The sequence below is a fragment of the Pithys albifrons genome, chromosome 9, assembly GCF_047495875.1.
Source record: "Pithys albifrons albifrons isolate INPA30051 chromosome 9, PitAlb_v1, whole genome shotgun sequence".
NCBI lineage: Eukaryota > Metazoa > Chordata > Aves > Passeriformes > Thamnophilidae > Pithys > Pithys albifrons.
This window is the reverse complement of record NC_092466.1, coordinates 7570916-7712295: the sequence shown is the minus strand read 5'-3', so window position 1 is coordinate 7712295 and position 141380 is coordinate 7570916. Positions and strand designations below refer to the sequence as shown.

Genomic DNA, 141380 nt, shown 5'->3' with positions numbered 1-141380 from the left:
TTTGTCTTGCTAGAGATTACCATTTAGAAAAAGACACAGATTATTTTTTTTGGTATTCAGTGTATCCATGTGTGTCTTATGAAACCACAAAAATACTCCATGCCTTTTTGTACTTAAGATAGGGATGGCAAACCCTGGTTGCAGCTCCTTTCAGCTGGATCCAAAGTCTCTTCAAATCACTGGAAAATCTCCCATTGCTTTTAATAATTTTAGACCAGGTGCCAAAGCTCTGAGGTGAGGTGGTGGCTGCCTTGGTGCCTGGGAAGTGGATCACAGAGCATGTAACATATGCTGGTGCTTCTAACAGAAATGTTCTTTAGGCAGCACTTCATTCACCTGCGCTGTTCCACACAAACTGTGGGTGTCCACATCACCACGATGACTGTCACAGAATTTGGATTCAGATGTTTTAAGAAGGCTGCTCCACAATAGGAGTTTGGATTAAAAAAAAAAATTAAATGAAGGACAGAACATGCTGAAAAGGAGACCAGAATGCTTTCAGAATCTTGCAACACCAGCAGATCTCAGTAAAGACATCTGAAAACCCAAACAGAGCAAATGCACTGACATTAATGTGTTCACATCTCAGATGATCTTTGTCCATCCAAGATCTCCTGGCTTTGAAACACAGGGCAATGAAAGTAAATTCAGGGGCTTCTTTACATCAGTTTTGCAGAAAATGTGTGTGATATGGGCAGGGTGCAAGCACAGTAAAGAAATCATCACCACAGGAAACTGCATTTGGCTTGTTTAGAATGGCAGCATAACATTTCTTATGGAAAGAAATGCTTGACATGTTTATAAATAGTGAAATATGTGTGAAAATACTCTTCAAATCTATTTGACATCTGTCTTCAAAAGGACTGTATTTTTGGCTGAGCTTTTATTTTCAATCCTTTGCCTTAAGCTTCAATATGACTGTTCTGCTATTTAGAAAGTAGTGACCTTCTTTTACTATAACAAAGAATAGGCAATTTTAAATTTAAATGTACAAAACTACCACCATTATATTATAATTTAATGCAGTGCTCAATGCAAGAGAAGTCATCCTGCTGCAACAGCCTTCTTCCAAAGAAATGGAAAACAAGCAGAGACGACAAGTCTGTATCAAATCAAAGGGTTCACTAACATAATTCTGGTACTAGCATAAAGTAGGTCTTCAGATGGCATGACTTAAACAAAAATGGGGAGTAAACAGAAAAAATAAATAGGAAGGTACTGCTCAAGAAACAGGAACACATGGTAAGGAATTTATAGCAACGAGCAATGTCTGAGAGAAGAGTAAGCATGAGGAGATAAGAATAGTATTTGTGAAAACAAGGTCATTGCAGAAAAGGTTTCAGATTCCAGACTATGTTTATAGACCTTGGTGTCAAGCTGCCCAGGAACAGATTCAGAAGGACTGACTTTGGAAAAGTAAATTTTCTCTGTCATCCTTTTTCTCACCCTGAGGAGCTATCTGTCAAGGCCTATAAACTTCACTGTAGATAGATTATGTTAATAAGACATGAAATAATGTGTATAGCTATGGGGAAAATAGGGTGCTTGTATCAAATATATTTTCCTGTTCACCCATGCAAGATCAGAGGGGCACTTTCTGCAGATAAATGGGTTTGGTATGACAATAATTTAAAACTGTATTCCTGGTTATAAATAGATATTGCAGACAATGGACATGTAAGCAATCCCAACATTGCCATGAATAACTATTTATAGACACCCTTCCTTCTCCAAACTCTTCAGTGCTCAGTATCCAATCCATACAAAAGCAAAACACTTAATTCTCATCATCTCAATTTTGCACTTGAAGTAATTTAAACGAGGGATTATGAAGTCAGCTTTTCACAGGAATCCGTAACTCATTTTCTGTAGCACTGCATGGCAACTGTGAGGATTCCATAACCCTCAAGACTTAAGGTGGGGACAGCAACAGTTCAGATGCACTCACTAATTCTGAATGGTTAATTTTAGATTTTCAAAGAGCCCAATTTACTGCTGCTGTCTCTGAGATGCAGCTTCTGAACATCAGGAAGAGCATTTAGAATGCTCAGATATAGCTGGATGCCTGTCTCGATTTTCAGATTCACAGAGGCACCTAATCCTTAGTGAAAATCACAGGGGAGAATTTGCAAAATTGCTTTTCAAAGCTAGCTATAAAGTGATCTCCATTTCTAAGTCCTTTGACAACTTTACTGGCACAAGTGTATTCCCCTGTAATGGGTTTCTGTGTGCCCATGTGTTTGCAAGAGTTTATAGTCTCTTAGCAATTACAAGGATTTTTGCTGGAAAGAAAATTAAGTTTGTCTTGAGGTTGTTCTCTTAAAACTGTGTCTTCCTACAGGCATTTGAAATTTCAAGGACTTTGAGTGACTGAATACGTGCAGTTACCACAGACAAAGAAGTGAAGCAGTTGTACTTAACACTTGAAATCTTGTGTGTTGTGTATGAACAAGTTTTACATGGACACATAACAAAATTTTCTACCAATGGTAACATTTATAGACAGAAATACAATTTTAGATGAGTCATTACAATCATTATTCCTTTCAATCCACAGCTAAACCTTGTCATTACAGGTGCTTTTGTTTGTAATGTTTCTTTGTATGTGGCTGGCCCTTCTCAGCTGGTAGATGCATTAGATAAGGGTGAGGGACTGGTCCCTTTTCAGGTTCCCTTGCTCAGTCAGGGTCCACTGCTATCCCAAATCCTATTGTAACATATTTCTAAGTCTGTAGGTACCTGAGCTCCTGCCAACTGGCAGATGCTCAGACTTTCACAGCTAATAAATTCTCTGGAGTTTCAGCTCCAACTGATGCCTCAGGAACTGAAGCAGGATTTTGTAAGTATAACTTGCTGTGTTTCCACTGCCAGTGCTTTCTGATCCTTTCAGATGCTCTGAGTGCACTGAAGCCAGAAGGTGATGAGCTGTGCAGATATATAGAGTGTAGGAGGGAGGTGCCTGTCTTTCCCTCCTTTCAAACTGGTGATCTGGTGTTCTAATAAGGAGACTCAAATTTTCTCTTGCAATCAAATTATGGGAGTTCAGGACCTTTCCAAATCATACTGAGGACACACCAGCATTCTGCAGGCATATCTACCACTTCCTTCACGTCTTTTGTTGATACACTCATGGTGATGATTTAGACATATCCCTAATTCTAGGAAAATACCAAACATATTTGGGAATCCCAGTGGAATCATCTGCTTGCTCAAAGACCATCTTAGTCTCATCACAGCTCTTGATGTTTCTGTCTTGGCTAATAAGATTTTCTCTTCACACAGCTGACATATGTGGGGTGCTCTGGGTTACCCAGCTCTTCCCTATAAATTGCTTGAGGGAATCCTGGAACTGAGGACTTGATTCAGCTACAAAGTGCATTGGAGACAGGCAATGCCAGCAACTGAAGTGTTAAAATCCCTTTAAAGGTCTAGGCCTGAGCCAGCTGAGTTTCTTTTTATCACAATAAGAGGTACTTTAAATATCTTCATGTGAGTAATTTCACTTGTCACAAAAGAAACCCCAAACCAAAATGAATCAATTAAATTTAAACAAAGAACAAAATAATAAAAAAAAACAAAGACCACAAGAAACCAAACAAAACAGTCTGAAAAGCATTAAAAATATTAAATCTTTAAGGGAAAGATCTAAACTCTCTCTAAAATACAGAATTTATTGAGAATTCAGAAGAGTTCATTAATGTCACCCCCTTTGAGTATGAAAAGGGTTGTAATAGTATGAATCCATTGAGGGATGCATTTCTGCTCAGCATCTTTGTTTGCAGGTAAGTGCCACCCCCACAAACCTACAAAACTCTGATAAAAAGGCCCACATTAAATTCTTTGCAGAATTTCCCCCATAGAGGTTCCTTCCTACTGATGAAATCAATCATTTCTGCAGGAAAAGTCTATGAGAACAGAAAAATATTATGCTCTAATCAAAAGCTCCAAAGGGGCAAAACGTGCAAGTTAAACACATGCCCATCAGCTCCAAGTTCTCTGACTCCTTGTATCCATCTCCCTCCTCAAGGTTTAAAGTAGGGAAAGGAGGGCCATGAGGCCCTGAGCCTGTACTCTTGTTGTTACATCTGCTGCTGCAGTTAGAAGCCATCCAGACAGATGACTTCAGAATCATCCTGGATCCAAATTCTTCAGAACTTTGAACACTTGAATCATTCTCTTTAAATAAGGCAGCAACCACTTTCCAGAGCAGCCAAAGCTTCCAGTGATTGTAGTGTGTTACTCAAGATACCATGTACAACAGTTATCTACTCAGGAGGTGACAGAGGCAGAGAAAACTGTCTAAGGCCAACCTCTGAAAGGAAAGGGTGCAGATTCTTGGGCAAATTCAGATAATAAAAGCATTCCTGGCAGCTGTTGCTATCTAGGCTTTCTGGAACTGCCAAGGACGTCTTCAGAAGGGCACAATATTGTCTTCAGAAATCCGCTCCCATTATCTATTTTGTTTGTGCAGTGCTTGTTTTGTCCCTCAACAACCTTGCCTGACCCTCCTTAAAGCCAATGGATGTTAAACATATGCAGGCAAGAACAAAATGGAAATCAGCTCATTACAAAACAGCCATACATAGTCTTTGAGTTGAAAAGCAAACCTGAATTAGCAGCATTTTTGGATAAACATCACTTTGATTTGCCGCTTGGGATCCAAACACATAACATAGAACCAAAACCACAACTGCCAACACACTGGCTGTGAACTGAATACACCTTAAAAACAGAAACAAAACCCAACTGCAAGAACAATTAACAAAAATCAGAATGAAAAGCTAAACCAGTCTGAGAGAACATGTCTGAGATTGTGCCCCTGCATTTCACAAAAATAACAAAAAATGCCACACTGCTCACACCAACCTCTCTGTCCTAAGGCCTAAATTTTACAATAAATTTGTATCCTTAGCTTACCTTTTCTTCTCAGGCATAGATGAAGTAGCCTGGATTTCCTTTCAGTGCTCCCTACAAAACTTATAAGTGCTCAATCACTGACAAAAATATTCACACCTTTTCAGTGATATCCTCACTGTATCTGCTTCTGGGCATCTCCATGCACAGCATTCAACATACCAAAAAAAGTGTTACGACTGGAGCTACAGGAACACACAGCCAGTTCTTTCTGCATAGCTAATGACACTGTTCCAGGTGATTAATTTGTGCCCTTTGATGTGCCTTTTTTCCTTCAGCCAAGCTGATATGCAAGCTTAACTTCATGGAGGAAATCAACCAAGTTCTCCTTACAATTTGAACAGTGTAAATCTGAAACCAGCTCGTTTTTCTATTCCCAATGTTACAGAAACACAAAGTATTTTAGACCAACAGCCCTGTGAAAGGTGATGTATATCTAAAATCAGACAGATTACACTTTAGATTAGCAACAATGTCCCAACAGTGCACAAGGAAAACAAATTCAAGGCAGCGTCAGGAAGAATAATTTGAATATCCTGTACATACCGCTAAATTCCAAATGAATCCCACAAAAAAGCTTGCTGTCATTGGCAAATACACCATTCAGCAGCTATCAAGAAATGAGAAAAAGTGAAGAAGTACAGAGAACAGAGTAAAAAATTTGTGTCTCTGATACTATGTTCAACATGATGCTCTCAACCTGGAATACTGTGTTTGGTTCATACTGTTATGTAAAGTGTAGAGAAACCAAACAGGGTTCAAAGTGCTTTGTAAGAGGGATTTAAAGATATTTTCCATATAACAAGAAATTTTTAAGACTGGGATTGGACACAGATGACACCCAACTGTTGACAGACAGCTCTGCCTGCTTAGACTCACCAGACAGTGTTCAAAGGCAGAAGAGAGAACCTTAATTCCAACATCCACCAAATGTCTTTAATCAGAGGGAATCCCAAATAGTTATGAACATCCTATGTAATCCAAGAAAAGCCATGCTGCAAAAATACCAAAGGATGAAACAGAACGTTCTCAAAGAGAAGATGGCTGGTAAAGTGCTGACACATCATCTGCCCTGTAGAGCATGCACACCACAGTCACACTTTGCATCCACTACTTAGCACAAGAAGACACTCAGGTGTGTAAACAAAATCAAGGACAATACTAGAAATACTCTTGTTTCTTGAGGAAGTCCTAGATATTTCTGTAAGTACTTTTGTGCAGGCAGGGGTCACTTTTACTTAGGCCCAAGCAAATAAAGTGAGTTCCCACTCTTCACCTAACAGGTCCATTGTAGCTGTTGAACAATGTTCCATGTGAAGCAAAGATGTCTGGGATTCAGGGGCAGCAATCTCACAGATGGGCAGCTGCCCTGACATCTTCATTTCTGGATTTTACTGACTAGCTTAAATTTTTCTTTTCAATTTATATAGCGTTTACTATAATTTTTCATCTTTTTTTTTCTAAATATTGTACAACAGCCCTGTTACAACTGTGTCAACTGTGTCAGGAGACTGGAAACATGTTAAAGATGTCAGGCATGTCCTAGAAGGCAAATAGGGTAGAAATTTAGGTTGAAGTGCTACCACAAAATATAGAATTGTTACCTTGGGACATACAGTTTTCATTTAATCATGTATGTTTTTTCTTATGCTAAATCTTGATTGTTTCCTTTGCTCCTGATGATAATTCAAATCTGGTGTCCTAATTACACATTTCGGTAATTTCTAGGACCGAAAAAAAAAAGGACACAGCTACATCAAGTCACTGAAACTGTTCACCTTGATGGTTAGAACATTAGTGTCAGCTCAGAAATGTACCAGAAAGGTGCTCACCTGCATATTTGAACCATTCAGAATCAATGAGCAAAGAGTTCTCAAATAATTGTAGTGAATGAATAGTCTCCAGATGCACATCAGTGGGAAAAATCTGACCTTTCCTAAACTGACCCAAAAGATCTCTATAAATACATAGATATTTGCATAGACAAACATTATTTAAGACCTGCATCAACAGTCCTCCGTTTTCTTTTCATACAGAAAAGATTTTCAAAAGCATGGGGACAGATGAGCCCCAACTTCTCACCTTCTTTAGGAAAATCTCTGCTGAAATATCATTGCTGGACTCATCAGTTAATGCACCTTGTCCTCAGCTTTATCACATATCTTACTAGCTATCCCATATGTTATTTAACTATCCCATAGATTTAGCTTGTTGAAAACTCTTAATGTCATTTTGATGCTATGAAACACATTAGCACTAGTGTTTTCTCCAGGTGGCTCCTTTAATTGTTTCTTAGCAGCTCTTCTGTTGTTTGGTGGTTTTTTTGTTTTTTGGTTTGCTTTTATTTTAAGTTTACAGCTTATTCATAATCATGCTGCTCTTTTAATCTCTTGCTGGACCTGCTGTTCCCTTCATGATAACTATGTTTTGTCTTGAGCTACATTAAGATGACTTGGAAACTGAAAAACAGGATTAAATCTTTGTTATTAATCTCTATGACTGTAGCAAAGCCTAATGGCAAATTGGAGGCGGTTCAGAGAACAGTGAAAATCATTAAGGTGCTTGGGTAGTATATACTTAATTACCTACAGAAGGCAGCAGCTAACTAACATGGGTGTAACCAGTGTTACCCAGCCTGTGACATGAATCTGAGGAATATGGGATCAGACTCAACAGCAGTGGGAGACAATTGTTTACTGTTAAAAAACTGTAACAGGACGAAAGCATGAAAAGCAACGTTTACACCAAATACCAGAAAGTGTTTCAAAATTGTAAATCTGATATTATAAACAGGTGATGTCACTCAGGAAATAATTTGGAGATAGAAGTGGGTGGCTGCTGTCCACTGCCCACCCAGGCTGCAGCCTGTCCCTAAGGCACTCTCAGGAAAAGGCATGGCCCAAGCAGCTCATGGGCTTTCTGACCTGCTCTGCTGCACAGCTGATCTCCCACTGGCTGGAAATCAGCACTCAGTGTTCACTGCAGGACACAGCACATGGAGATTACACTGACTGCACCTGTGCGAGTTCTTCAGCTAATATCTCTGGCTGTATGATTGTCTGTAAAGCCACAAAGCTGGGATTTTTCTACAGCTTCTAAAGAAATCTGGGCTACAAAACCCAACAGAGGCTCAAACATTTTACCCACCTAAAAAATTTCAGCCAAAAGGATCAGTTTAGTTTCCTCAGAAACAGCCCCTCTCACCAATCTGTGCAATAGCCAAGACTGAGCAGGTCTTAAGCTACAACAGTTCCCCATTCAGAACTGTTCAGGGGAAGGGAAGGAGTCCTAATTCTGGAGTTTGTTTTGCCTCTAATCCAGCAGAACTCAACTATCAAACCACACCGTGACACTCCTTCATTACACATTGGAAGAAAGTTAAATTTCGACAAATGTGAGAGGAAGGAAGGATGGGCTGTCTCCCACTGAAAATCCTGTCACACTTTCTGCTTAATTTGTTTTGCAATTGTTTTAAAACTATGCTGTGGATTATGCATAAGAATATTTTAGAACAAATAAATAAATTGGGCAGAGCAATTTTGCAATATCATTCTCCCCCAGTCTTTTCTTTTGCTTTATAGGAACAGCCAAGACCAGTGCAGAGGGTGTTTGACTTGGCAGTTAATGACCAAGGCAAAAGGTCATGTACAAAATCGTAGCTTCCAAGAAACACTCAGTTTAGTAGTTACCACTAATTGACACGGAGGAAAGATCAGACTCCAAGCACTCAGACACTCCATTTCTCCTTATCTGTCAGTGAGTTAATTGCTGCCTTTCTCCACCTCAAGATGAAACCGGAGTGCCCGACTTTTAAGGGGAGACACAACATTGACCCAGACTTTTGCAAGTGACCCTTCAAAGGCTGTTCTGTGGTGCTTCTTACAATAGGCATTAGAACTGTGATCTTTCTTTGCTGTCCACAATTATAAGACTAATCCAATTCTCACTAAATACTACAACAGTTTTAATATTAGCTTCAGCAGGAGTGGAGACATGGAGTTATATTTAGCATCCAAGGACGATCTGCTGTTCACAAGGTCATGGAGTCTGGAACTGAGAAGGAGCTGCTACTTCTTCAAGTAACTCTCATGCTCTAGGATTTATTGGAAAGAAGCTTCTGCCGATTTTCAAAGAGCTTCTTTATGGATATATTTAACCAGGTCCTTGGGAAAATCCTCCTTGTGCTAACATTGGGATTCGATGAGCCTAAAAGACAAAAGTTTCTGTAACCTTAGGTAAAAGCATAATCTATGAAGTTGCGTTTCAGACCAGTTTAGGAGACTCCTTGCTTTATCTGACAACACACTGCCATCGTGTGGTTCAGCGTATCAATGGCACCTGATGGACCATCCTGGGATGTTCTCACAGACCTTTCATAGTTTTAATTTCTATATACTATATTAATTTCTATATTATTATACTAATAAAGTGTTAGGTATTAACTGAAAGTTGGGGATTTTTTAAAAAAGGAAACAATTTGATTCCTTCTTCAGATTAGAAGAATTAAAAATGTTCACTAACATTATTCAAAATAAACTGTATTTCATTTGCTTTACTTTAATAGTGGACTGTTCTAGTGCAGAGCACTGCCCTTCTTCCATTTCTTTCAATTAATACAAAATGTGTGGGTTCTTTGAATTAATATATTCTATTATTTTTAATATATGTGTGTTTATGCAAATATCATCTCCTCTTCAGTTGCTTTTCTGCATTGGGAAAGAACAAATGACTTTCTAGTCATTCCCTCAATCCTTTCTCTTCTAATAAGAACTTGCTGTCTTAATCCCACGTCTTCAGCTCTGGATCCTGATGGACCAGCCTGAAGGTAAGCCCTTCAGAATCTGAAATTTAAAGGGAAGTAGTGCAAAAGAAACACTGCTTAGTGCATCTACTGATTGATCTTCCAAGATACAGAACAGTGAGACTATACCTCATCTCCTCTAGTCTACCACAGAAGAAGACAGTATTATGATTGCCGTAAGTGTAACATTCACATGGGGCTACTCCTTTCCTCTCTTTGAAACCTTCATGCCAGGTCCTGGCTAACCCAGTGATATGCAGTTGGCAGAAGAAAATCACTATTTCTTTTGCTTTCCTGCAATCTTGTTTTTAATAGCTAATCCTGCTTTTAAAAAAATCCATCTGCTTTCACAGGTGGTGGGAAGTCAATGCTGTCCAGAAAAGTCAAGAGTTGTAGACAGCACTTTATCCAGGATAATAGACTAGGCTAGACTAGAACTAGTTTACTTGGAAGGGATGTACAACAATCATCTAGTATGACTGCCTGACCACTTCAGGGCTGACCAAAAGTTCAAGTATGTGATTCAGGACATTGTCCAAATGCCTCTAACTGGCAGGCCTGGACCATCAACCACCTGTTTAGAAAGCTTGTTCCAGTGTTTGAGCACTCTTTCCATAAGGAAAGGCTTCCAAATGTCCAGTATAAACCTTCCCTGGCACAGCTTTCAAACACTACCACACATCCTATCCCGGGATCCCAAGGAGAAAAGCTCAGCTCCTCCATCTCCCTGTCCCCTCCTCAGGAAGCCACAGAACAATGAGGCTGTCCCTCAGATTCCCTTTCTCCAAACTAGACAAGCTCAGAGTCCTTACCCACTTTTCACAGGACATACTTTCCAGTTCATTCACCAGTTTTCTTTCCCTCCTCTGGACAAATTCAGGGATCTTCACATAACTCTTACATTGTGGGGCCCAGAGCCACATACAGTAATCACAGTGAGGTCCCACCACATTGAACATAGCAGGATAATCACCTCTTCTGACCAGCTGGTTGTGCTGTTTGATGTACCCCAGGGTGGTGTTTGCACTCTGGGCTGCCAGGGCACACTGCTGACTCATACTGAGCTTTCTGCAGCTCACATTGAACCAGCACTCCCAGATCACTTTCTGCAGGGCTGTTCTCCAGCCACTCCTCTCCCAGTGTGTACTTGTGCAGGGCATTACTCCATCCTAGGTGCAGAATCCAGCATTTTGATTTGTTAAATTTCAGCCCATTAATCACTACCCAGTGCTCCAATCTATCAAGACTCCTCTTCAAAGCATCTTGTCCCTCAGGAGAGTCAACAGCACTTCCAAGTTTGGTATCATCAGCAAACTTGCTCATGGTGCGTTCCAGATCGTTGATGGATATATTTACAGAATTGGCAATAGAATTGAGCCCTGAGGACCACTGTTGGTGTTCTGTATCACACTGGTGTGGTACTTTTAAAGAATTTGAGAGGGTAGGCTGTCACAGGTTGTGACACTCGTGGCTGTTACTGCACAGTGAACAAGCACCAGCTTGCTTTAAAAGGCTGTCTGCATTTTTATTCACAAGGGTTGCAGTAGCACCTCTAAGGGACACCCAGTTGTTACTATCAAAGAAACAACTTGCTTGCAGAAGATAGCATTCAGAGCTCATACCAGTTATTCAGCATTCAGAGCTCACACCAGGTATTTGTTATTGCATGTCCATAGAAAAAGGTCTTCCTTGACTAATGCAATTACATTATATCCTGGAATGTATTAACAAATATTTTTCTGATCTAAAGTTAATAAAAAGTCAAATTTGCTTTGCTTCTGGCACTTTTATATACGGACTTGTAAAATTTATCCATATGCATAAATTTGTGTATATAAAATATATACACTTTCGCTACTTTATATATTCAATTTCTTTTTCTTATAGAGTAGCCCTCAGCTGTCATACTGGGAGGACAGATACACTGGAATATCCCACAGGTTGTTCAATATGTTATGCCGTATACTGTATTACATCATTTTCCATTATGTTCCAGAAAATACAGTTTATAAAGAAGTTTTTCACAGACCCTCATCCTTCCCACCTCCCTTACTTTGGCATCTATGTTCCGTGTGGAGTGGGAGGGCCGTGCCGCTGGACACAGCAGTCCAGAGGAGGGCGTCCTGCTGCTTTGTACAGCGAGCGGGTCCAGGAGCCGAGCCCCGACAGCCCTGGGGAGGGATGGCAAAGATGCAGGGCGCTAAAAACAGCCTAAAATCAGCAGTGCGCGCATCACAGCCGTGTAACAGGAGACAGGGGAGCGCAGTGAGCTCAGACAACCCATTCTCCGTCTCCTGGGTAAATCTGAGTGTTCTCTACACGCCTTAGCTCTGGGGGATGGTGCCCATCTGGGAGCTCTCTGACCGCCTGCTCCTAATCCCGGTCTCCCAGCACACCACACACTGCGTTCCTCCAAGAAAATCATCCCACACCTCTGTTAAGATTTTGAGAATTTTTTTGCAGCATGGAAGGTCTACAGTGAAAAGTGAAGATTCTGACCCTAGTCAATTGTGTGAGCTGCTAAATGCCAGTTGCTTCTGACAATTTTAGGCTGAACTTGCTGCAAACCCCTATTTAATATTGAACCTGAGCCAGTTCCTACCAGAAAAGAGCTCCCAAATCCTTTTATGCAAAAGATTGTTCAAAATTGGACACCCAGCAGGTCATGCAATCATTAAGAATAGCTCTTTTGTAAACAGATACCAGAATGAGCAAGAAGAGGCATCCTAAAATATTGTGAAACTTTTGGGACAGGAACCAACGTAAAAAGATTATCAGAAAACTTAGATCTCTGATTTCTAAAGGAAACACCTGCAAACTCTGCCCTTCTCAATAATTTACCAATTTACCAGACTTACATTACCAATCCTGTGCTTGAGAAACCCTTACAAATAATGAAAAACAATCCTACCTCTGAATAAAAATTCTCTTTTAACATCTATTCTAAAGAAGATTTTTAAATGGGAGAAGCTAGCCTTGAAAAAAAAGATTCACTCACTGCTGAGAGAAGCAATTTTTGCCTAAAACACAGCAAATACATTTAAAATAACTTAGTAACTAAAATTTGAAAAATACTACAGGAATGTTATATTTAAAGAAAATTATAATGTATATAAATGTTGCACTGTTGAAGGTATAAACTATTCATAATATTATCAACCTCCATATAACTATATTGTGCAGAAATCATTATTATAGGTATTTTTCACTTTAAAATTCTGTTACTTTTCAATGACTTTATTTGGTAAGGACTTTTATTGAGTGAAAGCTGGGAAAGCTGGGGCGCATTTTGTTTCTGTATTATGGAAGTCAATTGGATCTTTTTCATTGACTTGAGTAAGAATTGAACTTTACAGTTCCAGTCAAAGGGAGGAATCTTAGTTCATCTTGATGAAAGGCAAGCACTTTGAATTGCTGAACACAATGTTTGATAACTTCTGATCAAATTAATATCTTGAGGCATTTATCCAAAAAGTAGAAAATATCACATCCAGTGCCCTGGAAATATAAACTTCTACCTTTTCAAGGTTTTTTAAACCTGAATTTCCTGTCTTGATCTGTGAACAGTTACTATACATAGTTAAACAGTTATGACCTTTTATTCCTGTGATGTTTCATTCCAGAGGACCTGCATTTCAACACCAGACATGCTGGTGCTGTATCTGCAACACAGCTTCCAAAATCCTTTGAGTTCCTTTCAAATGAAATATAGCACAGATTTAAGATGATCACGTTGGCTGCTGTAACACACAAGAGCTGCCATAGCCAGTTACATTTAACCAATGAAAAATCCTCATTCCTTCCACAATATTCAGCAGGTTCTGCAATTTTTCTCTCGACAGGAGACAAAATGTTAGGTTACAGAACCCTTAAAATTCCCTGCTGGATCTCACAGAATCTGCAAGTCCCACCCCGCAGGGAATGCCACTTTGTGGCAGTCTCTACACATTCCCTGAAAGAGTTCAAATTCTTTACACCAATTGAACGCATTTCTGTCTCGTTTGAATGGCAGAGTGAATGGAGACACTTGAGAGTTCTTGGTTGCAGACATTCTAATTGATCTCTTGGCTGCAGTATACTGTAATTTGTATGGAAATATGCATTTCTCTGTGTAGGCTGTCCTGCAGTGGACTAAGCATAGTCATGCCACCTAACAAGAGCACTTTATGAACCATAATTTTCTCTGTTCAAATTATATCTCTCAACTTAGGACGTACATGAAGAACCTTTCCATATGCACACACACAGGAGAGAACCTGTCAAAACATGTACCTTTGATAACATTGACTCAAAACCTGAATGCTTAAAAAGAGCTCTCTATGAAATAAATGGGAAAGAGGCTAAAAATCATGTTTTCATAGGCTAAAGTGCTTTCCACACTATCTGTAAGACAAACCTAGCTGTGGTGTTCCTGGCGCAAATCTCATTAGGTAGGCTGGTAAGTTATGCAGGCAGAAACAGACTTCTAAGGATTGTTCTGCAAAGAGGAGGAATTGGCAGCACACAGAGCACTTCCCTTCCCACTCCCTCTGCTGTGGGATCTGGTGAATCCCCAGCTGTGCTATAAAGCAGACCTGTCAAGTCTCATGCACTGACTCATTCTTTTGTATCACACTCTGTCACTGCCAGCATTGCACATTTTTACGTGGCAGTGCCATGGCTCCTCTCTCACTTTGGGATCCCACACATCCGATGCAGGTGGTCAGTCTGCTCTGTGATTATCTGACCAGCTGCATGTGATGTGTGGGTCAAGGAGCAAAAGAAAGGTCACGGTCCTGGCACTGCAGCTGGGGAATGTGCTCCTTAGCAGGGTCCAGTGCTGACAGCAGCCCTGCGAGAGGGAGTGTTCCCTCTCAGGGCTGTGTGCTGCACGATTCAGCTCTTTAATGGCCGGACATGTGCTTATCACAGAAATCTGTGCTCCAACACATGGAATGTCATGTCTGAAGACCAGAGACTTAAGAGGTCTGTATTCATAGGCTTTGCTTTGTCATGAAATTTCTGCAGGAGAAAGAGGTATGATGAGAACTCAGAGATCTGGCTGTTATTTCCACAAGAAACATTTTGTTGACCCTTATGCTATTATTGGTCAGCCATTGGAGACCCAGAGACACAACATGAAGTCTGATTTTTTTGACTTCTTGATTTACAGAATATAAAGGCAATAAACAAGCACTTAGTGTGAAGGTAACACTTGTGAACTGATTTATGCCTACTTATGAGTCTCCTTTGTGACAATCAAAAATTACATTTCTTAAATACATGTTTGTATGCAGTTACTTAGAATGAAAAAGGCAAGTATTTCATTGCTGAGGGTTTAAGTGTCATCCACCCAAAAAAGCACTGTAAACATTTTAGCTGCTCTCAGCAGAGAAGGCCAGTGACTGACATATTAAAAGCCTCAGGGCTGCAGTTATTTACAAATTTTTATTTTCTAGACTCTTTTGCATGTTTATTCTCCTCTGCATTTTTAACCTTCCCACGGTATTTCATTGACAGGCATGTTAACAAAAATTCGGTTTATTCCTGACATTTCTCTGGCCTGATTTTTCATCACCTTTAGTAGTGAGCCAAGGAAGACCAAGAACTGAGAAATACCTTTATGCAGGAAACTCCCATACGGTCTTGTGTACCTTTTATTCCATACTGATGGATGCAGAAGGCTTCCACTGATGCACATGAGCATCTGTGAGATTTCCATAAAACCAGGAATAGCACTGCATAAACAGAGGCAGAATTTAACAATTTTCCTGAACAATACAGCCCAAACCCAGCAAAATAAGCCCACACAAAAAATTAGATAGGCTGTGTCTTTATAAGAATTAGGATCTTAGGGTTTATTTGACAGAAGAACTCCCTTTGGCAGAATCTGCATTGGCAACCACAATTTGTTTGGAGAATCATATTTGTTGAAACACAAACATCTGTCCATGAAGGCATTAAATCTTGACCATACTTGAAAACCACAATCCTCACATGTAAGGAAGACTTCTGACCTTAAAGACTGGTCATTCCTATAACATTTTCTGACTTTCAGTAATGTGTAATTGCATTTACTCTTTATGTAATGAACCCTAAACATCTGCTAAGCTGGAAAATCTTTTTTGTGCATTTTTAAATTTCATTTCTTCTAGAGGTGTGAATACACAAAAAACCCATATGAAAAAATATGCAGGCCACCCTATCCCAAGTAATCAAATGCAATTAAAATAATAATTTTATTTTGTGTGTATGTGACAGGGAATGAATCCCAAGCAGACATCCTGTTTAAAACTTAAAAATACTAATTCATGGTAAAAAGCCTTCTAAATGGAATGTGTAAGTTTACTTTCCATCATATAAAGTAGCAAGCAGTGGCAATGTAACATAGAAAAGATATAAAAATGAGGAGTCAAATACTTCCAGAATACAGAGTGTTTCAAAGACAGGTAGGTGTATCAATAACCCCCTCAGTGGGTGAGAAAACTGTATGAGTACTCAGAGGAATCATTAGTTAGCACCAGGCTTAACCTTCTACAGCAGTCTATCGACAACATTGTTCTGCAGAACATAATGTGTATCTACTTTCTCTAAGCAGTTTCCTCTCTAGTTGTACCATTTTCAGCTACTGCTGTTGACTGCTGTTTCTGATCAAAGTGAAATAAAAATTATCCCTTGCAGATATTGTTCACCCTTTCATTTTTCTCCTATGGTCAAATGAATCCAGCCATTCAGGAGTGAAAACAGCTGTCAGAATTCCACACAAGGTCTGAATTCCCAGTTATCAGTTTCCACTCAAGAACTCCAGCTCTCCGGTTCTCATAATTTCTTGACTTTATTTGCCACATTTCACCCATAATATTCCACTCACTGCCTTTGGAACAACACAAATGCTCTTACATGTGCTACCACCAGCTACAAATGACTTTTGCTATAGCTCTTTCACTAACCCAAGAAACTGAACTCTGTCTTCAAAGGGATTTTACTTGTGGAGTCTTAGGCACCTCCCACAATGTCGCTCCACTCAAATAAAGCAAAAACAGGTGGGAACTTGCTTAGCATTTTGGCTGCATGTAAAGTTGTAATGTGCACACAAGAAGAGCTTAGGAAACCTTAAATTCTCCAGAACAAAGGACCTTGTCCTTTCTTAAGTTTTGCTCACAGCTCTACCAATAGCTGAAATTACACCTCTACTTTAACATCAGTAGAAGAAGGAACAGAATCTACATTTTTCATGCATTACTCAGCTTTAAGCATTGTATCCCAATGTTTTTACTTAGAAAGGGAAGGAAAATGTTATTGGAAATGTTTGGCAGATAAACCACTTTGTGCAAAAGTCAATGTTTTAAATATCAGGTTGCCTTTTTGTTCCCTGCTCTGCACACATTGGAAGTAAAAACAAAGGAACAGCCTCACTTCCCATCCTCAATAATCTTCTCCCCCCTTTCTCCCCTCTCCACCCAGTAGGTTAAGCAGTTCTCCCACACCTGCTCAAAGAGCAGCCAAAAGAAAATCTCATTATTACAATGAGTGATGTTACAATAGTGATAAAAAGGGCAACTGTTTAGCCTTACCTGGCTCCTAGATTTACAGTCAAAAAACAGCTTAATTTTGAGGATTAGATTCTGATTCTTAATACCTTCTCATCATGACAAAGGATTCATTACAGTTCTGTCTTTATTGACTGATAATCCACATTATTTTTTATGTCCAGTACTTTATTTAATTTCTTCAAGAGAGAAGAAACAATTTAATTTTTGAAAGCTTATGGGTTTCCCCTCCCCAAATTTTTTTTTCATTCTGCTATTGAACATTAAACAGATGGGCGCGAAAATAAAAAGGAGGAAAAGGCTGTTCTAATGGCCAGGATTAATCAAAGAAAGAGGAGATGAATGTCTCCTACTGGCAGGTTTGCAACTCTGCATTTTGCTTCAGTGGATCCTTAGGAATATCTACAAACAAACATGGGACAGGGAAATGAAGGAATGCAGAGGCTGCTCTTTGTTTGGGATTGAGTCTAGCTTCCTTTTATTCATTCCCTCCACTCTTCCAAAATAAGGAAAGAAAATATACACACCACATGACTTTATTTCCATTTTAAAAACAGATTGGCGCCTTCTTTTTTTTTTTAAGTCCTGTAAAGGCTGAACACTCAACTAACCCACTGTGTCTATGTTTCCCTGAGTGCTTCAGAGATTCATTACAGATATAAAATAGCATACCAAACAATGAAAGAGCTTCTTTCCCCAGCCATTTTTGTTGAAAGCTACTTTGTATATGTTCCTGTGCAACAAAAATTAAGTTTATGTGTAGGTGTTTCATGTTTTTACAAACTCTACACTCCTTAGTTGTTATAAGATTAAAACAATTTTCTCCCTCAGTAAACGCTTCCCTTGAAAACCACTGGAAGCACATAATTCATCTACCCATTTATAGCTTCTATTTTCTTCTAGGCACTGAGAAACCACTGATTGTGATTGTTGTTTTCCCTTTTAAGAAGCCGATGTTGAACAAGTGACAGATAAGACAATTTAATGTTTCAGTGACCATACAGATCAATTTTTCATTTATTCTTAAGTTTAAAAGATAAAAAAGATAAGCAACTAAGGTATGATTGCAGAGATTTTGTTTAGCAAATTACTCTTCCATGCCCAGAAAATTTAACAGGCACTCTCATTAAACCTGCAGGGAGTTTTAAGGTAGCTTTAGTCCTAATATTTTTCAAAAAATGCATTCAAAGGTTTTTCCCCTGAGCCATTTTCTTCTCTTTGGAATCTATCAGAAAGGTTTGGAGATACAGTACAAGTCTCTAAGTGTGAATAATAGAAAAAGAAGAAAAAAAAGACATTTATTACTGCAAGATGCAGGTCTCAATAAAAAGATAGGTAAGTGAAAAGGGAACATTGTGCAATTTCTGTATTGGACATAGAAATGGAAAAAACTCACATATCTGGGGAAGTGTTTGTATGGAAAAGGTACAGGGTTGGTACCACCTATTAGCACTTACTCATTCCACACAAGTCATTGTAGAATGAAGGACACTTGATTTGCTCTTTCCACCCACCTCATCCTATTTTTTCTCCCTGTTGATCTCTAACTTCTGTCCCTGCAGGACCCAAGTGTGGATGTGCAACCCAATTAAACACTCTAACATTGCAGCATCATGTCTGGGCTGTGTGTCCTGGCAACACTTCATGGGTTCAAACATGAAGGCACGAAACAGAGCTGCAGTCTATCCTTCTGCACGTGAGTGATCCTTCCAGAGAGAGCAGGGGCCTTGTGTATCTCACCTGGCTGTCCTCAAGAAGTTCAAGGATGAAGAATACCTAAGTCAGAATGTGCTTCTGTTCATGTATTCATCACAAAACTGAATTAGATGCCAGAACTGTTCATCTGGACACAGTCCTGATATTAAGGCAGCACTTAGAATCATAGAATCAATTGGGTTGGAAAAGACCTCTGAGATCAAGTCCAACCCTTGGTCCAACTCCAGTCGCTTTACCAGATCATGGCACTCAGTGCCATGGCCAATCTGTTTAAAAACCTCCAGGGATGGGGAATCCACCCCCTCTCTGGGCAGTAGGTTATGTAGTGTTCATGCTACCATTACACAGAAACAAGAACTGAGGGGCGGCCAGTCAACAGGGAATAGTCAACAGAGGCATCTCAATTATTATCAGTAATATTCAGTGTTTTCAGGTTACTGGATATATGCAAGAAATCTAAAACTTATCTCAAGGATTTGACAGTGATATGCCAAGCAACCTTACAAAAGTCCTGGAGATACTATGTTGTTTTATATTCACAAGTCTTATTGCCTTCGCAATGTTAAACACCAGGGAATCACTAAAAAAATCTGGAGTTTTAGAGTCAAAAATCACAGAAACAATCCTAAAGATAAACCTGGTTCCTAGATAGATAGAATAATATAAAAAACATGAAGGTACTAAAATTAACAGAAAATTCCCATCCTTGTTCTTAAGAAGCATTTTTTTATTCTGCCTGCCCATTTTACTGATGGGAAGTAGATTTTTAAATCCTAGGGATGAATATCTGAGAATAAGTTAGTACATGGGTTTATAGACAGTAATTTTGCCCAAGTATTCACTACAAGATTTTTCAATGTGCTTAAGTGTTTTCTCATGATTAAAAACATTACAAATCTTAAAACATATTATTGAACATGTTTGCATTCAAGTACATTAGAATTACATCACTATTAGATCCTACAAACAATCTTTGGCCCTGCTAAATGCTAGAAGCAGACTTTATTGACTCATATACTACTCTTGACCACTTAATTAACTACCACAAAAGCTAATTAATTAGACATCACGGTCTCTAATCATTCTGGAATTTGTTCTATTATGTTCAGCTGGAATATCCTCTTTCCTCAACAGACCCCCTAAAGTTTAGATGAACACAATAAAGCACTCTGTGTTTTTCATTCTCATTTTTCCAGATACTCAAGATCACAGTAGGAATATTTAGACTGATTTTATTACAGATTTTCCCTGTTTAACTCTGCCTTTACTACAGTGGATGCTTTTGTGAGCATGGAAGGCTTGGAAGGCCTGTGTTGGTGTTAGTGTTCTAACATCTTAACCCAACATTGCCAAAAATCATTCTTAAGAAGTCAAGAATTCCAGCAGCTTAACTCAATGACTGCCTACTGCTGATATATCACAACATGCATGTCACAGGCATAGGCATTTTATGAAGTGACTTATCAATTAAACTCAAAAGCTGTACCTTCAAAATTTTAAACTGTTTTGTCAACAAGATGCAGCCAGTCAGTGAAGTCAGCCAGTGTATCGTGGTGGAATGAAAGTACCAATGAGAAACAAGCTGATAAATTGGTTTGACTAATCATTAAAACCCATCCAGTGTAATCGTTTTAGCTGATCTTGTTTAAGTCATTCCGTGAAGCTGCCAAGAGAGTTCAGGGACAGGTCGATCTTCTATTCGCATCATGCACGGATCAGGCAGATAAAATCCGATCAGTTACCTGACCACTCTTGCATTTATATGTAATTATTCCCTGTTGTTTTAAAGCTTCCATCTGGAGGAAAGAAATCTGTTCTGCTCCTGACCTTTTCAGACCTCATGTCACTGTATTTAGCTTTAACAGATGGATTCTACTTATCTGATATGAAAATAGAAATAAAAGATCGAAAACATGAAAAGAGTGGAAAAATATAGAATCATTAAAGGCTTGAATCACTGCTAACTGCAGGTCACTGGGTGAATCTTCACTGGATTCATGGGTCAGTGGTCAGGCCTCACAGTTTGGTCCTGCCCTAAACTGCAAAAGAATTAAAAAGACTCTATTAAGAAGGTGACTGGCACTACCTTCCTCTAAGTCAGTGAGATCAGGAAGGACTGCTAACACACACTGTATCTCCAAGGTCATGGCTACTCCTCACAGACAGCTGTAGTCTAAAGTAAGTGCCAGTTCTGAATGCTCAGATCTACCTTGTGGCAGCAAAAGCAATTGTTCAAAGCAGTGCAGATTTCTGCACAGGAGCAGAACTCTTCCGATCTGTGCACATATTTTCTTCCTGCTGTTGATCAGACTGAGGAATTCAACTATAATTTGCTTGTAGATTCATACACAAAACATTTCAAGAAAGGACCTTATTATTCCTCCGTTAAAAAAATATGGAAAAATTACACCAATCAATAAGAATAATGAAGGAACGTCTCAGAACAATACACACATGAACTAGCTAGTCACAAAGAAAGGAAGTACCTAAACTTCTGTAGCAGAAATATTCAGCTTGAGCATGCATTTTATGCTTGAGGAGTTAACAGGTGTAGAAACATTCCTGAACTGTAGAAATCAAGAGGAAATTCAGAGAAAAATCAGCAAAACGTAATTCTCTGTCCATGGTTCAATTCACTTTCTCTACTTTATGAAGATAAAAGGCAGGATGTTTGGATTGGTGGATGCTGCATCTTAATACAACCGTATATAGTTTGGAGTAAGCTACAGCATCAAGAGCTCCTAAGCATGTTCCCAAGACAGTACAGAGCAGAGGAAATTTGTTTACAGGGCAGCCTTGTCTTTCCCACACGCATCTCAAGATTAATGATTATATATTTTAGTTTACTTGATAAAATAAGGAGACAAAGAGAAATTTCCAAAACTTTCTTAAAATAAAAACCAAACACCACTATGTTCATGGTTTTCCTCATTTTATAACTATTCTCATAATTTGAAAAACTTCTCATTGCAGCTTCACCTTTCCAGGAACTGCACTTTCAGATGTTAAAAGTGCATGACATGTACATTCTTTCAATAAGTGATTTGTATGTTATAACATGGAGAGCAAATAAATTCTTTCAGGATGTAACTGAAACCAATTACCTACTTGTCCAGACATACACGCATTTCTGAAACCTGCTCAGATCTGAATATTTTGTGACAGTAGGCAACAAGTCAAACTACATGTGAAAACAGAGGACAGAATGCAGAAAGTTATGATTTGGTATTATCAGATTGGTAATTGGTGTTTTGGTGTTACCACTGCATATTTGCATCATCATAATCCTCCCGCTGGACCTACCTGACAAAATGTCTGTGCACTGTACACATGACCAACTTCCCAAAACCAGTTAACTTTACTAAAAGACAGCTAAAATTCTTTTAGATTGCAGGAAATTAGTAACACAGAAGCAGCAAGCATTCTGCTTCCTGCTCTTTTACTCTGAGTGTCGATGAAGCGCCTCTACATTCATTATATAGGGAAAATTACCTTTCAAAAAAGAACTCTCAAAAGGAAACAAACATCCCTTATGGAAATTACCCTGTGGTTTGTCACCTAACCAGAAACTGCCCTGCATTTGAAATGTCTTGCTGTTATAACAGTTGCCCTCACTGAAAATTGATTTTTATTAAAATATTGGAATGGGATTACACTTCAGTTGATCTTGATCTCATAACATATATCTGCCTCTCAGCTGTCAGTTCGTATCTTCTACTGTTTCATAGCTACAATTTTGCTGAATACAACAGAAGAGTATTTGTTTTTCTCCAGATAGAATCACTTTTGAGTTCTCTTTTGGATCAGAGATAAGGGGAAATAAAATAAATTTAAAGAAAAAATAAAAAGGAAGTGTTTAATATCATTAATAAGAAGGGATGCAACTGTTTCCTATTATAGTCTTCCTGTTTAAAAAAACCCTACACACCCTATCATTACATTATGGCTACAGCTATTAAGTGATATAATTTCCTTTATTGTTTCCTTTATTATCCTGCCATTAATATTATTGAGTATTATTAACCAGTTGTCTGTTATTATCTAACTGCTGCCTTTTACTGCAGCGTAGTTTCATTCCATAGAGGCCAAGGCAGTTCCTGACATTTATGTAAATAGGGAATGGTTAAACCCACCAGCTTAAAGTGAGAAGTTGTAAGACCTATAAACCAGACAACTTTTGGAAATTATATTCACCTTATATTAAACAAATGTAGTAAATTACTTCCCCCCTAGTCAGTGTAATACTTTGTGCCATTTCTGGATAAAGCAGTTTGAAATCTTGAGTTATTTACCCAATAGTCAGCAATGTGTTTGTTTTAAGGGCTCTTTTATCAGTTAACATAAAGTAGCACAACTCAGCTGAAGTAAAGGTGCTATTGATTAATCAAGTGAAGATTTACATTTTTAAAGCCAATTCTCCAATATGTTCACAATCCAATTTCACAGCTGTCAGCTGTCAAGATGCCTAAAACTGGACAGCTGTTCAAAAGCATGTGGCCACTATTAAGATGATCAGTGTGCTACTCTGAAACAGGTGAAGCCAAAGGGAAATTTTATTTGTTCTATTTTTCTTGCTATTTTTGGAAAAATACATTTTCTACAGTAGTGATGAAATAGAATTTTATAGTTGTTCAAGGCTTTTAATTGTGAATGTGGAAGCATTTTATGATTTAAACTCTGGGAGTTTAATATACCTGAATAATAAGGAACACGTTTGCAACAAAGAAGTAGAAAAATATTATTTAATGAAGGATCTGTGTTCATTCCTTTTACTTTCCATATCTGGACTGTCCAGTGCCTGGTTTCTGGAACCTGTGCTGTTTCTGCACCAGTGCCTCAGGTTTATTTGGGCAGGGGAGGGAGAAGGACTGCTAATGATCTCCCAGAGATAAGTGAAATTGCTGATTTAGTCAAGCTCATTCTTGACCTTGACACAAGATGGGACAGGCAAAGGGAAGAGCTCAAAATAGAGCAAGTGAAATAAAGGAAGATCAAACGAATGCTCAGGTCTGGCCAAGACCCCCCCTACATTCAGCTAACACCTGGCTGAGTTAGAAAACATGACCAGCCCAACCTTCCTGTTGGAGCCGATTGAAGCTGTCAGCTCCTGGCTTGTCACCCACTGCATCAGGAGGCCCCTGGGCTGCCACAAGAGCCCTAATTAGGCAGAAATGGCACTTCGGCAACTGACCCGCCAGGACCTTTGGCAAAGCATTTAACATCATTAGTTAACATTTTTATTAAAAAAAGTGTGAATGTAAATGAACAGCCAATGCATTTCAATAGGGTTTGTCGGTGGCATTGCACGCCCCCCCACTCTCCCAACCACACACACACTTTTTTGCATGAATAGTTCACTTGTTTTCTCTAAAGGGGGATGGGGAGGTAGAGACTGTTTTTCCAAGGGAACTAGACATGTTCAAAGCAGAAGCAAGGTCTTAAACAATCAGACACAAACTCTTGCCTTTTGGGAAGCGTGTTGGTGAGTGAACAAACAACTAAATGCAATCTTACCTGCAACATGCCTAAGGGGACATCTGAAAGGGAAAGCATGCATAACCCACACTGGAACAGAGACAAACACAATCCCACATTCATCTGATTGTTCTAAGGGTATTAATTGTATTTTTTTTCTTTTCTGTTACATCCAAGAATAGGTACCTAACCCAGTAAGCCTGCAAATGTTTGCCACAGCTGTCAAATGCTACAGCAATGTAAAAGGATGAACATCTAAGAATATACTGTCCTCCTCTTTCTTTGTAATTTCTTGAACTGTTGCACATTACCTTGGACAGAAGATTACCAAAAAATACCACTCAAGCATATTAGCAACCTACCTTAATTAAGTCTCCACTAGCAGCAATTTATCTGTGAGAAATTATTTATTCATACAGAAGACTAATGCAGCCTTGAGACAGTTTATTATCACTCAGGTTTTTCTGCAGGATTCTTAACTGAGGAGTTTCTATAACTTATCAATACTTGACCAAAATCCTGTCTCAGATTTTGGAGATAAGAGAAACAAGAAAGTTAAATTATTATAAACATACTTTCTAATAAAGAACTGGACAGGATGTGGAAAGGTGTCCAGTCTTCCAATATTTTATGTCTACTCCCTACAAACATGCCCCAAAACCAGGCTACTTTTACTGTGTTTGAATGGATTAGCTCCTTCCTCCTCCAATGAAAGCTACCAATTATTTCCCTGGGGCTGTTTCCTTAGGCCAGATAAAGACTATATTACCTCAGACTTTGGAATTTTCTCCCTCAATCTATAACAGCCATATGTTACCAGCAACACATTTTTTACACTGAAGATTTTTTCACTTGTTAGGAAATCATTCCATTACAAGGTAGCTGCAAGGACTATCACTTATGCCTTCTGAAAAAAAGTACTAATGTAAGAAGAGATTATCATAGCCTGTCTAAGAATTTGGGATTAAGATACTGAAGATGTTGTTTCAAAACCCAACTCCTCAGTCTTGCTCTACAGCCAATGGAAGGTTAATTCTTTTTCTCTTAAACACATTTTAAAAGATGAAATGATAATATTGTCATTTTCTCACACACTGGCCTACCCAGAAGTTCCAGTCCCTGACTGTTTCCAAGGCACATACATCAGGGGGAAAAAAAAAACCAAACCCAAAACTTGGCATTGCATCTGTTCTGAGAGAGGGCTCATTTTCTTCCTGTATCTGGCACAGTGCTGTGGTTTGGGTTTAGCATGAGAATAATGCCAATAATCACAGAATCACAGACTATTCTGAGTTGGAAGGGACCCACAAGGATCATCGAGTCCAACTCTTAAGTCAATGGCCCACATAGAATTGAACCTATGACCTTGGGATTATTACAACCAAGTTTTAACCAACTGAGCTAATCTAATACACTGATGTTTCAGTTGTTGCCAACAAGTAGTTGGGAGGGAGCACAGCTGGGACAGCCCAACTGGCCAAAGGGATATTCCAGATCAGAGAACATCATGTGCATTTTGCAAACTGGGAGGAGTTGACCAGGAGTCCTTGATCACTGCTGGGGGCTGGGCTGGGCACAGGCCAGTGGGTGGTGAGCAATTGTATTGTGGATCACTTGTTTCACTTGTGTTTTATTGCTGCCTTTGTTATCTCCCTTTTCATTACTATTATTAATTTTATTACTATTATTATTCTTATAGTCTCTTGATTTCAATTCTTAAACTGTTCTTATCTCAACCCACAGGTTTTAGCTTTTTTCCAATTCTTCTCCCCATCCCACCAGGGGCAGAGGGGAGAGTCAGCAACTGTGTGGTGTTTAGTTGCTGGCTGGGGTCAAACCCTGACAACACCTTATTCCTGCTTTTTCAGTTTCTTAAATAAGTCAACCTTCCTCCTCAACTCTCAGCTCAGTACAAAGAGAGAAGCACTGCACTTCATACATCACCTGACAGGGAGAACCAGGAGACCCTATCTTCATAGAGGTGCCCCACACATCTCTCATTCTATAACAGAGAAAATAAAAAGAATATCACACATACAGGGTTCACAAAAATATGCTCACACACTCAAGGAGTTTCTGCTCATAGGATGGATAAAACCCTCTCATTTGTAAATACTTTGGGATCTATAGATTATATCATGTAAGTTCTTACTCTGTGTGTGTGTGCATATATATACAAACAAGTGCTTTCATTCTATTTTTAAACAAGTATGTAGAGCCTTTGAAACAACATGAAATTCCAGATATAGCACAATATTAAGTTCAGAAATCCATGTAGGAAGCCCGGTTTGATCTTTTGACTAAGCAGTGAGAGCAAGTGAGCAGCTAATTTTGGCAGTATTGAACTCATTGTTTACCAGTGAATTATGAAAAACAAAATCCATGTCTTTCTTTCCAGACCAGAAATATGGAGATGAATATTAAAAATACATATTTGCAGACTATACTAATCTGATTACTTGCCTATCCCTGTGATGCATTTAGAGGTCTTTAGCTTAAAAGCACTATAAGCAAAAAAGAATAAATGCTCTTTAGGAATTTCCTAAAAAGCTGAATCATACAAGGCTCAGAAAGTTGGTAACTACTGTAAAGTGTCTGTATGTGACCCCTTTTCCCATCACATGACTATTTTCCAGTCTAGTTCTTCAGTATGGCTTCTCTCCCGCTGGGAACTTGAGGGGTGGGTGAAGGGAGAGAGACGTGACAGCTTATTGAAAAGCTGGTACTCCCTGCCTAGTTTTGGCACATTTTCTGCAGGTGCCTCGCACTATAGCTACAAAAGGCTCTGGAAGAGAGGATTCAGACCTGTCAACAGCTACAGGAGGCAACTCCCCAGCTTTGTCTTACAGGGTAACTTCATTGTCTGCTGTTCTGAACCCTGCAGCACAGGCACCCGTTAATGAGATGAGCCTCTTTTCCCTCTGTTGGTTCCTCCCTCTGTTTCTCTTGCCTTTCTGTAATGATTTAACTTGATCGTATTGGTTCCTTTCTAGTGGGGATTGCTCCAACAATCAGATAAGATAATTGCCTGCAGAATACTGCTCAGCAACAACTATTACTTCCTTTGCTGAAAATGTCAGAGCAATTGAAAGCTCTTAGTGAAGTTCAAGAACAAGGAAGCAAAAAAGAAGCAGCTCCTGTGTGTGGATGTATCTGTGTGTGTATTTAGGAAGTTTGCAGTGACCAGCTCTCCTGGATGATCTTGCTTTATAAGCAACATTTTGAGCATATTTTATATTTTTATGGCTTTTCTGAGAAGCTAAACAATGTAAACATGTGCACCTTAATTCACATAAAGAAGTATATCTCTCATTTCTGATTTATATGGCATTTACATCAGCTTTTGAAGACAATATTATGTAATCACCTGGGTTGCATTTTCCCCACTTCTGATTCCATTTCTTAGAAACCAAAGTAATGCAATTTCTTTTTAATCTTAAAATATTGTCTGCATAAAGGGAGATGCTCAGGGAAAACCTGGAAAGGCTTGAAGAAGTGAACAGAGTTATTAAATAATGCTCCGAGTTTAATTCCCTTTTGATTTAGTCACTTGCCAGCAACAGTGACTTACCAAATATTCAAACAAGACCATGTTTTGTGTACCTCTCCTCTGTAGCTTTACAAAGTGACAGCTGATAGAAACATGCTATACCAAGAAAAGGTCATGTAAATATCACACGCCAAATCTAAGTACAATTAAAATACCAGAAATAGTTCAGGCTACTATTTAATTCACTTCTTCACCTGAAACATATGCTGTCACTGCCAATAAACAAGTGATGTTATGCACTGATGAACAATTCAAGAGTGTACCCACAGACATAAGGCTTTTTATCACTAAAGTATGCAGGCTCTAGAGAGTTTCATGACATCAAGATCTCCATCTGTTTGACTGACAGTATAAATAAGCAAGAAAACCCCCACACATTCAAAAATTTACTCAGTGCACAATTGGAAAAACTGTACAAAGCTTCATCTTGTCTCCATTTTGAAATCACATTTCTGCTATACTATATGTGCACTGTCACCAATAATCCATCATCACACAGTTATAGCCATCAATTTTTTTACTGTGAATTTCACTAAGAATAAATAGCTTTTGAAAGTTTCTTAGAGTTCTGTGAAAAGGATGGAGAGCTGGATCAGCAGCTGGATCACTACGGCCTATTCATGGGGAAATTCCTTGTTGTCTGATAAGGAACTCCAACACAGGCAACTATAAAATATTTGGGGTTTGTAGCATGCCTGGATGACAAGCACCCAAACTGGTGACATATCTGGTGAGATACAGGCTCCTACTTGCAGTATAATTCAACCAGACTTACATTAGTTTAACTACATGAAGTACAGAGCCAGAGCACAGCTTGTTCATACACTGGATGTTTCAGAAACTGAACACTATTTTAGAATTAATTTCATGGTTACATTTTGTTATATAGAGATAAATTCTATATAGACACAGGGCTTGCTCCTTGATAATCTGAATGAATTATAGTGTAGGTATCCAATTAAACTAAGAAGTGATTTCTAAAATCCGTTTTATAACTTATTCTGAATTACTTTAAATCTTTTGCTGGATTATACATTTTTCATTAGTAAAGGAATTCAGCAAACATGTGAAATATAATTTCCTCTTGCTCTTTCACAAAACTCGATAATTGCAAGAAGCACAATTTTTTCAAATAGTGCCACAACTTATTTGCCAAAAATAGACTTGAAATTCTATCTAAAACTTTACCATCAAGAACTGTGACACAGAAAAATGAGAGTAACTGATCCCTCTTTGTGTTTGAAGCTTAGGCTGGCAGTCTGACTCTGGAGCCCTTGACATAAACTCACACTTCTAGAGAAAAGCTGGAAGTGGTAATTGCTACTGATGCTTGTCCTGAAACAACATGGCCTTTGAATGAACTCCCTTTACAGGGCAGACTAGTGCAGTAGCTTCACAAACACTCATGGCAGGCCGGAAAAAATGACCATTTATAAGTAGGAAACACAAAAGAAAAGCTCTGCTATCTTCTGACAAGGAGCCAGGGAGTTTAAGATGTTCCTCTGCTCTTTTTCTTGCTTTCTATAGTCAATGCTCACAGAAGATGAGGAGAATTAAAACACAAAACTGAGAGCTATGCTGTTTATTAAGATATTTTGCAGCACGCAGGCAGTAACCCATCTGAAATTAAAGCCTAAAAGGCTTTCAACTTGTAGATCATATGCTTGATATACACAGGAGGTGAAAAGTAGAGGATCCAATAGCTCTTTGTGGATTTAAGCTTGTAAGTGCTAGGATACAATTTAACTTTTAAAATAGACAAATAGTAAGAACTTCTCAAAATAATTTTCTTATGTTAGTCATTTTTACACAGCTTGCACTGCCAGAATGTTCTAGTTTGTATATGATGGACTGCTCCCTCCCCATGCATGGAGCAGGTAACTGAGAATTAAAATACTGGCACAATCAAAAACCAGAGGTTTTATACTCTGGCAAATAACAGTGGTGTACATTTCGAAATACTCTTGACTTCATAACTAAACATCAGCGGTTGACAAAAAATACACCCTCCTTCTTTGCTGAGGAATGTGGTGATTTTTATGATGGATATTTGGACACAAGGGGTGTAGTGATTGCTTCCTGGTTGAGGGCTGGTTGGTGAGTTGTACATACTGCCCTCATTGCTTTGGGTACATTTCACAAACACAAGTGCAAATGTACTATCTTCTTCTGTTCTAGAGGGTTTCTGTCAAAAAATTCTTTTTATCACTTCCTCCTCTCATGTTGTTTTCATTATCTATATGTGAGAAATGGAGATTAGAAAGCAGCAGTTCTGTATAAAGTTAAATGTACATTCCTATCAGTGCAACATTACGGTGAATAGGCAATATTTTCAGTAGACAACATGCATGTTTTCTAATAAATACACAAATCCTGACAGAAATTGAGAATCTGACACTGAACTCTATTCTTAGGCACAATTCCAGTTATGCTCCAATGAACCATAACTTTTTTTACTCTAATATAATGAAACACACCATATCAATTCACCATAACCAAACACTGCTATGCAATTCCATCAGTGCAATTAATGCAAGAAAGAGATGGACTTACTGGAGTGAGTCCTGTGCAGAACACAAAGATGATTAAAGCACTGGAGTGTCTTTCATAATAGGAGAAGCTGAGACAGCTGGAACTCTTCAGTCTAGAAAAAAGAAGGCTCAGGGGGCTGTCATCAATGTGCATATAAATACTTGCTGGGAGGGGATGAAGAGGAGGAAGCCGGACTCCTCTCAGTAGTTCCCACTGGAAAAACAAGAAGCAGTGGGCACAATGTAAAAATAGCACATTCAGTGTAAGACAAGAACATAATTTTTGCTGTGTGTGGTCAAACACTGGAGCAGATAACCCAGAGAGATTAAGGAGTGTTCTTTTGGGAGATACTCAAAACCTGACTTAGAATCATAGAATCACAGAATCAACTGGGTTGGAAAAGACCTCCGAGATCATCAAGTCCAACCCTTGGTCCAACTCCAGTCCCTTTACCACATCATGGCACTTAGTGCCATGTCCGATCTCAGTTTAAAAACCTCCAGGGATGTGGAATCCACCCCCTCTCTGGGCAGCCCATTCCAATGTCTGAGCACTCTCTCTGCAAAGAAGTTTTTTCTGATCTCCAACTTAAATTTCCCCTGGCAGAGCTTGAGCCCATGCCCCCTTGTCCTATTGCTGAGTGCCTGGGAGAAGAGACCAACCCCCACCTGGCCAGAACTTCCCTTCAGGTAGTTCTAGACAGTGCTGAGGTCACCTCTGAGCCTCCTCCTCTCCAGGCTAAACACCCCCAGCTCCCTCAGCCTCTCCCCATAGGACTTGACATGGTCCTGGGCAACCTGCTGGAGTGGACCCTGCTTGAGCAGGTGAGATGGAGTAGATGACCTCAGGGGGACTCTTCCAACTTAAATGACTGTGATTCTGTAATTATCATCATAGTATAGCTTTAGGAAAGAAAGAAAGACCAGTTTTGTGAAAATTCATTTGAGAGCTGTACCCTTGTGTTCTAGGAATCTGAAATACTGTGTTAACATTAAACAGCATTTTCTTCTAAAAGTCATCGTGCTAATTACCTTATTTATTTTGGAAAGTTTTCAATTCATCTATAGAATCAAAAATATTTTCCAAAACCAAGACACATTCAGAAGTAGAATATTTCTACATTTGTCCATATGCATCTGAATCTTGAGGCATGCTTATCAATATTTAAAGAAGACAATGCAGGTTTTGTTTTAGAAGCATTCACTGTCTCTGTGTTTGTATCAGCCACTGCTTAATTTTAGAAAATAAATCTGAAACTAATTTGAAATCTGAACTAATTCCTTCTGTGCAAATGCACCATACCTGGTTATTTCTCCAACACTCATGTCTTTTCCAAAACACTACAAACTCACCAGACTGACCTCATGGGCACAGAACTCTTTAATTTCAAACCACTCTGTCAAAAATGCTATGGATTTACAAGTCTCATTCACTTCAAATGGAAGTTAAAGGTGCTGAAGCTTCCTCGAAATCTGCTGCTTGAGACATGCCCCACAAGTAGCTTTTAATACAATTCTATCAGTACATGAAATTTATAAAGACAGTATTTCACAAATGAATACACCCTAAGCAGTAATATCAGCCAATAGATTCTTTTCCTACAAAACAAGGTGTATTTCATTGCATCAGCTGGATGTTATTCAAATATATGGCTGTCTTATGGAACTGTGAATATTATGTATTCTTCAGAAGTCAGACTCTGAAAAGCTTTTCATTTGAAAATCACATCTAGCTTCACAAAATGTGCATATATTTTTAAGATATAAAAGCTCTATTTCCTTTTCCTTTTTTTTTTAAATTAACTGAGTCTTGAACTAAAGGAAATTATTAAAGATAACAATGGAAATAAGGGAAATAGATAATTTTATCTCCACAGCACACACAGCATTTCTGTAGCCTCAGGGGAACCATTTAAATCTTGTTTATATATATATATAAAGGATCAAAATGGCTATAAATACCATATGACTTTCCTACAAGATCTAGGAATTCTTGGGGGGTTGTACAAAAATACTCCAACAGTAGGCAAGCTTTTAGGGAAAAAAAAATCACCCTCTTTTTGAATTAAAGAAACCTGAATTAGTGAAATGGGAAAAAATGAAGTCAGTTATAAATTCATATGATCTTATGGGCTTATCATGAAATGATAGTCAAGCTTTTGCTCCAGATGGTGCAATAGTGTTTGTGACATCCACTTTGAACTGCAATCTAGTTATGTGTCAAGCAGGAGAGTCCATTATTCACTGCATCAGTGCTGGGGAAAGAAGGTTAAAAGTTCAAGACATGCCCCAAGTGATTAAGGTTGTAAAAATCAGGAGATATACCATGGGGAAAAAATGCCACTCTTCCTTTTCTTCCATACTCAGTTTGTTCCCAAAAAATGTGTTTGAGAAAAGAAAAAAAAATTAGAGGATGCAGGAATGCCACAATCCTCTTTAGCAGAGAAAAAATTACCTTTCTATTTGGATTCCTTAAACCCCTCTGCTGCCAGCTTCACTTTTCCTAGAAAGAAATATAAAGGCTTCTGTTAAAAATCTATCCATGAGTTACTGGACTTGAGAACTCAGTTAACACTATTTCTCACTCATTGTGATATTCATTTCAATTATTACATACTATAACTAATTCATATTTCAAACTTTATTTTCCATGTACCCACTAGATCACCAGTCCATCTGCACTAGCCAGGCTTCACTTCTCAGTCATGTAAGCCTTTGCTCTGCTAACCAGTAAAATAACCTACAGATTGCTTCCATCCACCCCAAAAGCTTCTGTATTTGGAACTGCAAGTATTGCTTCTCAAACACTTGAGCAAATTTAGGTTTCTAATCCAATATAAAAGGAAAGAGGAAGATGCAAAGCCTGAAGGGTGAAGCAAAACAAAAATTGAATTAAAAAATCTTCTGTAAAATTATTTACAGTGAGAGTAATGAATGGAATTTTTTACAAAAAAAAAAAAGACAAAAAGGCGCTTTAGTGCTCAGAACCTTTGAAAAGGTATGAAGTCATTATTTTCAGAAAGTTATCTTCTTTCAACAAACAGGTAGAAAAGAATAATTCCATTCTAATACATTTTCTGTCTGCTCTTTGAACTACAAGTTCAAACTAGAATATCAAGAAAGCCATTCTGACCATGAAAAGTGATGACAAACAAGAATAAATTCCGCTGGTTTATGTAAAAGTGAGTTTTAATAATAATTACCCAGCCTCAGAGCTAGCAAACTGAAGTACATGTTCCCACTTCTCTAACTCTCTGTTCATCTCTGATTTTGATTGCTGGTTTGCATAAATTGCAAATGTATTATGGCCACATTGTTACATCCTCTTTGAAACTGTCCATACTTCACATGCAGTAACTGATGCATGACATTTTTATGTCACAGAAAATATTTAATATGAATTTCACAAAGTGGTAACATTCAGGCTCTGGATATGTTTGTAAGTGTGCCAACATTTCAGAGTATGATATTGACCATGTACACACAAAAATCCCTGTAATCCATCACGTCAGGGTCCTTGAACTAGGTAGGCTTTAATAGTGCCTTAAAGCTTGTAAAAGAGACTTCAAAATGCATGAAATCATGTAGCAAACTCCTGATACCCAAGAATAAGCCAAGCATTCATGTGCATTACGTAAAAAAAAAAAAAATCTACACACTACAAAACCATTTGTATCACAGAAATTTGAGGACAATCTTCTGTAAGCTCAAAAACTTGTCTTTAAATACTGTGTGCTCCAAACCATCTTTAGAGTGATAAATCACAGCCTATGAGCGCTCACACTGCAGTTCAACAGGCTCCATTGGAGAAGGCCGGGCTCTCCCTGGCACAGCAGGAGCTGAACAGACCCACAGGAAGAATCCTCAAACTTTAGAAAGAAATTAGTACTAAAACCCACTCAAGTTGAAGTAACCAATGGAGCGGAGAATGATTACTCAAGGCAAATGAACTCTCATATGAGTACTCTGGAAATTAAAATAATAGCACTGGAGGTGGGGGAAGACTTAAATAATTATTAGAAATTTCAAAAAATGTAGTATATATATATATATATATACACATTACTTACATTCTTGGAAGTTTTTTATCTAGACTAGATGTCCAATCTAAATGTTGTGTTTAGCCACATCCAAGAACAGAATATTTTGTTTACTCTTACACATATATTTAGCCTGTTATTGGAGTCTGTTCTGTATAGAACACAGAATATTACAAATTAAAAGAAACACTACAGAAGCATTTTAGGTATAAAAAGAAAAAATGTATTAAAAGTTCTTTATTTATGAAATTAAAATGCCTCAAAAACAGTAACGTGCCTGTACAAGAGTATTTTTATCACCAAGCTAAAAAGACAACCCTGATTTTACTGGCAATGTTGTGCAGAATTTATGTACTCAGATTTGACTTCAAAGAAGACCCTGTCAGTGGAATGAGCACACATTACTCTTCTGTAAAATCCTACAAGAACACAGATGGCAGCGAGACCACAATCATAATTGATTTAAGAGTCAAGTTTATATCTTTAAAGTAGCATTTTAGAACAGCAAAAAGCAAGTCCTTCATGCTATGCCTAAGTATAGCATGTTATATTTGGGTTTAGAGTGTGCCAGATTAGCACCACGTATTCACATACTCAAATGAGATGCATGTGAAAAAAGGAATGCACACAACATAGTATCATAAATGAGGAAAAGCTGGTCATAATTTATTTTCTGGCAAAAGCACTATGGTGAAGGCAAGAGGTGATAACAAATTATGTACAGTTGCTCCTAAAAGGAACACAAGACCCATGTCTCCATGCACCCAAAATACTACACAATCTAAAAGATTTGGGGGAAAATCTGTTGAGAATACATCAGAGGGTGTTACTGGACACCCCCAGAAATGTTGTCATTGCAATCTTAGGCAGCTCATTTTGTACATTTTCAATGTACATGTTAATACACTTGAAGCATTTTCATTTTTCAAAGGCCAGAGTTAACACCAATCACAGGCTTTTCCTCACTGGGTTTGTTCCTTGGCTATTGCTACATATACTTTGATTAGAGAGTTTTTAATTACACTTTAGCCTGTTAGCACCATAGAGCCAATAAAACTAAGAGAAATAGTACTAAATTCTTTTCATTCAACACAACTGGTAACTAAACACCAATTAATTACACCCACACAAGCCTAATGAAGATAATGGGGGTTGCAGAGAGTTCACCGATGGTATGAAGTGGCTTGTGGTATCCTAACCTTAATCAGTTAACTACTTTTTAATAGGGAGGATCATAGGATAAGCCACCCTCTTTCTACATGCTTACAATTACTATTACTGTTAATGGAAATTACATTGCCATACAGATAATTCTTGTAACATTCACTTGATCATGAACCAGAAATGATAAATACTTGAGGGGAATCCCTACTAGTATTTCAAACAGTGTATTAAAAAAATAATTCAGGGTTATTAAATAACCTGAATACCAATCTGCTTCAGCTCAGTGCTTTGCTAAAGGCAAAGCAAGGCAAGTTTCTTTTCTTCCAGGGATGGGGCATCCACAGCTTCTCTGGGTAAGCTGTGTCAGTGCCTCTCCTCACAGTAAGGAATTTCTTCCTAATATCTAATCTAAATCTACCCTCTTTCAGTTCAGTTCAAAACCATTCCCTTTGTCCTATCACTAGATGCCCTTGTAAAATATCCCTCCATCATTCTCATAGGAGCCCCCTTTAGGTACAGGAAGGGACTCGAAGGTTTCCCTGGAGTCTTGTCTTCTCCAGACTGAAAAACTGCAATTCTCTCAGCCTGTCTTCAGAGCAGAGATGCTTCAGCCCCCCGAGCATCCTCATCACCCTCCTCTGAACTCTTTTCAAGGTCCACATCCTTCTTATAGATGTAGTGTTCAGACAGGATCTTACAAAAACAGAGTAAAGGTGGAGAATCATCTCCCTCGACCTGCTGATCCCATTTATTTTGGTGCAGCCCAGGATATGGTTGATTTCCTAGGCTGTGAGTGCATATTGCCAGCTCATCTTGAGCTCCTCATCCACCAACACCCCCAAGTCCTTCTCCTCAGGGCTGCTCTCAATCCATTCCCTGCCCAGCCTATACTTGTGCTTAGGACTGCCCTGACACAGGTGCAGGACTTCACCTTGTGGAACTTCATGAGGTTGATACAGACCTATCTGGATGCCACTCCTCACTGGTCTCCACTTGAACATTGATCTGTTGACCACAACCCTTCCAGTGAGACCATCCAGCCAATTCCTTATCCACCGAGTGGTACATCCATCAAATCCATGTTTCTTCAGTTTAGAGCAAGGATGTTGTGGGGACAATGTCAAATGCTTTGCACAAGTCCAGGCAGATGGTATCAGTTCTCTTCCCTCATCCACCAACGCTGCTACCCTATCGTAGAGGGTCACCAAATTTGTTAGGCACAATTTGCTTGCAGTGAAACTTGCTGGCTGCCACCAGTCACCCCATATTTTCCGTGTGCCTTAGCATACTTTCCAGTAGGATCTCCTCTATCTACCCAGGTGCAGCTGACTGGCCTCTAGTTCCCTGGGTCTTCCTTATTTCCCTTTTTGAAAATGGGGGTAATATTTCCCCTTTTCCAATCAGAACTTCACCAGACTGCATGACTTCTCAAATATGATTGATAGTGGCTTAGCCACTTGACCCCGAGGGGACCCTCAGGACTCATGGATGCACCTCATGAGATTCCATGCACTTGTGCACTTTCAGGTTCCTTAGATGTTCTCAAACATCTCTTACAGCAGCTGGTCTTCATTCTCTCAGTCCCTAACCCTTCCTTTTGTAACTTGGGTGGTCCAGTTCAGGCACTTACCAGTGAACACTGAGGCAAAAAAATTTTTGAGTACCTCAGCCTTCTCCATATCCTGGGTAACTGTCATGGGATTAGCCAGATGGGCCTAAACTTAGGTTTTAAACATCTCTCCTGTTTCCTTCCACAGAAGGTCAACATTTTCCTAGTCTGCATCTTGTCACCAACATGTTCCTTCAGGATGCATTTTACTTAGAGCCCTTTAGAAGGCAAAATGTGGGAAACTGATCAGAGGCACTTGAAATGTATGAGCGGGTACAGCTCTCTCACTGGGTTGCAGAGCTCACAGAAGAGCATTGTTACCTCCATAAGTCTGTTCTTCCAGGAGTATTTAATTAAACAGGAGCTTTCTGGGGCAAGCCTGTGCATGTGACATGGATGTGGCACTATTTGACTCCTGCCACCCAGCCCTCCGACCGCACAGGAACAGCCACGTTAACTCATTGTGAAGAAAATCCAAGGAGGTTCTCACTGCCAATTCTCCTCCAGGAACGGGTAGCGTCAGTTCCGAAACTTCTCCCGAGGAAACAGCTTAAAGAAGGAGGGTTTAACTCTCTGGAGAGGCACTATACTATTTCTGAAGGATGTGAAAGGAGAAGAAAACGATTCCGTAGGGGTTTTTCTTCATTATCACCCCACCTGGAGGAGCGAGCACACAATGAGCAGAGGGCCGCACGTATTGATCTCAGAGCTGGGCAAGTGCGCAGCTAACAGCTTTTAAAGTGTCTCCATTTGCAGTTACTTCAACAAAATTACCGATGAACACTGTAACAAAGCGAAAGTTTTTGTGGGAAATTGCAGACTAAGAAAAATATGATCATTTAGGCTGGGAAATGTTTCTTTTCATTGAAAAGTAAAGGGCTTTTAAACGCAGGAGTTACCGGGGGCGTTCGGCATTTCCCAAACCACAATCCGCCTTTCAGGGCGATAATCTTACACAGGGATGCAGCGTGGAGACTTTTTAAAAGGAGGAGCTCCTGCTCGCGGCATCCTCATCCCTGGGCTCTGAGGGAGGGCGAGCACGGAGGGGCCAACCCGGGCCAACCTGGACCGTCCCGGGGTTCAGGGCCGGGGCGGGATGTCCCTGTGGTGCTGGGTGTTCCCCGTGGAGCTCAGTGGGAGTGAAGCCACCGGGACTGGATGTCCCTGTGGGGCTGGGTGGGATGTCCCTGTGGGGCTGGGTAGGAGTGGAGCCGCCGGGGCGGAATGTCCCCGTGGGGCCTGGCGGGGTATTCCTGTAGGGCTCGGTGGGATGTTCCGGTGGGGCTCGGTGTCCCCGTGGGGCTCAGTGGGAGCGGAGTCACCGGGGCGGGATGTCTCAGTGGGATGTCCCGGCGGGGTATTCCTGTGGGGCTGGGTGGGATGTCCCGGCGGGGCCCGGCGTGATCAGCGGCCGGAGCCGCCCGGCCCTGCGCGGCGCTGAGAGGGAAGGAGGAAGGGGCGGCGCTGGCGGCGTTGCCCGGCGGCGGCGCGGCCATGCAGGCGGACGGGCGGCGGCGGGAGGCGGCCGAGTATTGCCGGGGACAGCGAGTGCCAGAGCGGCTGGAGGAGGCGCTGAACGCCCTGCTCGCCCGGCGCCCCGCGGATCTCTACGGGGAGCTGGTAGCGCTGGGAGGCGAAGGAGCCCGAGGGGCTGTCCCGCCCCCGCGGCTGCGCGGGGGCCTGTGCGCTCAGGGAGGGGCTGCAGCAGCAGTTCGATGTCTGCGATGGCAGTTCAGTGGTGCCCCCATGACTGCGATGTTTCTGTTTGTGGCCATATGACGGTGGGCCAGATACATGTTGGCCATAGCCCGGCTGTTTGTCCTGTGCTGGCCGCTGGGCTGGACACCAGGACTGAGCAGGAGGGCACAGATGGGCATCCCCTGTGGAACTGCTAAGCACAGTGTGGCTGTGCCCGGCTGGCCCTGCCCACAGAATCATAGAATCATAGAGTCAGTTGGGTTGGAATAGACCTCCGAGATCATCAAGTCCAACCCTTGTCCAATTCCAGTCCCATTACCAGATCATGGCACTCAGTGCCACGGCCAATCTCAGTTTAAAAACCTCCAGGGATGGTGACAGTAGTACCAATGAAACCTCAGTGATTACTGGTGATTCTGGAATTGCCAACACTACAACAGCAAGCAAGTTTTGAAAAAAATCTTTTATGTTGTTTGATGGGAAAGTGTCAGAGGAATTGAAACATTTAATTCCATCTTACACTTCCCATCTCCCAAGTGTTTTCCCGGCACCAGGGGAAAGGACTAGAACTGGTAACACCTCTTGCTTTGCTTGGTATATGGCATGTTCCTCTTCTTTGTAGCTCCTAAGTTTTGCCTGCTTTTCCCATTGGGTAAGTCATGATTTGGTGTCTCTCTAAGACCAGACTACGTAATGAAACTATTAAGGAAGTATGTAGTAAACCTCAGGTAACAAGTTAATCCTTCTAAAGTAACACTGGTGTTTGTTAACTAAAGACAGAGATCCAAATATATTGGATATACTCATCAGGCCCAGTAAAGACCATGTTGGAAGAAGAAGGAGAACTCTGCTTACTAGAAGTCTTGGTTTTCACCTTTCTCACAGGGCTCAAAACTTCCTGTAACATAAAAATCAGAATCACAGAATATGCTGAGTTGGAAGGGACTCATAATGGTTTTGTTCAGGGTTGGATTTGATAGAAATATATTTCATGGAATAAAAACCTCTTTGCTTGGAAATTGACTTTTGATGACATTCTCTCTCTTTCATCTAAGGCTAACTACCTTTCTAAATATTCAAAAGCTCCAGTAATATGCAAATTAGTGGGAAGAAAAGTTCTTGATGGAGTTGGTCATCCAACATTAGAAGTGGAAATATATTGTACAGTTAAAAACTATGAGAAGGTATGAGCTGTTTCTTCCTGTTTTATTTATTTTAATAGGACAATATCAAGGAGAGGTACTATTCTTCTCTCATCCCAAGGAACATTTTAGTTTCCATCTTTATGGAGAGATATAAATCCCTGGAACTCAACAGCTGAGTGTTGTAACTCAAAAAAGGTGTCACGCAGCACAGTGGCAGCAACTATGAAAATTTTATTTTCATGAATTAGGCAATAGTTTATGAGTGGGATGTGACAGTGCATCTTTGTATAGTAAATTTTTTTCTGTCAATGATCATGTAGCTTTTCTTTACACCCCATACTAGCCTTGTATGTTCATTTTCCTTTTTCTTTAATTTTCATATTGTTATGTTTCTCTTTGTGTGACACTTTCAGAAAAATACAGCACAGGTGAAAAGCACAGCATAGATGAAGGCACTTTTTTACACTGAACTAATAGGTTGATGTGGGAGGTAGATAAGTCAAACATATCCATCCAACACCTGCAATACAAAATTGGTGTCGCATCTCTCCTCCAACCTGAAATACTCAAGTTGCTGTCTTTGCAACTCTATTGTGAAGTAATTGTTTCTGTTTTCCCTCAGTTAAACTATGGTTTACCACTTTCTTGAATTAAATGTAATTTCATAGATAATCACAGTATATAAAACTAATACTAGTAATGCAGGCAACTCTGTAAAATTTGTAAATGATGTCTTCCTTAAGTGAATTTTCTTAATATCATTTATTCTTCATCAGTACAGAGAGATAAGCTTAAATTATCTAAGTAAGACAAAAGTAACTGATCACAAGGGATGGCATTAAGCATGAATCATGGTACAACAGGCTATAAACAGCTGCAATAAAAGATGTCCTAATGCCTGTATGGTTCTTAAAATAACTCAATTCTATTATCATAGCATAATATATGGATAAGGCAGATCTGTCAGAAGGTTTTTGCCTACATAGTTATAGTTTAGGTCAAAAAACTTGAATAATGTCTGTGATTACCAAAGTATAAGAGGCAAAAAGAAGGTGCAAGATGAAAAAAGGTAAGTGGAGCAAACACTAGATTTGAAGATATGTACTTGTTGAGTTAGTAAGGGCATATGCTTCACAGTCTTTTAAATATTTCCAAGTTAGAAATGAGTGTTTAAAACCTTTCTGCATTGTTTTTTTTAATTATTATTTTTGCAGAGGATTTGTTCCACTGTAATGCCTTCTTATTCTGAAATACCTGAAAATGCTTTACCTGAAACAATTGAAGCTTATGAAAAGGAAAGAGGTGACTCTGTTAATACTGCTGTGGAATGGGTCAATGAATCCCTCAATACAATGTTAAGGGACTTGGACCCTACTGACCAGTGTCAAGTTGATAAGATGCTTGGGTAGGTCTTGCATATTATGTAAATTACTGCACTGGAAATGTACACCATTAATTTATATTGTTAAAGGAAACATATAGAATATTCAGTGTTTCTTACTATTATATTTTTAGGTTGTAACGTCTCTCAGATCCTTTGCTGTATTATATTGCTATACTATATTATTGCCTACTTATTTCATAATTTTGATATGACAATAATACTGGTTTCATACATGGGTTACAAAAATAAGGGTCTCTGAGAAAAAGATGCCTGAACATTCATGACTCACAGGCAACATTTAAGAAATCTTTTCAGTGCCAGTTTAATTTAGCAGGGAGGTTTTTTCCAAACTTCAACTCCACTTCTTCTGTTCATGGCATTGCAGAAGGCAAGTGGTACAAATGGCCTGGGTTTGTGTCTGCTGCATCCACAGAAAATAGGAATATATGTACAACTTTCAGGTTCTGGTGGTCTTGTTTCTGAACAAGCTATGGCAAAAGGCTTCTTGCTTGAGGCAATTAGTTCCTTTGGAAATACAGTTTCATTAGTAAACATCCATGCTTATTTTTTCATACAAATATTTCTTCTTGGGAGCATACCAAAGTAAAAACCAATGGCCATATTTATCTACTCAAAGAAATATGGCTGGTTTTTATAAGAAAAAAAGATTAAGTATCACAGAAGTATCTGAATGTATTTTTACAGTACCCTTAGAGAAGCCACCTGGCAACACTATGTCCTCCTTCACCTTGGAAGCAGTCATGTGGCCCCTTAACCCCTTCTGGAGTTGGGAATGTTTCATTCAGCTGCACCCCAAGGGAATGACAGTTTGCTGGAGGAGCAGAGGTTGGGCTGTCACACTGAACACAGACTGTATCAAACAGACCTAATTGGCTTTCATAGGGACTAGCTTTGGGAAACCTTGATACAGGGAATGAGGACTCAATTGGAAAGTAAGTGTAAATAAGTTTTTAATGCATTGTTTACACATCTTTATATATCTTACACACTTAGTTTGCCTGAGTTGGCTGCCTGTGACCCATGGATAAAGTTTCCACTTCACACATGTAATTGAAAGTCAGCCATGTCTGAGTTTGTGGCCACTTGGATAACTCGGTGTACAACTGACCCCTTGGATTAGCCACCTAGGCCAGGCTGTTGTATGTCATGAAGTTATAACAGGGCCTGTTGCTGCCCATGCAAAGGAAATACATCCTTCATGCTAAGATTGTCTGCTCAGAGGTGACTTTCAAACTAGTGTGATTTGAAAAGCATGTGTTAAGGTCTGTGATACTTGCTTGTGGTTCTTTTTGTTTAACCAGTGAGGCAGATGACTATCAAAAATAGTGATATAATAAATGTATTGACTTCTCCAGCTTCACATAATGAATCAATAGCAGAAGCTCAAATAGATACACTTAATCCACCTCCTAGTATGTTCTTTAGCCTGTATTGTGTGTGTGTCTACCAGTATTTTGAGCCAGTAATTTTTATGCCTCTTCCATCAGTGAATACTTCACAAACAAGGTAGAAGAAAAAAAGAAAACTGAAAAGCAAAAGGAAGAAGAAGAAGCAGAAGTCACTCTTGCCATTACTCCACCTACTACATTCCCATCACCACCACCTGGGAAAAAAAAGGCAGCAAAAGCAGGTTTTAGTTTATTTGATTTTAGTATTTTCTACGATACAGATCTTGATAAATGTCCTAAAATACTTTCTGATGTATTCTGTGGACATGGGATACTTCAGAACACACGACACACTATCTCAGGTTCAGAGGGTTCCATTGCTCTATCCTGACCTTTTTGATCACAGCAGCTTCTGCAGCAAAATGAGGGAGGGGAAAATACAGTTTTCTCATCATTCACATGCATTGGTTGAACAAAGTTTCTGCCTTTGTTTTACAGTTGGCTTAGACAGGAGGTTATTACTCTTCAGAGTGAGAAATAAGAATGGAGGAGGATGCAAATGAAGAATAAAAATGAAAATTATAAGGAAAGAAAAGGGAATCACAGAACTAAGCAGGCAAATGGAAATAGAATTAAGATAGAAGTTGAAAACAATTGAAAGAGAGGGAGGAAGGAAGGTTTCCTTCTAACACTGAGAAAAGGAGGAAATACTGTGAAAAGTAAAAGAGAAAGAAGGAAGGGGATGAGATGGGAATGGTGGGCAATATAGAGTAAAAAGAAGTAAGCAAACAATCCTACTAAAGGTAAAAATGGTGTGAGACTAGAAAAACAAGGTAGGAATACATGGGAGAAAAAAAAAGAAAAAAAACAAAGCACCTATCTTATCTCCATATATTAATTAAAGTCAGGAAAAACAGGTTTTTATCATTTATTGGAAGGGCAGAAAATGTTGGCAAGTTACTGTTTCCTAGCACTTCTGTGGCATCTATCACATACTAGCAGTAAAACCTCCCCCTTGGTATGTGAGATGTGTGCACAGTAAACTCACCTTTGACCTGCAATGTAAATCCCGCAGTTGTCAGGTCCATACAGGTACCATCATGGTGTTTATTTATACTTTTAGTCAAACTTCTGCTGACACATACATTGCTTGTTTGCACTAATTGTGACAATGACTCTCATTAGACTCAGTGCCTGACTAATTGAAAGCAATGATTATGAAGGTACTTGTTGTTACAGGAGACCACTAACGCATGGTGACTTCCAGCAGGTGCTTTCAGAAGTAACATCTGTGTTGTAATTTATGCCAGTTACAAAGTAGTGGAGTGTAAAGGGTGTTTGAAAAACTGGCGTTTGTCAGAGTGTCTCAGCACGGGGTTACTGATGTCTGTGTCTGTAGCTCTTCCCCCTCAGTATATGAGGTATAGAGTCTTTTTATAGTATGCAAATGATGCATAATCTAATCTGCATATCCAATCAAGGACCTATTAAGAACAGTTTCTCCTAAAATATCAGTTGTATGCTCTAGTACTTATATTTTATTGAAGGCAGAATTTGTACAAAACTCCTATGAGTATCCAAAGGAGTTTGTCAAGTTTACTTGGGAATCAGACCACTTATTGCAGCCTGATGTAGGTGCTCACTGTACATGCCCATGTAAGAACTGTAGGCAATAAATGAAACAATGGGAACTGCTTGGTTTGAACCATTTTGGAAAAAGTTACTGTATCTGAAAGGGAAATAATTTCTTAAGAAAATTTAACAAGACTGTGGATGTGGAATATGAGAAACCTGTTTTCTCTTTGGAAATTCTAGCTGTAATAGGCACAATATTTATTCACAGACATCATTATTAGAAGAAATCCAATGTGTGTGCTCTCAATCATGTTATAATGTAATCTTCCAAGTTGTTTATGCAAAAGCTGGGCATTTAAGGAGCACAATAAAGAAGACTGAAAACATATTTTTGAAAGGAACCTGAAAAAATATATAATGTTATTGAATGGAAACAAATTTCAGTGTCTGAAAGATCTCCAAAAGAAACAGATTTGAAACCAGAATGAGGACAGATACTTACTTGTAAGGTCATTCCATTTAAAGCAACTCCTAAGATGAAGTTTTTAGAAAATGAGTTAATGATTGTTTAATAGAATGAGTACACACTCAAATGACAATATTGTATTTACTCTTATAACTGTGATACATAAGCATGTGTTTAAAACCAAGAAAATATTCAGCTGCTACTCTCTGTCTTGTAGGAACAAAGTCAGAGGCAGAGAGACCCATCCCACCTGCAGAGCCTGCAGAACCTGCGCTCGGCGGCAGCTCAGCCATCGGGGGAGTGTCCCTCGCCATAGCAAGGGCTGCTGCCACCATCTGCCACATCCCACTGTACTTACATGTTGCACTGCTCAAACATGATCAGGTACGTGTGGCTTTTGTCATTTCATTGGTTTTATCCCAGTTACCGTAATTCTTGTAGAATTCTGAAGCCAGTAGCGCCTCATGACGGTGTCAGAATACACCCTTAACACCATTACCTGTAGGAGTCTTTGAGCCCTGTGCCATAATTAAAGTATATAAGATATTATTCTGATTTTTACATTTTTCTTTTCACCTCTTACTCCCAACTGCAGGAGTCACCTGAAGAAATGACTCTACCACTCCCAATGGTTACTCTGTTTAACTGTGAAAAAATGTCACCTTCAAAGTTGAAATTAGTGAAAGAAGTTATGCTTATACCACCAGTTCATTTATCACTCAAACAGGTACTGTTTCATTTTTGGTTTTTATAAATGTGTTCTATAGACATCATACTACATAAGTACATAGCTCTTTTCAATATAGTCCTTACAAACTGTAATTTTTTTGTTTGCTTGCAGTGTCAAAGTGCTGACAAATGTTAAATTTTTTTAAATTTGCAGAATTCTAACACCAATAACATTAAATTAAGCAAAAGATGGAGATTTAAAACAGAAACCAAGAAGATATCAAGTTAAAAGTGTATGTTAGCATAGAAGTAAAAATGAGTACATTGAAGAAGATGTCAGGGAATAGTGTTACACAACAAGAGATTAGGATGTGATTTTTTTAGTAGGTTATAAATAGTTTCAGTTGAATGATATAGCAGGCAAAACAACATACATAGCAAACCCACAGGAAAACATAAAATATTTGGGAATAAGTTATTTTAAAATGACATTGTGAAGATAGAAGGGAATGCAAAGAGCAAGAAGGATGGGTGAGACAGGTGGGATCAACCCTCTCTTTTTTGTTTAGCCATGTGTTGCATTAAGGAATGTATCTGCACAAGATGCCTACGTTAGGGCTGTGATTTCTGCTTTATATGCTGGTGATCTGAACAAATAGCTGAGCTTGAGTCTCTTTCTTTTTGGTTTTCCTTCAACTTTTTCAAATTGTCACCAAGAGCTGTTAATAAGGTTGCTGATTCTGTACTGTTCAAAGGCAGAATGCCTCTTAGTGCTCATGGGAGAGTAACAGGCTGTTTGCTGCAGATGAACACTGTTCATCCTGAGTTGATGGTTGTCAGCTGTGACTGCCTTCTGTCCCCTTCAGCGTTCCTTCACTGGCACAGTCTGAGGAAATATGAAGTGTGATTTACCAAGTTTTTCTAGTTTTACTGAGTTTTACTAACTCAGCTGAAAATAAAAAAAGAATCTTGCATTAAAAGCAATGGATTCATTTAACTGAAGTGTTCCTCAGTGTTTAAAATGAAGACAGCAGGTTTTTTTTTCCCGCTTCCTGGAAATATTCTGAAGGTAAATGCATTCAGTCTTGTCAGAATGTCCAGTTAGGAAGTCTTAGATAGAATCACAGTTGTGATCGGGGTTATCACTGTCTCAGTTCTCAGATATTATGCAGACCTGAATGCTGTTTACTTGTTAGATTTGGGAAGGGCTGCTTTTGGTGAAGAGACTGCTTTTCTTGCCATTCCATTCAGCAGCATAATCAAATATTCCTATTCATTCCACTACTACTAACCCTTTATGACTGGACACTTGACTGCATTTTGTGGATGGAGAGATTGTGTTAAGGAGTCTGTAATAGGTGAGGTTTTTTTAAAAGACTTTATATTAAGATCTGGTTTTGAAATAAGTGTTCTCTCTCTTCTGATTTAAGCTACTAAAATGAAATAGTACAGCTTTCTTTTGCAGATTACTGTTGTTTAATTTCAGGGCATAGAAAGAGTTCTGGATATTCAGAAAGAAATGACAAGTCTGTTGGAGTTTCCTGCCAAAATGGTACAGTAAAAATGTGTACTATAATGTGATGAATTTCATTTGATCTTTCTACTCGTATTGTCCCTTTAAATGTAAACATGGAACACTTAGCCTTTTAAAGGCTTAGTCTCATGACACAGCATAGATGTTTCTCTGACAGAATAGAATAAAACATTGTTCTAAGCACAGTAAGACTTTCTGTTTACCTGAAGAAATGTACTGGGCATGAATGATGTCACAGTGGAGATTGAACATCTAGTTCTGATCTTGCTACACCTCTTACACACAACATCTTTTATTCAAAGTAATATTGCTATAGCAGTATTTCAGTATTGGTGCATATGCTTTTTGGAAAGCAAGGTTGTTGGGTTTCTCCAAATACAGTCTAGATTCTCATTTCTGAGATCCCCTGTGTTTTTGATGGGCTGGGTGAGAATGTTTGAAAACCAAATGATGGCTGTATTGATGTTTACATAGAAACAAACATGAAATGAATCATAAGCCCAAATAAAACTGGATAGATACTGATAGTATTCAAGACAAAACAGAAGCTATTTCCTAGCTTAAATATTTGTAATCTTTTTAGACCAAAATTCAGTCAATCTTTTTTTTTTTCCTTTTTTTTCCCCTGGGGTCTTTCTGTCATCTTTGTATTTTTCCATAGAATTGATTTCTTTCTTCTGTCACCCTCAACAGCCCCATCCTCAACCAGCAGACAGTAAAAAAGGAAAAGCACAGAATTCAGGGAAGAAAGGTCTGGTAAGAAAAGAGATTTTCATTTTAAGCCTTCAACAAGATATTACAACAGCAGGGAACCAATGTATTCTTAAGAAATGAAGCATTAATCTACATCACTATTTTGGAAAGGTCAGGGCAAGACTTAAGTATTCCAAATGCTCATATTTTACATAATCATTTAGATTCTTCTGACTATACCTTCCCTTCCTGTGGAACAATAGTGGAAATAGAGGAATTTTTTCTGCAATCTGATTAATTTTTCTTTTATAGAAATCCTGTTAAATTATCGAAATGAACCTTTTGCAGGCCTTGCAGCACCAGCAGAGAACGTGCCCTTTTGATCATGTAGGCCATAAAACTATTACCTATTAGACTTGCATATTGTGCTGTTTCCTAACCCTGGGAGCAAAACTCCCCTCTTAATTGTGCTGCATTCAGCTCCCAGTTCAGTTTGAGGTTATAGATAATGGCAGATACAAACCAGTAGCTAAAGGGCACCACTCACAAGGGAGCACAGGACGTTATTTTATTTGACTCAAGTCATCATTTTTTATCACTTCAAAACCTGTCGTTTATAGATGAGTTTTCCAAATAGTGGGATGGAAATGCCATGCAGGTTTTGCTCTCCATTGTGAGATGATCAAAATATTATCAAGGGAGAACAAAAGTTTTCCTATTTTATTCTTGCTTAAACAATACCAAATTCTTCATCATTAATTTTAACTTTAAAGGGCGGGGGGGGGGGGGAGAAGGAAAAATGACAAAGTAGGCAGTGAAGAAGAACTTACTTAAGTTATAGGAGTATATACTAGATAGAGAAAAATGTTTTTATAAAGAGAAACAATGCTTTTAATGGAATGCAACAAGGCACAGCATATGGATACCTTGAAAACCACATGAAACTGCAAACTTAACCGCTGTCTGGCATTAATTGCAGGACAACTGCAGCATTTCCTGATGTCTGTTGCTGCAGCTTAGTGCTCCAAAGGAAAAAAGTGAAACAGATTGCCTTGCATGTTGCTGCAAAATAGTTTCATAACAATTTGACCTGCATTTTCTTTCTAATTTTTGTGTGAAAGAACATTCATATATCCTCTAAGCTAAGCACCTGTTCTGTCTGTAATTAGTTCTCTTGCTTGTGTCAAAACTGATGCTTCCAATTGACTTCTCCAGTCTCTAACCCAGCATTATATCCTGTTGCTTTCTGGACAACTTAGTGTCATTCTTTATAATCCCAAATTCATGGACTTTAAATTTAAAAATCAGTGTTTTAAAAGCCTACAAAACACGGGACACCGGAAGAACATGTGAAATACTTGCTCAGTACAACTCTGCTGTGGGCACATTTCCAGGAGTCCTGTCCCTGAAGTAAATAACTGTATGTACCTGGGCTAGAGGCATTTCCCCTCTGTGAAGTTTGTTCCTTTTAGAATCCCTGGAAGATTCTAGGGTTTTTTGAACATTCCACAGAGTCATATCAAAGTTGCAGTTGAGGATAAATGGCTAAAAGCTGTTTAAAAGTGGAGAATCTGTTTTTTGGCAAAAGGGTGCTCCATAGCACCAGGGCATTCATGACAGCTCAGTGGTTGTTAAAAGTGCCTTTAAAATCTTTTTGTAAACCAGTACTGGCCGTACAGGACCAAGAACTACATGCCAAGACATATTTCCAAGGACTGTTAGCTGTCTACTCTTTAACAATTGATTATTCTTTCCTGCAGAGTTGTCCTTAAAGCTGCCAGCGTGATTTCTGAGATTTATGATTTGATGATTAAATCATAGAATCATAGAATTGATTGGGTTGGAAAAGACCTCCAAGATCATCAAGTCCAACCCTTGGTCCAACTCCAGTCCCTTTACCAGATCATGGCACTCAGTGCTATGGCCAATCTCAGTTTAAAAACCTCCAGGGATGGGGAATCCACCCCCTCTCTGGGCAGCCCATTACAATGCCTGATTAGTCTCTCAGGAAAGAATTTTTTTCTGATGTCCAACTTCAATTTCCCCTGGCAGAGCTTGAGCCTGTGCCCCCTTGTCCTATTGTTGACTGAAATGATCATGAGAATATATATAGAAGTATTATATATATGTATGTAAATAAAGTGATTGGATTTGTTTTGTTTTCAGCCACAATTCTTAAAAAGAATATCACACTTGGGTTGCCTCACGACAGGATATGATGACCTAGAACAACTGCTCTTCGTAGTGCAAACAGCTTGCAACAATATAGGTCTGGAGCTTGGAGCAGACATGTACTTAGCAATAAACTGCGCTGCTCATGAATTAATGGATTATGTAAGTTATTTCTCAATATCTATTTTCTTGGGTTTTAAAAGGAACGTAGCTATTTGTTAGCAGTGTTTACTGTTACATTGCAAACTCACCTAGAAGCTTCTTGCTCTGTTTTTAAGGTAGCAATCAAGCAAACAAAAAAGAATTATCTCTGCATTTATAAATGATGTTTGCAACAGTCCTGCAAGTGTGGCAGATACGTCATTGGGTTGGGAGTTCAAGGGGATGAGACAGGCAGACATCCCAACAGCCTGACTCTGTGGGAGCAGGAGGAATGTGTGTATCCCGCCTTCCCAGAACGGGAACACTCTGGTGCACCTTGGATAAGGCTCCCTGGACCAAGGCAGACCCACCCCTGTTCCACTTTGAGTCCTGCCTACAAGGATCTCTGCTAGTTCTGTGGTTTCACTGGAATCATTCAAATGGCATAAGCCTGCCTTGCATCAGCCACGTTTATTCCTTTCCTCTATTTATTTAACATGATTTTTCAGATCCGTTTGTATCAAATATAGCAACTGCTTTAAATGGTCAAATACCTACTGTGTGCTTTGTTTAACAAACCAGCTTCTCTTCACATTTTCACATTGTATTTCAGACAATATGGAATGAAAGTATTAAGCAGCAAATCCTGATTTGGCTTTTGGTTGTTTTTTGTTTGTTCGTTTGTTTGTTTTTATTTCACCACAAGGTACAAATGAAATAATTCTATCCACCTTTATTTTAAGGATGAAGAACAAGAAATTATTTACACAAGTATACTTCTGTAATTCTGTAACACCACTAGATGCTTATATTTCATTATATCATACTACATCTGTTGGTTTCTTAAAACTACCCTGACATTTCCATGTATTTTTACTACATGTATTACACATTAATGTACATCTTGTTGTGCATCAACATTCATTTTGTTGTTTTTAGTTTTTAATATTTTTATTTTACACAATTTATTTATGTCCAGATGAAGACTTAAGGTTCTTACCCCTCCTTGTTCCAAGATCAATTAGTTTTTTTCCAAAGGAGAGCAAGAGAATTCCCATGAGATTTTGTGTATTTGGGTGTTCTACAGTGCCAAAGCTTCCATTACTAACAGCTCTTGTGAAAGCAGTTGCTTTCCTGACTGTGATATCTGTATTTTATAACAGAATGTACAAAATCTTAACCCTTGAATTATCAGTGATTCTATAACTTTCTGATATTGAACTGTTAAAATCACTAAAGCAGTGGGTATCCTGATACAGTTAATACTTGATGCTCCTCCTAGGCTGCAGTTGGTACTTCCCAAAATTATGAGACTAGTTTTAAATTGGTCTTTTCTTTTGAAAGGGGAAAGAGACAAGGAGAGGCAGTATCTTGGTTTTGAGCATTGAGGATGAGCTCCTTCCCTCAGCAATATTTTCTTTATTAATATTAAGTAAGGACAAAAAGATTACCCTTTTTTGGAGACGAAAAATGAGATTTTTCCACACAAGATTCAATAAAAATATCAAATACTGCTAACTTTATGATATTGTAATGGAAAACTGGCAGTGTTGCCTGGAAGAAGCTGGAATAGACCTGATTTTGGCAGTGGCATCATTCAGAGACTTTGGCATGAGCCCACTGGAACCCTCTGTCATTTTAGGCAGTTTTCACTGACAATGTGCTGACAACTGAGGCACAGAGTAAAGCAGATCAGTGAGTGCCTCCTGACTGAGGAACACACAGTCCACTGCCTTAAGAGAGGTATTAGTGTCACAGGATGTGTATGCTTTTGGTAGTACTTTGGTTCTTAAGGTCTTACCTTCCTTACCTTTTATGCTTTTTACTTTGCTTTCTAGGATAAAGGGAAATATGAAACACTCACTGGAACTTTCAAAAGCCCTGATGAAATGGTTGCCATGTATGAGGAGCTGATTGATAAATTTCCTTTTATTATTGCATTGATAGATCCCCTAAGAAAAGAGGTAAGATCCCACAGTGCAGGCTGTGAAAAACAGGTAATACTGTTCTGTGGCACATCACTGACCTTTTGTCATTTTTTCAACATATGTAAAATACAAAGCTTTTGGGTTTTTGAGTCTTTATGCACAAAAATATCACTATAAAAATGCATCTAACAATTCATTTGTATGTCTTTTATTGACAATAACTCCACATTCTTCTATACTTTTGACATAATTCCTGATGCAAAATAATCCTGGCATGAACAGAATACAATCAGTACAATAATTTTAAATAATTACAAGAAATTGTACTATTTTGTGATTCTGCTTGCTAAAGCATTATTATTTGGATTATATTTTCCTTCATCTGTAAACAATTCAAATTATAAAATAAAATTATAAAATTCAACTGTAATACAAGATTATATTATGTTCAGCTGGAGAAGCAAAAATTTGGACATAGCTGCATATTCCTTAGAATCTCAAAAAAAATATTATTAATGCCATTCTTTCTGATGGTTATTTATAACCAAAGCCAGAACAGTCCTGTCTGTCACGGGCAACATTGCTCAGCAGAATTTTTAAAGTGGTAAAAAGATACCATGTATTTACCTCTGTGATCATAATTAAAGGAATTAATTAGTGTGGCCAGTTGGCTACAACAATAAAGTGAAATACTATTAAGCAACTTAGAGATGGAAGAAACAGACAGATTGCATAACCTTCAATATTCACATTTATGCATAAGATTAAGGCATGTATTGCAAAAAAGATAAAAACTTAATTGTGGCAGAACCTGCATCTGCAGACCTAGATTCTGCAGTTACACTACTTAATAAAAATTTGCTCTTGGTGTCAAATTGCACAGTTTATCATCTTTAAAATAAATATATGAGCCTTGTTTTCATGAAGAAAACACGAAGACTGTGATTGAAGGGGGAACCAAAAGTGATGTTGGCTTTGTGAAGCTGTCCAGTGCCTGAACCAGTAATTCTAAAACAGGTTAATTTCAAAATCCGATTCTGTCCTTAACTGGCATTTTAAAAGTTCATTTTTCAAATACCTGTGTTTAGAATGACCTCACTTTAGCCTTGCCTCCCTGTGTTGTTTCAGCCAGACTCTCTGAATTACCATGTTCCAAATCACCAGATTATTCCCCATTCCTGCTGGGGCTGCAAAACTTCCTTGAGAAACCTTATGAAGAAACATATTTGCAGTGTGAGAATCTGCAGGAGAATTGCAGCAGATAGTGCAGCACACTTGGAATCAGAGAACCATTCATGGAAATGCCTCTGCCTCTCCTCCTTCTTGCAAATCTACAGGGGCCCCATGCAACATCTTTGCCACAGATAATTAGGGCCTTGAGGATTAGCTCTGGTAGTAATTCAGTAATTCATTGCCAGACATCAGACCACTTTAGTGCTTAAATTTAAGCATTTGTTCAGGTGTCAAAAACTTCATTTTCACTTACATATGGGCTTGAAATCTGTACAGGAAAGGACCCTGACATAGATTGCAACTAGATAGGTACAAAAACCTGTCTGATACACAGACCAAGAATTACTGCTGTCAGAATTATGAAGTAGAAAAATAATGTTTTTAGTGTGAGAACTTTGCATTCTGTCAACACAAAGCAAGCAAATAATGAATTTCTTCTCATTTTTTACATATTCTTTTATTTATCCTCTACCATGTACCATGTGGACAGTGCATTAAAATCAAGAAACAAAGACCCTTAAAAATGGAGCTTTGCTGGAGAGAGAGCAGTGCATTCTGCTGTTCCCCATGGGTCAGTCTTACAGCTCTGATCATTCTGCCCTGAGACGTGTCATTGAGTCTGTGACTGTCTCCTGTTGCATTGTTTTATATTCAAATAACTCTGACACCTAAAATATTAAGACGTCTGAATAAAACAATGGAAAATTACTTTATCGCCCATTAAATTTAAATAAATTTCAGGAAGGGATTCAAAATAGCAAGCCCCTACAGGTAATTTAATTTGAAATATTTTAATCTGTATTTTGTGCAAATAGTGTTGATTAATTCCAGATTAAAATATATGTTTTCTAGCAAAATCTTAAAATAAAAGGAAAATCCCAGTGATATGTTTTTCTTAGGTGGACAGATTTAAAACACAGTATATAATGTTTATATGAAGGATATCTTTAGAATTAAAACTAAATTATTAATTTTTTAAAAATTATTTTAACCTCCTCAGGGTTTTCATTCAGTTAGTTTTTTAAACTTCAATTATTTATTTGATTTGTTTTATGCAGGACAGACAACAGTGGAGTCACATGTGTTGTACACTTGGTTCCAAATGTTACCTGATTGCTGAAGATGCTGCCACATGCATTTCCCAGCTTAAAATTGACCAAGAGATAAACACACCAGTGTGCAGTGGAGTTGTCCTAAAATACATTAACCAGACCAAGGTATCAGATCTCATAGAACTTACTGGAATTCTTGATGGTGAGTAGAAGGGGGGAAAGGCTGACTTTCAAACCCTACAAGCTAACCCTGTAAATATTACATATTTGCATTTAATTATTGCTACTTCTAATTTAGAAAGCACTTGTCAGAAGAAACATAAATTCATGTTTTGATTCACAAATGCCTCTCCAGGGCCTTAAAACAGCATTTGAGGCTTCAGCTGTAGCAGTTAATACATTGTGGGTGTTTTGAATGTGGGTGCCCTTTGACACTGCAGTTAAGTGTTACACTGTTAGGTATCAGAAAATAAAAAAAGATGTGGTCAATCTCAATTTTGACTATTCTACTATTTTAATTAAAAAATCCAAACAAGTCCAAAGTGTTTAAAATTGCGGTTTATGTAGATTAGTGACTACAAATTATTGAGCCTTTGTGGTAACTGTACTAAGAACTTGTGCAGTTTCCCTTGTAAGATTTTTCTTTGTAGCACTTTTTCTTTATTCATTTTTATACCCAAGGAATAGATGAACAAATTTAATGTCTAAGTTCTTTCCTTATTGCTTAAAAACACCCAGAATCACTGTATCAAAGCGAGCAAATAGCATCTAAAAGATGCCATTCAGTGAGGATTGTAAACTGTTTTTTATAGTGAGGACAAATCATTACTGTACTAAGGAGTACATTTAAAATAAATAGAACAGCCCTCTAGCTTGATCAGACAGATTGGTGAGAGACAGAAACTAAGATAGGATGGTAGGTACTCCCTTATCCACGCTGAAAATAGACCATAATGTTAATGTAGCAAACTAATATAGTTGACATTTTTATGAAATGGGTTTCACTGGTTTACTCCTGTTTTATTTAAGCTTAGACAGCCCAAGGGTAAAAGATGAATGAGAAGTCCAAACAGTTTTATGTGTCGAATATATAAAATATACACTAATGAAGGTTTTCACTCCTGTTACATATATAGGTCAAAGACATGTTACCATATTAGGAAGTCCAGATGGGGAATCTCCTGATGACAGCCTCGTGGATCTGGTAAGGATTGAAAGCTGTTCAGTTGCAGAATTGCCAAAATACTGCTTTTAGCATGTACAATTTTTTGAGGAGAAAGCCTTTTTGTGCCTCAGAAAGAAACGTTTTACAAAATGGGCTTTTTCTAGAGAGTTGGTTTTTTCCCCCACAGAGAGTTATTCTTTGAGTTTAAAGAGAACATGCAGGAAATTTGCCAAAGCAGGGAGTATATTCAAGAGTGTGTATGATCTGTTTGGTTGCATTAATTTATTAAAAATTGTGAGTTACTTAAAACATTCCCATGTAGTAATAATATTTTAAGCAAAAATTCCTAACACTACTATATTTAGTCGTTTTGTATTAAAAGGTACATTTGCAAATAAAATTTCATTTCATACGCCAGTGAAAATTATTGTTTGCATCCAGCAAATCTTTCACTAAGAGATTTTATGAGGGTGTAGAAGTAGGATACCGTGTTTAATAATTAAAGAATGACTTCACTTCCCAAAATGTGGAGTTTTAAAATCCACTCTTTCTCATTTAAGGCTGTTGGACTGGGTGCCAGGTTTATCAAGTTGGGAGGTCTTTCCCGCGGAGAAAGGGTGACCAAATACAACCGCCTTCTTGCTATAGAGGAAGAACTGGCCAAGAATAGAACGCTACGTATGAGCTTCTTTCTTACTTTGTTTTCAGCTTGCAATGAATACGGGAACAAAGATTGGAGGGAGAATGATTGAAACTGCACCACAGGAGGGAAGCGAAATCAAAAGACTATAAATAAGCGCTGACAAAAAAAACGTAGGATAGCACTTGCCACAATGTATATTGTTGTCCTAATGGATTATCTGTTTACTGAATGTTAAAATAGACCCCTTCTTGAGGAGTAGCCTACATTAAGCTTTTTTCCAGAATTAATTGGTTGGAGTCTTGAAGCCCACAGTGCAAAAGGAACAAAACAAAAACCATGCATATAACATGTCGAAAAGCTGCCAAAATGGAATTTTAGGCCAAATACCCCACCTCCCTCGAGCCTCTAAACATATATTGGTAACAAAACTTCACTACACAACCCTCTTTTGTATGTTACATTTCCAGCAAAATGTGATTGGAAAGCTACAATTGCACGGGTAAGCCCTAAATAAAACCCAAGAAAACCCGAAGTTGACGATGCACATTCAGCCTTAGCCACTTGTATGCATCTGCCTGCCTGTTTCAGGAACTGCACCTTCTTTTTACACTATACCACGGCACTGTTAAATGCTTAACAGTTCATTAGAGCCACTTCTCACTTGCTCAGGTATCAATCAAGCCAGAATAAAGACACGCAGTCTGAAGGGGTGGCAGAGAGACAAGGAGAGGAAGAAAGGAAGGAAAGGGTTTGCAAGAATTGTATTATGCCCAAGAAAAAGAAACATGAAGGAGAATTAAGTCATTTTACCCTCTTGCTTCTAATAATTTTCAGTGTTCTATACAAAGGGTGGCAGCACTTGACATGCACACTATAGAACAAAGTTTTTAGTTGAAAATTTTTTTATTGAAAATATTTTGAGGTTTTGAAATCTCCCCTTTGCTCATAAATAATCATTGTGAAAAACAGAAACATAGACAGAAATTCTTTTTTTGCTAAGAAAGTGGTTTCACAGAATGCACGTTTAAAAAACAAGATAGATAATTACAGAACTATGAATTTTAACTGCCTCAGCAATATTAATATATTCCCTACTCAAGTGGTATAGTCTAAACAAAGGAGCTCGAGTTTGACAAATATTTAGACCTGTATCTCATGAAATGAAATAGCAACAATTCCCAACACCGTTAATCGTTTGGCAGAAACAAAATCCAGTAAGTAAATCAACAGCGGGGCAATAGTGAGGCAGCGTGTCTGAGCTGCATACCAAACTCTTCATTTGCCCGGGCTGGGGAATACACGGGAGAGCCGTGCCGGCAGCGCTCGGAGCGGCTCATCCATGGGAGGGGACACGGAGCCTTCAGGAGCCCCCCGGGGTGTGTGAGGGGCCTGCGCTGGTCCAGCGGCGCCGTGCCCGCAGTGCCTGTCCCGCTCCTGCCCCTCTGCAGAGCTCAGCCCGCGCAGCCCCGGGATGTGCCAGGCACCACCTGCACCTGCGGGATCTGCTGGGTCACAAACCAGCCCTCCCCTCACTACAGAACACAGAGGGATGGGGACGGCATCGTGTATGTGGCCAAACAGGGAGCTGAGTGGTGAGGTTAGGGAAGTAGGAATCACACAACTAGGAAAAACAGCACTGAGAAATGTTAGTTATGGGACCAGCATCGGGACATGGGCTTACATTAGGTTGGTAAGGGCTGGGGGTAGAAAAGAGGCAAGTCAGCTGGTGGAAACTTTGGCAAGAACACCAGTGCAGAGGAAGATGGAGGTTCAAAAAATAGGGCAGCAAGGTGAGATATCAGTGAAGAACGGAATGCAACAAATACCCCAGCTCAGGCTGCTGTGCTCCATGCCCTGATCCTGTAATGCAAGGGCAGGACTGCTCCTTTCATTCTAAGGACCAGACTTTAAAGATGTTTAGACTCCTGTAAGGATCATTTGGCATTTTAAAAACACCTGAGTGCACCAGAGAATGTTACAAGAAACCAGATTGCAGCAAACGAGTTTCTTTTTTCTCTTCTATTTCAGGTAAAGCAAAACTTGAATTTGTTGCTTTTGCTGAAGAATCACAGCCAGAAGAACAACTTTCCGATGTATTTCCTCCCCCACAGCAGGATTAGTTGCCTCGACAGCTCTTGCAGGTTCACAGCCCTCCTGCACAGCTCCCAGAAAACAGCATGCTGACCTGGGCTGTCAACATTAGCTTTGGGATAAATTTCTAAGAAAAAATATTCTAGTAAGAAACTCATTAATTAACTATTCATTAATGCATTTATGTTCATTCTAGTATGAAATTCATATATTAACTTTTCCTTAATCCATTTATTTTGGAGTACTTTAGGCAAGCACTTCTAAAAGCTTTCAAATACTGGCTGCTCTTTTCCCAGGGACCATTGCCTTCAACTGAAACCAAGTTAACTGAGCAGTGACTATAGTTTGAAAATACCACGAAATTCTCTGCTGTGTTTACAAACTGACAAAACAAATACTGCTGTGTTAAGTCCATAGCTAAATGTTTGTGTTGGGGAAGTCGAAAACTCTCTCCATACAAAGAGCAAGCTGTTGACAAACAGTAAAAAAAAAACTCACCACATTTTACAAAAAACAAAGGCCTTGACTGTTACGCTGCTCCATCCCCCCACACCCCTCAATGCTGCTCTCAGATCCAGCCTGCAAGGGAGGTTTTGCTCCAGTTCGAGCTTCCAATGCAAGTGCCTCGCTGCAAACCCCAAATGTAGGGCACAAAGCTGTAACGGGCATCACCAGGAAGCTGCTCCCGTCGGAAGCAGCGAGGAACAACTCAATTCCACAAGGTCTGGGAAACTTGTCAGGAGTCTTTTTAATAAGCAACAATGAGAAGTTAAAGAAATAATTTCTGTCCTAGGTAACAAAACAGTTTAAGGAAAGGAAATACTTCTTGAAAAAACTTCTGGGTTTTGTGTAGTTTGAAAATTTGAACATATAATACAGCAGCAATAATTTGAGGAAAAATACATATACGAAATATTGCATTTTAAATTCAGTGTAACAGATAACCAAGTGAAAAATTAACAACCAGAACCAACAGCCCCCAGGAAATGAAAATATCAATGCAAGACAAATTTCCCCAAGTTTATGAATTGTATGTAGTTCAGCAATTAGATCAAGTCCAAGATTTCTTACCAAACATGCAAAACCCGCCAAAATAGATGTGAAACCACCACACTCATTACTATTGTTTTATTTTTAGGAAGAGCACCAGACAGTTGCATGCAGAGCCAAACCAACAAACTCAAAACATTCATCCTTCAATACTATCACTGTTTCAAATAATTAAATAAAAAAGAATCCAAGTGCATTCAAGTACGTGACCACCCAATTTCAGTTACACCAATCTTTAGGTAAATCCCTGATTACATTTGTTCATTCATTATAAAAGAATGAGATCCTGTGCTCAATTTAAAAAGAGACTACAGTGGAATGTGAATTGGCAGTGGAGCAAATCAATTATGTTCCTATCTCACTCTCTTCATAGGAAATAAGGGCTGAGGGAAACTGGGATTTGTGTTATCAAATACAGACATCTAAAGTGTCACCTAATAAAGAAATTAATGCCACCAGTGTGTGTCAGGTTCAAAGCAAGGGATTATTTGTTAGCACTGTGAGCTTTCAACTGAGAGTTCTCAAAATGTTGACACCAAATAACTTGCTGCCCTAGAATGACTGAATCCCAAATGTAGCCCATGCCCGTCACGGCCAAGGGCAAGTTACTTTTGTGCAGAAAACACAGACTCCAGTTGCAGCAGTTCCAAAATTTGACATGTAACATTGAAATAAAAATCAGAAATAAGTGCTCTTTTGCAAAGCTTTTCATCCAAGTGCCAGCCCACAAAACTCTGGCTATCGTTGCCAAAAGTCTGGATACCACAATGAGATGCTGCACTGCCGCTGGTTTTTGGTCTCTGGGTGACCTGTCCCCTGGGCAACCTCAAACAGGAAGGTTGTGCTTGTGCTTTCTATTTCCTCAAAGGAACGTGTGTGGGGACAGCAGTAAGGGAACCAGCAGGATCTTGGTTTAAGTAAATATCAAAATATTTAAAAACAATGTGTCTAAACACTTTTTTTAATAATTAGAAACATGCCCCATGCTGAAGCAATGGGCATGTAATCACCTTCACAGAGTCTAACCTGAAGCTGTCCAATTCAAGAGGGCTGCGAGGGACTTCTGGCAACCTTTAACAAGGCATCTTCTCAATAAAAGAAGAATTAAAAAGAGCCCTTTCAAATACAGTTTAAGGGTAACTGAGACTATCAAAGAAATTAATAACCATACCTGCAAAATTAAAATGGGAAAGGGGTTTTGAGTGACACAGAGTTATTTAACACTTCAGTGCATGTAACAAAACTGCATACAAAAAGACCATTTCAATCTGTATTACTGAAACTGTCTGGAGCACAGACTGCAGCCCCTACTAACACACCTAAGCAATTCACATGTCCAGATAATGATTCCCAAAAGTTACAGCCTTTCAGAATAACAATTAACAGTTAGAACTATCTGTTTCTTTTATTTTCTCAACATTATTTTCTTTGTGCATTGGCTTGCTTTTTTCTTCTTTCATTTTGTTCTGGTTCAGTGTGTTTTCAGACATCTGATCCCCGCTGCTGGACACAGGATCTAAAACTACAACAGATTTGGTGTCTTTTTCACTGCTAGAAGCTTTTCTTGTAAATTCTGTATGACTAGTTGATCTAAAGGAAAAAGAATAAATATATTAATACAGATGACAGTTCACATATTCAAAGAAAAACTATAAATATATAGAAAAGTATTTCTGTTAGTAGTACATACAACCAGCACAGGATCTACTAAGCTGTAAAGATTTACAGATCTAACACAGCTGTTATGTACAGATAGTAGTGCACAAAATACGACAGTCACATTACACCCCCTGAATCATTTGGTAAGCTGGGTGTGAAAGATGAAAAATGAACTCGTAAGGCACTGAAAAAATCCTTAGACTGTGAAAGTATCAGTTTAAAGACAGCCGTAAGCATTTATTTTCTCTCTGCTCATCTCTGAGCTGGTTTGAGGTTCCCCAACAGAGCAGCTGCACTCGAGAGAAAACGCCAGGAGCTCCTGCAGTGTGTTGACAGCCCTGCAGCCCCTGGGGGAGTGCAGGAATCCCCCACACCTCCACCCCAGAGCCACCTGCAGGGCTGCCACTGCTGCACTCAGGGCTGCAGGGTCAGGCACAGTGTCACCAGGTGTCCCTGTGCCTGCCCGTGGTCTCACTGGGAGCAAGTGCAGACGAGCTCTGGAAATTCACCTGCATGGTTTGCTGGGCTGTTGGGGGGTTAGACTTGTGCTCTCTGTGCTGCAGAGATGGGGCACACCGTGGCTGCAGGGCAAGGATTCGTGCGGATATAAAGCCCCCCAAGCAGGGAAGGGTCAGAGACACCTGGATTATTTGCTGAGGCTGCCATCACACTATAAACACTAAAAGCATTTGTCTATATTCAAAATCTTTGTACAAGTGTTGAAAACATGCAGGGAAATCCTTAGATTAGCTGGAATGCACCAGCAGAGAATATGGCAAACCCTGGGAATGCTCGACTTGAACAAGCAGCAGATTGAGGTGTTTCCCAATGCCATCTTAACCCTGCTGGGTGGGCAGGCAGGTTGTACCTCCTGCACTGGGCCTTCCAGAGCCTGCCAGCCCATGTGCCTGAGGGCAGGGAGCTGGCCAGGCCCAGGGCAGGCAGTCACACGTGTGTACTCGGCCCATCTCCAGGCAGGGCCTTACACACTGGTCCGGACAGACTGCAGGTGTCCACACTGACACAGCCACAGGCACCCAATGGGACAGGTACTCAAATCCCTGAGCTGGAAGGTTCTACACACACTGCTGGGTGTGCCTCCCTTGGGAAGCCCAACTGTGCAGCTGCTGCACACAACTGCATTGCCTAGTCTAGAGCCTTTATTTCCCCACTTCTATTTTTTCATGCTCACTTATAAGGAACAGCCTTCCATACTGGTAAGGTAACACTCTAGAAAGAAAAAAGTAGGATCAGCTGGAGGCCAGAGAAAGAAATTCAGCTACTGGATCCATCTGCTCTGAACTGCCCTTTATTGTGACAGTCTTTGTCCCAGAGAAAATGACAAAGAAAAAATTTGAGGTCACCCCACTCAACAATTAGAGCATGGAGTGGGGAATGGAATGGCTCCCACCTGACAGGGAGTAAATGAACAGGTTAAAAACAAATATATGATCACAGAAACAACAGTTGCTGCACTTTCCATTTCAGAAATAATTTACTCAGCTTGTTACTGCAGTCCTGGATACAGCAAATGAAATTTCATGTTCAAGCTTTAATTACAAAAATTGTCTCTAACATTGGAACTTTGGTATAAGTTAATTGATGCAGAAATGTGCACTAATAGATACAGTTTCAGACTCATTTGATTATCATTGGAAGGTAGTGATTTCATAAAGAAAATAATGCTTATTTTATGCAGAAGTTGCCAATCATTCAGAAAAATACAAGGTGGGGTATTTTGAATGTTACAGCAAATTAAACTTTTTAAAGCAGTATAACCAGAAGAGGGTTATTTTAAAAAGTGCTACTTTTGAAAAGCTGATTGCCCAACACTATAAAAATGGTCAAAGCCATAAATGCCAAGTTCATTTTTATTTCTCTTTGGAGGTAACTATCTTTCAAATCCCAACAGCTGGACTATTTAATACAATCTGGTGAATCAAAGTATAATTCTTCACTGGGCTCACAGTGGGGAGTCTGCATTAGTGTATGGCAGCATTCCAACAACTGATGCACAGCCAAACACTCTGAAGTCTGTTTCATTTATAACGAAAATGGATAAAATGGCAATCATATTTACCACCTTCAAAGGACAGAAAAATGAAAGATGTCGATATAAAGTAGTTTAATGGAGAAAACTGGTGATTAAATCAGCATTTCAAGCATAAAAATAAGAATTACTATCCGACTTTGTTGTACTAGTACTCCCTTCTTCAAATCCTTTACACTGGTGCAACACCAGCCTGACAGTGCTGCTGTTACAGCTGAGGCACTGTTAAAATTACTAACCCTCTTTATCAGGTATTCAGAGCTCACTTTCAATGGTTTTTCAAGAGCAGAATGTTTCAGTGCAAGAATGAACATAATTTCAGTGCTCCCTTTCAAAAAACAGTTTTAACTGCTACAAATAAATTTGGGAAAAACAATCACTACAGAGTTTGCCACAGTTTTGAACAATTACAAATGTGTCCAGCCAAGGTATTTGCATTTAGTTCTATGCAAAGCTCTTCCCTCATTAAGATTGTTAATGCTGTTATCAGTATTCTTGTTATTTGTCCAACTACATATTTAAGCCAGAAACTGAGAACATAGTTCTATTGTACTCACTCACACACGGTTGTTCATGTCTGCACATGTTTTTATGACTAAACACATAAGATCTGTACTGGGAAATCCAGATTTGGATGATACATGCACTTTAGATTAAGTGTGTGGGATATGTACAGTACTTACGACTGCCTATAATGTAGGAGTATCCAAAGCAATATATTCTATTTCTATAGTTACAGAATGTACAGAAGGTGTGAAACTAAAGGGTTATGCCTGATGGGCTGTCTGTGAACTAGCACTGCTGAGCCCTTTGTATGTAATTTACAGTAGGAATCCAAGAGGACAAAGTAAGGATCAGACTGTCAACGGAGACTTGGATTTTCTTTGTTTCCTCTGCTTATTATTAGAATCTTGGCATTATTTAACCATGCTTGGTGCTCTGTTAATGAAATCATTGCAATATATTTCCATTAGAAACCAGAATTTTATGTCAATATCATGGTAAAAATTAAGTCCCACCCAATTTTCTCACTATATGTAAAAGCCAATGACTAAACCAAAACCATTCAAGGAAAACACTACAGGAAAATCCATGTTTTTTATGGCATATTTACAAAACACCAGCAAAAGTCTATTCCACCAAAGACTGGTTTTGCAACTACACAGTGCAAGCATTGGAGACTCCATGTAGATCCTCTGCCTGGAACCCAAGATGGTAGGAAGTAACTTCTGCTACAAAAGTCAGCACTAACATGCATGGCCTTACATGAGTGTACTCAGGATGCTGAAACAGCTGTCTGCTGTCTTCAGAGCAAATCTGCTTTCAAAACAAAAACACAACCACTGTTATTCTTTACTCCCCAAAAGATGAGAGTTGCAGTCCTGTGAGGAAAGGCTGAGGGACCGGGGGCTGTTTAGCCTGGAGAAGAGGAGGCTCAGAGGAGACCTTATCATTCTCTACAACTACCTGAAAGGATATTGTAGCCAGGTGAGGATTGGTCTCTTCTCTCAGGCAACCAACAGTAGGACAAGAGGGCATGGGCTTAAGCTCTGCCAGGGGAAGTTTAGGTTGGATATCAGGAAGAATGGCCTGCCCAGAGAGGTGGTGGATTTTCCGACCCTGAAGGTTTTCAAGGTGAGACTGGACATGGCATTGAGTGCCACGATCTGGTAATCAAAGTGGGGCTGGATTAACGGTTGGACTTGATGATCTCATAGGACTCTTCCAACCCAACTGATTCTATGATTAAACAAATTTGATTGTTGCTTACCACCAGTTGCTTCTTTGTAACACTTAAAAACCAGGCCTGTATGTCAACCCCCCCAGCATCCCCATTTTCCTGCAAGTTCCCTGTAACTGAGCACAACCATCACTCCACACTCTCATCTCCGTGCCCTTTCCCAGTGACCACACTGGGAGGGTCTGCCAAGGAACAGCCTCTCCACTGTCCTGTGCCTGGTCTGGACTAACCAGCCTGTGCTGGTGTCAGGATGCACAGGAGAGCAGGTCTCAGTTCAGCCAAGTGCCACAGGAGCTGACTCAATTTTATGCTCAGTCAAAAACTTCCACTGAGAATAAAAGCAAAAACTGCACATGTGCTCATTAAATATTTCAGAATTCTTGATAAGGCAGGAGAATAAAACAGACAGGACCAAAGGCTTATACTAAGCAATAGTTTGAAAGTCTTCACACCACTACCAGTATTTGTCAAAAGGAAATCATAGGGAGAATAATGGCACTAGTGACTTTTACATTGTTCCCTTCTCTGACAGTACTTTCTGTTAACACCAGATACCTATGAAAAAAGTGCAAGAAACCTTCTCCATTTCAGAATCCCCTGATAAATCTAGTGGAGTAGAAAGGTGGTCAATGCAGCAGCCAGCAGAGCAGCACTGCAGACTTCCTTTAGCATGGAGATTGTTCTGGGTTGTAGGTGTTTTTTTGAAAATGCTCAAAAAGATTGGCAAATTCATTTAAATGAAGAATCTTAGAGAGCCTCTGCCTACACTGAGGAGGCTCACAAGGGGAACACACTAAGAAAAATGTGTGACAGTAGCTTTTAAAACAGTTATAAACTGAGAACATCCTCAAACTTCCAGAACATCCCATTGCTTCCTTCATTTGTTGTTTCAAGCTGCACTGAAAACCTTTGCAGTGCTGTCTCTCTGAGGCTGAGCTGCTCCCTGCAGAGCTGGTAGATGATTCGGGCGTACTAAGATTACAGCCAGGAGAAGGGCAAATCCTTTAATTGTATAAAATCATCAGATTAAGACTAACCCTCTCTGTAGTTCACTCTGTTAGCAGAGAACTCTGCTGCCCAGAAACACAAAGTGCTGAAGAAAACCCCACCAAAGGCCCAACAATCCCAGGGGCAGAGCCAGACACACCTTTTCTCTCTGTGCCTACACACTGCAGGGGGTCACCGGAACTCCCTTTGCTCCCAAGGGAACTAAATTGTCACCTATTCTCTTCTAAGCAGCTGTCACAGAATTACACTCATGCTGGGTTAAACACTGGGGAAGAGATTTTCAGAGGAAGTTACCTGCACACGGAGGTGAGGCCTCAGTTTCTGTACAGGACACACACTGCTGCTGCCTCCCCTCTCACCACCACCTCAGCAAAATTCTACACATTCCAAATCATTTGCTTAGAGGCTCCAGGCCCTTCTAACAATCTCCTGCACTGAAATAACACCTCCTGAACTCAAATGTTTCTTCTCAATTACGTTAAAAAATCACAGAATATGCTGAGCTGGAAGGGACCCACAAGGATCATCGAGTCCAACCCTGCCTGGGACCATCCCATGTGCCTCAGAGTATCATCCAAATGCTCCTTGAACTCTGTCAGCCTTGGTGTTGTGACCACTGCCCTGGGGAGCCTGTCCAGTGCCCAAATACCTCTGGGGAAGAACCTTTTTCTAACATCCAACCTAAACCTTGCCTGACACAACTTCAGGCCAGTCTCTCAGGTGCTGTCGCTGGTCACCAGAGAGAAGAGATCAGTGCCTGCCCCCGCTCTTCTCATGAGGAAGCTGAAACTGCAATGAAGTCTTCCCTCAGTAAATTTTTGTATGCCCTTATCATTTAGGGTATCTGGTTCAGGCAGTGTAGTGTTTGCTTATTGAACACAAGTGGTACTTAAGGGAATGTGGTGCAAGAGGAGCAGATGTATAAGAGGGAAATGGCTTCAGACCACACATTTCAGGGGGAGTTACTCACTGAACTGGCTCTCACATGGCCGGTGAGCCACCCACTGAAAGCTGGGTCACATCTCCTGGTTTAGTTTCACTCATCCAATGAATCCAGGAATCCAGTTTATGTTCTAAGAACACTCCAGGATACAAATCAAAGCACAGCAAATGAGAATAGAGAGATTTGCTTCAGAAGAACTCTGCTGATCTAAACTAAACTGCTGGTACAAATGCACCCAGGAGAGCCCAGAAAACTGCCTAAATACAGAGCTGGATGTCAGACATACCAGCCAAAGGAACCTCCTCTGATGCCTCCATCAGATGAGCCCTGGTTCCAAACAGTGCCTTCAGTCTGGAGGCTGCTTCCACCAACCTCTGCTGCAAACACCACCCAGGAGAGAGAAGTAACTGCACTGCAATGTGGTCTGAAGCCTGCAGGTTATTGCTGCTCCTCCTGCAAGCCCAGCCCACCTGCAGAGGAGTGGGAGAGCTCCAGCACCTTCTCTGTCGCTGGAAAACCATCCTTAAGGATGAGCCTTTGCAATTAAGCAGATTCACCTGGGACTCAGGCAAAGCAGCCCTGCAGCACTGAGGAGTCTGGCCCACCACATTTGTTTTAATGCTTTAAACAGATAAATTAAAGTGAAATGTGTCTTTCAGCATGTCACTGAATAGGCAAGCTGAGAAATAAATTGAGCTTCACATATGCTTTTATAACACATAACAACTGTGACTGTCAGCACAAGATCCTTTTCACTGTCAATTCACCATGCATTCTGAGAGACCTTGGGGTCTGCAATTATTTCATTTCCTTTCTTGTAAATGCTATTTCCACTTAGTTTGGTGGAATAAAGGTGCACAAAAGGTAGTGCGAGTTGCTTGTATTTTCTGATCTGTTCAAAATTGTAGAAATGCACAAACTACAAACAGTATTTTTCAGGAACAACCTCATCTTTCAGGGTAGGAGTTCAAGAAAATGCAAGGGCATTATTCATGTCAAATTAATTGTTGAACAAATCTTCATCTTTCAGATTAAATTCAAATGAAGATCATCTTTCTTCTGAGGATACTTAAATGAAAGAAAAGGCGAAAATACATATCTTTGGAAAAAGCATTCTGCTTTTAATACTTGGTGCAAATTAAATACAACTGTAGAGCACAAAAGGAAATTGGGCTCTTTATCCACTCAGAAATAAATGATGAAAGTACCTGCACAAGAGTGAAGTATCAGTTCATAAAAACAGATGCAAAGTGAATATCCAGCTCATTTGTCATGACTTACTCCTTTGAATCAAGCAACAGAGACTTGCTAGAATTGGCACTGGTGGTATTTTTTAACTGATGGAGCAGGAAATCAGAGGTTTAATTAGCCATGACTACAATGTTCTGCCAATCTGATTTGTCTCATCTATTTCCTTTTCTTAAAGTGACAAACTGACAAACAACCTGGCAAGGGAACCCAGGCAAGTGCACAGCCCAAATCCAACAGGAGCTTTGGATTGTTGTGAAACAAACCACTCCCCAGGGGAATCTTTCTGAAATAAATACTGCTGAAAGAAGTTTAACTCTCTGATGCTGAACTGGCACCTTGGGTCTTCAGTCTGCTGTAACCAAAGTTTCTGCTGCCCACCTGTGCAAATGCAGCATTAATTGAATTCTTTATTTATTTATTCAATAAATCTTGAGTTTTCAAGGTAATTCAAGATTTCTACCAACAAACTTTTAAGAGGAGTAGTCAGGACTTGTTTTGGTTCAACAGAAACTGCCCTGCACACCTGCATACAAACCAAGAAGACTCATGATTGTATTTTTTGAAATATTTTCTAGAACTACTTTTAATCAAGAGTTGACAATATAACTATCTTCCCTCTTCTCTCCAGGAACTGGAAAAAACCCTCAACCCTGCTATTCCTCAAAAAATCTTGAATTCTTTTTTGTGACAGAAAAGATGAACCTTTTTTGAAGAATGTTCACACATTTTAGAGGAAAAGAACTTTATTGCAGAGAATTTTATTTGTACTTTCACATGAGACTGAAAATTATTTGAGGAATCAGTGGCAAACAGCTGCAGACTGTATATTTATCTTGTTAACCAAAATGGATACCAAATAACTTTCAAAATGCACCAGCTAAACACATCTGGTACTAAAATATATCTAGAAAACCATACTCTACTTACTGTAAAGTAGGCTTGGAGCCTGTTGCACCCTTAGGCTGGTTGGAGACAGGACCTGAGTCGGGTACTTTGGAAGTGAATTCTGTCTCCACGTCCTTCTTGTTCAACACTGTCTGTGCAGCATTGGCTCCTGAACCCAGCACAGGGAGAGACTTTGATTCTGATGTGGCCAAGATTCCAGTGGGACCTAAAACCCAAAGAAAGTTCAGTGCTTCTGTTACCCAGAATGACTGGTCTACAGACAACACACCAGCACAGCAGAACTCAGGCCAAAGGTAGAAATCAAAATGGAAATTTAACGAACAGCATCCAGTGCATGGAGTGTCAAAACACTGTATTTGCAGCTTCTTCTCTCCCCACCAAGATTAACCCCTTCTTGTACCCCAAGCAGTGCTTGCTGTATTGACACAGTCATGCTCTCAATCCCCTCACCTTCTGGGGAGGCAAGTCCTGCTGCCCAGCACCACCCAGTCACAACCTGCCAGTGCTCTCCCAGCCTGGAGCAGCAGCAAGAGCTCCCTGATGACAGAAAAGCCTGTTCTCCACACTAATGAGGAGCCAGTGAACTGTTTACAAAGTCCAAGATAAAACTATACAGTGACATTCAAACCAGTCACATCTGCATCAACTGTGGCACAGACTTACACATGCACAAACTGTGTGTGCAACCAAGCAAAACATCAGCAGGTTTTTACAGATAAAAACTGCAAAGCACAGTATAAAAACTGCAGAGATGATAATTCAAATCAGCAGTCCCAAAACCTCATTTCTCTGGTTACCATTACTTTCAAGAGTATTTTCACAGTAGGCTCAGACTATTAACTGCAGCAACAACATCTGAGCTCCAGGCTGGAAAGAGGAACCTGAGTGCATGTCTGTGTGTGCAGAAAATCCTGACAGAGGCATCTCTTGGAGAAAATGGGGATGAAAAGCAACAGGTGCAACAGGAAGTGAGTCACTGGAGAAGTAGGCAGAGTTCTCCATAATGGCTAAAATGGCAACAGTCTGGAAGAGAAAGTCAAACTTCCAGAGTCACTTAATGCAGGGAGAGGAAGAGGACTCCAAAGGAGGGCAGCACTTACTGCCACTGTCCTGGTCCGTGGTCACTTTCCGGCGCCGCAGAACCCGTTCCAGCTCCGTTTCGCCGCTGTCTGTTTCAAGGGACTTCAAGCTTCGGGAACTAGTGGACTTATTCAGTGTTTCCTACAGCAAGAAATAGGCATGAGAACCTCTCTGAGGACATATTAATGTCCTGCCAAGCATCTCATATGCACAACTTCAGAATTGTTTTAAACTGCAGTTCTAAAGCAGCAAGCCGAGCTCTTCCCTTAGTACAACAGTGAGTATCTGGGGATCAGCTCATCACTCCTCCCCTTACCTGAATTTCCTGATGCAGGGATAAACCACACTTACCACACATTAGAGTTTGATATCAGGCTTAAGAAAGATGCTCTAGATCACTAATGAACAAATTTTCATGTTTCAAAGAACTGCCAACTTCCTCCATCCTAACATGTAAATGATTTTAAACTGCTAGACCATTTTCATGCCCACAAGTAACCACTGATGGCAAAAAGCCAAAGATCCACTGTTTTACTGCTCCAGTCCCATATTGCTGTGTCCTGGTGTGTACATGTATCTGCAGACGTCAGTTAATATTAGCTAAAACTGCAGCATATTATATCCTATAATCCAGCTGATCTGTCATAAACCTGATCCTATGTCTGTTTCAACGTTTCTCTTTTTCACAGAGTTAGATCTCAAGTTGAAACACTTTTTGATGCATACAAAACAGAAATACACAGTGTTACTGTCTTATGCCAAGGTTAGCATGCAGTATCAGTGAAGCTGCAAGTCTAGGAGCACTTTTCTTAAGGTGGGGGGGAAAGAGGCTTTAAGCAAAGCCTGAAACCTCACAAACTTGCCCAGAGGAATTTAAAGATGCACACAGTGCATACTGCATGCATTTCCCAAATTACAAGAGTCAGTCACTGGATCAGAACTTGATTGTAAAATTCCCCCAAAATGTTTATAATGCAACTGAAAATTTGGTATCCACATACTATTTCATTTTCCCTCTGAGTCTTGCCATCTTTAGGAATGCCCAGAAATCCTGCTTATTCAGCCTTCCAAAACATGTCAGACTTGTATAGCATTTTTCCAGACCATAACAACATACTCTTAACATCTTCTGTTGACAAGCTTGTAACTTCTGAGCAGAAACAGCCAAGGACAAAAGGAAACAGCATTCCAGGTTGCAAAAGTTGTGCTGCTTTCAGGCACCCTGCCAAGTAACTCTTAAGGCTTCACTCTTGCCTAAACCTTAAAATATTTTCTTTTGTAACTATTTGAAATGTAACTAAGCAGGTTATTCATTAGCAGTGCAGTTCAGACCTGCACAAACATACACATATCAGAAAATAGTCACTCGAACTCTGCAATTTACAGAACATAAACGTGTTTTGTTTGTAACAATTACATAGAGGTCTAGACAAAATACATAATTAGCATAGTAACAACAAATGTTTACTCCATCACATTCCACCCCCATGTTTGTTGTCTGACTGTGCATAATCACTGGTCTCAAGAATAGACTGGAGCTGGATTTTACAGTTTGTCTTACACTCCAAATACCCTGAAAGCTCAAAAGCAATGAGCCAGATGCAGAAGTGCAGTGACTGCAGGTTTCTCTCTGCTCCCTCCGAAGTACATAATCAAGTTTCCTCTGGTGTCAGAGAGATAGTGTTGAAGAAATAAAACAGCTGTTAGAAAATGAAAGGACCTTCGGCAGGATCACTCTGTCCAAGCCTTGCTGATCCAAACAGAACACAATATCCAACTATTCCTGTAATTATGGAATTCCATTTAAAACACAGTCTCCATGTTGCATTTTATTCCTTTCCTATTTACCTCTGCATTTAATTATGTGTCGTTCTAATTAGAGTTCAGCATTAAGGTCTGGTGGCTCTCGAGATTATTTCTTCCCCTCTTCCCTGCTTTCATGTGACTGGAGAACAGGGAGTTTAACACGTCCTTAGTGCCCCGCTTTGTGATTTTAAAGCTCAGCACAGGCTGTGCCTACACTCTCTGTGCCTACACTGACTTGCATCACCCAACACAATACTGAGGCTGTTTGTTTTTATAAAGGCTGTTTAGGTGCTATCATGGATAAGGAGAACGATTATCCTCACCCTCCCGAGAGTGCAAGTGAACCATTTTGCTTCAATATTGGCAGAATTTCACCTTACATACCGAAGTTGCACTTCATCTTGAAAAGCTTCAGGGTTACAGAAGTCAGAAGAGCTCCTTCTGACTGTTTGACACAATTTTAGCACTTGTGCAAAAAAAGCAACCAGTTAAAACAATGCAACACATGAGCAAAGGACACAACAGGAGCAAACTTAGCTCTCAGCAGGATCAAACACGCACCTCGTGTTTTTATTTAGTGATAAATGGGTATGTGGACAGCTATTCAGAAGCAAATTTTTCAAAATTTAAATGCAGACAGGCTAGAGCTCTTGCTTTATTTAGGCTTTGTCTGCACTAACAAGAAATCTGGGGCCTCTGGAGAGAGCAGGAGTTGATGAGGAGAACTCCACATCTACTGTATGTGGTGCAGTCCAGGGGCTTTACTTTGACTAGATACAGATATTCATCTGCCTCTCCATCCCTAAGCATCCCCACTGTGAGTACTTGGAAAGTTTCCAAAGGATCTGTGGCAGATGCAGACCATAATATCCCCTCTAGTGGCAGGACCATACAAACCCAGAGCAGAGTTCACAGGCTGGTTTTCTCTAAAACATATTCTGTTAGCAAAACCAACAGCAAGACCAAAACAACCCTTAAGTCAACTAAATGTGGAACTGGAAGATTTGCTCCTAAACTGCTCTATGGCTTCAAACCAGAAAAGAAAATGAAATATAAACTGGAAGTTCTCTTACCAGAATCCCTTTTAATTCTTTCATTGCACTTTCAGAGGGCTTTGGTGCTTCTGGCTGTAAACAAGCACAACATACACATGTCAAAGAACACATGAAATGGACCATGACAGACTGTACTTGAAGACACACTTCCCACGAGGGTCTGTGCACACGCTGCAGTTGTGTTACATTGCTCTGCTCCCTCCTCCTGTGGGCACATGGGTATTATTCAATCTCTTTTCTTACACAGATGAAGGGAAGAGCCTCAGCTCTTAACACTGAATCACAGACTATACATAAAGATTATACTTCTGTGAAGAGGGTAAGCAATGTTTATAGTAGCCACACTCAGGTATTAGGTTTTAGTGTTGCATAAAAGAAAGAAATGGTGCTAAATACAGGCTACTTCTTGATCAACCCCTCTATCCAATTCAGTTATTCTCTGTGCTTCTCAGTAGCTGTTTGTTTACAAGTTTCTTTCTGTGTGAAAGAATCTGGCCTTCTGTTTACTTACTGCTGGCTTAATTTCTTTTTCTGTTCTTCAGTATGCTGTTCTAATTAATTTTATCCAAAATCAAGCAAAGTAAATAAGGTGAGGAAAATACATTCTTCTGAACGTTTAAAGAAAGACTGATTTCTTTTCTGTGTAAATTACTGCACTTAGCTAATATTATTGCTCTGCTATTCATTCCAAACCTTTGTTTTAGGCCTGCTTGACTGGTTGACTGGTCTCAGGTGAACTCCCTTTTTAATTCTGTCCATCATTTCTTCCACAGCTTGCCTCTTCAGATCTGTAACTTCTTCACCTGTTCCAAAAATCAAAGACTACATCACATTCCAGATATGAACTAAAGAGAACTGGAACAAAGAAAAAACATAAGAAACAGCCTCTTCAACAGCTTGCCTGCCACAGACAGCCAGTTCCCATAATCATAAATTAGTTTTAATGATGAAACAATGTTTATATATACAATGTTCTTAGACTGTGCAGTAGGCCTTCCTGCCTGTATGTGTGTTGCATATTGCTCATGTACTATCCAGATCCGTGCTTTTTCCCACTTCTATTAACAAGATAAATTATAAACATAAATATATCAAGGCTTATTTTTCTCCCCTTAAGTGGGCTGTTCGCAGGGCATTTCTTACAGAACTGCTATCTCACTCTTCCTTCTCCACACCACAGAGACAGGTTACCTCACACTGCTCACATCTATATGGCAGCAGAAACCAGCAACCTCATCTCGACTTATCAGGAATTCTGCTTGCTGGGTACAGAGCTATTAGAGATCTTTGCTGTCAGCTAAACTGCCACAAGCTCTTCAAGGATAAAATGCCAAACATTGCAAATGGACATTGCAAATGCCAAACCCCAGAAGTCTGGGCAGAAGCAGCTCCTGAAACGCAAAGCTCTTGTGTGTGTTTGGGAACTGCAAAAGCTCAGTGCGATTGTCTGAAGCACCAAGGGCTGCAGGTATGGCTCTGCTGCCACTGTGTCTCCTTACTGTGGCTCAGCAGAAATTGCTGCAGCTTCACTGGCACAGGACAGGCTGATAATGCCCCATGGCAAGGCCTGAGTGCACGGGAGTACCAACCATGTCTCCTGTTCCCCATGGTTTGAGAACCTGGCTGGAACAACACTAACACCTTAGACTGAACTAAACCCACACGTTTAAAGAACATTGCTTCAAGTTAGAGGGCAAAACTGAAATACCATGAAAGGAAATGGCTGCTTTCCCAAGAGATTTGGTATTAGGACTGCAAAATATTCCAGTGACATGGGATACTGTGTGATGAACCTAAACAATACCTGTTAAATTATCAGGAGTCTTGATAATGTAACAAAAGACACTTCACATGCCATACCAAAAAGAGGGGTACTTAAATACATGGAGAAATAGGGTTGATGCTATTCAAAGCTGCAACGTTGTACCTTATATAACAGGAATTTTAAAAAGAGTTGCTCTCTCCCTTGTCAGGGTACTATTGATGATTCATAGAAATGCAGTTTCTGTATTCTAAGACAATTTAGTGTCAGGCTTTAATTTCACAAACAAGCTGTTTCAAATATAAAAGCTTAATTGGTGGTATGGGATAGAAATCACTCATTCTAAGTCCTTAACAGGGGTCAAAACAAGCCTCAAGTTGGATATAATAACTAGATCAAGAAAGAACTTTCTCCTTCTTTTATTTTTATTTTAAGAACAGCTCAACTACAAAGAGAAAAAGCAGTTTATATGTGATTGAAGAAAGGTCAGAACTGTTAAAGTTTGCTAATAAATAATGAAAGAACGGGGTTTAGAGAACATATAGTGAGTTTCATAGTATTTACTGCAATCACTGTTTGTGATAGTCTCAACAAAAAGGTGTAATCAGAACATCTAGGGCACTTCAAGGTAAGGAACCCTGACAAATGAAGGCACCATAATTGGACTTTTACTCAAAGATAAGACTGACTCTTCCTCAGAGATTTCAGTACAAGGTCACTTCTCTAATTATTTTTTCCAGGCCAACACCCTTATTTCTCTCAGATTGGTAACCAGTTCCCAAAAATTCCCCCAGGTACATGCCCTGGTCCCTCTATTCTTCAGTTCCTCACATGAAAAATGGGAGGGGTAATACCTTCTTTCCCCAGTTCCTGCATGTTGGTTCCACCCAGCAATCCAGCCTTACCTACATACCATTAGTTTCCTAACAGGAGATTTTTCTTTAACAGTTATATCCTATACCTATAATTTCAGCCAGGTTTCCTTCTTTGTTTAAGTGGCAGCAAATGAGTTAAGCAATTCGCTACAAACAAACTCCTGCTGTTTCAGAAGGAAGAGAGAAACAGCGAGAAAACCCTTGGTTATTTAACTGGCAATGCCTCTCTGACTGGCGAGTCTTCAGGCACTCATGATCATTTGTAAATCTCTACTTAACTCCTGTTCTCAACCTACTAAGTTTCCAGCTTCCATTAACAACAATAAAATGCAATTTCAGCTGTTACTTTGCATGCAGAGCCACCTTAGTGCAAGGCTCTGTTTTGTTTTAGGTTTTCAGTATTATTAAAGGATTAGCATTACAGTCAACTCTGAGTGGCAACTTCACAAGACATAAATTAAGGGGTGAAAACTGAAGCATTTAACAAACAAGCTCCTTGGAGAGGCTCTGGACAGAAGAAATTGCAAACATGAAGCCATTTGAAAGTTTGGAAATTTCCCTGTATTACGCTATATATAGCCTGCTCTCTGCTTAGTGCCTGCTGGGTTTGTTCTTCTGCCTCTGCCACGGAACCTGTGGAAGCACAAAGCCCTGCACACGCTGCAGGGTCTCCAGTTTGGAGGCACAGGTTGAGCCTCTCAGTGCTGCCACAGTACAACTACTTCAGGCAGCACCAGTTTGCCAGGGTGCAACTCAACGAGCTGTGTGACTCTCTATCCAGGGAGGTTATAAAGAGGTACGTTTATTCCGGGCCTGGGTGCATGGGGGTTCCTCCAAAAACACACACACCTGGACGAGTTAACAACTGGTTTATATGCAAATAAGCTATACATATTTATCATTTCTTCATGCATAAACATTATTTTCTTAGAGAGGGCAAGGTTATTATAATGAGTTTCAAGAACTGATTTCCATTTTCTCCGCCCCGTGCCACTCCTTCCTGCGCCTGCACTTTTCCTCCCGGGAATTCGCGGCAGGGTCTCTGGTGGTCTTTGAGGAGGAAGTTAGTTGTCTTCCTCTCATGAACTTTTTACCTTTCGCTCAAAACTGCTTCAAACCGGACTTGTTGGCAACTGTAACTGGTCTAATTGGCGAATTTCTCTACTTATGTTGTTCCTTTGACATATTTTCTGATATATCTTTGTTTCATAGGGTATCCTGGCTGTTTGAATTAGTCCAACAGGCTCTGGGGCCTCTTGGTATGGCATCTTCAAGGACAGGTCTGTACCTTGTGAGTTTTGCTGTATGTTATACAGTGAATTTTATAATAACTACTGAGCAAATTCTATTATAGGTATATCGATTAATAACATTATCAATTAATAAGCATAAGTCCCCCCAATCTGCTGCACAGTCAGTGTAACAGCTCAGGGCTGCCCTGTTCCCCCCACCCATCTCACCCAGCACATCACCATACCCAGCTAAGTGCTCATCTTGTCAAGTCCTTTGTGAACCCACAAGAAAAACAACCCCACACTTTCTTTTCCAAGGGACAAAAAAAAGAGTAAGAATTTTTTCTGGCACCTCAGGGATGAACGAAATCAGCTCAGTGGCACATCTGACTAGCACTGGAGTCAGAAGAAGGAAGATTAGAACTTTTCTTCAGTTACAGCAAGGGCTAGGTCTTCCCTTTAGCTTTTTGATCTGCAGCCTCAAAGACTTCATACTAAAATCCATTTGGGAAAAGTAAACTGAATGCTGACCATCAGATCAGTTGCAGAGGCAGAGATGGCTATGAGGGCTACACAAATTTACTTGGGATTCTCGAAATAATAGAACACAACAGAATATTTCAGTTGGAAGGGACCTACAAAGATCACCTTGTGGCTGACCAAAACTTAAATCATGTTGTTGAGAGCCTCTTAAACACTGACAGCCTTGGGACATCGAGCACCTCTCTGGGGAAGCCTGTTCTTCCTAATGTCCACTCTGAATATTCCCTGATGCAGGTTTGAACCACTCCCACGTCTCCTCTCACTGGATCCCAGGGAGAAGAGCTCATCACTTCCCTCTCCCTGTCCCATCCTCAGGAATCTGTAGAGAGCAATAAAGTCACACCTCAGCCTCCTTTTCTCCAAAGTAGACAAGCCCAGTCTCCTCAGCCACCCCTCACAGGAATACCAAAGCTACAGAACCCAGGATACCACTTCCCATCTTGGTGCTGCAATCCCCTTTCCACACTGCAAGGTAGAGGAATGTGATGGAACATGGACAGCTGTTGTTAATGTTGATAATCAAAAGCACCTGAATCACCATCTGTATCCGCAGCTCATTCCCACCAGCTTTACCTGCAGTTCCCAGTGGATGAGCCACAAGACTCGAGAGGGGATGAGCTGTACCTGATTCCTGCTGAGGAGGCTTCTCTTTCTTGCTCACGTTGGTGTTGGAATGAGATCTCTTGCGAATCATTGACATGAGAGACCTTTTGGGGAAATGAAACTGCAGATTGTCATTCTGTCCTCCATTACACACTGTCAGAATGAGCAGGAACGTGACACACCAACAGCTTGCTTATACCTGATTATACAGCTACTTACAAAAGACTCATTTACCAGTTCTTGAATGCAGATGTATGCACTGAATTACCCCCCACAATGCCTCCCATCAAAATGCACCACAGAAATTTATTTCTTTTTAACCGACATTAGGCATAAATCAAAACACTCCAGATTTGAATATTAAAAGACAGTCTCATTGTGACACCTGACAAATCAAAGCTGCTCTGCTATAATAAATGGCAAGAAGAGCTGTAGATATTGAAATATTGTTCTCCAGAGGACACTTAAATATGGTGATCAGTATCTCTTCACCATCTCCAAGTTTGTAATCTTCTTACAGTGTCAAATAATCATCCCCTCACTATAGTCAAACTGTAGAAGTCCAGGCAAGTAAATGATTCATCTTCAAGCCCACGCACAAGCTCCTGTGCACATCTGATGTGCCAGTGGGGTCTGTGACTCCCTCCTGAGCACTGCTCCTTACAGAGTGCAGAGACATCCCTGGCATAAAGGGGCAAAACTGTTCCAGAAAAAAGCAGCATCCAGTGCCTACACTCTGAAATAACTTCTACACACATAAATGTCACAGCGCGTGAGGAAATACTCTGGCTTAGCTACTACAGGGCTTAAAATGAATAGTTTTATCTATTCCAAACAGTAAAGGGCAAAATTTTAAACAAAACACAACTGCACAATACCTCAACACAGTTAATTCAGGCTATGCATTAGTGAGAAACAAGCAAGCAAGCTGAAAGAGTCAAAGGATATAAAAGAAGCAAAAGACCCAACACAATTGTTCAGAACATGTTTAGTTTCTAAAAACTACCCAAGATGCACAAAGGGATGAATTCTCCCTACTAATCATCTCTATTATATTTAACACAGTAGTTAACAAGACTCCTGTATGTCATTTCTGTTACAGAAGGTTGGAAAGTGTCATCAAAGTACATTTATTTTTAAAACCAAGCAGGCAACATGACATACATGTTGTCAGCTTCTAAAATTAACTAAGCACCCTTTAGGGTTTACTTCATTAATTCATTTGGGTCTAACGCCTGGTACATCACAGACTGATCAGCCTCTTTTATAGTCCTTTACAAAAATCAGGCTGAGTTTTGGTAAGTTCACCCAAACTGCTCAATGACGGGGTGATGATTTTCTGTTTGGGGTTTGGTTTTTTTCTTTTTAACTTATGAAAGTAATTGTGGGAACTCAGTGGAGCCTGCTCTTCATCATCAGTACCCAACAGGAAGGGACACACAGTAATCCAACATATCCTTTGGTTCAAAGGAGTTTTCTTTGCAGTAAAAAGCATTTCACAAGTCTGTAATTACAGCTATCAGGTGAATAGAAAAAAATAATCTCCTAAATCTAAAGGAGACAGGTATCTCTCCTCCTCCTCCTCCAAAGTCACAGTCTAGACAATCTGTTAGGCTTGGCAAGGCAGACACTGTTCAAAACTGGTCAGGGTGTTCCTCTGTTGGTAGGTGGGGCATGGCCTCTGTCCTGCTCGTAAAGAGCCCAAGACGGGTGTAGAAAGCACTTTTTTTTCTTTAAAAAAAAAACCTGCTTGGATGCAAACACATATAATGAATTCTGCTTGTGCAAAGAATTAACGCTGTGCCCTTTGATTTAGGCACTTACCGTATAGGGTTGGGAGGAGGGGGTGGAGGCAGAGGAGGAGGGGGCGGTGGAGGAGGAGGTGGTGCAGGATTTTCAGATTGCTGTACGCGTTTTTGAAGTTCATCAACTGTGCAAGAGCAATAAAACAAATGTCAGTCAGTTCTTGGGTTCTCACATCTGCTCTAAAAACCAACTCTGATGGTTTAAGAAAGAAAATGCTGCTTATTAACTAAAGGACAAACAACAAGACTGAGCCACATAACTGCTAGGAAGTCCTATTTTCAGCAACACTTTACCAAGAACGATGTCCTGACAGACAGGATTCCCATTAAACCAGTTACCGCCAACCTGAGCTACTTTTGAAACTAAAATTCTCCCTCATACAGGATTCTTCATATAAAGTGATAGGGCAGGGAAAACTTTATCCCTTTCCTGTGATGGTCTACTTGAGGCTGCATTTGAGAATGAACTAACAAGTGATGAAAGAAATTGCCAGTTTCATCCTCCAAACTTGCTGATGGTGTGGGTTTTCCCCATAAAAATGGTCAAAAATGTGTGGTAATAGAATGGATTCTTTCTGTCCTGCTTTTGTGTCAGATCTAAAATACAGAACTTACTTTTTTGCACTTGAAATGCGGTAAAATGCAATTAACTGGGGAAGGCCAGAAACAGAGAAAAAAAAGATCTTGAATTTCTTTTAGTTAGAAAAATTCTTAGCAATTTTTCTGCATACAGCAGGAATTATGGCAGTAGCACAGAATACAATTTCCAACATGAATATGGTTCACAGGATGTGCTCACTTGGTATCCCAAAGGATCACTGAGTTCAACTCTTAGCCCTCCACAGGTTTTTTGCTCTTGTAACGAGGGATTAAAATTAAAATTACAATATTTTACAGTTACTTTTAAACTTTAAAAGGTAAAAAATTAAAAACTGAGTGACTTTAAATTCAAGGTACAGTCTTTATGCTGATAAATTCCTTGTGAAGGACAAACAAGCCTGGAAGGAAACAATCTGCTGTGAAGGTTACTTCTTTTCCAAGGCAGATGAGAAGAACTCACATGCTGCCCAGGTATATTTTCAAGGGTGGGTAATGTAAAACTCTAACAAAGCAGTTCTTCCAAGCAGGACTGCTAACAAGCTCAAAGATAACCCTGCTCTTGAGGATGTGTTTCGGAAAAATATGGCTGTACATGGAGTCTTAACTCAGGGTAGGGACTTTGACATCTTGTGACAGGGGCTCAGATGTTTCTCTGACCAGGTATCAAACTCAGAACTGGCACCTGTTTGGCCTTGAGCTGAATGAGGACTGAAAGCAATGGCACATGCAAATTCTTAACCAGCCATGGCCCCACATTCCCTACAGTGAGGCCACACACACCAAGGGCCCTTTTAAAACCCATTTTAAACTCAGAACACTAGATCAGAAATTTCCTCATTCAATGGACAGGATGCTACAGACAAGCCAGGCACTATCCTGATTCCAAAAACTCTACAAACCTGCACTGCAACAGTTGCTCCCTACTAAATATTCTGTGAAACTTTCCTGTTTTCATTCTTTGGGTGTTTTACATCCCAGAGACAGCCACACACAGGAGCTAGCAAAGCTGTTTCTTTCCTTTCAATCACTGACATTGGACCAAGTATCTGACCACAAGTAAGAAATTTAGACGTGTAATCCTCAGGGATATGAGCCACAACAGCCCACTGGATTTGTCTGGCTAATTGCCTTTGTAGGGCTCTGAAGGCACTAGTCATCCTTGAAATAACTGTTTAAATAAAAAACAAGCCTTTCCTCCAGACCCTCTCACATCAGCAGAAATTGTTTTCTCACATGTTAATATTAAGAGCTCAATCACATCTTTATTTTCACTGGTGTCTTCTATTGCAAGACTAGTAAATGGCTGGGTAGCTTGATAATTATGGGATGTTTTTGTACAAGTCATACAATGAATACTCTAATAAACCACTGGTTAGAGTTATTCCACTGTCTTTTTTTCTTTAAACTAGGTAGGAGAATACACACCGAGTGTGAAGGACTGTGTCTTTCCCATTCCCATGTATGTGTCCATCTCTAAGACTCAGGGCAATCTAACAACAGTATTTTTATACCTTACAGAAATTTTACAAGGTTATTTTTTCACACACATTTTGGACATGATTGTTCTGCAGTTAAGGGCAGTTGCTGTACTTTGTCTAGTGAAGCACAGGTCTGGCTCACAGCTACACAAAAGCTTCTGGGGTACCAAACATAACATGTATAATTCCATTAGATGTGCACTAATCACCCTCACACAGAGTTGTCTAAAATGAAAGTTATCACATGATTTTACCTGAATGCTTTAGGTCTCTAACTTTTTCTTCTGAGTGCTGACACTTAAGCTCGAGTTCCTTTTTGTCTTCTTCCAAAAGTTCTAGTTGCTGTTTAAGACGACTAATCTCCTTATGCAGTGCTTGATTCTCTAGCTGCTCTTCTAATTCTTTGATCTGCAGTTGGCAAACAAGAGCATCCATGACAATAAAAGGCATTTTCTGTCCCCCCTGTTGACAAACAACCTACTAGGCACAGTTATCCTGAAAACATAATGTTATAGTATAGGAGTGAACTACAAGTCCCAGAAAGAGGAAAATTTTTTAATGGGAGCTGGAGAGATTTTTCTGAGAGATGTCAGAATTTTCTGTTATGATCCTAACTTGCTCTCTCTTCTTTAGAATATGTCTTTAGCTACAAAGTACTTAAGCTGTAAGTTGTTCCCTTTTCTTTTTATAGAGTTTTTATCACGTAATTAGAATTTAATTTCAGAACATTTCCTCATGTGAAGCACAAGAACACTGACATTGTTATTCTCTTACTGACTGCTTCCCGTGACAGCTTGGTTATTTAAACTCCCTTGTCTCAACTCATGCAGATGCCAGCGGGTGAATTATGGAACACCTGATTCAGAGGCAGCATTCAGAAGCAGAGTAGTAATGCATTCCCAGCTCCCTAAATATGCACATTTTGCTCTAGACCTATTACCAGAGTTCTAAGAAGAGGCCACAGGGTTAAAGGAAAGCTCATTTTCAGGGTGATTTCTCCTACTTAAGAGATTTATCTAATCTGGTTTTTAAGAATATTTTGTTTATGTCCTAGCACTTCAGATCCTATCAGACCACTCTGCAGCGTTCACCTCACATTTCCCTGCTCCAGTATGCCTGGCTTTCCCCATCCATTTCTTTTGCAAGACCCAGACTACTAATGTGAACTACCTACCTCTCACCTCCTGGTCTTCTTGGCTTATCCCCTCAAGATACTCTTTATATTACTCAATGTCCAAAATATTCTCCTGTCATCTCTTCACTTAATGGAACCTGACTTACTGCTTGTAATTGCACTTTACTGTCATCCAGAATAGGACACTTACCTGAACCAGCCTTCAGGCTGAAAAGACTTCAAGTTTTGTACTTGTGCCTTAACAGTGACCCAGAAAATGGGAATCACAATCTTCTCAGAAACTTAGTTTTTAAACTCTAAACTCTTACAGGGGATAAGATTTCAAATAACTCTAACAAAGACATGATACTCCTTAAATTCAGAAGGCTTTCAAAGACTTCTGCATGAGGTGAAAAGAATTCTGTTTTACCTTTTGCTGGTGTTGAAGCCTCTCTTCTTCTAATGTGTGGGTTAGCTTTGCATTGTCATCCAAAGCCTTCAAAAGCTGTTGATCAGGAGCAGAATTTTGCAGAAGCAACTGACTCTGCCTTTTCATCTTGTTTTGTTCAATAAACATCTGCCAAAACAAAACCCACCCCCAACAAAAACAACAGTTAGGCACAGTCTAATGCTATCCTGGGGAAATAGCAATTGGAAAGAAAATGAAGAAATATACATCGTGTTAATGTGGCAGAAATAGTGAGGAAGAAGGTGAGAAGGAGGGGGAGAGGAAGTTTTAGAGTAATATTTACAGGAGCTAAGCTCACACCGAAAGGAACCAGGTGTTTGCTAAGAACCACCCACTGCTACACCTCAATTACCCACATGTTGGCAGCATTCAGAATTTAAACACACCTCTGAATTTTATTTCCTGGAAATGGGAACAATCTGACCCTCATCCTCGAGCTCTGGAAAGATTAGAAGAACTCTAGGTGGAGAATAAAATGTCTATGAATTTACAGGTTATCTCCTCAAACACGTCTGCAAGCCTTGGCATAGAGCCCACTTATTTGAGGGTTACCTGGGTATGTGAATGATGAGTGAATTTCACTCCATGTCTGTGTAATCGATGTATGTACTTGCCCCAGGAAAAGGCATTTCAGAGCAATTTTAGCCTTTTAGTTCTGATCTTTGCGTTCTTTCCTCTTCCCAAGTTATATTTTTGGTATGGTAAATGAACACATTGTGTGTGTGTATGGGTTAAAATGAATCAGTCTAAAGACCTGACACTGATAAAAATATCACACACTTCTCTAGGCTTCACCTAAGAGGTGCACAGGCTGTCAGCATATGCAGCTTCTGTAAGAGATCTACTCCTTCCTGACTGTTTAGGAACTTGGAAAAAAAGAGATTGCTTCCTGAGAATAAAATTCCTAGGGAATTTATTCTGCACCTTGACATCTCTTTCAGGTCGAGGTTTCCCCCCCAGGCAACACGGACTTCCACTTGAGAAACTCGGCTGTGCCTGTTCCTACAGCAGAAACGGGGACTGGGTCATGCTGAGGTCTCAGATGAGTATGCAGAGGTCAGCAGAGCCACTTATGGCAGCAGAACAGAGACCAGCCTGAGAATGCAGGTACTCCCTCAGACTGTAAAAACACTGTTGTGTTGTAGAGCACAGCAAAAGCATGAAGGTATTTCAAGAATGAGGTACTAGAAATACAGAAGTTCCAACACATCTTTTCAGATTCCTATCCTATTAATTCACAAACCAAAATTACAGACACAACATATGGTTTCTTCCCATCCGGTGCTACTGCAATGCTGTGATTTATTTCCTTTAATACAATTGGGTATTAAAAAAGTGTGAGCTGATGCAGATTTGTGGCAAGCATTCCACCCAGTGCTTTGCACAGACACTTCAACTGAGCCTTCTTAGCAAGCAACTCTCTCTCTGGCTGTGCAGACAGACCGAGACCCACTGACCGTGCTGAACTTTTGACTCCCAGCACCTCCTGCTTGACCCTGCGTGCCAACCAGTCAATTGATGCAGCCCTAACACTAATAAAACCTGCAGTGAACACTTCACTGGGCAGAGCTGTGCCATGGGGGTGGGCAATAAGGGCCTGCAAGCATTTGATGGAGAGGAAATGATGAACGTAGGCTCTAGTACTACACTTTGTTATAAAACAAGCAGAAATTGATGACAATACACAGGCTACTGTGGCGTGGTGCAAATGTGCACTGGGCATCAGCTCCCTGACCCAAAATTCTGCCAGTCAAACCATTGTGCTTACATCACCTTACACCAGTAGGGCAGTGGCAAAAACAATTCAAAGGCAAGAAAATTTCAAATTTCACAATCACAGTTACCCACAACAATCCATAAAGGTTTGCCTTTGTATTGCCACTCATTCACTGAACATTTTATATTCTTAAAAGAAACAGCATCTTTGAAACAATATAGAAAGGCCCAAATCACTGCTTAAGATCTCAATACTGTCTCAAAGCCTCCTGTGTTCCTGTCAAGTCACTCAGAAGTTATTTAATCCTGACAGAAACAACATCTCTCTAAAAGTCACCTTTAGCAAATACCTCCGTTTACCCATGTGAACCTTCAAAGCAAAGTGAAAACTTGGATTTATTCTTTTTGGAATCTGAAAAATAGTTTGAGGGGATCGATTGCAGATTTTTATTCACCAAGTTTCTGTCACTAAATCCAACAGAGTTGTTCCAGCCTGAGGGAGCAGAAAGTTGCCAAAATAAGAAGAAATCAAGCAGAGCAACTTGATTTCTTCAACTTGAGCAGATACTTCACCAAATGTAGAAAATTCATATTCACTTTGTTTCATGTTCTTCTGCAACAAAATGAAAAAAATCCTTTTGAAGACCAGGGTGAGAATTTTTCATTCAGAAGCTTTCACAGGAAGTCCTGCATTTTCAATCAGCTTTATAAATTGCATTCATGATACTGCAAATATGTTCCTAATTACAGTTTTTATACATAGGAAAATGACTTCAACACTACAAAAAAATTTGTTGCTTATAATATAATGCTGCAATCAGACACATGGGAATTAATTTTTCATGGGAGTCCCATTCATTTCAGAAGTTACTCACACACATGTTCTTTAAGTGTCAGCAAAGTCTAAATGGAAGGGACAAAACTAGACAGTACAGTCATGTCAGACAAAGCAGAAAGAAAGCTGGTGATGAACTGATTGCAATTTTTTAAGAGACTGCTCTGTGTTTGAAATAGGACAAAAAAGACCCTTAGAAATGATTTCTAATTTAAAAAACCAACTCCTGCTTCAGCAGTGCAGAAATCTGACTGTTTACACAACCCTAAATATTAATTAAAGTGACTGCTGAAAGGGCAAAACAGCTACTAACAAGATTATTTGGACTAGGTGGAACATAACCAATTGATGGATTAGTTCCGACTTTGCCACCTGCTAGACAATTATCTGCAGAGTCTCCCAATCAATGCTAGAAACTCGAGTTGATAATGGAGGAATCTACTGAAACCACAACTGCAGTTAAAGGCACATCACAAAAGAAAAGAGTTTGCTTACACCTATCATTCTAATTTTAAAAATCTCCAAGTGCTGTGCAAACCAGTTATGTATCTTTCCCCCCTGGGTTTACAAAGAGAACCTTCGAAGTGCAGGAAATCTGGGCCTTGACCAATTCCCATCAGTAGAGCTTGCACAAGAACTGGGGAGATGGAAAGAGAAGGGGGTGAAAATAATAGAAGTTTTTCCCTTGACCTCAGTGGGGCCATACCTCATTCTCAGACCCTTGCTCCAGCCATTATGCAACAGAGCATTCGCTGCAGCTGGTTTTTGTTTACAGCAGAGCTGAAAAAGGAATTCTTCCTCATTAAAAAAGTTAGAAAGCAACTCCATTAGTGTCAAGCCCCTGGGAACACCAACCCTTGTTCAGATAACGTTCAGGGTAAAACTGGATGCTTTCCAACTAACTCTTCTCCCAGGAGCAGAATGAGGCCGAAAGAAATGCTTTAATATCTATGTGTGGCTAAACCTGCATCTGTACATCACTGGGGTATTTGCTATGTGGGATAACATTTTTGTCTTAGCTACAGTTTGAAGGGAGAAAACTGTCCCAATACAGCAGCGCTGTTGCAACAAGGTAATCACTGACTGCATAAAGTAAAATAAAAACCAGTGGCAAAGCCTACAGACCATGAATAGAATAACAAAAGGCAAATAGCAAGGCAGAGTCAGATTTGGGAAGTCTCAAACACAAAAGAGAAGATCACTCAACTGAGCAGCTGGCCCTTATTTCAATCCTGAGCAGCACTGCCCCATCCCCTCCACAGTCCAGTGAGAAATCAGTAAGCCACTCTCACAGAGGGGTAACCCCCTCACCTATATTTGTCATAGTTTACAGAAGCTGATGCCTTTTGCATCATGTGTACCCCTTAAAGCCTTACAGTCTTGTGTCAGACCTGAAAAAGTCCCAAAGGAGGTAGGATCAAGGTACCTGTATCTCCCCAAAAGAACAGGCTGTTTGAAGGATTTTATATGATGGGGACAGAGCAATCTTTTCTTGATTATGGCATGACAAAGCACTAAGTGGCTTTAATTTAGGAGGCATTTGGATTAAAATATAACCCTAGGTGGAACTTTTAGTTCAATGGCTAATCAGGGGAAAAATATACATACTCCTTTAGAGGAGGCAGAGACTAGCTCTACTTGGATTTTCAAACTGCCAAAGAAAACTGAGCAACATGACCGTGAAAAAAGACATGTGCATAATTTGGGCAGCCAACAGTCACTCATCTAGATGACTGATAATATTTTAGACTAATAAAGCTACAATACAGCTGATTTTAGTTAGTTGGCTAATTGACAGACAACTTCTGAAGGGAATATTTCTAAAGTGTTACAAGATGTAGCATTAGTACATTTTGTGGTTCAAAAGAAGATGGCTAATTTACTCACAATGGGAGAACTGGAGTAGTTGAGTTAAACCAATTTCTTGTCCATCATTTGCTTCTCACCAGAGAGGAGCTTGGAGCATGTATTTTGAGTGTGAGAAAACTGAACTCCCATCAACAATGTGACTTCCTTAAAAACAGAGTATTATTTATTTTACCAGCCTGTTCTGTACAAAAGGGCTTGTCAAATTACAGGGCTCATTCTTTGCTTATGAGGCAGAGCTGCCCAAGGCCCAAAATAAAGGGAAAAAAATAATCTCCATTGTTATTTATTTCTTCATTTCCTGCAGTTCTCTCTTTCTCATGGTAGAAGCAGTGATACATTCTATAACACTCACAGTCTTGCAGCATTTAGCCACCACCTAATACATTCAGAAGTAGATCATACACCACATGAAAAAGGAGGAAGCCTCTTCATTTTTTTCCCCATAGATTAACTGCCTAAAAAAAAGATGGGGGAAAAGAGAAGGAGACCAAAGAGAGAGTTTCCTAGAGCATACATCTATTACCACTTCACAAGCCTGTTCTTGGGAAAAAGCCTGATGAAACATATTAGCATTACATCATGCTTCAAAAGCAGCAGCATTCAAGCTCAGGAGAATTCAAGCACTAACTACTTATCATGTCTCTTTAATTATTATTTCTAGTCCAGTCAGCTGGACAGCAAATTAGTTACCTTCAGGTACCAGTTGCTGCTGAACTGCTCTTGGTAGTGCAGACTGTGTTACGTGTAAGCAGAGTCGCTCCCCAAATGCTGATTCTGCCATACCCACTCACAGATAGGAACACATTAATGCAAAAGTCCTCACAAATTAGCCCAAAAGTCACAAACACATCTAAGGAAGGGTTCTTTGGTAGCTCATGCCATCAAGATAACCAAATCCACTGTATGCAACCTCACAAGTTGTGCAGACATCTGTTAAGAATGACAGTAATTTTCCCCGAGTCTTCTAATATGATAGCCACTTTTTATCTTTCAATAGGGAAGATTCAGTTCCAAAGTAAGTCATGTCAGCTGTGCACTAGCCCAGGTATGGGATGCAGGTATTTTGAGGAGAAACAAGTTAACTGCAAACATATTGTTGTGCAATAGTTACTCAGAAATGCAGACAGGTGTAGGATAGCATTTTAATGCATCCAAAAGTATCGAGCATTGGAGAGAAAGTCAATGAAAAGATGAACGATACACGTAACAGAACCACTTAATCTTTTTAATCCATCTGGATCATAGTTCCTTGGAATGCAGCCTTTCAACTTCTCAATTGGAAACATTTTTACAGGTTACCACTGGGGAAACCTTTCATTTTTTCCCCGTTGTGCGTTTTGAGCAAAAGCCTGTGTTAGACGCAGAAGTGACAGGAAGCCCAGCAAACTGCTGAGCAGTTTGACACTTCACTTCTACTTATCCAAGCCAGAGAGGCCAAAAGAAGTCCCAGCTCAATTTCAGCTTTGAGAGCACACTGCCTCTTTTCCAGGAGGTTTCCAGAGAACTTTAGGTGCAGGGGATGGCTCTGCACCAGCATGCACAATACTGTTCACTTGTGCTGCTTTTGGCTGGAAGAGTTAATTTTCTTCATAGCTGGTATTTGGTTGTGTATTGGATTTGTGATGAAAACAGCACTGATAATACAAAGATATTTTCATTGCTGCTGATCAGTGCCTGCACAGAGTCCAGGCCTTTTCTGCACCTCACCCCACTGCACCAGCAAGTGAGCTGGGGATGCACAAGGAGTTGGGAGGGGACACAGCCAGGACAGCTGACCCCAATGTCCACAGGGATATTTCAGACCATTTGCCACCATGCTCTGCATGTAGAGCTGGGGGAAGAAGAAGGAAGTGGGGGGCATTCAGTGACAGCAGTTGTCTTCCCAGGCAGCTGTGTATGTGATGGAGCCCTGTTTCCTGGAGAAGGCTGAACTCCAGTCTGCCCATGGGAAGTGGTGAGTGAATTTCTTGTTTTGCTTTGCTTGTGTGTGAAGCTTTTGCTTGACTTATGAAACTGTCTTTATCTCACCTCATGAGTTCTTTCATTTTTATCTTCTGATTCTCTCCTCCATCCTATCAGGGGGAATGAGCAAGGGGCTGAGTCGCCAGCTGGGGTTAAACCACAACACCACTTTACAAAATATTGTTGCAAGGCAGGATGTATGCTTAATAAACCACTTATGCAAGATTATTTTCATAAACTCCTGAGATTTTTACATCGCTAAGACTTTCAATTTACTTCTCACACCACGTTGCCTTGCTTTTAGCTTGCTTTGGCTGTATGTATTGTATTTTGCTCATCTTTGTGGAAGATGAGGGCTTTTCAGGGCTAGCCTCTATATTATTGCAATGGCCTTCAAGATACTCTCTGCCTTCCTTTGTTTTCTTATAAACTACTCCACAAACAGCTGAGAGATCTTAAAGTGTCTCTTAAAACCTGACACTAGAATTCTGGTTAAGCTTGCCAAGATTCCTGTGTTAACAACCCTGTTTTATTCAGGTAGGTACAGATTTTTCCATGCCTCCGCCCCTTACACACTATTTATTTAGTTCTTTTATGCAGATTCTTGTACCTTTCACAATGGATTCTGACTCACTTCAAATCCTCTTTGCTTTTCCTTCCCCCTCTCCACACCATGGCTGACAATATTTACTCAGTTTCTTTAGAACCTCTAAAGAGCATGAATTCTACTGTTTGAAGTTGGATCATTTTTGATTAATTAAATATATATTATGGTGGTGCCAGCAGCATGACTATAATTAAAGCTGTATTTTTTTTATTTTAATCAAAAGCCCTGATTTTCAAGTGTTCCCTCGCTCCTGTATGTTCTTGCTCCCTCCCTCTCTTGCTCCACATCTTTCCTCTCCCCCACCTGTGTTCACTTCTGCACACGTGCTCACCACCCATTATCTCTCACACCTGCACTCCCAAGTGCTCACCTTATGTGGCAAATCCTCCTCATCTGTCAACAGGGCAGGAGGCAAAGGGCACCCCTTCAAGAAGCAGCCCATGCCAGCTGCTTCCCAATGGTCCCCTCTCATTGCAGCTGAAATGCAGCCCCAGAAAGGCAAAGCTGGAAGACAAAGCCACGCTACGGAGAAAGGGATGAATCTGAACACACAGGCCAACCACCTTCTGAAGGGAAACTTCACATGCCTCAGGCCCTTGGAAAAACAACGTGCCCACCACGAAAGTTGGTTAAAATAATGCCGAGGTCATGGGTTCAATTGCCTATGTCAGCCACTGACTTAAGAGTTGGACTCAATGATCCTTGTGGGTCCCTTCCAACTCAGAATAGTCTGTGATTCCGTGAAAGAAGCCCCTCCACAGGCAGTGGTTCTGTATTTCAGTGATCTGAAAGACCCATTTGGGCTGTTGGAGGTATCACAAATACTCATACAAAACACTAAGATGTGCAGTTCTACAGTTTATGCCGTGGTGCTACAGTGACAACTGCATTACTTGGAGCCTGAATCCTTTCCTGAAGTGCTCCAAAGCACTGCACATACAGGCCTGCCCTTTACTCAAGGTATTCCTTCTCTCAACACTGCACAGCTCGTCACAACCAGCCATTGTGGCTTTTGCAAAATCCAAGCAAAAATTCAGTAGGAAATTTGGTTTTTAAAAGGAACACTTTATATGCACAAACAGGTGGCTAACGAAAGCAGGCAGAAAATCCCTGAACATCCTTAGCATAATCCAAACAACAGCTACTGTAAGCACACCCTAGAAAACTTAGCTCTCCAAACACAGCTGTGACCTTGTGACATGATCCATGTGAGAGGATGCTCCCACAACCTCACTCAAGCATAAAGGTTTGCTGCTGTGGATGCAGTTGTGGGCCAGAGCCTGTCTCTAATGTCTCAAGGTCACTCAAGGGACACCATTAGTGTGAAACCAGGCCAATGACAACAGATTTTTAAAGTAATTTGAAATACTAGTTCCCCAAACACAAACAAGCAATGCCTTTTTTGTCACATATTTATGCATTTTCAAAAAGTTTCTAAAAATCTTTCTGAAGAGAAGGATACCAAAGGAAGATAAGCAAGCACACAAAGGGAACACTAACACAGGCCTTGAAGTTCACTGTTGTAGTGACTCCGTTTTGAATGGGAGAATTTCATGGAATGACAAACTTCAAGTGAACAGCTACAGTGACAGTCTGCAACAACAAGGGCCCGTATTCTTGGAAGAGACAACAACTAAATAATCACAAAATCCAAGAAGTACTTGTTTGTAAATAATCAGCATTTCTTCAGCACTGTACTTAACTTCTTGCCTGTTAGTTTTTCACTCAATTACAAAAAGTACTTTCAATATAATTGTTCAGAATGAATGTGTGTGAATATTAGTTATGAATCTCAACTGAAGGAACATTCTGGCCCTCAAGTATCAGATTATACTTTTATCTGAAAACCATCTTAGCTACACACTTATCTGAGAGATGTAAGACCTTTACATACAATAGTTTATTGTCAATTAATGAACAGATGCACATAATTATCCTGTACTTCAGAAGACAGAGCAAAACAATAGCAGAAGCAAGACAGATACTGTAATAATGCATACTAAATGTACATTCTTACAAATATGTTTTCTTAAAAACATTAAAGTTCTCCAACCTTTTTACACAGCACAGTCAGGGACAGAGAGCAAGTGCAAGAAACATCTGGGTCAATTTCCTCATCCCCAGCTTTCAAATTTTCAAATTTACCTACGTTCTATCTCAGATCTTTGAAAATTTGTTTTGTTTAAAATGCTGGGATATGATTCTGTTCCTATCGAAAACACCCAGCAATGCCCACAAGATTAATAGAACACACTAAGTCTGTTCACTGTTTTCTATAAAGGTTCAAAATGCATATATGCTCTTGCAAAAATGATTGACTGAATGCAGTTAGCTATACAGGAGTTATTAAATATAATTTTAGCGCTTTTTTTTGTAAGAAACAGCAAAGGCAAAAAGCACAAGTGCTCCCTTCTCAAAGCTGACTTTCTAACCTGCTTGCTGGCAACCATGGTTTCAAAATCTAAAATCCACTTCATATCAGATATCAGATGTTTCCTTTCACAGGACTTCAGCACTGATGACTCATATAATTCTGCTATACAATGGCTTTCTTTAAACTTGAGCTCCCTGATAAATGATTACTTAGGAAGCCCAACTTTTATTAAAGAAAATATTGGTGCACAGCTTAGGATAGAAAATCCAAGCACAGAGCTTTAAAAACCCAGAGTGCAAACAAAAAAAGCACATGAGAAAAAAACAATCCAACCTAAACCAAACAAGAGAATGAAAGAGTTTGTTAGCATTTTCTAAGGCAAACACTGCCAGTCACAAGGCACCTGGGCAACCACCAGCCATTCCATAACAGTGCCCAGTAACTAATTTTTCTTCTTTGGGAATTTATACCTTTTCTAGAACATGGAAACAAACTTTTTTCATCTTCAATACTCCCTGCAATAAGTTATTCAAAAGATACATGTTCAACAGCAGCCAAATTTGCACAAAACTGAACTAATATTGTATTTTTTGCAGCACCTTTTTATGAGTCCACCTACTTTTTGGGAAAAACACAGTGCTTCAAACTGTATCACTAGAAGGGCAACTATCCCTCCCAGATCCAACCACTACATTGAAATGTTGTGGGTAACTAAGGCTATTAAATTTAAAGCTTCACCTTAAAAGGGGACATAGGTAAGTGTGCATGAATAATTCTGAAGTGCTTTATAAATGCTCTTGAAACAGTAAACTTGTTTCACAAAGTACAGATGTTAGCTAAGTAGTATGTGGGGTTGTATGAGAACTGAGAATTGAAATCAAGCCATCCAAGATGGTAAGTTTTTGCCCAGTTGCAATGCCTTCATTTTACAAGATCCCCTTTTCTCAACTACTCACCTCTTGTGCAAATGACTCTGCTTTCTTCCGCAGGTTCTTTTCCAGTTCAAAGTTTACATGAAGCTCTTCATATTCCTCTACTGCCAGCACAGACACTGTTTATAAGGATAAAAGAAGATCAAAAATAAAAGTGGAATGGATCAAAAGAAGCACTAGTGTTTGATTTACCCAGAGAAGCTGTTATTCCCTAGTACCATGAATCCTTGACTGACAGTGTAACCTAGTTTTACATTCCTGCATACAGTTCACTTTGCAATGTTTGTCCTACTTGCTCTAAACCTCACCTACATGCACAATTACTGATGCTCTGAATGGAGCAATACTACTCTGTTCAGCCTCAAAATCTCCAGTAACAGACATAAAGTAGCACAGACCATATTTTTCCTCTTTAGGTCTATGAGACCAAAGCCTCAAGAGAGCTTTGCTAAATATATCAAAGATTGCCATGTTATTTTTGAGGCATCTGTATTTGTCTACTTGGTTTGAGTGAAGCTTTATGTGCCCCTTTACAACAGAAATTTAAAGGAGCCCCAAGAAGAAAGCAATGCAATTTTATGTTGCCTGTATTTAAACTCTGCTTACAAAAGCATATGGGGGGGCTAAAGCTAATCATGGACATGCTTCCCACACCATTCTGAACAGGCAGCAGTCCAGGACAGCAAAGATAATCTGAAAGTACTCAATTATTTATTCTTAATGTCTCAGTGATCACTTGCATTATCTTAGTATAAGCTTTAGCTCTTACTGGCTGAAGACTAGTTTTCAAGGTGATGACACTGGGTTTCTAACACAGTTGCAAACACACTCCTTACTTTTCTGGAGGTAAGCCTAATACCCAACAAACAACCCACATACTTCAAAAGACTTAAGGATGCAGCAAACTGTTAAAGAACCTGCTGAGACCACACACCTCTGTTACATTTCTCCAACAGTTTTTGTTGCTTATCTACTTCGGTTGTCAAAACAGCCTTTTCTTCTTTCAATTTGTTCACCTATAAAAGTACAAAGAACACATCAAAAATAAGGGCATTTTAGTTAGTGGCATAAGGCACACAGCACATACATAATGCAAGCAGCATTTTGCTTTCAGCATTGTGTTTCTCAGGTTTGGCTTGATGTTAGGGTTTGCAGTGGGATGGGAAGCATTTTTACTCCACCTTACAGATGTCACAGGATGTCATAAAAGGGTTGTGAACTAACCCTCCCATGGCACGTTCCAGTCACAGCTGCAAATATAAGATCTTTGGAACCTTTCAGGATCAGGCACCTGGTTGAAGTTACCAGCTTGCCCTGGACTTTCTGCATTTTAATAGTCAGATTGCTGTTTTGGCTTTTTTTTCCTGGGCTCTGTTTATTGACTAAGAGCTGTCAGCTGCATCTTTCTGAATGCAGGTGTAGCACAGACAGGAACAGTCACTAAGTCCTGATTTGCATCAGTACATGGCTTATCCAGTTTACAAGTAGGAATGAAACTCTGCTGGCTCAAAAAGCCAATTTGCTGGTCTAATTACCATGACAGGGCACTACCAATGGCTAAACTTAAGGATATGCTCTGTGAAGTAGCATCAGTGATTAAGATACGTGTCCTACAAAAGTATTTCTTGCACATCCACAGGTATAAGGAAATCCAAAAAATCCCACAGGCTGTGATGGGCTGTCAGGAAGGGGAGCTGACAATTATAATATGGGCATTTGAACAGCTCAAACAGATAATGAAAAGTCATGTGGCAGCAACAGTAGCAGACTGGACTCTGACATAGAAGGCTCCTTCCAGGAAAATGCCCCAAGTGATCCATCACAGGGGAAGGCTGGCAGGACTTGGGATCAGATAGTATTCAATTAACTTCACAACTGAGCGTTTTTAGCAAAATTGCATACGAAAAGTACCAACTACAGGCTACAATGGTCTCGCCTTCCATGGTACAATACATACTTCTTCAATTACTTCTACAAGTTTGCACCTCAGGTTTTCCAGTTCAATGGCTAAGGTTTTCTTTTCCTCATGAACAGATACGATTTGATCTCGCAGCTCTGCAGTTTGAGGAGGGAAATGAAAAATATATTTTATTCGCAAACCAGCAACAAACGAAATGTCATAGCAATGCAAGTACAGTTGGGTATGAAACACCTGAACTGTGTATCAAGCATCAGTTGTAATCAAGGTACATCCTCAATAATTTATGAACCTTGCACAAGTGTCAAGTAACAGATCTATAGCAGGGCCACAGTTTCAGATCTACTCTGTTGAGGTACCTGCCTTGTTCAGCACTGCAGTCTTTATTTGCATTCTGAATGATTCATTTCCTGCTATAATGGGGCCAATCCTGCCACCACAGAGTGTCCTCAGTCCTACTCAGGAGACTGTCACATCACAGACTCCAGTATGGAGGCAGCAGAAAGCAATTTTCAAGAGGTGTCCTTTAAAACAAATTAATGCACTTAAATTCTTTTTGGATCATGAGTTCTTGTCACAAGGGAAATAAACAAAACAACAGGCAGTTAATACTTGGGAGGTTTTCACTGCAGAAATTGTCCTGAACAGCTGCCAATTCATAGTCTTTGTAACATTATGTGAACAGAGTCAGAATATAACCTTTACTGATGGAAGAGCTAATGCTTGTAATTTTCCCCTCAGAATTTTTGTTCCTTAATTATTAAAATATGAAATAAATTAAATTCACAATGGAATAAAACATTTGATTATAATCACTTCTTAACAGGAGATCAGTTTGCATACATAATATATCAAGGTTTAGGTTAACATAAAAACACCACAAAAAAAATTTATTGATCTATATTAGCTTTGAGTAAATGCTCTCATTCCCCACCAGCTTTCAGTATTTCACAGCACTGCCATTCACTGAATATGAGCCACAAGTTGAGAAAATTGTGGCTAATCAATGGCAGATGATGACGACATCCCAGATGTCATTTTGTTTGGTGTCACATCTTGAAAATGTCGATTCTACACCAGCATCCCCTCTCCCAATTCAGGAGCTTCAGATTTTTTGTCATCTAAATTAAAGGCATACACTTTCTAAAGTTAAAAAATAAAAGACTCGTTTTCCTGATTTTTGAAACAAATTGTCTGTTTTATGAATTTGTGTTTTCCAGCAAAATTAACGGGGAAAAAAGTCTCACTGAAATTTATGGCCCCTGTATGAAGTTTGGTTTTACAACACATATATCAACCTCATCATCGAGAGAAAGCATATCCACAGACTACAAAGAGCCTCAGATTTACTACCCTATTTGTGTATCTTTACAGAAAATTGGTAGTAGGGAAGGAATCACTCCAAGAAACTTCCAATACTTTGCAGATTGGTGAGAAAGCTAAAGGACTTCCAAAATCTCCAACGTGCTACTTTTTGTTCTTTAATGAATTCTTCATCAAGACAGAAAGCTGATACACCAGAGCCTTTCTAAAATATTTCCTAATTTGACCCTGCTACCCTCCTAACAGTGTCCTCCTTGATCTGCAGCCAGTCTTTGCTCTCCTTAAATGTATTCCTGACAGGGACTCCAGAGACTTATTTCCAATTCAGATGGAGTTGCATGGTGTGGATCACTCCATTCACTATCTCTCTCCTACATCTATGGGATGGAAAAATGCTTATTACAGAGGATACTATGATGCTTGATTTCTGGGGTGGGATTGTTTTAAAAGTTTTTTTACAACATTCAGTCTTTTTTTTTCTCATAGATACTTTGTACCACTTCATTGTGGCTGCTGCATTTAAAGATAAAACAAATAACAAGGTCAGGCTGAAAGTTCAGAAAAGCTGTACTTGAACATCATCTGCTACTGTAACTTGCAATCAGAAAAAATGTGGAAGGTTTGTTGTTTTTTTTTTAAGTAAAATATTTAATATCTCCTGTCACCAAATCTAGAATGTGGCCATTCCCCTTTTTTTTGGATACTATGAGACAACAACATACAGAATCACCACGGCTTCGTCACAGGAATGAGAAAGGAAGGTTGATTTTGGACTGCAGAAATACAATCTGCCCTTAAAAAAAGAACTAGAAATTTCTGAAACAAAGCTCAAATTTCTGTTATCAATATATTTCCACGTTGTCAAGCTTTGCTGTTTTAGCCAGTACAACAGTCCCTTTTAAAGATTTTTTGGTAATAGCTCCGGAACATCAATGAATTTTGTGTGTACAAAGGTACATAATGGAGAGTCCTGTATTACAAGCTTTGAAATAGTGACATTGCAGTTGAAGCAACACAAAAAAGTTCTTGTCCTTCTGCTTAACTTTTACTTTGTTAATGGTCTTAGGAAATATTTCCTTTACTGACTCAGTAACATTGAACTTTCTTACCCATAGATTTCATTTTCCTATTGCATTGTAACTTACTCTGCAGGCTGTACATCCCCATACATGTTGCACAGTATGACCACCAGCCCACCACATTCTTACAGTCTTTCCTGGAAATCCTTTGATTCTGACCACGCTCAGAAGCATGACTTGGAACCAGATGGATCTCTGGTCCAATCCAATCCTGCTGTTCTTCAGAGTTCTGCCTTGTAGGGTGGTGTAGGACCAGCAACAATGCTCACCTTTTGTTTGCTGCTGACAATGCACAGAATTGCATGATCCAGAGTTGGCCTCTGTATCTGTGGATGATTCGTCCTCATCAATGTTAATCTCTTCAGTGATAAACTCTGGGCCCAGTTTTGCCATATAAAGCATACTAATTCTTTTCAAGGTCTTATTTTCTTTGTTCAGCTGAAAGTTAAGAAGCACAAACAGTAAGAAGCTGGTTAGTCTGTCTTTAAGCTGTGCAAGAAAAAAAAGTCAACTGGTTTTTTCTTTATCATTAAAAGATCTATCAAGCAAAGCAGACAAAGAAACATTAGATTAAATGTTCCATTCAATATTAAAATAATCTGAAGACGGGATGTATGTCCATCTTCTCCTCTGAGACAGGCTTGAATTCAACATGATGCTTTACCTATGACCTTTTTTTCTCTTAGTGTTTCTGTTTAATACTCTGTGTAGGTTCAAATCAATCAAATCAACTATCAAGCTTACTTAATGCTGCACATGCTTTGTGACAGCTGATTCAGCTCCTCGCCCTTAAGCATGTACCAGCACCAACATGAGTCCCAGCTGAACGACCTGAAGGAGAGTTTGTGGTTCTGAAAGCTCATATGGTTTTCCCAGCTGTATCAATTGGTTAAATAAAAATTCTTACCTTCTCCTATGCCCTCTTTTGCTTATAAACTACAAACACTACAACTACTATATTCCCAGTCACAACAGAACTACCTCAAAAATTTTTGAGTTGTTATGTAGAGTCAACATGCATAAGATCGAAGTCATATCATAAACCAATTCTTTATGGGTCAGACCGCAAGTCAGAAACCACTCTGGGTGGATGCTTAAGCACCTGACTGCTTGGTGGATGATACAAAGAGGTAAAGGCATCTCTGACTTCATCAAGATGCCAGGAAACACTGAACAAGGTTGCTGCAAATGTTTCATCATTTCTGTCACTGTCCTGCATTCAGACACCCCTTAGCAGCAGCTCCCTCAAGTTCAACACTGGGGTGTAATTTTCTCTTAATTTTCTCTTTTCTGTAAATATATATATAGTCAGTTTAAGGGTAAACCTAGTTTGGAGGTTTTTTTCCTCTCCCTCTTCTTCCCTTTTCACTCTGTCTTGGACAGTTGGCGTTTTGCCAGCTCAACCCAAGACAGGTGTATGTCGGGATGACTGCACACCCTCCAGCCAAGCATTCCCTGTGTTCAGGTTTAAGAATGAGACTCAAGTTTCTACTAATGACATACTACATGTCAAAATCAACACAGACTTCAGAAACCAAATATGTTCCTTTAAATAAAACATATACTGTACAGTTTTTCTTGCCCTGAATTTTTACCTAAGCAATCATCTTTATTCCCCTTTTTCCTCAGCCCCCCAACTACAGGAGATTTACTCAGGAAGTTCTTAATGTCATTCCCAAAGAATGAAGCTGAGCAAGTGGGAACGGTGGTGTGAGGAACCCTGCATGGTTTAGTCAGCTCACAGCAACAAATACATCAGCTTTGAAAAAACAGCCCCATGGGGTAAAGCGAGTCTTTGAATTGCCCTTGTACGTGCATTACAGGGAAAGTGCAGAGAAGAATAAAAGTTGCATAAATGCATTCATTTTCTTACTTATATGCTGATTGTCTATCTTATGCATTCTAATATAGTGTCATTATGCAAACAATTAAGTAAATACCTCCAGAAAGTACATTGCTAATGCATCTAAATTAAAGTGATTTCTTGCTGGTGTGATTTTTACCATATCTAAGGATGTACTTTGGGCAGGGAATGGGGAGGGGGAGAAAAAAAAAGAAAGAAAAAAAAAAGGGCAGTCAGCATTGCTAATGAAATTTGGTTCAAAATTGCTGTAATCCATTTTCTGATGAAGTGGCTCTGATGCATTTTACACAACCAAAAATATATAAGAGAGATAAAAACATTCTTTAATAATAATGCACTTCTGATGAGATGGAATATAGAAAATTACACACTTGCTAAATTCATCAGACTAGACGCAATCAACAGAGCAGTGGAGGTCACCTTTCCTCTGCCCTCGCTTTGCTTTCATAAACAATCACCTGAAATGTAATGCAGTGGTTGACTTTTTCCATTTGATTTAGACACTGAAATGCTCATTATTGTTTTATATTTCACACAGGAGAGTTTTAAAACTTATTTTCCATTTAACCTAAATGCATATGAAAACTAGATATCAGGATGCTGGTCATGAAAATAGAAACTAAATTAAAATGGGTATTTTTTTTTCTTTAAAGACAGGAATTGACTTTTGCACCTCACACATGGCTTTTAGTTTTTTGCCACTCCAAAAGTATTTCACAGATCCACGAGATTATAAAAAAGATACCAGGGACAGGTATACAATCTCAAGTTTAAAATAATAAATAGATAAATAAATAGATCAGATAAAACAGCATCAGCATGATTTTTCTCACCTTAGAAGCCAAAGCCTCAGCACTTTCACGGCACGTCTTCTCAATTTCAAGATGGTTCTGAATACAATTTACTTCCTCAATAACCATGTGAGAAACTAAGGGAAGAGTTCCAAAATTAGTCAGTATTTTCCTGTGTTTGACACAGCCTTCCCATGATCAGAAAACAGTACATCATTTTCTGCTAACTTTCAGTGGTCATATACAGGGAAGTACAGACAATCTTCAGAGATAGGAACAGTTTTCAACACTGAATATTTACTTAGTTTCTCTAAGCAACTCTCTCAAGCCATGTAGGTAACATTAGAGGGGCAACTGTAGAACTGAGCATAAACTTCTGGAAGCAGAGGGCCAGCAGGAGCCTCCCTGACCATCCTCATTCACCATCATTATCTATCTCACTAATACTTGAGGAATCAGAGTGAGATCTTTAGGACTGTCCCTTAAGGCTGCAATCATAATCCTCTTGAAAATTTGGTATGGACACCACTTTCAGAAGATTGGAACCTCAGTACTTTTAAACATCAAGTTTATCTCAGGTGTGTTAAAAAGATTCTTTTCACTTTCCAGTCTTCATATTTGCGTGGTATTTCAAATACCATCACACTTGCCAAACAGGCTGCACATGAAGAGTCTGCAGGATGGACATTTAGCCCAGGCCTGGAGCAGGTTTAGTAGGAAACGGAGAAAGGAGTTAAGTGACTGAAGTCTCCATATTCACAGTATCTCCTACAGTATGTGCTCCAGTGAAGTCAAATCACTGCCACAGCACAGCTTCTTCATCTCATCCTGCTCCACCAAGTTCAAGGCTGCCTGCAGCAGCAGGATGGATGCAATCCTGATGGAAACTCAACACGCTTGCACTGCCTGATTTTTGACAACTTCAGCTGAACAACCCAAGTTACTGTATGGCTGTAGTGTCTGACCTGTTTCTTATTTGAAGTCTCTCTGTGCTTGAGCATGCCCTAAAATAAGCACTGTGGTTTCACCACCTACCTTCACTGTCCACAGCACAGATTCCAGCACACACACACACAGGGCCAGGATGGAGCTGTCTCACTACATCTGAAATACAGGACTCTGCTACTGCATTTCATGTCACAGCTGGAGGAGCAAGAAACACATCTGTCCTAGGTGGAATCCCTATTACAAGAGTGAGTACATATCACCCTGTCAAAGACAGGCAATATTCTTATATTCTTAGAGTGAGCTAGAAGTTATGGAACAAATCTTATTTTCTAACATAGGATACTAACACGAGTAAGAGGAAATTTAAAAGTACAGATACATTTTGGCTTACAATTCCACTCAAACTTCCAGTAGTACAAAGGTACTTCAATGGTGTTGAATGTCCTTTTCTAAGTGACAAGCTTAAAGTTGCACGGGGAGAAACGCAGAAAAGCCATGAATTGTTTTCTATTTTTCAGGCTAGCACCTCTTCTCATTGATGCAATTCCCCTTTGGCTCATGGAATGCTCATCCATCCCAAGCAACACCCCAGACCTGAATTCTGTAAGTCATCAAATGGCACAGACTCCTCGGCCCACTGTCAGGATTTCAGTGCACAGAAAGGAAAATTTGCAGCTGAACAATACTTTGGAGCAGGAACTTTTTCTAGTACTTCCTTTTATTTTCATCAAGATAAGCTTTAAAACATAGTGATTTCATACCATTGGGTAGAAAATCCCCCTTGCTCTCTTCCAAGAGTTTTGCTTAAATACTGAAGATATTTAAGTCGCCCTTGATAAGATGGAGGTCATTTTAACAACAACAAAACAGGACTTCAGGATAGAAAAAACCAGTCCATCAACAACTGCTATTTATGCAGCTTTATACTTAGTATCAACTAAAGTTTTCATTACTAAAGGTTCATTATTACCAAAAGAAACCAGCAACACACTGGCTTGCTGAGTAGCTGCATGAAAGAAGTTCTACAAAATGTGAGTTGACAAAAAAAAAAAACACCAAAAAACCCCCCAGGGCAGAGTACAGGAGAATCTTTTTCAAAAACTATCTTCACATGAAGTCTTCTAACAGCAGAGCAACCATACCCATTTCTTTGGTTGTCTTTTTATTTCCATTGTTACTGACTTTGGAGAAATTACCTGCTTCACGCATGCCATACCAGCTGCTACATTTAATCTGAGAGAGGAAAAGTTTCAGGTAGTACATGCCCATATCTCTTCTGGGTTTTAATTACCTAACTCTGGGAACTTGAAGCAATGAGATGCTTTGGGCTGGATGAGGAAGCAGTGGAGATACAGTTGCCCCCATTTCACAGACAAGAATCTAATGACCTCAAGCAAGGCTAAAGTTAGGGAAACAAGGATTGGGCTCACATGGCAGAACTAGGGATTACTCTTGGTTCATTTAAACTTAATTAACCTGCAATTATGATTAACTCAGGGGAAAAAGTCTTTCCAAATTAAATACAAAAAATATATTATTTCCTAAGTCTGTCTAAAGTTCTTATTATGTCAATATTAATATTCATAAAGCAGCTCTAAGTGGCCTGAAACATCTCTAACCTTGACAGTTTTTTTCAGGGGTAATAATAATCCGCAGCAAATGCAGGCCAACCAAAAACCACTTAACTAATTAGTAGTTGCAGTCACCGAGAAAACATGAATCAACACTGTTATTACAAGTGGCACATTTGAGTGGCATCTAATTATGACTTGATGAGCACGATACTTGCATTATCAACATTACTACTGCATCCCATCAGGGACTAAAAGCCGCTGATGGCATTGACTGCGAGAAACTCCCACTCAATGGTACTGCAGCACCCAACAATCTCCTTGGCAGGGGCACCCTCACTAAATGACATGTTAAGCGTAATTACTGGTAGACATTGTAAATAAACAGGATTGGAAGTGAAAATTGTACCAAGTGCATAAGACACAATCTGACACATTGGAAGTGGCAGCCTTAATTGAGAGTTTCTTTGACTGCTCAAGATCATTTCAACTGCATTTCTCGGAGGACAGTGATTATAACTGTGGAGACAGACGGCATAATGGTATCAGCACTGCTGACAGAGCAGTGAATTAAATTGTATCTGCTGTTGTGTGAAAGCCTTGATGAGAGGTACAGATCCTTAGTGGTCTTATCATTATAACACAATGGTCATGTTGTCATCAACCTTGCTGGCTCCAATTGAAAAGAAATGATTGTGTGTTGAAGCTTTCCCCCCCACCACCACCTTCTATCTCTTGTGCTCAATAGAACCAATTTTCAGAGAGCTATGAAATCACGCAATAGGGCCTAAAATGCAGCTGCTTGGCATACAAACGGGGCCCCATTAAACTGGAATCACACACAATATGTGTTTATGCCAGGAGAACAAATAGAAGCTGAGTACAGGCCAAGTTTATTCACAGACACAAAGCCAATGTAGCTCTTCATCAATATAATTGCCTTTTATATTGTCGTTTAAATAATGGGCTCTATTATTGCTTTAAAATCCTAATATTCCTGGCATTTTATCACTATGTTTACAAGGTATGTCTTTTAAAAATGTGAAAGGAAGATAAAAGAAACCTATAAAATCTTACAACATCAAATATTACTTCAAATTTTAAGCCTTAACTACTTGACATTTTCTGCCACACTCCAGTATTCCTCATATCGTAACAAAAACAAAACAGGCAGCAGTTTTTTCCAGAGAAATTATACTTCTTAGAGAACATTCTTGATTCACAGAACAGTTATCTAAGATCATTCAAGGCAGTGGATAATTCCTGTTGATTTTAGATTATTTTCCACAATTGTGTCATATGAACTGTTATAAAAGAGAAGTGAGCAAATTCCTCTATTAACACAGTCACATAAAACTACAGACCATGTGATTGTCTTCTCCTGCATTAACTTCATCCACATTTCGAGGTTTCATCGTGCAGTTCACGGTACTGGCACAAACCAGACATAACAGACCACAATCCTATTGTAATTGTCTCTTCCAAGGAGCTATTCCACTAGGATACTTCCACTCCCATTAAATGTGCTTTGTTGCTTCCAGACACCACAGGGTTTCAATAGAACCATTACCATAAAAGGGTAAAACCAAATACTGACATTCTCACAGCCTAGACAAGATATAACTTGCTCTAAAAATTATCAAGAGAGGACAATTCCTCCTAAAAACCTTTATTGGTGTGTCTGTGTTTAATGTACTTTTACTCCTTCATGAAAAAAATGCTATTATTATTATAAATATCAGCAACAGTATCAAATCCAACTCATGTATCATTCCAAAAGTCACTTGCAGGATCCAGGTGAGATAGAATCATATTTGTACCCCTGTATTTTCACCACTTTGCACCTTGAAAAAGACTACCTGTGTCAGAGTACAAATGCTGTAACAGCAGTTAGTCTGACAATGGCCAAAGTCTCACTGGATTAGCTCGTTAAAACACAGCCTTGAAGGAGAAACAGCAAGTGGACCTGAATCTCAGCATTCTTAACACTCCTGTAGATTAAGCAGAATTATGTTCATAACTGTCTACACTGAGAAAATCCCACTAACATTATCAGCTTACTTTTCTGAAACTCCTCCAGTTTTTTGACAGCTTCATCTCGTTCTTGCTTGATTTTGTCACACTGTAGGAGAAGAGAAAATTGAAATAAAACACTGATCCCAGTTACTTAATTAGCAGTCAGTCACAACATGCAAAATCAACAAAAATCAATTGCCTGCACAGTAACACACAGAAGCCTATCTAAGCATGATTTCTTTTTCCTCTTAGTCACGTAAGACCTATGGAAATTGCGCATAAAAAATTCATTACCCAGAGTATTTCCTAACCAAATTGGCAAGTTTTACTTGATTTTAGGTTCCAATTCAGAGCTACTGTGAAGGTATTTTAGGGGAGACACAATATGCAAAACTGATATAAGCACTCATCCACGTCACACCACAGCAAAAGTGATACTTTGCATGTCAAAAATATGCTTTAAGTCTGGTTTCTTTAACACAAATAGACTTGAAAAGGAGGCCTATATTTCTACACCCAGCATGTGCAAGGGAAATTAGACAATAAACAGGGACATGCTGTTTAGCTTCATAACATCATGAGCAAAGCTTCAGCCTTGTAGAGGGGAAGACATTAAATTTTATGCTTTAAGAATTTCCCAATATCCCAATTTTATTAATTTTGGGGTCTAATGTTAACACTGCACAGGGCTGCAATCAGTGATCTTATGATGGAAAGGTTTCTTAAAAGAGAAAGAATAAAACAGACATTAAATAGACTTCTCTAAGAAAAGCCCTTCTATAAGTAAATGAAAGAACTCAAAGAAATGAGTAAACTTCACAGGAGAGACAGTCAGTGATTAACCACAGTGTGAAAAACACATGACCCAGGGGGAAGTATGACTGGCACACAACGTGTCTTACACACGCAGCGTACCAGACATCCTTCCTCACATGCAGCTGTGCATGTTCACAGCAATAAAGCAACGTAACACCAGGAGTTAACTTCTGGAAGAGATGTCTGTGACTGAGCTCCTTACAGTGCCACTCCAATTACAAGGATACTGGCCACAGGAACAGAACTGGGAGAAAAAAACCTGAAATAAGTTTGCTCGATTTTCAGTTTTTCCACATGAGGAGCCACTTTGAGTTAGCTGGGAAAAGAGCCTGCTGTTAAGCAACAAGAGGGTGAGAGCCCAATTCAAAGGCAGCCAAATTCAAGAGAACCCTTCTATTGGCTCTGGAGAACTTTGGATGAGGCCCAAAGAAGGATCTGCTCTTGGGCAAGGTGAGGATGCCATTGGTGTCACCTCAGGGGCAGCTTCCACAGAGTTGAGGGTGACCTGTGGGAGCAAAAGGAGTTGTGCTCAACAAGCACTCTCTTCTCGTGGCACTGGAGTGAGGAGGCAAGGGACAGCATCTGAGCAGGGGGAATGGGTCAGTCACCAGCTGCTGTAAGGTCTGTGAGACAAGGCAGAGCTGTGGAAGGAGCAAGACATGCTGAGCAAGCGGCGCCGGACGAGGACTCACTGTTTCATGTGGCCCTGTTAACAAAGAAGCTACTCAGAGAATTCTGCACAGGAGAGGTGGGGAAGGGAAATCTCTGCACGAGTCCTGCTGCTTGCTGCCCTCCCCCTGTTTCCTGATCACAAATTGGTGTTACCTTACTGGCAGAAGTGCAGCTGGAGAATAGAAGGCAGCGTAAGACGTAGAAAGTATTTCTATGGTTCCTGCAGAGCACAGTTCTGCGGCAGAGGGGGATTGGTGTGAGCTGCTGCCTCCTCGTATTTTACAGGAATGACACTGTGGCCACACTGGCATACCTCACCCACGGATTTCTCTGCACACTGCAGGCTTTCAGCTCACTGCACATTAAGTGAGCCTTTAATGCTCAGTTTAGGAACTAGAAAGATCAGCATTTTAAGGATCTGATGATCTGTTGCCTGTGGAACTCAAGGACACTTTCCTACTAATGAAGAGGACATGGTACACTCCCTATCCCAACAACAGGAAAAACTCCTTCTAAAATCCTCCAGCAACACAGCAGCTTTCCCTGTGCAGCAAAAGGGGACGTTAAATGACCTATTCCACTTCACCTCAAGTGCAGTTTGCAGAGAGAGCTCCATTTGGACCAAGGCAAGCTGACAATTCTCCTCATAACTGTGACATTTCTCAGCACAATCAGGGTCTCTACGTTTGGGTCTCTGCAGAGCAACTCCTGCTCCCAGTTGCAGCTTTCTCAGTATTTTCCTTTTGCTGCTACTGTGCTTCAGAATGAAAGGAAGAAGAAAAGGAGAGCGGGAGATTGCTGCCCTTGCTGAAATGATCAGTGCAAAGCACTTTGCCTTGTGTGTTGCAATCAGACCCATGCAAGCACAGCTCTTACAGGTGCTTCCAGAAAAAAAATACACCAGTTTATCTCCTAATATTTAGAAGCTGAGATTGCCTTTAACTACTTGCACTCTTTCAAATTCAAAAACTACACACACAAAAAAATTCCTACAAATTACGTTAATAATAAAAAACACTATCAGCCTTTAAAATAAACTGATCTTACCTTTAAAACAGAAAAGTTGAAACATAGAAAAATTTAGAAGTGTGAGCTACTCACGAAAAGCTACACAGACAACTTAAAAATTCACAACCACCTCACTTTTCAAAAAAGAAATTTGAAGCATACACAGCATCATTGCTAATTGATATAAGTATCACTAATCCTAAATATTAAAAGGTAAAGAGCATAACATTACCATAAAATCTGCTGTTCACTTTTCACATTCAAACACATGCAACTGCTGAAGAGAAACAGCTTTCAAGTATTAACTAAGTTTCCCCTTGTCAGTATTAAGGGATAGCTCCATACTCAAGAATACCCTTGAATAAAAATTAAAGAATTTTGTAACTCCTTAGTTTGTTGGTAAATTTTCTACCTTTAACTTTATTCTTTTAGAGTTTCAGCTTCTCAGCAAAGGAGAATAAGCACTTATTCTATTTTATTTAGTGCATTTTTAATCTAATATTTATACCACCATTATCCCACTTAAAAAAAAACAAACAAAAAAAACTGAAAATATTCCAGTTCTGAACTAGCTATAGAAGTCAATGATAATCTCTTAGCAATAAAAAGACATTGCATCTGTATTTTTAGAAACAAATCCATTGGCCATTCATTTGGTGAGTAACTCCACACAATTCTTCATCTTTGCAGACAGAAGTTCAGAAGATTTGCAAATCCCATTCCATTTGAGATTTTTGACTTCAAGGTACACATGAGATGAGGCAGTACCTTAATTTCTAGCGCTGAGAACTGACATGCTGACTAATTACAAGTAAATCATGTACGTGTTAAAGATCAGTGTTCAAACCAAATACTACCTATATAGAGGTGAATGGCAGTACATCACCTCAGCCTGCACTGGGAGCTACAACACCACCAGGATGGCACCACCTCATCATGGGAACCTGACACTGGGGTGTGATAACAGGAAACTGATGCACAGAATCAGCAGGAAGATGTGGACACATCGTCTCCACACACCCACTCCCACCAGCCTAATGACTCTTTGCCACTAATTCCAGGGAGGCCTGGGTTTCTTGTCTATTCTCTACTAACAGGCTTCTTTTTTGCCAACTATTTTGCACATAAGCTCCTACTGACTTCAGTAAAAGGCCTTCAAAGGGCAAAAACAAGGAGGAGATTGTTCCGTCCAGATATTAAGATGCAAGAAGTTCACGTAGTAGCCATATAGTCAATTAAGCCATTGCTAAGCAACACAAGACACAATTCTTTCCCATTTACACAGATTGTGAAATTTATGCAGATTTAATGCTTGTTCTAAAATTATGAGTTTGGTACAGTGCTCAGAAGTATCCAATGACATTTGCTATACTGAAACAATGAGCATGTCATCAAGGCAGAATTCCTTCCCCATTCCCATTTGGTAACAAAACATATAATCCACTCTATGCATGTGCTTTAACAGAGCAAACACCATGAATGATGTTTCAGAGATACAGTATTACACCTACTGTTCTGGATAGCTGTCTTGCTTTTCTTTCCCCCTACTGGCAGCCTGACAAAACACTGTCAAAACCAGCGTTCAGAGTCATTTCTGTCTGATTAGCAAGTAGTCAAATATTTATTCATGATCTGACTCTGAATATGTCAGAACTGCATATTAAGTCACACAAATTTGTGTGCAACTGAATATTATTTATCTATTTTTGGAGGACTGGTATGTGTGTTCAGTTGGCTACTTCAATAAAAAAGGTTACCTAGGAGATGTAATCTGCTAATATCATTTTTGCTTCAGTTTCTCAAAGTATTTAAAAATGCTAATAAAAAAAAAAGTCTGTGGCAATGTTGTCAGAGACCCCACCAGTGGTCTCCACATTGGCAGTTCTACAAGGCAATGAGAAAGAGACACTGTGGATCAAAGATCTTATATCCTGCTCTTGAATTTTCATGCTTATTAGCATCCTTTTAAAGCAACAGTGCTTTGAACAAAGTAACCTACATAAAAGTCAATTTACTTTCTAATCTTAAGAAAAAACATGGAACAAAGAGCACAGATTTTCAAAATCTAAAATTATATCTTAAGTTAGCTGCCCATTATCCACCAAGTTCCATGTGTCTAACAGAAACTGGGATAATCTCTGCATGCACAGCTCTCCTCTGAAAGCCATACAAGTGCAGCAGTGACTCAGAAAATTATCCCACCAAGTGTCTCAAAAGGACATTCACACAGACTGCTACCCAACTCTAGTGTGGTACTTTCCACAAATAGTCTTCAAGTCACCTTCTAATAAAATTGTTCTGTCGATGCAATGACCACAATTTATACAAAGGAAGCAATTTTTGTACCTTCACGCTGGACGACAGTGGTAGAAACTGGAAGAGAAGTCACCCACAACTTCCCAGACCCATAGGCATAGACAGTCTGTGCTACACTTCCTCTAGTAGCAGGTTTGATGGTGCAAAGCATAAACTAAGATACAAAGTCAGAGATGCTAAGGAGCTTTCAGGATTACCCCACCCTGCAATAACACAAGGAATAGTTTCTTCCAGCATTGGCACTGTAAGCAAATATAACCATGAATTCCGTTACCAGTAGATTCTTTTTTGGGGGGAAAGAAATGCACTTAGGGCCTCACACTAAACCACTTGAGTCCAAGTACTTAAACAATTAACCAGGACTGCTTACACAAGCACAGCAATTTGAGGGATGGAGGTTCTTGGATGAAGAAAACTTGCACAACAACTGAAAATCCTCCAGCCCTGAGCACGTGTTTAACTAATTTGCTCAACTGGGAATGTAATCCCCATGTGCTCAGGGCTGAAGGATTTTCACTTGTTATGCAAGTATTCTGAAAAACTTCATACCAGCCTCCAGAGGAAACACACAGGAGTGGCTGGAGATAAGCAGCTGTAGGAAAGAAGTCTTGTGACAGAGATGAGCAAGGAAGAAGGATGAGTACAATGGAAGAAACAACCTCAGAATGTCTCGTTCCATCTTAATTTTGGACACAAAATATTTCACTGAAATTTCCCTTGAAAAAAAATTCTAAATAAAAATGCAGCTCAAGGAAAGTCTCCTCACTCCCCACTCCCCAAGCTAAAGAAACCTTTGTTGAAGAAATGCCAAATTTAGCATGACTTGAGTTCAGGGCAAAGCAGGGGAGCTGGTATTTCACGTGGTGGGACAGTGCTGGTGTGGCACTCCTCACATGTGATGGAAGCCAACAACCAGCATGGGACAAACTTAAGGAAGAGAGCAGGACAATGAAATCTCAGGCAGCTGAGGAAGCCCTCAGGCTGCAAGTGCTTTGAAGAGTAGAAGAGGAACCTGCCAGGGTGTTAGACGTGCTCTTACATGACTCCCTCTCAACTGCTGTCAGGGACAGGATTCTGAGCTAGATGGAATCTTGGTTTAACTCAGATTCTCTCTTCTTTTCTTTTGAGCACTTCTGAACAGTGAAAATAAAGGACAGATTTCTTGTGTAAGACAGCATAATGGGAATGCAGCAACAAGTAAAGCGAAAAAGGCAGGTCAGTGGACAGGAGAGTGAGGCACAGTGTGCTGACCTAACTGGAAATGCACATAATCATTGCTAGATCATGACTAAAGGTAAGTTTCAAGTTTTCTTTAGTAATGAGAAAGTAGTTAATGACAAGGTGTTCTCATTACTGCCTTGAATTGTATAATTTATAATTGGACTAAAAATGACCCTTCCAAAATTACTTCAGAAAAAGCTAAATTAAACCAACATACCTTGGCAGCTAACAGAGATTTGAAAACGAAAAGGTTTCTTAAATTTTCAACTCACTAATACTGGAGAAAGGAGAATTTTGTTTACAATACAGTGTAGCACTGACTCACTCCTCTGCATTCCTCCCTACCTAGAACTGATAAAAGGCTCTCAGTGACCACAGTTTCTTTTGGAAGGTTTATCTGCTAAAAACCTTGTGCACATGGACATGGATTTATGCAATCCAGCACTGTCATCACATCTCTCTCAGAGTCCTCTGTTCCCACTGGCTTCCTCTCAGGATGCAGGTATGTCAAATGAACAAGAGTACTGGGTGGAAAGAGATATCTCACTGATACTGAGATACCTTAATTTTAGTATTAGAAAGACAGTTCAACATCACTATAATGAGCAATATACAAAGTAGGTATTATTTCTTACTCCAGTATCCCTGAACATTAAGAAATTAAGCCTGCAGTAATGTATGAAGTTCAGGCCATACATTTAAAGCTTCCATTTCAAGATGGACAGGCACACAGATGTCACAGAAAGATGTGTGATATGCTGAGAATCCATTTTATGCTTCTGCAAGTTGAGATAAGACATCCTGCTCTCCTACTAAAGACTGGGCATGATTTGAAGGAGAAAGGGGAAGATTTAAATACCTTCAGAAATCATATTCCTACAATCTGAATGTTCAGAAAGGCTGGGTAAGGGAAGTTGTTCTATTCTGCTTTTCAGTAAGTCCCCTGTGTGAATCAAGTCATAATAAAACGAGATTTAGAACCAAGAGAAACAATTTTATCTAAACATGTGAGTTGGTCTCCACTCACACTGTAATCACAGGTGAAGTGGGTAGAGCAGCAATCACTTAAAATATATTTATAGGAACTCTTCTCAGAGAAATGGGACAGCCAGAATAATTGTGGGAGTTGCATTCATTGCTCCTTAAAACATATAGGTACAAGTAATATTACTAGTAAGTATCACTGAACTCAAAAAAGTAGGTAACAACCTGCCATAGTCACCGAGGTGTTCTGACATTTAGCACTTTACTATTAAATAAATAAATAAGTGATATATATACAAACCTCTTCTTTCGTTTTCTTATTTTCTGCTCTAAGCTCTTCATATTCGCCAATAGCTACACAAAGAAGAAAAAAAGAACAAAGTTAATATAGCAGCTCTTCCCAAATTAGCTCTCCATTTCATTAAATTGAAAACTCTTCTGTCTGCTTACACAGACTTCTTAAATAACATGGGTCATAAACTTCATTAATAGCCCATTAATGGCCTATGAACTGCATATCCTTCTAGAATTGAAGCAATTAGGAAGTGTCTGAAAAAGATGGTAGCTCCCAAAACAATCAATTTTTAATCAATGTGGAGTTAAACAATCTTATTGATTGAGTTCAAAAATTACAAAGTGAATATACTGGTTTGCAGTCACCATTTTAAACTCACAGTGGCTCAGGTTACAGATCAATGCCACAAAGCACAGCTAATGCAATACACAGTATCTCCAGAGGAGCTGAGCACCTTTCTGTATTTATTTATTAACATTTTCTTGAAACAAGAGTCCTACAAGAGAATGTTTTTGTTTTTAAACTCCACAGTGGAGATAAGAAAATACTGTAGAATTTGCCCAAGTTCACACAAAATCTCAGCTGCAGGGCCCAGCAGGAAAGGTTTCAACCCCCAGGATTCTGGAAGGCCATTGCTTCAAACCAGGAAACAATATGCAGAAACAATCTATCAGCTACCAATTAAACTTCATTTTACTGCATATCTTTGTGTACCTCTCCTAAACCTTTTACTGCCTCAGGATGCGCCATCACTGTCACAACTTCCCAATTCCATTCTTCTTTCAGTGTGTCCCATGTGGGCTTTCAGCCTTTGAGACCACAGAAACTTTACTGTCACTAGAAAGAAGCTGAATACACTTCCAAACTTAGGGAAACAAACCTTGCCAGAAAGGAACAGTGGTCAGCCTTTAAGGCCAACTGCAAGAGTGAAATGAAAAGACTCCTGATGTCACTATGGATCCTACTCTAGTCTATCGGTATCTCCTCAAATTTTAAGCTGTACCTAAAAGAAGCTATACTGGCACACAAATTTTATTTCAAGCTAACTTAAACCAGATAAAGGGTATGAATATATAGTTTTCATCTGATAATATCAGAGATGTTGTGTTTCCTCTTAACATCTGAAGACAAACACACAGAGTCTGATAGATCAGCCACTGAACACCCACCAGCCCTTTCCAGTTTTAGATAAAGTTCTCCAAACAAGAAGCTCTTAAAAAGTTACACTTCACATTGTTGTAGCAGTTCTTTTCTCCCTCCTCCCCAGCATTTCAAAACCTGCTGAAATAAAACTAATTCAACTCACTCCTGGAAGTGAGGTCTATGGCACCATCGTTCTGCTTGCCTTCAGCACGCAGCAGCAGTCAAGTATCTCAGAGGTATAAACCTCAAATTATCCAAATTTCTCTTTTCTCCAAAATTACATAGTTTCAGAGATGAAGTCTGGGATACACAGAGCAGAATTAGCTTCTGGGCTAGCAACTCAGAACTCTATTCCTCGTGTGCCCTGACCAGCAACCAGGTAATGGCAGGATGCTGCTGACTGACTGTATTAGCTAGAAAGGGAAATAGAGGAATGACAGAAATCTCTGAGCCAGAATTTCAGCTCTGCTGTGACCAACCAATGTTGAAAAATTTCCAAGGCTCTCCAAGAGAAAAAAGTTAAATAAAAACACTTGAAGCGAAGTCCATATGCAAATTCCCAGGAAAATCATTAAACAGATGGAAAAAATCCTCACTCCTGCTCATTCAAGTAAAAACATGTATCTAAAGAGTCTAAGGAACAAAATCAGGTTTATTAAAATTGTGCCCTGCACCCCTGCAGCAGGAAAACCAAGGTCTCCAATCCACCCCTTTACTTATCCCCACTTCTCTTTATCTACTCAAGATCCCTGCCCACCTTTCATAATCAAGAACCAAAAGGAAAAACCACGAAAGGCAGGAGACCCTGCTGCTGCAGCTGCTCTAGGACAGAGCACCTGAAGTGAAATGACATATTTCCTACACAGGAATGCAAAAGCTAAGTCTCCTGATCACTGTTCCACTTTCAAGCCATTTTCCCTGTAGGAAAGCAAGGGAAGACATTTCTAGCATCCAGATGCAAGAAAAGGAATGAAAACTGTATCAACAGATACAATTCGAGCTTCTTCATACTTGAAAACGGCTGTTTGCTCACCTTTAAGGCAAACTAATACTTGCTACCTGATACTTTACAATTGACTGAAAAATACAAATACAGATTTGCCCCACCCTTGCCAGCTCTTCCAATGCTCCCTGAACAGAGGGCTCTGAATCATCAGCCCTTAAGGCACAGATACAAGAATAAACTACCAAAAAATGAGAACACGAACTTACACAACACTCCAGTGATTGCCAGGGAGGGCTCACCTGTGTGAGACTGGGAATTAAACTGACTGTTCAGGGCAGCCCTCCCCTCTTTCACTGCAGATCCCAATCCATGGCATGTTTGTCATGGAATGCAAATAGAAAATCATCAGCCACTTCATGCTGCACTCACACAGCAACTTTCTTCAGTGTTTTGTTACTGTGCCCACCTTCTCACTGCCAATACAAAACTTTAGCTCTTCCCTGAATACAGCTGAGACCTTAAAATCAGATTGTTCTTCCAAGATGGGAAACACAGATCCCATCACACAGATTTCTGGGTAGGGATTTATTAAACACTAAATCTAACAAAAAGCATGCTATTTTTTATCAGGTCTGGAAATAGTAATTTTAAAATTACTACACGCGTTTTCTGGTGTGGATCAGATTCTCTGCAAAGGCAAAGGAAAAAAGTTCATGGATTATATTTTTTTTAATATTGAGGGGCGTTACTGCGAAGTTTTGATATGAAATTTTTCAAGTGTTTTATGTACAATAAAGTTTTAAGGCCATCTAAAGAAAAAGTCAGGAGTCTACATAACCTTCACTGAAGCACTAAGAGGCATAAAGGTAACAATGATCTCTCTGCTCTAAAACTACCTAGAACAATTAGTAGCAGGAGTGCCAGGCAACATTTCACATGTGCTAAATCTCATATAGACTCTTTAGCCTTAAAAACCCTCTTTTGTAGATTAGGAGACAGGAGTACCACTCATTTATAGATTGACAGACAATCAATCCTGTTGTACAAAGACTTCCCTAAATTTCCTCTAAGAGACAGGACTATTCTCTCTCCTTAACCCATGAAGGGACACACAATATCCATAACAATCACCTGAGCAACTGAAGATTTCTTACATGTCACCTTGACTCATTCAGATTATGCTGTACGTAATTTATCCTGGAATAAAGACATCTCTTACCAATACATTTGTGGTGAATGAAGTAAAAAAGGGAAGACATTTCACTAAAGGTGCTACTATAATTCCAGAACTATGTATCATTTTCTCAAAGAATCAATACTGTGGCATATACTGGTAGTAAAATGCCCATGCTGTACTCATTGGCCTCCAACAAATCCTGAATAACTGCAACAAATACACATCAGAGATCTCTTGGGATGCTGTTACTGTCTGACACTAAATTAACTTCATCCTTAGTAGAATTATTCCTGATACACAGTTGTACAATATATACAATTTATCAGTACATAAATCACATGTCTTTGCTTCAGTATGAGGACAACACTGCAACTCACTTCAAGAGTGAGGAGAGAAAAAAGCTGGAAAAAAAACCTGAATATTTTGGGATACAGCCCACCCAAAACATACTCCCAGTCAACCCTGCTCTTTCTTACTGTAAAACAGGAAAACCCCAAAACAGTCAACATGACTGAACATAGTATGTTCCTTCACAACAATCATCACACATATTCAACAGCTTCTCACTCCACAGCTCAGCTGGCCAGAGGGGACTGCCCTGTGAACAGTATCAGTGCATTTTATCTGTATTAAATTCAGTAGGTAACTCTGTATGCTGAAGCTCCTTTAATTATAACTTAGTCTTCTGATTTTTTTGAGAACCTCTGTCTCCTGAACTTGGATTTTCTCACAAAATAGAAGTATTATCTAAATTAGATGTTTTATATATTGGATACTTACTATGACTAAAAAGTACTTATTAGTTAAACAAGGTCATAAGGGTAAAAGTATATAATGACTATAATTCATAGTGAACAACGAAAAAGACTCCTCCATTTACACAGAGTAAGGTGGTAAGACTCTTCCTACTCTTTTTATTGAAAAATTAATCAACCCCTTTTCTAAAGCTGTATATTAAAAACACAAATTAAAGAAAAAAATCCCACAAACTTGAAAAATGTTACATGCATACACCTTAGCATTTATGTTGCAAGGGGGTGGCCTTTGAGCAAACTGAGAGCCCTTCGATGTCAAATCAATAAGTAATACCAATCCAGCATTTCAAACCTGCCTATTTAATCGAAAAGTAAGCAGAGCTGTCAAAGCAAATGTCACTATGGATACTTCCAGACTATGGACCAGGCATGTCTTTACGGGTACAGGCAGGAAGAAGAGCTTACAGTGTAAGAAGTCCTCTGCTCCAGATGAAACAAGCTATTCATATTAAGTAATTATTTGGCTGCTAGAAGTAAACAAACACCTGGTTTTTTGGATATATCATTAGAGACAGAATTACTCCTGTCAGCACCAGAGGCTTTAATGGAATTGCTGCCACCACACTCCTCCTCCCAGTGTACTCAGAGCAGGAAGAACTGGGCCAAGTGTGCTGTACAAACTCTCCCTCGAACAGCAATGGTCTTCCCAGAAGCTCAGCAGGCACCAGACCAGTGAGGTGCTGTCAGGAGGATAAACACAGTGATGGCTGCTGTGTATGAACACAAACAGACAGGTACTTGGGGAAAAAAGTCTATAGAGCAGATGACTAGAGCCAACAAGAAATTGCTCCAGCCATAAAAATTACTCATCTGCCACAAAGGAGAATAAATATACTGAACCACATTAAGACCCTGTGAATAGCATATTCTTAAACAATACTACTCTGAAATATTGCTGTCAGATTGTGAGTCTACTCTGCTCCTTAGAAGATACATGATATTCCTTTATTCAAAGGTTCTGACATCCTAAAAAGAGTTTGAAGATCAAATAGATCCTAATTAAAACAAAAAACAAAACCCCAAAAACCTCACCACAACAAAAAGCACAAATACAGAGGTCACAATGCTTGGGACTAGAGACTGGAAATCATCACACGTTATCAAATCCAGCCAACAAACATAGAGCAAGCTTAGATGTTTAAGATTTATTAAGAAAATCCAGATAATATAAACATGTCTAGTAAATATGTTATCAATAGTTGTTAACTACTATAATGCACAAAGTGACCAGAAATGTGATTATGACAGTGCTGAGCTGTAATTTTACCTAGTTTATAACTTCAGTTGTTTTGGTCACTGACTCCTGTTTTCAACTGAACAGAAAAGCGACTCTGGTGGAAGGTAACTCTGTCTTTAAGGGCAAAGTACCAGCAGTGCCAATAAAACCAAAGATAAACAAGGCAACCTTTCAGGCAGGTAATCAACTACTCCTATGATTCAGCTGTTAGTCAAGTTTGCTACAACTCCTCAGGTTTTACAACCAACCATTAATAATGCAAGATTTTGCCCAGTTGATTTGTTTTTGTTTTAAGTCCTACCCACAGGAATTATAAAAGCCAGTTGAATAGAAGTGTGCAGCATTGGAAATACCACTTTGTGTACAGTTAGGCATAGTGGTATTTATAGTAAATCTGCTTTATTAAACCAGGCCATCTCAGAAAATTGTTTGAGGCTTAAAACACTTTTAAGCCCTAAATATCATCAACACAGAGATCGTGTTTCCTCATGATGCTCACCTTAAACTTGGTAATGGAGCAAGCCAAAGAATGATCAGTATCAGGTATCTGAGTACAACACACAGGACTTGGAAAATTCAGCATGGGGGAAAGATAAGCGTATCTTGCACACAGAGCTTCAGTGTACTTGCTGTTCAGAGCTCTGCCAAACAGCCAAGTGAACCTGCCCAAGCCCCAGACAACTTCACAGCTGCCACTAAGAACTGATCAGGCAGCTACAGAACACCTGCCTCAGGTTCAGTCTGCCGACCTTGTTCAGGAAAAACATAAGCAGCAGTTGAGATGTGACAGCAGGCAGCCACCTACGCTGCTGCTTGCCTTCCCCTCTACCCTTGGCATCACTTCTCAGACAGTTCATTTACCTGGTTTCAGGCAAGTTTCTCAAGACTAGAAAAACACATCCTGAAAGAGAAACCAAACAAGGGCTACTGAATGAATGTCCTCTGAAACCCCTTCAAATCAACTTGTGTTTTTCAGAAATCTGACAACAGACCATAACATTACTGTGCTATGGAGCCATAATGCCACTTTGAACACAACAAAGGTACAAGTATGTATACTCATTACCCCAAATATTCAGAGACAGCATATCCTTGACCAACCATAGTTATTTTCAAAATAATACTGTTGTCTACATCTGGAAGCAATAAAGTGGAAAGAGACTTTCTAACCTCCTCTTTTTATGCTTCCTCTGTTTTACAGACCATCCTAAACTCGGGAAAAGTTGGTACCATGTAAAATAGCCTTGTTTTGTTATCAGTAAGAATGGAGGAGACACTATCTACTCAAACATACGGTATATAAACAGTAAGCAAATTTACTTCACTACAGTAACAATATTTAGGTTATCACCATTAACGTAATTTTATGCATCTTATTTATTTTCGTTGCTTGAATTTTTTACTGTGGACACCTCAGGCTTGTCAGTTAACAAAATTTAACTACTAATTTACCTATGTGTGCTACCATACCTTTTGTATAGTTTTAGATGAAGAACAGCAGATAGAGGAGTATTTAAATTTTTTTTCCACTGGATTAACTTTTGACCCATATAAAGCAACTTTGTCACCAGCCATACAATCACTAAAGCCTGTGTTAGCCTCACAACATACTACAACTCCTGTGTTTAGGGATGAAGAACCACCAAGAACAGCACCTTACGCCACTGGGTCTGCCAAGAACAGTTTCTATTTCAACAGCTCAAGTGTATCTGGGACAGCCAGTCCTCAAGTTACGGTAACTCTCCCTTGAACTAATTCCTGTAGGCCCCTAAAATTTTGTTAGACATTAAAAGATACCCAGCCTACTGGAGGAGAAGACTTTCATATAGCAGAACTAAAGCCCCACTCCAAACAATTTCAAGAGCCTGGGTTTTCTCTAAAAAATAACCCAAACTCATCTTTTTTGTAACTGATTATTGTCATTTTAACAACTGTCCTTTTGGCACAGACAGCTCCTCTTGAGGCAACAATACAGGAGGAAAGCAGTCTGTCAGCTAAAAACCAGATTTTTAGCCTTATTTTTTGGTCCCCAATTATCAAAACACACAGCTATACGGTTATTGTTTTACACCCATTGAATCCTGCCAAGGCAGAATCTAACCTGTGCAGCTGGTAATCATGGATTTCCAATGCTAAGTGAACAACCAAAAACGTAAGCACCAAAGCAGGTCATAAATAGTCGATAAATATTCAGATGAAATTTGGTTAGCAAAAGCTCCTTCTATACAGCAAAGGTGATTGAGTACATTCATGGCCAGAATAAATGACAGAAAAATGTGCGCTGATTACGTTGCCATAATTTCACTCTTTTACATAACTTTGTCCAGCGGGTCTTTTCCAAACAGCTCCTCCCAGGCTCACGGGAGAGCAGAACTCAGACGTGGGAATTACCAGCAGTGAATTAATTACAGCATGGCTACTTTGCACCTCCTGCACATGAAGTTGTGAGCCAGAAGGCACCGGGCACGTGATGCACAGTCTAAGCAGATGTCCAGAATTCCAATGGCTGTTAATGCTGGATCTTCAAACACTGCCTACCCAATCAACTAAGGCAGAAACTTTCCTGGATCAACCTGGCTGAGGAATAGACTGATCAATGGGGTCAAAAAATGGGCTGCTTTATGAGCATCCAAGCTCTTTACCATGCCACTTCTTACAGAAGATTAACTATTACAGTGTTTTAGTGTCCGAGTCAAACTATGCACTCAAGACACTGGACATCCACAATGCTGAGCTACTTGGACTGTTCTACAAAAGCATCGAAATTGGCTCACCCACCAAACCTGCCCAGGACAAGTGTTTCCTTTCATTTACAGTGGAGCTACAAAGGTTCTGCAGAAACTGACAGTGTTATCAGGGCGAGCCCTGAGCTACCAGCGGGAAGTTTGCTCAGTGATGTGAAGTGGGATGGCAGGTGTTGGATGGGCTGGGTTAGCACCAGATCCTGCAGCGCTGAGCGGGACACAGGACAGGACAGCAGGTCAGGAGCTGCCTGGCACCCAGCGTGAGGCTCAGCGGCACAGAGGGGCAGACACAGTTCCTCCTGGAGCAGGGCTCCCTGGGACCGACCACGCTGTGTGCCGGCCCTGTGCCCCGCCCGGCGGGCTGGCAGCACAGCTGCCCATGTGCGCAGCCACATCGGCCCCGCGACACCCCCCACGCTCTGCAGCCCCCGCAGCCCCCCGAGCGCACCTGCGGGGCAGCCGGGCCGGGCGGGCGCACGGGGAAGAGCCAACACGTCCTGCGCCCCCGATTTATTTCATTACGGCTTTTATTCCTTCGCTCCGCCTGGGCAGCGACAGGGACCTGTGGAGGGGCGCTGGGGGACGCCCAGACAGCGCTCTGTCCCCGCGCCGAGGCGGAGCCCCCGCCCCGCGGCCGAGCCGGGCCCGCCCGGGAGCCGCTCCGCGCTCTGCAGCGCCGGAGGCGGCGGCGCCGCCCGCTCCTACCTTGGTCCTTCAGGCTGGCGAGGCGCTCCAGCTGCTTCTCCTCGTCGGAGCTGTTCATCGTGCCCCGGCGGCTGCCCCGCTGCGCTCCGCCCCGGCGAGCGCCGCTGCACCTGGCGGGGCGGTGCGGGCGGAGCGGGCGGTGCGGGCGGTGCGGGTTGTGCGGGTGCGGCCCCGGCCCCGGGCGCGGCGGGCGCGGAGAGCGGCCCGAACGCCGCTCTGCACATGCCCAGACTCCCGCGGTGCCACAGTGAGCATGTGCGGGGGTGGCCGCGGCGGCTCCGCGGGCAGCGCCGGCGGGAGAGGCACACCCGGCACGGGCACCGGGACAGGGACATCGGCACGGGGACAGCGGGACAGGAACGGGGACCGCGGGACAGGGACACCGGCACGGGGACCCGGCACCGGGACCGGCAAAGGGACTGGCACAGGGACACCGGCACGGGGGACCGGCATAGGGACACCGGCACAGGGATACCGGCATGGGGACCGGCACAGGGACCCTGGCCAGCTGCGGGCAGTCACGAAATCGGTGAGGCTGGGAAAGACATCTGAGGTCATCGAGACCTGTGTGACCGAACACCACTGTGTCAGCCACCAAGTGCCACATCCAGCCTTCCCTTACACACCTCCAGGGACGGTGACGCCTCCGCCGCCCTGGACAGCCCATTCCAATGTCTAATCACACTTTTTGTGAAGAAATTCTTCCTGATGTCCAACCTAAACCTCCTCTGGCATAGCTTAAGCTGTGTCAGCTCATCCTGTCGCTGGTTGCCCGGGGGCAGAGCCTGACCCGCCCCTGGTACACCTCCTGCCATGGGTTGTGGGGAGTGACAGGGTCCCCCCTGAGCCTCCTCCTGTCCAGGCTGAGCACCCCCAGCTCCCACAGCCGCTCCCCACAGCATTGGTGCTCCAGACCCTTCTCCAGCCTCACTGCCCTGCTCTGCACTCGTTCCAGCCCCTCGATGTCCCTCCTGAACTGGGGACCCAGAGCTGGGCACAGCACTTGGGCTGTGTCTCACCAGTGCCGAGTACAGAGGGTGAATCATGTCTCTGGCCACACTCTGTCTAATACAGGCTGGGATGCCTTCTTGGCACACTCTGGCTCGTGCTCAGCCACTGTCAAACAGCACTCCCAGGTCCCTTTCCACTGGGCCACTTTCCAGCCCCTCAGCTCCATGCCTGGAGCACCTCAGGGGGTTGTTGTGGCCAAGGTGTAGGACCTTCCGCTTGGTCTTGTTGAACATCATGCTGTTGGTCTCGGTCCATTGCTCCAGCCTGTCCAGTTCCTTCTGCAAACAAGGGTGCAGAGAGGGGAAAAATCCACCAACCCATCCCATGGAGACACGTGTCCCTGTAATCCAGGGACAGCACAGGCCATGACTCCCTTCCCTCCAGATCCAAGGGAAACAACTGCATGCCAGTGTCCAACACTTAATGGCAACTTTGGAACAACACAAAGATGAAGGACTTCAATAGGGACCTGCTGTGTTCATCTCAGGAGAACACACTTCTCTCTGCTGTTCTCTGGTGATCCCTGTCCTCAAAAAGGAGAGGATCCAGTGATAATCTCTATATTAAAATGGTTACCTTACCCAGCTTATCCCAAAGCTGACACTGCAGAGTTTATTTCTGCTCCTGCTTTTTGCTGAGCTTCAGTAGCAGTCAGCTGAGCAGCAGCTATCTCCAGATTTGCATGGGCAAAAGTACAGTTCACATACCTCCCTCCCTCCTTTTTTGGCAAACACCCATCAATCACAGTGGCAGGCAGGTCAGAACACACAGCATTGCCACAGACGTGGCAACATTAGTCAGAAACACCTGGGAATGAAAGGAAAAAGACCTCTCTGCAAAGAGTTGCTCAGTCCTTCTGCCTCTGTTCTCCAACACTGCATTCTCTAGTTTTCCCATTTTGACCTAGTAAACCTTCACAACATGAAGAGACTCCATATGAATGCTTTACAGCATTTTGTGTCCTAGAGGTAGTTAATAACATGTGTACCATCCTGGGAAGAAGTCAGGAGAGCCACGTGAGCTATACTGGTGTCTCAGAAGGGCGGTACACTCATGTAAGGCAAACGAGGCCTTGCTGGGAAGTTCAGAAGCTAACCAGCTTTTTTTGAGCTACTCAGCACAAAACACCTTTAACTGTACCAAATGCAAAGTTATGAATTCATGCTCCTAGTCATATGCAAAGAATGGGAAATGACCTTGGAGAATGAAGGCTCTGTAGAGGAAGTGGGAGGCAAAGTAATTCTGCGAGTGCTGCCAGTAAGGTACTGCAGGAAAAGAATGGGACTATACTGACAGCAGGGAAAAAGTTTCTTCTATAACATTGACAAGACCAAAATAAATGTACTGTATCCAGTTTTCCAAAAAATGGTACAGAAAAGTTTACAGAGAAAGCACAAGAAAAAAAAACCGACCTAGGGCTTGAGGGGAGTTCTTTGCAATGAAAGACCTCAAACCCTTATCTTTTCCACTGAGCAAAAAGGAAACATTTCTCAGAAGAAAATCCTTCAATACTTGAGGGATTTTCAGCCTAGTGGGAGAGAATCAACCTGAGAATCTGTGTCTGTAACCAGAAGCCAAAAGTAAAAGCTACAAATAGAGTCACACATCAATAACTGCCTCCATTTGAAGGAACACAGAGGTCCTATTTAGGTCCTTGGAGTTCTGGTATGACCTCGGTTTTCAATAAGCCCCCACTTTAACTCAGAGCAGTTTTGCCAGTGTTTTACTTTTTAGTGTTCTTTCTTGGGCTGCCTGTTGGCTTCCCTTCAGCCACAGGTCTCATTCCAAGCCCCTCTTCCCACTGCTGATATCATTCCAGTTCGTTTCCAAACCAATTTCTTTCAGGCAGTGTAATAGCAGGATTTGCAAAAGAGTCATTGTAGGTTGCTTATTCCTGCACCATGCCAAGACACCGGACATTTTCATCCTTCAACAATGTTCTGTCTGTTGTGTGCAGCCAGAACAGGGCATAAAATCTCTTTGATATCTGCAGAGACAGTGAGTTGATTCTTCCATTATTTATTTATTTATTTATTCAAGTCGAGGTATTATGTCTACATCAAAAGAATTCATTTCCATAATTTCTATATTGTGGCTTCATAATTTTTCTTCTTGTTTTTGTTATTTGAAACCTGCACCCGGATACAATACCTTGAAAAGTCAGCATTTAAAACAAGGATCTTCTCATTGCAGACCATGCTGGTTGCAGTAGTACGATGGGTGCCACTACAACTTTATTATTTATTATTATATTAATAATATTATTAATCAACTAATGCTTATATTTTTCTAAGTTGGAAGATAACTGAGAAGTTAACTCTATTACTAAATTTGCTAATGGATTCCCCTTTGCTGTAAGGATTTAACATCCCAAGAAATGTTTCTCTGCATCATTAATTCAGTTCATTGTTTCAGGGTTATACTAAGTAAGAGTTAGTTTATAATAACTATTTCTATGTAATATAGTGTCCACATTGTGATTTGGTATCACTAAGATCATAAGAGGCCTGAGCAGGCAATCCAGCATCCCACACAGGATTTCACAGAGTTTAAATGGGGACTGGGCAGAAACTGCTGCCTCTATCAAAGAAAACCAACACGGTACCTTGAAGATTCCATAAATAGTTTCTAGTGATAACATTTCAATAACACTATTTCTTTGTTGTTAAATGGGAAAGCTAAGACTAAACATGTCTTAAAACACAGTACACAGTTGGTATCAGTGTAGAGGAAAAAAATCAAGGGTGGATTCACTTTCTACTGGACATAATGTGTCATGGATAATTCAAGTCCTTTTGGAGAGCAGCATTCAAATGGATTCATCATACCTTTAGGTTCTGCCAAATCCTAGCTGTAGTGAATGACAATCTGGCTGTTATTCTCAATTTCACAGTAGCCAACAATCATATAAAATAGGATAATTATACAAATAAGTGAAAAAGAGGAAAAAGTGCTAAGAGATTTATCTTTCTTTGTCTTACCCTGGGATAGATCTTAGTGAGATGTTGGACATCTCCTGTTGTTCTGACTAATGCGTGAAGTGGAAAATGAGCAGTTCCCAACAAGAATGTGTAACTCAGGCTGTGGTGCCTCTGCAGAATGTCACTAATAGCTAACTTGCATAACATTTTTGCAATTTTTTTTCATGCTTCTCCTCTTGATGGGACTTCAGTGAGTGCTGAAATGATGGACTCAGCAAGTTGAAAATATCACAAAGATTGACAAACAGAAGCAAGTACTAGTGATTAAATCACATAGTTCCCAAATTCATAACATCTAGAGAGAAGAGCTAGGAATTCAGAGTCATAGAATTTTTGAATTTTGAAATTTGGATTCATAAAATTCGAAACAATTATCTCATACTGTATGGATGCTTTTGTCCCGGGATCATCCAGAGACAGTAAATTTGGGAACTTAATCTGTAAATCCTTATAAATTATTTTTTCTCTTAAATTAGCTTTTTAACATAATACACATGACTGTACATACAGAAGTAATGATCCTGGTGCCTTACCAAATGGGTATTACCATCAGAAATTTGATGTAGTTATCCATGCATATTCCTGTTCCTCATTTGGGATAAAATTTCCTCAGACCTTTTAATGGACACACAGGCAGTTTTACCTCTTATATGTAAATAAAACATCTCAACAACAAAGAGTGGAGCCGTGGACCTCCTCTGGTTGGCAGAGAAGGCTGTTCTCTTCTGAAGCACTGGCATCCATCAGTCCCTGCAAAGCCTCAATTGACTGTTGAGGATTCATCACCCTCCTGTTGAAAAGAGCTACCTGGTGGAAACAACTGTGACCACAGGCTGAAGGAACCCTCAGGGCATGACTACTGCCATATGTTTACCACTTTCAGAGCAGAAATGTATTTCAGAGGGAGTAGGGACAAGGGAAAATAAACTACATAATCATTGCACAGATAAACAACTATTAATAAGCTAAAAAATATATATATGGCAATAGATATTTGAGCATCCAATTAGCATGATGAATAAGACTAAGCAGCTTATCTTGCTGTGGTAATGTATATTTTTCCATCAAACCAATCAGTGCTGAATAATGACTAGCATAATGTATCAGGGTAAATATAAGCACTTCTGTCTCCCTGAGATGACAACTAACCAATCAGCATACATTCAAACTGGAGTATAAGTATGATTAGAAATAAAAAAACTCAGATAATACAGATTCATTTGGTAAACTTAACCATTTGATTAGAGACACTGTCATGATCTTTGCTAGTTATCTCTATCTAGGATGGCAAACATCTATCTGCATAGAAAAAAGGCACAAATTGATTGGGAGATAAATCAGAGGAAGATTAAGTATTTAGTATGGCATTTTTATATGCTCTAATTATACCATAATTAACAATCCTGGATATTAAATTTGCAACTATAAAATATAACGAGGCAAATTATATCTACTCACCCTTTATAGCAGTTCATTGTACTTTATGGATGCTCACCTTGTGTAATTTGGTTGGAATAGGTGCTTCCTCTATCTGCAAGCACAGACAGGTGGTGGATTTCACCCAATGTGATGTGAACACCTGCCAACACCTGCAAGAACACATATTTAGAGGTAATAACTAGCTCACTAGTGACTCACTATGTTTCTACCAGAAAAATAAGAGATGGCCTGTGCTTTCAGCCTGCCAGAGACAAATATCACACTTTTGGAAAGCTAGAAATTGAGTTGTTTTCCAGACCCCTTTCTTGAAGTGGTGGACCCCATTTCACCAGTATCATTTGGGAGGCTGTTCCTCACCAGTTGTTGCAGTGGCTCCTCTGTGCTTTCCCTGGGATTCTTCTCTGTTTTATTCTGGAGCAATAGGGATAACTGGGCTGTCAAAGCTGAGAAGAAGAGGGTTTGTATGGGAATGACCTTGCAAGAAACTTTCTTGTGTCCTATTTCTTCTTAGAAATTACGTAACTGCATTCACTCAGAATATCTGGGAGATATTTTGTCCGGTTTGAGGGAAGAAATAAGCATCTGACTGACCCACCACAACACATCTGTCAAGCCATTTTAACACATTTTTTGCTGTAGATGTTACACCAGTGACCTGAGTCATTAAAAACTCAATTTCTACAGCAGCTCTGTCAGTAACAGCTCTGCATCCCAAGAGTTTGCAGTCCCTCTTAATTTCCTTATTTTTTTGTATAATTTAACAATTAATTATAGATTCTTAAATGTTTTAGTATTTTTCTTTACATGTAAAAGAGAGAGTTCAGCAAAGGGCCTCTGTGGCAATTAAAAGACTGGATTGGTTTGCACTTGGGTGAAGACTGGGAGACCTGGGTCTGTTAAGTCAGGAGAAGAGAAGGTTCAGGGGGGATACTCATCGGTGTGTACAAATACCTGGTGGGAAGCTGCAAAAAGGATGGAGTCAGGCTTCTTCCAGTGGTGTCCAGTGAGAGGAAAAGAGGCAACAGACACAAGATGAAACCCAGAAGGTTCCCTCTGAACATCAGGAAACAATTCTTCACTGTGACAGTGACCAAACAGTGGCACAGGTTGCCTATAGAGCATATACATTGTGAGTCTCGGTTCTCAGAGATACTCAAAAGCCACCAGGACATGGTCACAGACAATTGGCTCTAGGTGACCCTGCTTGAGCAGGGAGGTTGGACAAGATGACCTCCACATGTTCCTTCCAACCTCAACTGGGTTGTGAAAGACACTCTCTCTTCACTGATACCTCTGGTCAGATGCTGGCTCTGCTGTGGTATTCTACAAAGAAAGATGAGTTGATAAGTCTATATGTGAATATATCTGCTTAAGAGAGAATCTGATGTTCTCCACTACAAAAGAAGTGACTCCACGTGGTCTTATCAGCACTGATACTTTCTTAAATTGCCTGTTAACGGATATCTGGTCTGCATACTGCTCATCTGCAAATACTGTAACAGCATTTACTCTCAATGGTCCCTACAATTACCATGTGTTACATGATGGTAAATGACAATAGCAAAAAAGTCCTCTTTTTCCATAGGAGGAGGGAAGGGTCAATTAGATTGAGTGGAAAAAAGTAAATCTTAGTCATGTAGGATCAAGTATCTCTGTGCTCATAAGTTCATTTTGAAACATGGGCGTAATCAGATTTTGGTGAGCACAGATGTTTATGATGGGAAAAATCTTTGGAGACAACACACTGAAAGCTGATAAAGTGTCACTGAATACAGAAAGTTATTCCTTGGTCAGTTATTCCTGGAGCTCACAGTGCTATTTCAGACCTTGTTCTTTGATAAACAACTAACATCATGTCAAACTAAATAATAAAATCAGTTTGTTAAAAACTTAAATATGTTACTATACAACAGTCAAGGTCTCTTGGTACTGATCATAAGTCTGTTAATAGACCATTCATTATGCACAGCTTTTGAATTCAATGCCACTGCTATTTTGCCTACATCTTTATTATGCCGCTCTACCAAGTTGCCTTCATAATTAATTTCTACAGAAAGGGCAAGTAATTTCACTTATATTAGGCAATTTTGCAGCTTATGAAAAATAACCCATTGCCCTGTTTCCTCAACACACTTTCCATCTGGTATTTATGTGCAACTGGAGCCACTCTGTCTGTGTGTGTCTCTCTCCCTCTCAGTTGAACTTTGCATACAGCTCAGCAGCAGTTGATGCTTTTGTTCGTGTTGCAGATTTGTCCCTTTTCTGGTGCTTGCACTACCTCCATTTTACCACATAATTAGGGTCAGATGCTAGTTCCCTGAATTAAAAGGCATTTGGGCTCTCCTTCCAACAAGCCTTTCTACTCCCTTCTTGCAAAACAAAGCTGTCACATGCATTCTTTAGATGGTGTTGGATTACATTACACCACTTGACCACACTTGCTACACTAAGATAATTATGCCAGGTATTTTGCTGATAAAAATCACCATGGCATTATTGTGTGCTGTGGAACTCTTATCAATTCATGTCAGCAGAAAACTGGGTGGTTTGTAAAAATTTAGGGACAGAGACAAAGCTTGAAATTGCCATAAGGATTCTCAACAGGTTAACCATCATTTCGGTAAGTTCTTAAAGAAGGCAGAAATAAGGGACCAAGGAGTAAGCAAATTTATTTCCATAAAAATATCAGACAAAGGTTCTGCCACTTGCCCAGCTATACATCATCAGGTAGAAAAGAAATACATTCTTTGGAACACTTCATCTTGCTGATGTGCTGCACCACAGCCCAGCTCCTACAGCTACACAAGCACCGTTACTGGCCATGATATAAACACAGATAAAAAAATCTATAATGAATCCTGAAATAGAAAGTTTCAGAAGCTCATACAGGGCTGTTCCAGAGAGATAAAAAACTGTTCTCCGTGTAGTTTTACTGGTACTAAACTTGGCATGAAGTGTTTGTTAAAATTTAAGAGGATTCTGTGCTTTTGGAGCCTATGCAGGACAATTCATTTCTTCAAGGCCTCAGCCACCAAATGAGCTGACTGCATGAATCAGCTCGAGTAGGGGTTTCAGTGTAGCTTCTCAGGGTTAGGTGGCCTTTTAAAAAGTTGCAAGTTCCCACTAGAGTCTGAAACCAAGAATCACAGACAGTGAAAAGGGAGGAGGACCTCACAGTAGAGCTTACCCGCCAGGGACTGCCCCCACAGAGCCTTTTGGCCAACAGGACCCTCCACTGTGTCTTCCCTATCAAAAAGGGTCACACAGTAACTCCTAAGAGTGAACATTGGTGGTAAAAATCCTGTTTGTCACACTGGTTTTAAGTAACCACCTTGAGTTTAGCATTATTCTCAGTTTAACCTATTCTAACAAAATGAAGTCTGCTCTATTCCTTCAATGACAATATATACTGTTTCTACCACTAGAAGTAGTATATATCATCACTATTTCTATCATGACAAGTAACATGATTTGTATTCTGTTTCCACATCAAAGCTTATTACTTAAAGTAGGTGACAAATCATGCATTAGCCACAACTCTGGGTATGATCAGACAATTACGGCATTATTTTTAACTAACTTCCTTCACGTTCCAAATATCAAGCATATCCTTTCTCATATATAATAAAATACTATAAAACTATGTAAAAATACTGCTTTTATGCAAAAAATGGAGGAAGTCTCAGAGAAAAAAAATTTATTTCCTACATTGTACAAAACTAGTGCAATGCAACAATCTAATAAATCCGAGTGTTCTCACAAAGTGAGTTGTTTTGTCAGTTGAGTGCTTGAAATGCTATCTAATGTCTCTGTGGAAATGGCTGAAAGAAACAACAGATGTCTCAGATTTTTGCCTTTCATGTCTTATTAAAATCAAGGGAAGATAGAAAGGCAAACAAAGGGTTACTCATCATTTTTCTCTCCCTGGAAGAAGTTCCTGTGAACACCGCCTACAAGAAGAGGCAGTGATAAATGAAAGACAAAAAGCAATTTAGATAATGATGAACATTTATAAAAGAAACGGTTCATTGAGAACACTATTCCCAAGGATAAAAGGTAGAAAGGAGGCAGGAAATTCTGCAAACCTGCATAACATGGCAGTAGCAGTGGAGCCTTCAGCATAGCCATCTTGTGTTACTCCCCACCAAACGCATTCAGCCGAGGAACCCTGAACGAGATGCTTGTGATCTGATTTGTGCTGGGGGCTTTGACTTCACTCTCTCATTCAGGCTTGCAGCTCTGGCCTCTGAGCTGCATCCCTACTCTTCAGGGACTGGAAAGCTCTTACCTAAGTAAGGCTCAGGAGACCTGGAGCATCTAGCTTGATGTTTACAGCAGAGCTTTCCTCTGCCATCGTCTAAGATGTCTCCAACTCCTCCTTTCATCCATTGCCCACTCTGCCTAATATGTGAAGCAGCAGTGTTTGCCATTGTTGATTACATGCTAAGCAATGAGAAATATTAAAATCTGCTTCACATTGCTATGGTAGCCACTTACACTTTGCATTAAAAGCCAAAGCAAACATCCCTCACTCTTATTTTCTCCTTCTGCTGCTGCAGAAAGATGGATGTGTAATTTGCATTGGCTATATCAACCATCTTCTGATAAGATGAAAACACTTAGAGAAAATGTATATGCAAAGTGTGACCCAAGCAGCATTTCCAAGCCTCTATTTCCTCTCTGGGAAGAGCAAATGAGCAGACTCTGGGGACCATACATTCAACCAACACCCCTGTGAGTGTCACTGCACTCAGTGTCACACAGCCCACCAGGGTGGCTGGTGGTCACAGGCTACCTGTGCAGCTCACTGTACCACTTACACTATGGCTCCCTGGGGATGCCTCTCCTGCCACTCCCTCACCTCCATAGGCAAAGGGAATATTAAGCTCTGAATCAGCCCAGGCTGTGTATTGCAGCACTCAACAAAGCATCAGAGTAAAGGTGCCAGAGCAGGAGATCAGGATGTTCTTCAGTATAAGCCACTTAAAGAAAATATGCAGAAATCCAGCCGAGGTACTTGAGAAAAATAAAATAATAATCCTGCTTTTGCATTCCTGAGCTGGAATACTGTAGAGGAGTTCACACAGAATAGGTTAGCTTTGATCTTAAAAATCTGACATTTCAAATAAAGAAACTGAAGAGAGGGTGTTTCTTCCTTGGTTGTTTTCATTTAAGGCCTCAATCCCACGGTGTTGACACCAATGAGCTGAGCTGATGCTAAATGCCACTGAAAACTGACAAAAAAAAAGTTTTTAAACCATTCAGTGAATGATCTCATAGGTAATGCCAAAGGCTACAGGCACTGAAAAAGTTTTGGTTGGTGGGTGGTAAATGTGATCATGTCTTTAGAGAAGGCTGTCCTCAATTAGAAGGCATCGTACAATTTAAAAAAAAAAACAAAAGCTATAATTTACTAATTTTGGATACTCCCTACAAAGATACAGGCCTATTATTTATATATAAATGCATGGGAATCAAAACAGTTCTGTACCTACTCTAGAAGGTTTCAGGCTAACTGTAAAGCAGTGTCGCATGTCATTATAAGAACTGGTTTGCTTTTGTATATAGAATTGCCAAAAATATATAATGATGTGGAATGAAGAATTCAGTGGCCGGTTTCTGGCTAGAACCAAATTTTGCGTTTGTTTCAGCAGTTACACTGCCACTGATTTTGGATACCTTGAGGAAAAAGAAAACAATCCTAACCCAAACCCAAACCAAACCAAACCAAGTAATTGCTGATTGATTGGGAAACTGTAGCACCTCACCACACCACCTTGTGGCAGCTCTAAAAACCCAGCCAAGGATCCTTGTCGTGGCCGGGAGACTTGGCTACACTGTTTGGTTTTGCCAAAGTAGAACACTAGGAGGGATGGGGCAGGGCATCCTGGAGAGCACAACCTCTGCACCACCTGAGCTGAGGCAACTTGGACATGGGCAGTGACAGCCGTTTTGCCCCAGGAGGATGAGAGGGAACATGACAAGAGGAGACGGCATACACTGAGGTAGTGGTAGGAAGGAGGAAGTGGAGTGGATGGAAGAAATACATTTACAGAGGAGATTACAGAAAGTGTGTGTGTGTGTGTGGGGGGGGGTGTCACTAGCGAAACAGATGATCTAGAGGTCAAACAGGGTCAAAGGAGTCCATAACACTGGGACCCGTTGCCCAGCTGGAGTGAATCCCATTATTTCTGAGCATGAGATTCCTCCCTGTGTCCGAAGGTGATGAGGAAGCTCCCTGGTAAAGCATCTCCATCACCCCCAGTGGGGTGTCCAGACTGCTGTTGGCCCCCTCCTCTGGCTACGAGCCCCTCCAGCTCTGAAAAATTCACCCTCGATGACCACTTATGTTGGGGAGAAGTTCAAGACTATCCCTACCTGCCTCCTGTCCCTCCTCTCTCTAGGTTGGTTTTAATTTGCTATAACTTAGGAAATACCTCTAGGTGATATTATAAGACAAACCCAAAACAGCCACCCTTTTGAAGATGGCATGTTAGGTACTTCACTTTTCAAAGAAATAATTTACGTATGAGTGTCCCAAACAAAGGTTCTAATCTTGACAATTCTTCGCTGGAGCAGGAATTTACAGCTGCAGGTGCAGGACGAAGGAAGGGAATAGGGAATGCTGTGAAGGGGGCACTGACCCCTCTATTATCCCAGGCTGCTGTAACATGCATTCCTGTCTCAGGACAGGATTGCAGCTACAAGTCTGAGCAGCTGCATCCCCTCCAGAGAAGGGAAGATATGGGTTTATTTTGCTTTCTGCTGTTACTGAGATCAGGTCACCCATGCCTATGGCACTGCTCATGTGAGATGGGAGATCCTTCCCTACAGTTTATGCAACATCAGCAGCTCCAAGATATTCACTGACTAGCTGTTGAAATAGGTACAGAATGGCTTTGTAGCAAAAATGTCACAGCAACTCTTCCATCCTGGCTCTGGCTCCTCACGCTAACTGAACTGACCTATGGCCACACCAGCATTTGAAGAAACCACTCTCCCCTCCACCAAAGACATCCACATGTCTCTGAGCTGCTCCAGAGGCAGCAGAAGAGCCAAGAACAGTTAGTCTGTATTGAACGGCAGATTTCTGTGGAACAAATGCTTGGCAAAATAATTCTTTTGCATCTTTACTTCCTACAGTGCCTCAAGATTGATGTCTGTTTAACTAACGTGCTCATTAAGCTGGTAAAGAAGGCATTCTGGTGTGGTTAGTGAAAAACACAGGCAACTGTGTACTGCGTGGGATTAGGTCCAGCTTGCCGAGCTTGTGCGAACAGCTTGTTCTACCCTATAATTTATGAATAAATATTTTACATCTATAAAGGAACCAGCTCTATTTTATGGAAGTAAGGGTGATCCCCTGACCAAATCCTTTGGCAGAAAGAATCTGAAAATGAAGGCAGCTTGCAGAGGTGAGAATTGCTGCCTGTCTGAGGAGAGCTGGCACTTCAGGCCTATGAGATCTCCTTCAGTTCTGGCTCCTGTGTAAGCATGAGAGTCAGTAATGAGTCTCAGAACCATCCAGATCTGATAAAGTCCTTGGCATGAACCGATGGCAATTTAGTCTCTATTCTTTCTGCTGAAGAACAATGGACTGCAGGCAAAAAACCCCATGAATTGTTCCACCTACAAGTCATTTATACAGGTTACCAGTGCTGGCAGATGCTAATACCTTATTGTCTCTTTCTAGAAGCTATTTTTATCAACAAATGTATCTTGACCAAGTCTGAGCTGGAAACCTAAAGATGAACAGTTAGAGATTCAATTTCCTGTCTTATGCAGGAACACATTCCTGCCCATCCACAGCTGTTAAAAACCAGTCACACTTTCAGTAAATATAAACGTAAATATAAACTTTCTAGTTCTGCTCTTTCTGATGTTCTACTATATTTGTCCTGTCTGGACAGTTAATATCTCAGTAATGCTTTTGAAACACGTCTTAGCCTTGAGTTCCAGTGTAAGAACCAACTGGCTTTTGTCAAGCATCAGAAAATCACCCTATCATCAAAGGCACAGGAGGAAAATATCTTCAAAATGCCTATTGCTTTCCAGTTTTCTGATGTCTGGGAGGAAACCACCTTCCTCAGTGGAACTACACCAAGTTCAAGGTGTCTGCAAATGGTCAAGTAATACAAGTTGTACAGAAGTGCATAAAGAGTAGCCTGGGGGGAGGAATATCAAAACCCAAAAAACTAGTTCAAATCACAGTAGGAGTGAGAGCTCAGTGAGGTAGACCATATTTAAGATAGGAAGAACTCAGCCTTCAGGTGTGTACTTTGTCTCCCCCTGCCTTTCTGCCCTCTTCATTTCTTTCACTGCTCAGTTAATGGAAAGGTATTTTCCAGGTTCCTTCAAGTTCCAGTTTCTTTCTCTCTTCTCATGATGCCTACCATGCACCCCTTGGAGCTACAGCAGGGGTTTCATGCCTGGAATTGCTCAGGGTTGTATTCAGTTTGTTTGCACTGCAATGGCAGCTGACCAGCTCTAGCTGAACCCTATTCTCATCATCCTACCTCCCAAAAAAAACATCTGGAGGGAATGTACCAGTTAAACCTCTCCATTGTCATCCACACATGCTTCAAAATAATCACCTTCAAAAAATAATGCAGAGACTGGTAGAAAGGAAGCACTACCAGTGCTGTCATTAGACTGCCTCTGTGGCTGTTTTTCCATTTCCTTTTCCCTGTCAGCAGACCTTGAGCTCAAGACTCTGGCTCTTTTGTCCTTGCTTTGGCACATTCAACATGTGGGATTCATCACCCTCATAAGGCTAGCATCTGCTTTTAACTATGCAGGAATTCTATAAAGCATTGTTATCATTGGTCCAAGAGAAGAGAGCTATCAGCACAAATATCACAGATGAACTGAAAGAAGATTTTCAGGATGTAAAGGTCTGAAATACTTCTGACAGATCAGTTAAAAGATGCATTAAGACAGAATATAGCACTCATCAAGCTAAAGAAAAGTGTTTCTTTCCTTGACTTCTACCCATTGGAGCAAATCCTGAGCCACTAAGTCAGCTTGTTGACACACTGGGGCAGAAATGACTGAAAAAACCCTTGTAAAAATACATTGAAAAAACTCTGTAATATCTCAGCATTACTGATATCTACTGATATCTACAGCAGTCAGTCTTTATAGGTTTGCATAGTGTTCTGGGCAGCCAGGAACCACTTTATTTATAACCAGATTATTCTTACTTAAGGTACAAGTGCATCTCTATTGACATAAACTTGGGGAACTATACTCAGGGAACGAAATTCAGCTCTATCTTCCATGAAATTAAATCAAGAAAGATGACTGCAATAGAGGATGATGATGGAGAGCCTGCTGTTGAAATATTAGTGTTGTAACCAGATCAATTGCCATTCTATTTGGTTTTGGTACAGGTCAGGAGAGAATCTGACACTGTATTTTCAAGTGAGAAGAGGGTTAGTGGGCGCCTTGGAGGAGCCACCAAGAATTCAAGCATTCCCAGCAGTAGCAGAGAAGTTGTTCCCATCTCCTGGCTATTGTGTGGATCAGGGAAGTTTGGGGTCTCAGCCCTCATTCCATGAGCTGCAGAGGTGCCTAAAGAGGCTGAAGCAGAGCAGCCCCCGGAAAAGCTTTTGAGCTGGTGAAGTCTTGCTGGGCTGGAGTCAGGTCTGTGGTCTGATTGATTAAATAGGAGACATTTTTAGGTCTACAGACCAGCAGGGATATCTGAATGGGAGACCTTCCACCTGGGAACAGGGAGTGATCCAAAAATGCCGTAACTACGACACCTGTGTCTTAGCAGCTGCTCAGCCATCAGCACCTGCTCTGAACAGGAGCCACCTCATAGCAGATGCCTCTGCCTGGTCAGGGACACTGCAGTGCTTCATCCTCCCTTTACCCATGGACAGAACATGCAGTGAAGCTGTCAACACTTCAGCTTCCCTGGATAACACCACTTCCCCTATGCAGCCAAGTTTACTTTTATGGCATTATGGGATCCCTGGACACTTACAAAGACTGCATTGACTAATGCTTCAGTCAATATGATGTGTATATGGTTCAAAGTTAACTGCATGACTGATCCATACTGAAGGAGGCCTAATCCATCCTGGGGATAAATTTAGGTCCTGCATAAACTCACTTAGTAGCCAAATAGAAACTGGATTATGGTTTTATACTTTTATAAATAAAAGACCAACTCTCTCCCATAATGATAAACAGTGACAATATTTAAAGGACCTAAAGTACATGATGAGCAGTCTCAACCAATTTACAAAAGCAAATGCAATACTAGAGGAAGAGAGAGGTCTTATGAAAATATTATAATGAAAATGGTATTCAGAAATCCATTAGCAACTGACTGTGCTTCATCAAAGCACTGGGAAAGTATTTTAAATGTAAGCAAAGATCTTTGCTTTTAAAATCCTTAATGAACATGTAAAGTACTAAAAGCCACTGTGAAGTCTTAAAAAAGGAAAACAAGACCATGCAACAAAGGTTACACCTTGGTTCATAATGGATTACAAGTTGATACTGCTGTTCTTACCTACATTACTGCAGACTACCATTATTTGACTGAATAAAACTACAAAACTCACACATTCTTTTTCTTGGCATCCTTATTTCTAGTAAGATTTGCTTCATTTATTGATCTCCCTGATGGGTACCATAGCAATGGATGAAACAGGACCATTTATTCAAACTTCCTTTTATTAAACTAAACAAAATGCATTCAGACTACTCAGAACACTAAAAAAAGATAAAATAGGCACTGAAAAAGGTAAGGGCAGTGCTTGCAGATAATTTTGAATCCTAGCTTAAAGTCTGTAATTTTGGTAGGAAATTCAGTGTAACCTGTACATTGCAGAACTCCCAATGGTTTTTAAGGAGAATGTTAGGATTTAGTGGGTGCAGAAGATCCTGTAGCATCCTGACCCATCTAGAGATAAGAACCTCCTGGTGCAGATGATGAAGACACTGCTATGTAAATCTTCAAAATGTCTTGCTCCAAAAGGGAACTTTTTTCCCCATAGAAGCACAGTTCAGGCAAAAGCTGTGATTTTTTTTACATGACTACATTATTTTTTCCAAGTGCTCATTCCCTGTCATTTTATTGTCAGGTATGGCTATAACAGGGTGTGTTGTGCAGCCACTGAATCTCTTTGAGGAATGCAAGGGCAGTTTATAAGAGCAGAACTTACAAGTCATTCAGTAGCATATTGCTTAGTCTGACATATCAAGGAAGAGAAAATGCCCTGGAAGTAGCAAAGTCCTGTTGTTTACCCTTTGCTAAGAAATATTGAGGATAACCAAGATGATACCTCAATTAAAGGAGTCATAGTGACTTCCAAAATAGGTGGTATCTGAGAAAAGGATATTTTTAAGTCTTCATCCTTTGCCTTAGTATTTAGAGTGTCTTTGCAGCCAAAGCAAATGTTGTGCCTGGGCTAGTGATGCTGTGCTCGAACCAATGCACTTGTGCTTCAGGTCCTGCTTAACCCTTGTTTCATGTGCAGGGAGGTGTGTTGGCAGCATCAGAGAGGACTGGAAATGTCCCATTGTTGGACAGCAAAGCACATCCCTCCACATGGGCAAATACTGCTGGCCTATGTCAAGCTTCATTTCTCATCACTGGCCTATACAAAAAAGTTATCTATTTAGTGGGAGTCCTGTATTCACTTACTGATTAATGCAAGGGCACGGTCTCAGCTCCTCTGGATACTAATTTTTGTTTTCAGGCATGATCACCCTGCAATACATTATACTATTGGGTATGTAGAAAAGGGCATTTATACAGCCAACAACTAAAAATTAACTGCTTGGCTAGGATTGAACTCCAGCACCTTTATAATGGGTAAAACCTCCACAAATCCCTCAATGTAAACAGTTGTAGAATAGTTCCCAAGGCCTCACCTTTGACTGTCATTCCCTGAACTCCCTGCTCTCTTTCTGCTACAGGCAGCATCTGCTCCTGCTCTGCACTTTCTGAGTAGGTATAGGAGTAGCACAGCCTCCTTGCACCTGCTTTGCAGTGCAGGAAAGGTTAATGTTCAACCCTAGATTGAAGGAACCTGGCTTTGAGCTCTCAATTATCTTAAATACAACCAAGTACACTTCTCTAAGGAAAGAGAAGCTGCTGTAAGAGTTCACAGCTGCATAGAGGATGAGTGATTCACTTCCTTATGCCTCATGGAAAAGAGAAGTCAATGTCTTAAGTGTAATAAAGTTGATGAATTATGGGCTTAAAGAGGTGGATCTTGCATTTGAATAAAAGAGAATTCAGCAGGCAGTCAGGGTTGTGAAACTACTGTTTATGCACTCCACAGCTTAACAAATAACAATATATAAAGATTGATTTTATAAGACAACATAATGATTTCATGCAAGTAGCTATTATAAAACAATGTGTTGTTTTATTTTTCTGTCAATGCCCAGCAATAACTATTTGCTGTATCCCTCTGCAAGAGGGAATCTGTTAAAAGTCTTACCTTGAAGTCAATCATAAGACTCCTTTTTAAATGTCTTGTAAGAGGCCATCAAATATGCTGCTTAAGCCTTGTGAATGCCAGTACACATTTCTTCAGAGAACTGAATTTCTGCAGTTAGTTTTTACCTCTCCAAGCCTCAGTTTACCTTTACAATCCCTATTCTGAAGTCAGGGTAGGAGGATGGCTCCTTTTTCTCTCACATCAAAGGTCTTTGTACACAGCCTCATCGGGCACGAGCTTTTGCTGCTCTGGGAACAGAGAACACCCAGGACATGCAGCCCCATGCATCAGCTCACACTGTGCCTCTCACAGACTTATTAAGCTCCCTTTTAGGACCAGGCAGACACTACTCACACTGATTGTAAGGCTGCTCAGATGCTAAACTAGAGGTTATACACTCTCTAACCACCTATTCATAGCATCAATCTTACCTTACCTTACCTTACCTTACCTTACCTTACCTTACCTTACCTTACCTTACCTTACACTGCCTTACCCTACCAACACTATCTTACAGCTTTTCTCCCTCAGGGCTCTTTTCCCTACACACTTGTAAAGAGTAGTAATTTCCCCTTTTTCATGCTTATTTGTATTTGAGCCTGATGCTCCTCAGTTGATGAACAGAGTCATATGAATGTGGCTCTTCCCCACTTCCAAATATGCTTCTTTGCCTTTTCCCTGAGCTTCCCTGTCTCACACTACTCACTCCTCTTTTTTTCCTCCCTTTTTCAGACTTTTTCATTCTTTTCACAACATGGACAGGGATAGGATTATTTGGTATACAGGGAGCTGCTATTCCAAGCCAGGTTATTCATTTGTTGATAGTTTCTATTGGTTGCCCGTTCAGAAGGTGTTACAAAGGCTGTATCTATGCTGATAAATGAAGTCCAGGAAGAAATCACTGTCCCCAGGATCAACAGGCTTATATCCCTGCTGCTCAGGGCTAGGTCCTCTTGGTGGGCCATGTTTGCGCTTCTTTGGAGGTGGCTTTTGGTATTCCCTGGGCACACGGTGACTTCAGACTGAAATAATTGCATTTTTAGGGTTCCTTTTTAACTTTCAAAATATCTGAAATAACGCATTGCAGCTCACTAGTGTGTTTTTTGGAGGGGAGGGCAGTTTTGTTTGGGTTTTTATTGTTTTTTAATTAGAGTGAACCAGGGCTTTGTGTTGGGCATTGGGGCTGAGACATGAGGGTCTGTGAGGGTGTTTGGAACAGCAAATCCTGTTGGGTTAATGGTAGAAGAGCCAAATTACATGTTATCACAAGACCCACTAACTTCTGGGAGCAATCCTTGCAATAACCTGTCCTTAGTTTTACCACGGAGACTTAGCTAGAACCTTAGGATCAAGTTGGGAAGTGGTCAGTGGAAGGCCTGGGCGTCCAACCTGCTCCTTCCCTTCTTTCTTTGGCCTTGCAGGTGTGCCCAAATATGCCACTTGCCCTCTCCTCAGCAAACAAGGAGCGCTTTCTCTGCTTTTTGTTGCCGATCACCTTGTGAGGCTGTCTAAGCCCACACAGCAGCAGCAAATTCACCTGGAATCCACTATTCCCTTTTCCATACCTCTGTCACCCATGGTGGCCATCCTGAGTCATTAGACAGCATGGTCTCCCAGTATCTGAAACAAATACAAACATAATGGAGAGTCTGGCATTGTGCTTTTATCACAGACAATTTTTAATATTTATACTGTTAGGAGGGAGGAGAAAGTCTTCTCAGTTAGAAGCAGGAGGGAGGAAGCTGCATATCCCTGATGTTTTTCCTTTTGAATCAATTTTAGGACACCTTTCTAATTAGGAAATTGCAACAACGAGCCATGTGATGGGGTAGGTGAGACATGTTTGAACATATAGAGCAGAAAGATGGCCCTGTTCCCCCAGCTATCCCCCAGCCCCTCTGCTCTCTCCTGCACTGAGATTTTAGGAACTCAGTGTCACTTTGCTGACATGGGTTTTCTGAGTGGCTGTGCCCCATGATTTGGGGCCAGGAGTGAGAGAGAAAGAATCATGCCCTGAAAAACCAAGAAAGGAGCTGAGGGACAAAGGATTGGGAAGGGAAATCAAAGCTCATGCTGAGCATGCCAGTCTAGACATGCATGTTTTGAATCCTGGCTTCATGGGGACTTACCACGTTGCCATGTGTTCAGGTCCAGTGAGATAGCTGGTTATTTCTTGTAAGCCACTGTATCAGGCTTGGTTCTTTCCTGAACTCGGTTATGCAGAGTCCCAGTATTTAGTG

The 141380-nt window shown here is 40.2% G+C and overlaps 2 protein-coding genes across 2 annotated transcripts; one reads left to right on the top strand and one right to left on the bottom strand.

The window, feature by feature from the left end:
• The first annotated feature begins 38823 nt into the window (after positions 1–38823).
• ENO4 (enolase 4) lies at positions 38824–59769 on the top strand. Its single transcript, XM_071563402.1, is given in 14 exon segments — positions 38824–38949; positions 40083–40211; positions 41387–41577; positions 43065–43207; positions 45224–45390; positions 45602–45733; positions 47162–47227; positions 47903–47965; positions 50069–50236; positions 52054–52179; positions 54435–54630; positions 55565–55632; positions 56154–56271; positions 58265–59769. Coding segments are annotated over 14 exon segments (1887 nt in total). The 3' UTR covers positions 58459–59769.
• Positions 59051–121460, bottom strand: SHTN1 (shootin 1). Its single transcript, XM_071563401.1, has 17 exons — positions 121242–121460; positions 112481–112533; positions 105208–105268; positions 100670–100764; positions 98242–98410; positions 95610–95707; positions 94587–94668; positions 93677–93771; positions 83319–83465; positions 82029–82182; positions 79716–79821; positions 77913–77995; positions 73570–73679; positions 72895–72948; positions 70036–70156; positions 68957–69140; positions 59051–60967 (listed from the first exon to the last, which is right to left on the bottom strand). Exons 1-17 carry the CDS (start codon positions 121297–121299, stop codon positions 60757–60759), a joined length of 1881 nt encoding a protein of 626 aa, XP_071419502.1. The 5' UTR covers positions 121300–121460; the 3' UTR covers positions 59051–60756.
• Positions 121461–141380: the final 19920 nt, after the last annotated feature.

Bases quoted from the DNA above. Each gene is read 5' to 3' on its own strand.
- SHTN1 (XM_071563401.1), bottom strand. From the start codon at position 121,299: ATGAACAGCTCCGACGAGGAGAAGCAGCTGGAGCGCCTCGCCAGCCTG. The intron at 77,996-79,715 runs GTAAGTGCCTAA...TTTCCCCAAAAG, and splicing joins CCTCCTCCCAACCCTATACG to GTCTCTCATGTCAATGATTC. The intron at 69,141-70,035 runs GTAAGTGCTGCC...TTTGGGTTTTAG, and splicing joins CACGGACCAGGACAGTGGCA to GTCCCACTGGAATCTTGGCC.